Source organism: Manacus vitellinus, unplaced genomic scaffold (assembly GCF_001715985.3).
Source record: "Manacus vitellinus isolate BGI_N305 unplaced genomic scaffold, ASM171598v3 scaffold_4_pilon, whole genome shotgun sequence".
In the NCBI taxonomy this organism is placed as follows: domain Eukaryota; kingdom Metazoa; phylum Chordata; class Aves; order Passeriformes; family Pipridae; genus Manacus; species Manacus vitellinus.
Window position 1 is genome coordinate 9924513 of NW_021940604.1, and position 144179 is coordinate 10068691.

Consider the following 144179-nt stretch of genomic DNA (forward strand, 5'->3'; position numbering starts at 1 on the left):
GGCTACTGATGAAGCAGACTAAACCTAGCAAAGCAACATGTATGACTGATTTCTGCTCTTAGACCAGTACAAACTGAAAATACTCTATGTGATACCCATGCCATTAATCTCATTTAATCGAAATAAAATCAGAATATAATTGGACAAATTGTTTTTAAAGACAAGATGCTGAAATAAGTATGTTCAAAGACAGGATACTGAAATTAGCAGCTGATGCACATACTTGAGTCCCTTCCTGACTGATAACCATGGAGCATACAAACTCTATGTGTGATCTATTTTCTATGATGTCCCCTGATATTATTGATCATCAAATAGACATGATGGAGTTTATTCTTAACTCTTCCTGGAGAAATAGGGAGCATGGTAGTTTTATTCTTGTTTTACGTATTCAGAATTGAGGTATAACTAACTTGCGTGATTTGTTGTAGGGGCAAACAGAAGCCTTTAGTGAAGGGATGAGAAATAGAAACCAAATCTCTGCTTTTGCAGCTCATGGAAAGTTAACGGTCTCCGTCCCTCTGCCTTCCAAATCACTCTGAGCTGGGGGTAGGTGGGAGCACACCAGCAGTGTTGTAATGCTTTAGATCTTGTAAAGATAGAGTCTGTGGCTTCTGTGTACTGAGATTGGCTCCTCTGCTGCAGTCAGTGTTTCTGTTTTGAAACTTCATTTACCACAGCAGAAACCACACTGGGAGGAGAGAAATTAAAAAAAAAAAAAAAAGAGTCAAAGAGCTACCTTTACATGTTACTAGTTTAAAAATATTTTAGTGTAACAGACAAATGCATGACTCTTGCTACTTTAAAATGTGCTTGAAGAATATAAATGTTTTTATGTAAAGGTGGACAAATGTGGAACAGTACAGGTGAACAAAAAGCCTTCAGTAAACCAATTGAAGTAATTTCCCTTGTCCGTGATGAGCTGGCTGCCTCCAGCCAGTTCAGTTTGGTGACCATGGACTAGCCTGATAAGTAGTATACATTTAAAAAATTTTAAAGAAAAATGTGTGAAAAGTGAGCTGTGAAGGATGCTTTTAGCTGTCTTATACTTGATTCAGCAGTACCCCTGCCAAATTTAGTACTACACTGAACAAAGTCAGATTTATCAGATATATGTAGAAGGCCTATCAAAATGGGACTGGTGGTGACCTTAAGTCTGTCCCACTACTTCTAGGCAGAATCAGCTAAATTACTGCCACTTCTAACAGATGTTTTTCTAATCTGTCCTTTGAAACATCCAGCAGCCCTCCCATCCTCATGTGTTGCTCCTCTTCCCACAAGGGGTAATTCCCAGTGCCCACTTTCTTGTTGAAACTGAACTCGGTTCCTTTTCCTCCTTGTTTATGGTGGACAAGGAAAGTAGATTATTCTTTTCAAGTAAAGAATTGGAGAGTGCCCTGTCACTGTTCCCTGGACCAGATGCATCCCTCCTAAGTTTAATTGCCGAGGAAGCAGAGCCAAAGGCTAATTGGCATAACCACCTCCTCCACTGGAGGGAAACAGATGCACCCAGTCTGGTCCATCCTGACTAGAGAGATGAACCACCTTATGGAAGAGCTTATCTTCCTCTGCATTTTATGGCTGCTGCAAACTAGATGCCTTGCTCAGAACCCAGGTTACCAGAGACAAATCCCCTTCTCATCTGCTGCTGTTTAAAATTGTTTTAATCTTTTCTCCAGAGGTTTTTGGAGTGTGCAATATATATCTAATATTATTCCCCAGTCTCTGTTTTATTATTTAATATCTCCTTGTTAGGCTGTTTTTCTGGCTCTCCTGAAGAGCTTCATTTTTACATTAGTACCTGCTTAAAGCAGTTGCAGAGGACATTTATTTTGGGGGAAATCAAAACCTTTTATTTTCTAGGTTCTCTATCTCCCACTTGGAATTAAGTGTTAGAGTAAGGCAAATTCCAGGAGATCTCTTTCTGCTGCATTTACATCCCTGAGTGTCCTGAAACTTTTTTTATTGTGTTATAACTGAGTCCATAGTTTGAGCTCTTACAAGCTGACTGTCATAAGACATTTCTGTGTCCAAGTGTCAAGGAAATAGGACTTTCTACATACTTCTTGTAAATAAGTAAGCTTGCCCTAAGGACTGTACCTGACGAAACTTCTTCTGACTAGAGAAAATGAAAGCCACTGAACACTATGGAAGTGCTAGAGATAAAAGAGAGTAACATTAGAAATACCATACATAAACAGTTTTGTGATCTGAAAATACAGATGCAGGCATATACCTGCAAGGTATAAAACAAGGAGGTTGTTTTGAACATTAACGTACAGTTAGAGGCTTGGAAAACCCAGAGTCTGCAGTGAGACAGTTTAAAGTTATTGGTCTCTACAAAACTGCAAGGTGATTGTTTTAGTAAACCTATTGAAGAGAAAAGCTTTTACTTTTGGCTCAAAGACAGCTATGTCTGCAAGTTAATCAGGCAAATGGTGCTGACTTGCTTACAAAAGCAACTATATGTTACGTATACAGGAGGATGAACACTATTACTCTAGTAATAGTGAAATATACTACAAGAAAGCCTTAAGGTCTGCTTACAGAAGTAAGAGGTCAAGGTCTATTCATTCAGACAGGTTCCTACAGTTTGTTGATATATTTTATTTTCCTCTTTCTTTTCCTCTTTTTGTTATCTTAAGAACTAGAATTACATCCCTGGAGGAAGAGCTTAAAGGATTTTGAAAACTCCTGAAGAACTACAGAGTCACTTTTTCTCTTTGCTGTGCTCTTATGGCTACTTGCAATGGCAAGCTCCTTGCCAGCAGTGCCAGCTTCAGAGCTGCTCCCGTGGGCACTTGGCAGGACGTGCTGGGGCTTGAGACGCAACTTTGAACTTGGGATTCTTCCCATGGGCCCACAGGCTCTGTTTTGCAAGCAATTTAGCAATATGAGCATCTCCATTACATTTATTAGATTAGGAGTGGGAATTAGAAAGATGTGAAACTGAGATCTTAAGAGACTCAGACTTGCTTGTTTATTAATTTCAAAAGCTGGTGCAATGAACAGCAATTTAGATGAGTGACCTAAAGTAGATGTTTGCTTTTGACTTTCTGGAGAATCAACAGGGATGGTCAAATGACCCTGGGGCTATTGTGATAATCCAGTCCGATTCTCTAGTGCAAAGTCATACATCAGTTTGTAAAGCTGTATTTGCAGTAGACTGCATGTGTCTTTTTTAAAAATACCTGGTTTGACTTTTAAAAATCCACTCAGCTACAAGAAGATTCTAATGAAGTATTAAGGATATTTTTACAATTTTCACTGTTAAAGTGTTCTGATATTCAAATACATTTGCAGTTTTGAAAATGTGTGTCTCTTCTAGGCCAAGCTTTTCTAACTTTAGCTTTCGGTCCATGTATATTTCCATGTCAGTGCCTGTTATAAATGGGAAAGACATTTTTGCTAGAGAAAAAATACACTTGTACAGATGGAATTTGAGACTGCACTAGCTAGGGACACTTCTAAAAAAATCAATTTTCCATAGCCAACAACCTTGCACTTTGAATGTTAAGAAATGTAGAATTTTATGGCTTATTTAAAAATAACCCAAAAGCATATGTATTTGCAGATTCTTAGTGCATGTTGTTCCTTTCTTGTTTTACTTCTCAGGAGAGTTGTATTGTTCTTTGCTCAACCCTAGGAATGTCCGTTTTGAATCTATAAATATGAAGAATATCCTTCACTGGTCAGCACCAGAAGGCACAGGCAATGGAGTACTCTACAAGGTGAAGTATTCAGTGTAAGTTGGCTTGTTTATTTTATCTCCCACTGACTTTTATTTTAGCATTTTAAATAATAAATTTTAAAACATTATGCAAGATAGGGCTGATATAAAGTAAAGAAAGAAGAACTAAAGTGTGGGCTAGACTTAAGCAATGTGGTTTTTATTTTTTCTTTCTGCAACTGTTTACTTCACATCCAGTTAAAAAATGTGTAAGGAGACATTCTTCCTATGAAATAAGCGTAGGATGCAACATTCTAATACTACAGAAGCTTTCAGAGGCATTCCTGAAAAAATGAGGCAGAGGAATGAAGAAGGACTGTGCTGTGGATTGGCATCTGTCCACATGAGTCTTCTGTACACATTTAAATGGAAATGGACTACAACCTCTTTTACTCAGATCTTGCCCTCTGTGCTAACAGGAGTGACACAGTCCACTGCCTAGAAAAGGGGAGAGTGCTCAGCAATTATGGAATGAATGATAATTGTGTAGGAAGTAAAATGTTCAGAGAGCACTGGCTACACTGACTCTGCAGGGCCAGCTGGTCCACGAAAGAGTCTGTAGCCATAGGTATGGCCATCTTTCATGCTGAATACAAAAATATGCATAAGTTTGTACTCACCTAGGAGAGGTGTGAGAGGTGGAAAATGATGGTGAGTGATCCTGTCCTGCAGTCATGCAGAAGCTGCCACATGCCCTTACTAATTAGCAGTCTAAGGGGAATTCTTAATAATGTGAACTTGAGGAGCAGGAGCTTCTGAGCAAATCCAAACAGGAATTTTCCAAGGAAGTCTTGATTTGTTCTGCTAGTGTATAAGAGCTGTTTGGTACCGAGGAATTGTTGGTAGCAGATTTGTGCTACTTTTTCAACTTCATTGTATTGCAATGGAGTCTTTCTTTTAAACTAGAAAAAGAAACCATAGCCAGGAATGAGTAGTCTCCTCTCACTCATCTTGGAAACCTGAGCATCATCTGTGCCCGTACACGAGGATGACTGACTGACCATTCTGAGAGAACTCATTGTCTCTAGTTATCCTGATTTTGTTATTGTGTGTTTAAAGTTTAAACTACAGCAGTGGTGATTGAAGTTGAGAGATCTCTGATCTGCACAAGCAAAACTTGACTTAGATTGGTATCAGTAACATCCCAGTTAGTTTTAGCTGGCCTCTTGTGGATAGGGCCTACCCTTCACTTACTTTTCATTAAAAACTTTCAGAAGTCTTGTGCTTCATCTCTGCTAAGGTTGGGAATTCCTTAAAGTTGCAAATTTCTGCTAAACAAGCAAGCTGTTTTATCAGCCATAATACAGCACAGAAAATTATGTTATCAGATGACTAAAATAATGACAATAGCTTTTGTACAGCTCCTTTCTCTTTCTTTTTCAATATAGGTATGGTGTTGGCAAATGGATTAGAAAGCCAGAATGCAGGAATATAAACAGAACATGGTGTGACCTCTCCAGTGAGACCTCTGACTATGAAGAACAATACTACGCAAGCGTTAAAGCCTTCCTAAATGGAATGTTCTCTGACTGGGTGGAGACCACACGATTCAACCCTCTTACAGACAGTAAGGAAAGCTGAGCACACAGCCAGATGTTCAATGGCCTTGATTAATACTGTGTGCTCAGATTGCATGTGCCTTTATAGCATATGATATTTTAATTTTAACATGAAGTTACTGTTTTTGCAGTTGTTTCCAATTCATGCTTTTGGCAGATGTAGTTGAAATAATCAAATTAGAATTTGGGTATATGTTATGCATATATGTATAGTCTTACATATACTGAATAGTCTGTCATGCTATGGCAAAGCCTTTCTCAAGGCAAATAAAAGGCTTGGCACATCCAGAGTATGGAGAACTCTGATTTTGAAAAGGCTTTATTAAACCAAGCAGTAATTTTACTCTAGAGCCCAATATTTCTTATCTGTGCCAAATAATCTGAGAACATGATGGTAATTTAGCTTGTTTTAGCAAATTGAGTTTCAAGGTTATTTATCCTGTGAAGTCCCAGGAATTCCTAGGCAAAATTCCAAGTCAGTGTTCACCTTCTCCCTTAAAGATCCTCTCCTCAGATCAAGTAATTTTCTACTGATACAAATAAATTGTTCAAAGTCCTAGACTCCCTCAAACATGGCAAAAAATTAATATTATCACCTTTGAAAAACTGCTCAAGTCAGCATGCCTCTGCTGAATTTAACTGCTTTTTGTACATGTTTATTTTTCCAGCTAAAATTGATCCACCCATGGTAAGTGTATCTTCTACTGACAAATCTATTTCAATCATTCTGACTGCTCCTGAGAAGTGGAAAAGAAGTCCTGAGGAAGAATCCATATCTCTGCTTCAAGTGTATCCTGGCCTGCAATACAACGTGTCTGTCCTTAAAAAAAAGACAAAGAAGCGGGTAAGCTTTGACAGGGCTGTAGAACTGCTCATATTAAATCTATGCTTTGTGCTTCTTGAAATGCACTATGTCTGTAACAGCAAGGATTGAAATAAGATTCACAGCCTTATAGGAATTATAAGATTGTAAGACACTCCACAGCCACTCAGTCTACTAGCAGTACTCAAAATACATCATGACAAAGCACATCCTCTGTTACCACATGTGAAAACTTCATTTGCTTATGGAGGTTTACATTTCATTAGCGAGTAATAGTTCCCAGCATAAACCAGTAGATGATCAACTTTGATTCAGTGATCAACTACAAAAACATGCATTTGTTCCCATCCTTCAGGCAAAATCTCTGTATGGCAAATCTCTGAATTTCCTGAAAAGACGGAAATTTTACACCAAAAAGATCACCTTCTGTCAAAAGGGATATTAAAATACCAAGATTAGCAACTAGAGGTAGACAAAAGCGGTTTAGTGTTTTGGTTAGTTGTGTTGGGATTTTTTTTGTTTGGTTTTTTTTTCATAAAGATGCAGGACATATAGCATTTCCTTTACTTTGGACTCCAAAGCCTACGTAAGATCTGTTACGTTAAGGCTTCTATCTTTACCAGAACATCCCAGTTGGAAGGATTTTGTGGAACTGTACCACATGCTTTTCATTGGCTTATGCATCAGGACAGGGCTGGAGCGATGCTTTAGCTCTGTTGCAACATCAGCACGAGAACGTGGGCTAGTAGTGGCACATAGTCCTGCTTCATATGAAGCATGAAATTTTTCAGTAATGATATAAGAATGTTTGATTGGAAGAGAAGATATTCAGAGAGGATGTGACCTACTAAGTAACTTGAATGTTGATTGCATTTGGAAAAAAAGGATGCAGTTGGCAGCTCTTACAGTATCATTATTCTTTCCAGAAAATGTGTGTGCTTGTTACTGTTCTGTAGCTGAGGAATTAAAAGCGGGGGGGGGAATATCTATTTTTAATGTCTTCCAGTGGTTCTTCTCCATCAGAAACCACACCCTGGTTGTGCCCTGGTTAGAACCTGAAACAGCTTATTGTGTCAGTGCACAGATACATGTCACCACACCGCTTTTGGACAGTGGCTTTTCCAAAGAATATTGCATTGCTACCTTGAAAGGTATGTTCAAGCTGGTAAATTACAAAAAGAAGAGGTGAGTTAGAAAAAAAAATGGTGACTGAATTTGTGAGTTTTTTATGTATCCATTCTGAGAGTGAAAATTAGCATGGTTTCTCCTTTCTCTGTGGATTTGTAACAATGAAAAAATCTTCGCCTTTAAAAAAAATATAGCTGGGAACTACTGACAGGAAGGTAGATCAGTACTTCTGAAGAAAAGTATCTGCATTTTTTGAGTTGTCTTAGTGCGTGGAGAATGTGTTTTTTTTTTTCTCTTCGAATGAGGTTTGGCCACTACCTGCGTCTCCTAGAACGCTTCCATCAACGCTGCCTCCGAACAATCCTAAACATCCACTGGTCAGATTATGTGATCAATACATCTGTTCTAGAACAAGCAGCAGTCACAAGTATTGAGGCCATGCTGCTGAGAACACAGCTGCGTTGGGCAGGGCACATCTCAAGGATGAAGGACCACCGCATCCCTAAGATCTTCCTTTATGGTGAACTTGCCACCGGCTGCTGCAAGAGAGGAGCCCTGAAGAGAAGATACAAGGACTCCCTGAAACAACATCTCAGCCTTGGCCGTATTGATCAACATAACTGGTCTACTCTGGCTTCAAATTGGGAGGCCTGGAGACACACCATCTATAACGCTGACGTTTCCTTTGAGAACGCACACAGGATCACTCTCAAGGAGAAAAGACAACGCAGAAAGAATCATGTCTTGCAGAATATACCACCTAAGAAGTCTTTCTGCTGTGTCTTTTGCAATTGGACATGTCTATCTCGTATTGGCCTCATAAGCCACCAGCATGCTTGTAACAAACGTGGATAGAGCCTTCCTAAATCTTTGTTTGCGAAGCCTAGCCATGATGATGATGATGAGGTTTGGGAGTGGCAGAGTTGGGTCAGTCTGAGGTTAGCAACAGGAGAACCTAAGGGAGGGGTTGTTTCTTCATTTTAGAATTTCATTTATGATTTAGACAATACTAAAAATTGTCTATAGCTTAAATGTTATTTATTTATTTATTTCCTGGAAGTTCCTTGTTTATCTAGCACATTTGCATTCTGTATCCAAAAAACAATGCGGTGAATGTGTACACTATCTGAATGCATTAAAAAGTTGTTTGTTACAATGAAAACTTTTGTTTTGTTAACAGATAAAACAGAAGATGAGACTATAAGAATCGCATTTGGATATGTTCTCCCTACCATGCTGGCTGTCCTTTTTATTTCAGTGACATGCTATTGTGTGCACAAGTATATTCATGTCCACAAACAAAAACATCCAACAAACCTGGTAAGTGTTTTCTGTTGCAGGAGGTCACTACCAACCTTGGCAGTCACAGCAGAGCTGTGCATTTTCTGGGGTTTTTGAGCAGGTTTGGATGAAACCACATCTAGCTCCAAATAAAAGCTCTAGTTGCCACTGAGATCAAGAAAAGAAAACTACATTGAGGGTTATTAAATGCAAGAAAAAGAGAGTAATTACTCAAGTTAGCAACTGTGTCTAAAAAGATGACCACATCTGAAAAGATGACTAGAGGTAAGAAGGATCAGAACAGAGCTGTTGGTTTGGGAAGAGTTTGGAATCTTAAGGTCTGAGGTGCACTGAGGCAAGCTCTGTTAGGAAGTCAGAACTCAGTTAATGTATCTAAGATGAAGCACTGTAGAAAGTCAGTTGGAAAATGCTATTTATTTGTTGAATTCAGAAACAGGAAGGGAAGACCATTAAGCAGTACAGAAACCTCATGATGTTCTCTCGGACTATTGCTAGGTAATACCAGATTTTGCCACTTAATTGTGTTCATGAAGGACTAAACACGTGTACCACACAGATAATTTAATCTGGATTTCAAGAATATTTTCAAATACTGTACTATTTCCTGACACCTAAAAATGTATGAACAAACACATTCTGTTATTTAGACAGCCCAAAACCACTTTTTACAAAAAATGTTTGCAAATTTCTAGTGCTGCAGAGTTTGTTAATTTTTAGAAAGAACACATAAAGTCTATGAAATGTTATTGGTTTCCAGCTTGTGAGCTGAGCAGAGCTTTCTCACAGCTATCTTTAAACAAATTGCTCAACCATAAACACACAATTACAGTATGAATTGGATTAACACTTCAGTGTTAATCCAATCTGCATGACACCGTGGGATGGGAGATACAAGGGAGTTGGTTTCAACATGCTGACTTTTCTGAAGGAATTTAGAGCAGCACAGAGGTGACAGGAGAAATCTTCACAGAGGGACTGTGAGTTCAGAATGGCTTTGAAGGAGTAGAGTGGCTATTGCTGCAGTGTGTCCAGATGTGCACAGAGACACCTCCTGCACTAGACAAGGCACTGGCTTTATTACAAAACCATGGAAGTACAGAGTGGTTTGGATTGGTAGAGGCCTTCAAAGTCACCTGGTTCAACTACCCTACCTCCACCTCTAGATTCAGTTAAAGTAAAAAATGAATATAAACCTGGTATTTTAATGATGCTTTCCATCTTTCCCAACCTACAGACTATTTCACGTGAGCACCCTGTGTAGTCAGGTGGAGGTGGAATAAGCAGTTTGTTTTGGCCCAGCACTTCTGATCTGCAGAACCTTTCAGACTACCTGGTACATCGATTAGTGGTCTTAGTCCTCTATTCAAGCTTGAAAGCATTCAAATGCAGCTTCTGGTTTTTTCTCCTATTGCACTTCACTTTAGTGACTGCCCACACACTAATTTATTCCTGTTAGAAATATAAGTAATTTCAGAAAGATTCCTGTTTAGGAAAAGTAGATGATTTCTCACAGAGTCACAAAAGCAGCCTGGGGCAGATTGCACAACGTAGGCTCCATACACAGCACTTCAACCTGATGTATAGCTTCCTTTCTGAAAGGAAACCTGGTATTATTCTATTCTCTGTAAGCTATACCTTAACATGCTACCTGACTCTGCTTGTGGAAAATGGTTTTGGCTGCATTTTCTCTGCACTGGTTAAAAAGAGTAACCTTTGATCCAAGGACAACCCTCATGTTTTCTCTAAAGTTGCTTGAGTTTATGTTAGTGGAAACAAAACCAGTATTTGACAGAATTGTTCTAACCATTATTTTGACATGGGAAGGATGAGAAAAGGGATATTAGAACTGGTCATAATATAATTTTACTTTGGATAGAATAAAAAAAGGGGAGCATATTGACACTCATGAATATTTATATAACGAACCTTTTTCTTCTCTAAATTGGAATAACCTCCTAATAAAGTCTAACCTAGCCTTATATTTTAAAAATATCTGATGGTATAAGAATAAGCAAGATGGTATTTTTATTGTACTTCACTCAAAATATTTCTTACTTTCCAGGTATGGCAGTACACTGACAAATGCAAGGAAAGGGTTTTCATACCAAGTGAAAAAATGATGCTTAATCTTATCAGCGTTACTGGGGATGACTGTAAGGAATCCGGTCATCTATCGGAAAGGAAAAGTGCCCACTACTACACTGTTTACAATGGCAGTGAAGGGAAGGATTTACCTTCTAAGGAAGTTGTTACAGAAGTGCTGGAAACAAAACACTTGCTTGATATTTCACACGAGGCGATTTCACACAAAGAGATTTCACATGAAGAAGATATTTTAGTGGAAAGGGACCAAACTGGAAACTGGATATCCTACGGCCAGTCTGGGACACAGAATACTTTGAGAAAGAAAAATGCAGGGGCTGTAGAGTATGAACATGATGTAAGGACTGAAGACTTTAGACCTGGTCAGAAAATAGAAGAGAAGTTTTCTGCCCCCAGGGGACAGATCTGTGAGCTACACATCACTTTGGGGGACTTGGTTGATATGGAAATAGGACAGCCATATTCCCCCCAACTAGAGGTGAAGGTAGCAGACCTTTGTCTGGGACAGAAAACAGAGGAACTTAATTTGAAGATGGTTGATGTAGCAGATGAATTGACGTGTGAGACCCATATGAGCTTTGTGGACCTGGATACTGAAAAATCTGGGCAGTCATCCTATCGTCAGCTGGAAAAAATCACACAGGGCCTCACAGATAAAGAAGGTGAACAGACCATAGTAGTTGATTGGGATCCTGACAATGGAAGACTGTATATTCCTACTTTGACCAGTGTTGAAAATCAGGCGTGTGAAGGAGTATTCAAGTATGGTGATCCAGACAAAGAGGAAATTTTGTTCAGACTGTATAAGAATGAGGTATCTAGTGAATCATCAAAGGACCAAGAAATGTATCTCCTGCAGTTCAAGGAACAATGGGGACTTCATGTAGAAATGGAAGACTGAAAAGTAACTTTCTTAAATATTCAAAAATGCAAAATCCTGTTTACTTTGCTAAAGAGAGCGATGGACTCAGGGGAGCAGACACATCTTAATGTATTGAAGTTTTTGGAACCATCACAGTTGAATATTTATTCATTATCTGTTATTGATAACAGTTTCCAGATGTGATATAAATTATTTTACTTCTGTCATAAACCTCTTGTGTAAAATATGATTGTTATGAGATTATATTATTTTTTAAAAATAATAAAAGAAATAATAAAAGAAATTAAAAGATAAATATTAAAAATAAATATTTTTACAGATGATGTTTTCACATCATAATTCCTGCCAAAAAATTATCAACGTTTGAAAACAGTTATTTTTAGCAAATAAAAAGCAACAATATGACATTTTTCTGCACTATTTCATGTATCTTGACGCAATGCAGTCATTTCTAGATATCATACCTGCTACTTGTAGTGGTTTGAGCTGACCTTTGTGCGAGTTAAGGGTATTCCAGTATACATTTTGTTTCTGTTTTACAAATATTCTTCTACTTAACAAAGTTCTTACTTGTTTCTCTTGAAAGACTTGTCTGGGGTGTGGGGTCCTTTCCATACTTTGCTGTGCTGATAAGCAGTCAGAAGCGATCCTGTTAGCAGGTGTGCTTACAGGCTCAACAGGCATAAGGGACAGAAGAGAGCAAGCAGTAGTTGTGTTTTGAACTGGGACAAAATGCAGTACAAAGGAATTCAGGGAAACGCTTATGATCTTACTGCACGAACCGTGTCTCACACAGCCTTGGACATGTGTAGCAGAGCATCTGTGTGAATCGGGTCCTGCTGGTGCCTGTTCTGCTCCAGTGACTTCAGTGGCAGCACGGCAGCACTAGCCCAGACAGAGAGGTCTGTACCAGACACACCATTGCTTCTTCAGACTCATCAGATTTGCTGTTACAGGCCAAGAAAGTGTACCGATGGGCTTCCTTTAATTACCTGATGTCTTGACCAGCACTTCTGATGCAAGTTCACTTTTTCCTCATGTCATGTAATATTTATTTATGATAGTAAAATTACAGGATATTCTAGAGATTACTTACTAGGGCAGATGACCCTTTTTTTTCAAAGCCTGTCACTTTTTCATTTATTTTTTTTTCTTTTTGTACACCAAAAATGTACAGTACACAGTATGTACACGGTAACAATTTATTTGGTTTTGAAGAGGATAAGCAAAAGAGGAGAAAAAAAATTTTCTGTGCTGTTTAAAAATTGTACCCTACAAACTAGGTATGTGGTTAGGTGTATTTTGAAAGACCTTCAGCTATATCTTTTCTCTCAGCTAATGTTTTTGTTGCATGACCTTGGCATTTTACTTTTCAGTGACGGTTAAGTTGTATAGTATTTGCTTCCTCTTGTACTTGAAAAGGCATCCCCTTCCTAGTTAGCATTACTAGTGATTAGGGCACAAGGTATTGAGATTCTTGCAATTATTTTCATGATAAATTTATTCTTAGAAATAGTGGTTAATTTTTGGACCAAAATATGTGTAATAGAAGTTTGCAGCACTTTTGGTGTTGCTTCCTTTTGATCAGAATTTGCATTAAATTCAGAACTGATACTAGATTATGCAAACAGTCCTTCTTCATATTTATAGGTTACACTTTCAAAGTGTTAGGATGATCACAGCAAAAAAACTAAAAAACCCCCAAATGAACAACAACAAAAAAAACAACCCATGTGATGGAAAACATGTTAATGAAGCTAAGAACTTCTTTATATGCAGAAGAATTTTTTGGGTTAGCTAGTTAAGTTCTGGAATTGATGAGGCAGAAAAAATAGTGCCAATTTCCATCAATATCATACCAGTAAACTGTTAATGGCTTTTCTTAATATCCTCAGAGTTACTTACATTTTTCCTAAAAATTTTGTAACTATGTTAAGGAAATGGAACTGACTAGACATGGTACCTTCAGTAAACCCAGTAGTCAGCAAGGAGCAAAATACTTTAATGTAAAATTGTTATTCTACATACAGGATTTCAGACAAGAGGTAACTATTAAGTACATGGAAGACCCAAGCACTAAGACGTTCCTAGTCTTTTTATTGCACTTTATTAAAGGTTGGTTAGTCACATATAGTAGACTTAATGTAGACAAAAGCAAGGTCATATATCTAGAAGCATATATCTAGACTACAGATTGTACTCAAACATACGGTTGCTTGTAGCCGTGAAATCAGTGCTTTTGAAAATTATGTAGGAAATGAATAGAATAAAGTAGCAGTTTGTTGAGGACAAAAGAATGTCTATTTCTTGATTTTTATAGCAATTAAATCAGAACTTTGCCTGTGTTTACAGGGCCGATGTGACTACTACTGGAAAAACTGCATCCAGGTTACAATATTACACAAGCCATGAAGATAAAAGGCAAATGCTACTGTAAAAGGCTAAAGCAGTGCTCTTCAGAGCATTTTGAAAAACAAGAAACCTAGATATCAAAGTGAGATCTAATGGTGATGAAACTGAGAGCTAGGTGTGGGTACACACAATTTTGGTAAAGCAGGTATAATTGTAAGTGTGGTTTTTTCTGCTTACTACCTAAACAGAGTGACAGAGTTTTTGAAGGAGAGACTGAAACAGGCAGCTGAGTGCAGGATACCTGTGGTCTGACTTACAGCAGGCCTGGTAAAGCTACTGCAGAATGAGAATGACCAGATGGAAAAGTCCAAATACATCAGGGAAAAAATGCAGTATGAGTCATGTGCGTGATGCGATAAGGACTGCAGCCAAAGTGCCCACCTAGAGGGCACGAGGTTAGGTAGGTGAGGAATACATGATGACTTCCTAATACATAATGCAGGATAACCTGTAACAGGAAGCATAGGGAAGTGATCAAGAGATCTCCTGAGATGGGCTCTGGAAAGAGCAGCTAACATTATTAATTAGATAGCACAGTTCTTCATATGGATAGTAGGGTACATCCAGCAGGAGCCCTGAGAAACATTCTCAGGGTCTAGAAATTGCACAATACTATTAACATTATTATACAACATTATTAATAAATGCACAGAAACATGCTCAATTTCTGCTGATTTTAAATTAAATTCTAAGTTATGCTTTAGCACTTCCATAAAATGGAATGAATTCCTGAATTTGGAACTGACAAAATCTATCAAAGTATATCAAAACAAAAATAGGTCTTGACTTCCATGTAGTCTAACCTGCAAACACAGGTTTAACTAGACAAAATGATTGGAATGTGAAGTAAGTGAAACTTAAAATAGAACAGCAGAATGGTTTGAACATTTTAAAATGTGGACAATTGACTATTTACAAAGGGCTGTGAAAATTCACTAATGCCTGCAGGTCTTTTAAGCAATACTAAGAGATGGGTGACATTTCTTGCCTGGAATATGCTAAATCACATAATTGTTCATGCGCTGTAAAGTCTTGAAAATTGATTAATCCTTTTTTTCCCCTTTAAATAAAAAATGTTGGCTCATCTATACCGGGGAGCTAAAAAACAATTATTCCAAGCATCATATTTTTGAATGGTTGCAGCTTCTATGTCTGTTGTGATTCATTCTTGCAAAGTCAAAGATTTAAACCTGTTTGGCTGTCTCACATTGTTCATTCAAAATACCAATGTTATCCTTACAGCAACATGTCAAGATTTTTCTGCCTTGGTTTTGCATTTAGGCTTCAAGCTTCACCAGCCCAGGAGCACACAGCAATAAGTGTAGGAAGTCATTTTCATGTTTAGTGCAATCTCTTAGAAACCATCAATTTTTGGTAATTTGTACTGACAGTAACACTAAGCGGGTCTCCTTAATTTCTCACTGTCTTTTCTCTTTCTGGTAAAAAAAAAAAACAACAACAAAAAACCCAAACACAACCCCTCCAAAAAAAACCCCCAAAATAAAACCAAAACAAACAAACAAGCAAAACCAAAAAAACCCCAAACCTTCTGTTTTGTAATACCCCCAGGATCAGTTTAGCTGAGACAGATTTTTCTAGACTAAGTTAGGTTTTAAGGTCCCTGCTCTGAAGGTGTGTTGCTTGCCACTGCTCTTCACAAGGTCTCTGCAGGTCGAGAAACATGTAGAAAGGGAACAGTCCTAATTCTGTATCACTGCAAGGCAGCCTCCTTGATCTCACTCCACCTTACTTGTTACCTTGTCAAAGTTACAAGGAGTTATTCATCCAGCAAATGCTGTCTGCTAGCATCTGAAATTGCTGCAGTGACTCCCATAGTGCCAAAACCCATTCTCATTTTCCAGTAACTTGCCCAGGTACTGGCTTTAGCAGCAGCCTATGTTGTAAACATGCATCATCAGCTCTGCCTTCCAAAAACTGCCATTAAGAAGCAACGTCTTCCAGATGTCCAAAGTCAGCAAGCTGACAGCAGTGTGGCCCAGCAACAGGGCAGCAAATTGCTCTAGGTTTCTAAATTCTCAATGATAATATCGTTGCAGTCTGGGAATGGAAGAAAACGTTCAGCAGGATCCCCTACTGAAAACAGCAGGGAAGTCCAAAAAATACCTGGACTCTTTCAGTGTGATAGAAAGAGATCAAAATACTTAAGCCTTTTCCAGCACTTTGGCATATCATTTGCATATTTTAATTTTGCCTTGGTTTTCATTTCAGGTCCTCCAAGCATTTCATAGTCATTAAACACAAAGAAAGAGATTTGCTTTCCCAGTTTTACAGACAGGCAAACTGACACATGGAAAGGCTAAAATGCAGAGAAAATATAATATAGTAAGTGTAGAGTGCCGGGCAGGAGAGGACAAAACACATATTTCCTCTTTCTCAATGTATTAACTCCTAAGGTCACAGTTCCCTTCAGCAGTATGTCACCATAGTGTTGGTTACTCCAGGCTGTTGGCTGTTTAAGGCTATACTCACCCACAGTTTGGCTTGAATTAAAAAGATTAAATTAATAAAGGTAAAAATTTAGTATGTGAACCAGCTGCAGAGTCCAAGCCAACAAGAAGAGCAGAAGTCTGACAAACCTGACCCCAGGGCAAAGTCAGCCAAAAAGACCTAAGTAAACCACTCTCTAGGGGAGAAAAGATACCAAGCCATGCCATGCAGCCATCATAAGGTGGCATTAATTTCTGCTGTGCTGAGTGGGGTGAGATCTCCACTGCCCCCATGCTCTCCCATTCTGCTCCACAGCCTCATTAACATTGACATTAATGTTGTATTGCTGGATGTGGTTTGTTTGCTAGTTTATTTTGTAACACTTCCTTCTTCCAAGGAGGACATTAGACCAGTGGAGTAGATAGTCTGGAAAGAGCAGATAGCCCTTTAGAATTAAAAAAAAAAAAAAGTAAAAATAGAGAAATATCTGTCAGAGTGGTTTAAATACAGTTGATCTTGTCAGGGCACAGGGTGAGAATCAAACAAACTACTCCTGTTTTATACAGCAAACGGCATCAACCCAAACAGCAAAGAAAAATCCCACTGCATGTTGGTGAGACTGTTGCTACACTTCTCCTTTGCTCTTGTCCTCAGACAAAGTATGGACTGAGGGAAGTGGTTCTGCTCTTGCAAACTTATTTCCTGGGCTGAGATGGGGCCCTCTCCACCAGTGTTCAGGTTTCTCAGTCACGCCCTTCCCTACTTGTGCTGCCCTCCAGGCTTCTGGCCTTTTGAGCTCTGAATAGTCATTTCACACTTAGCCCAGTGCTCCTCCTGAATGAGCTCTGCTCTGCAAACTCTCAAAGATAAAAATTCTTTCACTAATAGTCTGTTGGAAAATGGGTTTATATGTTTCTGAGTCCTCTGAATTATTCTCTGTGCAAAATAAACAGTTGTTGGAATATGTATGTACATCTATTTCTTACCCTGTCTCTGGTAAAATTATTTTGCTACGGTTACCCCTTGCTCCTTGTAATGCAAGCACCACCACATCTATGAAGAGATCATAGGGATTCAGCTTGTGTAACGTAATTTAGAGTCTTGTTTACTCTTCTCCCACTGGATTTAAAAACACAGTATACTCTATTTGTCTTCTTCTCAACTGACTTACTCAAACACCCCAAAATAATTCTCCCAGATTGAATGTGCTTATGTTTTCCTGTGTGGTCACGAAAACATTTTACTCTTTAAGCAGTTATCACATATTATATGCATCCTAACAGAAAACAAAACTATTTAATGTTTACAATTAGACAGGTTTTAAAGATAAATCCTAAAAACTCTTGGTGTGGACTTCTCCCTGGCATGCAAGATTGATCTTGCATAGCTCACTGACTGATGGAAACAAATGTCTATTATTTACCAAGGATCTGTATTATATCCTCATATGAGGATTTTAGAAACCTTCACATAACTTTCATGGTCAACCAGAAATTTTAAACCCCTCCATACTTTTCAGTGGGAGAACACAGGTAGCAGTCTGATCTGCTGCTCCATGCTGTTCTCTCTTTTCCTCCTACGCCCAGTCTCCCTGGGGTTCACATTTTTAATTTGTAGCCAAAAAGCAGTCTGATGGTAGGCCAGCAGTTTTCGGTCAGAAAAGGATAGTCGGCAATTTTCCACAGATAGCCAGCAAAATTAATGACAGACAGTGCAGTTGGTTGCAGTAAAGACAGTGTGCATTGCCAAAGAGCAAAGGAAAACAGTGAAAGCTGTTTAAGGGTTGCCTTCTGTTCTACTGAACCAGGAGTTTAATCATGCTAGAGAAGAGCAGAGGAGCCCTGTGCCTGCCCCAGGACAACGTCAGGAGCTTTCTACTCTCTTCTTTTTGGCAGGAATTTCTTGCCTCCTGGAAATAGGAGTGCCTACATCCCAGCATTGACCTACTAAGATTCTCAGCATGCAAAATGACAACATTTGCCAAAGGCTCCAAATTAATTCTAGCTACAATTTTAGCCTCTCCCTGAAGCTGGCACTGAAACTGCTTCTGTATTACAAGCAAAGATATTTCTAGGGAACAATAGGGGTAGTGAGAGGAAATCTGACTTCTGCTCCTTTCTCTCAGTCTCCTGTTTGCTAAGGGATTTTATTGCAGCTGCTTAAGAAAGGGCCTGAAGCAATGTCACCTGCAGCAATGTCACCTGCTCTGCTGAGCCTCTGGAACCAGCAGGGAACTAGTCTTTGTGTTCCTGTACTACTAAGGAAGCAAAGGTTTGTCAGCAAACTGATCCCAAGTCTTTTAATATAAGAATGTGAGCATGAACCTAAAAAAACTTTGAAACCATCTACTGCATTCATCTCTTGATGGTTAGTTTGCAATGCCTGTGGTGTACTTCACACCACTAGTTAAATACCAATTTATTTCCATTTTTGCAAAATCCATAATTTCTCATTGCCATCACAAATATTTAGTCACGATCTTTATCTTTTGGGATAGTTGTACTTCTAGATCATCAAAAACACAGATGTCAGAACTACGCAGCCTCACAGCCTTTATCTAAACAGTCTGAGGTCTCTGTAAACACATTCCAGTCCAACACACTGATGCAAGATTATCTATCACCTTTTACCCAATTAGTAAACACAATTGAACTGTATGGCACAGAAAAAAGACTCTTACTTCCATTATGCCGACTAATAAATTTTTTATAAACAGGTCTCTCAGGAGGGACCAGTTCTACCCCACTTACATCATTATCTTTAATAGAAACCTTTCCATAACCAACACAAGTTTAATCTTATCATGCCTCTCTATCCTTTTTCATTTTCAAAATTCAGAGTATGCTTATGGAGCAGAAAGCACTCCTGTTTTCCAAGATTGCATCAATACCACTGTGACATTACAAGGGGCAGAAAAGAAGAATTTTCTGTCCAAGCTGTATTAATTTCTTTCTTTTGTCTATCACTGTCCCCCCCGGGAGATCAAAACCTTTTAATATCCAAAACAGTCTGTTAGCATCTCACCTAATGAGATTCTTCACTTAACAGATTTGCTGAGATGGACAGGACATTTCATACCTTTTAAGGACTGCACTTAATAGCAGTAGGAAAACCCCTCAGCAGGTTTCTCCTATGAATTATTTTGCTGTTGACGAAACTGTCAGCACCTAAAAGCAGACTCACTCTAACAGTTCACAAAATAACATGTTTATTAATACAAGTTTGCCACAACTTATAGGGTTTGTGTCATCAGTGATAATGTTTAACTGCAAAAATTATACTGAAGCCACATAGCAACAACAAGAAGACTGGACACACAGTCCCTTAGCACATGCGCTAAGGGAAAGAAACTTACAAAGAATATTAATGCTGCAAAACCTAAGCAAAAGCTCTACAGTAAAGCCACTTACAAAGGACACACTCTAAAGCAACTTAATACAACTTATTAACTTAAAGCAAAAACTTAAGCACATGCCCTAAAGCAAAAGCAACTTACAAATAAGTAAGACGACTTACAAAGAATAAGTAAAAGTCTGAAAGTACTATGGAGCAAAAGTAAAATTAGTATATATGTATAAAGCAATCACTCAACCCAAGGTGTCCCAAGGAGGTGGAGGGAGAAAAGGTAGCCTGTCAGTTACCTCTGCAGAGTTGATGGAATTTCTGCCCAATTTTTGCTTATGTCCAAACTCTTTTTATACCTTTTTCTTAGGTAGTTTGGGTGTCTATAGTCGAGAAACTAATTTTGGAGTGACTGACAGATGAAATAGGCCCAAGGGTCCACTTCCCAAGTTCTGGGCAGCCGGGATGTTCACTCCTTTCTTCACTTTAATCCTCTTATCAGTTTCTGGGAATGTCTGCCCAGGTGCTGGGGTTTTCCAGGAAACCATCAGGAGGGTTTTTTCTCCTTTTGTGTAGCCTTTCTATCACTTTACAACGATTGATAGAAATAAGCTGACCTCAGACTAAGTGACATTGAGTAGCCAAGCCAAAACCTTCTTCTTCAGCAGAATGCTGTGCAACATTAAATTTCAGATGGCCTTAGATCTCACTACTACATGCTCTATTTTTCCCATTCTCCTGGAAGTGAGTGGTACATTATTAGAGCAATAGATGTTTTATCCTGTTGCTTGTGCCATATTCTGTTTCCTCAAGTCCTTTACGGTTAACACCAGTTTTTATTTCCTAGTTAATGTCAAAGGAAATCTCAGCACAATCTTGACATTTTAATGCTTCTGTCAAATCCAGTGTGCAACCTGGCCACCTCAGCATGCAGGAAATTTAAGAGAAGCCATTGCCAAATTGCCAGCTTCCTTCTCAACACCACATTGAAAGTGAGAAGGAGAGAAATCCATGGCTTCTGCCAGGCCTGGGGAATCTCAAAAGCAGTGTGGTCAGCACCCAAAATCCTGTGATTGCACTGAGCGCTGGACGCTCCTGACAAGGACAGGAGAATTTGGAATAGAAACTCCACCTTCTCCCACGAAAGGGGGTTCAGTCCTACATCTGATGCAATGAAGACAAAAAATGGGAACTGAAGATTTTGTTCTGAATGCCTGGAAAACTCTTTAACAACAGATATTTTCCTCATATTTCTGTGGCATTCAGCAGTGCAGAATTTCCCATTACTGGCTTTCTTCTCAGTAACTATGATTGTTTTGAAGTCCAACTTGTGAATGAAAAAGCATCATCCTATCATCTCCCTATCATCTGTAGTTTGTGCAGTGATCATGTTACTACTGGCTTCTTAAAAATTAGTGTTTTAAGTGCCCGACATGCATCTTCAAGGCTCACGGCTGATCCAATGTCAAATATTCCAGTAAACAGCAATAATCAAAATCCATTAAGTCAATGGACCAGTTGTGGCTTGTTTTCCCTAGCTTTTTACTGTTCTGTTTTTCATTAGTAAGAAGGCAGATCTGTTCCTTATAACTTTGTTAACATTTATCTGAAAGCTATCTGCTACAGTGAGGCCATCAGAGTTCCCAGGAAATACATATAAAGACCAAATCAAGCGACTTCATTGAGACTAGGTTTGTAAATTTGCTTATCTTCTAACTTCTGATCACCATGACACAGGGCAGATGGCTAAGATTACTTGCAGTCTGATTTGATTACTACTTGTTTTTGTCTCTTCTGCAAGAGAGCACATGAGACTCCACACCGAGTTAGCTGGAAAGAACCTTGTCCTAACAGTCTCATCAAGGTAATCTCATTACTCCATGATCCAGTGCCATCTCCAGCTCTCCTAGTAGCAAAGAAACACCAGAAGCCACGGTTGAAATTCAGTTAAACTGAGCACCTGAACTAGGTAGTCTAAATTTTATCTATTAAAAATAAAAATCTCATGGTAACAAGCACAGTAGAAATAGCACCATGTAGCTTCAGTTCGGGATGGAAAACTCTTAGCAGTTCGGATTCAGGGCAGTGATTTAGACTTTAATCCTCTGGCTTGCAACATGCTTCCCTAGGACTTCAGGCAAAGCAATTTTTCTTCCTATATTTCATTTCTGCCTCTATTACTCCATATTTACTATTTAGAAAGCTCTCCAAACCTCTCTCAGCTTACATTTGCCTGGTGCAATATGTGCAGGGACTCAGTTTCTGCCTAAGGCAGCTTTCATTCAGCTGGAGCAGAACTGAAGGAAGCAGGAGCATTTTGGCTGGCAAGACACATTGAAACTTCTTACAACTAGGACCAGGAGCTACAGGGGAAATCCACTGATTCATTCACTAAACCATGAAAGCTGATTGGCAGAAATGTGTCACACTATTGTGTGGGGAGGCCAGGCCAGAACCTTAAACCCTGTCAGCAAATCCGTAAATGCCCCAAGATGAGAAGTCCCTAGCTTTCCAAAGCTCTTGATTTCTCAGAGGGAGGGTTTGCTGCCCAGGCCCTTTGTACATTAGAGAAACCAAGGATGGTCAAGTCTTTGTATGTGGTGGGAAGCCTACCCAGGAAAGTTGCTCATTGAATATAAAAATCTTCACAAACAGACTAGGAAGTTAAAATCACAAATGGATAGACTAAATCCACTGCTGCTTTTTAACATTTTAAAGCTGTTGCCAGCAGTGCAAGAGGAAGGAGAGAGCCAGACACTTGTCAGTCAGAGTTTCAAGGAGAGCAGATGACTGAGAATTTGGTTCCTCTGCCTTAGGCTGAACCCCGTTGTCCATCTCCTTTTTTCTCAGCTACTCCATTTCTATGTTATTTGTCCAGGTTGTAAGAGTTTCAGAACACAGTTCAGACACATCTCATTTTCTCTGCATCTTTTCAGTAATAGAAAAAGGACTAAAACGCAGAGTAGCAGATTCAACATGAACCTTCTGGTCTATAATAAGCACATCTACAGAGGCAAAAGCTTGCAGTGGGTGAAATCCACATGCTATTTTGATATCTAAAAGCATAAACCAAGTGGATGTCTCCTAGATGAATACATTACAATATAATGTTAGGAGGCTAAACCAGACAGGCTGTTCCAAAGGAGCATGACTGTTATACATAACTGAGGCTACTGCATAAACTTAGGGCAGTCTTGGCTCTGTAACTAAGCACAGATGAGCACACACACTGCTCAGACTCACTTTCATCCATACGTTTATATTCATTTCCAAGTGCGACCTCTTTGGGAAGGCTAGACCATGATTTTGCATCTTATCTCAAGGACTGATTATAATCTTATCTGATTTCTATTCATCAAAATTAGTGTCTTTTAGCTGGTTCATCCACCTGGATAGTTTCATCTATGAGGTGGCCAATATTCCTGGGAATTTTGCTCTATAGGAAACCTTTCATTATCAAGCTGAGGGGGAACTTCAGAAACAGTCACCCAGCCACCGATTCAGAAGTTTATCCATCTGCAAGCAGGCGAGCAGAAACTTGAGTCTGAAGACACACATTGGTATTAAGAGAAGAGAGTCATCTTTTGGTGGGTGTGGGGGAAGGAGGGTATGAGCATTTGTTGGTTCGACTGCAGCACTGAGACAGAGGCCTGTGGTCTCTCTAATCACAATGACCCTTCTGTTGGATCAAAACCACTGTTAGAATAGAATAAAATTTCAGCCAGATCAGGTAACAATGCAGACAAAGCCAAATTTTGCTTCTAATTCTTCAGCTTTTGCATTACATATGAGTGAAGTTCCTAGTCTTGATTGTGGTCTATAATTAACATGTTTCAAGCAAATTCTAGACCATCTCTTTATTTCCTGTATGGACACATGGAGACATGAGTCCTCAAAATGAGTGGGAACATTTTGTTACTGTTGTACTCAAAAACAGATGCTGACAGCAATCCTCTATTCCTGACACTCTTAAAATGAGGAGACTGTAGTATACCAGACCATGAGGCTGCAAAGCCAGAGAAGCAGTAAAGTCTCATATGCAGTGATGAAAAGGATGTCTATTCTGCAACAAGTGCTTCCCCCTTCTGCTGGAGCAATGCCACAAAAGTTCATTTGAAATGGAGTTCACCTTGCACTAGCACTTGGGCATGTAGCCACAGTTAGTTTCTTTGCTGGTGCATCAGAAAAAGCATGGTGCTTGCATCTTCTTCCTCATAGAGCTGCCAGAAAATGAAGGCTCTGTTCCTGAAAGGCCAAGTGCTGCTGCCCAGACTCCCTGGAACACTTTCAGATCACTGCAAACAACCTGATCCTACTTTGAATCAATGGCTCAAGATTAATAAATTTTCAGAAGGTATAAGCCATGGGTAGAATGACCATATGGACCTGGTAGCAATCCTGCAGAGATAATAATATCAGAAATTAGTATTTTGCTTTGAGTTTACTTACTTTTTGAAAATTATTTAAATAAAATCAAACCCTTTTACTGACAAACCAAAATAATCAAGAGATCTATCAACATTCTCAATTAATTTTCTCTTTGAAGATAAATAGGGTGCTTTTATGTTCATACTCAGTCTTCTGCTAGGTAACTTCAGCCCACTGGAGACACTGACAGTCTCTGAAAAACAACTAAAGGGACAGGAGGCCAGCTTTAATCATTTGTAGCTAATACACTGTGCAACCTAGAGAGACTGGGGAGAATAATTCTACATGGGAAGTCGAAAGTTGTGTATTCCATACAATTATCCATCTTCAAAGGAAATAAAGGCTTTGGTGGCATAAAAAAATAAGAGTGGTGCTGTGGTTATGCCGTATTTGCTGCATCCTTGTTGTGGATTTACTTTGGCCAGATTTTTCAAACTCCTGCAAAATTGCTATAAGTTGGGAGAGGTTCACAACAGGCAAGACAGACTCAACGTGAGGAATAATATTAAAATTTATTGCTAACAGAATAGAAACTAAAAAGTAATAAAATACACAGTATTAAACACACTTTTAACCACCCCTTGGCCCCCTGCATCAATGCAGGAGAAGAACTCTCAGGGTGATAGCTAAAGTCTCTCTTCCAGTAGGGGTGTGGGGGGTCTCTGTACCCCCCAAGGTCCTTTCATGGGCTGCGGGGGTACAACTTGCTTCACCATGATCTTCACCGTGGGTTACAGGGAGTTAAAGCTCTGAGTCTTTTCCCTGCTACGTGGGGTCCCTCCCAGGGCAGTAGGTTCTCAGGGGTCCCGTCCCCCGGGTCGCAGGTTCTGGGGTTCATCTCAGTCTTTATACCCCGGTAGTCTTCACCAGAGTCCTACCCAGAAATAACCTGCTCCAGTGCGGCTTCTCTCTCTCTCTCTCTGTTGCAAATTCGAGCAGCGGCAGTAGCTGTGCTGGCTGTGCTTCTCCTCTCCTCTCCGCTCCACTCCAGGGCACGCTCCATGCCATACGCTGCTGCCACTCCGGGCCCGGTCCGAGCCCCTCTGGTCCCGCTCCGCTGCGTGCCACATGCTGCTGTCACGCCAGGCACCTCAGGGCCGGCCAGCCTGCCACCACTCCTCCCTCATGGTGAGGGCAGGCGGTGAGGCCAGTCGGAGAACTCCCAGGCAGTTTCTCTCTCCCTCTCTGGAATTTCTTCTGAGCTCTGCTTCATGTCTTGGCCAGGCGTGGAGAAAAACATACAGCATTTGACAGGATTTTATTATATGGACCTTACAGTTATTATATGGACTTTATTGTTATTATGTGGTTTCATTGTATTCACACTTCACAGTGCACCTTGGACATGCCCAGGCTTGCCATGAGTTTGCCTGCTCCCTGCTTCCCCCGCTCCTCCCCCTTTTGCCCGTGTCCCTATCCTGGTTTGTCTCCCCGCTTGTCTGTCTCATGCTCCGCCCTATGTTCTGGCCCTTTCCCCTCCTGAGCTGATAAAAGACCACGTGCATGTGTGAATAAAGGACTCTACCTGCATCCCACCTTTGTGTCTCGGACCCGTGCTGTGCCATGGTCCCATCCTCCCCTTTCCGACCGCTGCAATAGAGGGAGTCTCTGAAGAAGACAAACTTGGTTTATTTGTTGCAACCTTCTGACAGTCACTATCCTATCACTCTCCACCTATCTGGAGAGTCTTGTCCATTTTCACTTGCTTCTGGAGACTACACTGTTCCCTGCTATAGAAACAGTTGTCTGCAACAAGGGCAGTAAGTATACTGTCACAGGTGTCTGGGTAGCTACTTCCATAGGTCCTATAGCATGCTCTCTGGTATCAGGAATAGATAGCCTCGTTAAAAAAAAACAACAAACAAAAACCAAAACCACACACAAAACCAAACAAACCAAAACAAAAAATCAAAACAGAAAACCAACAAACAACCAACCCAAAAAAAGACAAAATAAAATACTATGGAGGCACAGAAAGCTGCCTTGTCAGGGCTTTTGTGGCCAGGCATGTGAGTTGGGCAGCTCAGGAGCAGTGCAGTTCTGTTCACATGGTGTTACACTCATGTAAATCAATCCAAGTAATCCCATGCTGTCACACGGGGCTACCTCAGGTGTCTCTGCACCTGAGGCAATCTGTACTTTAGATAATCTTCCCAAGAACAATCAGGAGTTACAGAGAGTAACTCCTACACTAATCCCCAAAGCAGACCAACCCAAGAGTGTCACAATCCACTTAACAGAGAAGGAACAAGAATTTCAAAGCCCTGCAGAAGACCTTGGGCAAGGCAGTCTCCGGTGGAGTCCTGTGTCCCCCAGGAGGGATGCAGGCCTGTAGTTGGCTCAGGGCAGCAATGGGTGCCTAAGTTTGGGATTTGGAGACTCAGGCTGCCAACCAGGACCTGCTAACATAGGAAATGCTAATCAAGGCAGTGCACCTGAAGATGCTGTTGGCAAGGTAATTTCAGTTCTTTGTTCACTTGGTGCCTGTGGTAATTTGCCTAAAACTTGAAGTTTGCCATTTTTTGCTAGTTTTTGCATCACTAATGAGGACTAATCCAAGTCCTCTACATCTTCTTTGTTTAGTTACCACAGAAACATCATATTCAAAATGTTGTTATTAGAGAGCCTCCTAAACACAAAAGATTCACCGTACAGAAGTACTTACTAGTGAATGAATACTTACCAGTGAAATAGGTTAAACATTTTCTATCACAGTATGAAATTCTCCAGGATTTTTTCCAAATAACCACTGATTATTAGTATATTCGTTCCCATTGGAGTCATCTGTGAAACTCCCATCAACTAAACAAGAAGCAGCTAAGAAAAACTGTTTAGCACTCACATTCCCTTATCTTCTAAAGTAAATGATGTTCATACATGCCTAAGTCTATGTAATCAGTAACTCCACAGGCCCAAGACTTTTTCTGAAGTAAGGAAGTGTTTAAAAAAACCCTGCACGTTACCTTCTCTTACTTGGTTTACAGTAAGAGGCTGACTTTTTTTTCTTCTACCAAAGAGTAAAAAGAGCTGTCAGCAGTAGCAGCAACGTTTTTCATCTGCAATATACATGCTCAGCTCATTGCTATAGAACGCTAGACAGTATGAACCCAAGTGACAGCTTGGCTGAGCCTTTCACTGCAAACCATAAGCCCTGGCCTCAGAGGACTTTTCTGTACAGCAAAAAAGAGCATACAGCAGCTGCTCTGCTGGAGGACTCACTGCATCTGCTTTATCTCACTTCTACACCTGTGAGCTCTCTTCATTGCTTCATCTTCCTCTTTTCAGAGACAAGCTATTATGAATTGTTAAGGAATATTACATAATACATTTTATTAACAAGAATTTACCCACAGATGGAACCTGGTATTAGATGAGGCAATACTATCTATCTGCCCTGACAGGTTTGTGAACTGTGAGGAATTTTATTATGTAGCTGATGCAGTTTTATCTTCTAGTAGCACATACAATTGAAGAATATCACTCAACATTGTATTTTGATTGCAAAGTCTTTGGACTGAGACTATCTCTCGTATAAGCAGAGCCTAATGCAATAGGGACCTCATTTTGTCTGTGTCCTCCAGACACTTTTGGATGGAAATTCTAAATATTATCAATCCACAAGATTGAATTATTCCTGAATCCTTCCACTGCATAAAGTTGGTATAATGCACTTGGTGTTGTGTCTATTCCTTTACAAAATTAAATCTTTGTGCATTTACTGCAAAAGTACAAGGAAAAAATACAAACTATATGCCCAAGGAGAAACACAAACACATACACATGTATCCAGGTGTTTACAGAAGTATTCCTCAGCTGCTGCCTATCTCTGAGGTCCTGCACCAAAGGAACATATGTTGGCATGTTTTCTGGTGGGCTGCAGCAGTTAGAAATTTACCATGATGACTGACTATCTCAGTTCTCTCCAAGGCACAGGACACAACTGTTGAGCTCTGATCTGGCTGGCATAGCCAGAGGGTGCAGGGTTCAGCTCCTGAGACCAAGCCATAGGTGCAACACATCACTGTCCCCATCCTACTTTTTGCAGCCCTGTTGGCTACACATAGCTCAGGAAAGTCTGCATCTCAGCTACTCAGGTATATTGATACATACCTTTGGCTTCTGGGAGGGGCTGGTCACCTTAATATAGGGGTGGAGAGCTCCACAGCTAGAGGAGCAACTAAAATCAGGTTTTGTCATCAGTGGCCACATGGCTTAAATCCACTGTTTTCTGTCTTTGGAGAGTTCAGCCCTGCCTCTGTTCAGCTATTAGTGCTTTAAGAGATGTGAATCAAATTCTCATTGAATCCAGTCATTTCAAATCAGAACAAGTGTAAGTCTTCAGACTAAAATACATAAAAATCAATAAAAGCATTTTACTGTGCTCTTGGGATTATTTTAAAGATGCAGTTACAGATTTCAGTCAGCTGTGGCTGACTAGATTTGCTAAAGAATTTTGCTGTTTTAAAACTGTCCTCTGCTGCCACATGTAAGATCCAGCTAGATCAATCCTCCGGAGCCTAATTTTTAGCAACTTCGGAGTATTTTTTGTGTCACAAAGTACCCTGAAGCATATTTTCCATTCTGCAATACAAAGAGCTGATGCCTTCAAAGGATGTGGGAGCAGAAAGCAAATGGTGGATACCACAAAGGGGAAGCATATAAGACCATTACCTCCTAAAGCTGCAGTCCTCTCTTGGTGTTGCACAACAAGATACCAGCCCAATTCCATTCACGTTTTGTAGACATGATGGGTAGAGGTAGTAAAATAGAGGTTTTGATGACTATCTACTGACACAGCTTTGTGTTGTGCTTGTAAACTGGGCATTGTCTAGTAGCTCCTTGAGAGGGTTGGAGCAGGTACATCGTTCACTTTCAAGGTATACTAACTCACTCTTAGCAACACAGTGTAAATGGGCACTGCCCATAATAATGATAGATATTGTATGTCTGTTTGTGATTACCATGGTGTTTTATAGGTGAGGAGGTGGGAGATTCCAGCAGGGCATACACTCGAAAGCAGTCAGTGCTGGTGAACTTTTTCAGCAGAACTCAATGGCCTCTGCAAGGACCTTTCTTTGCTTCTAACCATGATGAGTCACTGTTTTGGCACAGCAGAGGATAAAAACCAAGCCAGAGAGGGCAACAAAGAAACTGACAGCAGGTAAGCACAGTTTTTAAAATAAGGATCAGTGGCAGAAAGGAGCAAGTAAATTGCTGATGGAAAGGTTTTATAAGACCCTTGAAGATGGAGTATATCTTGAAGAAACCCTTACAGACTTTCTTCCTAGAGAATGCATTAGAGAAAAACATACAAAGGACCATACTAGGTCAAAACAAAGCTCTATCTTGCCTGGTATCCCATCCTCAGCAGCACCATAAGAAGGTGCCTGGGATGAGAGCAGGAGCCTGTGCATGGTACATCCTCTGAATGCTTTCCCAGACTCAACATATTTCCATTTCAAAGGACTTCCTGATCTGTATGAGGGTTTCTGTATTTATTAACCCTCTGGTACCTGCAGTACATGGGTACATGGAGTTCTCTTCCATGCATCTACGTTGTAAAGTAAACTTTTAGCTTCTGCTGCATTCCTTGGCAGCAAGTGACACCAGTCTAATGCTTCCTGTGTGAAGGACATTTCTACTTGTTTTGAACCCAGAGCTACTGCACAGTCCTCTCATTACATCAGATAATTCTACTTGGAATAAAAATAACATAATGAAAATTATAATTATACCTGAGACCCAAAAGAAAACTCAGGGCCAAACATGGAAGAGGCCAGTCTGCCCTTGATGGCACTGAATAGTCATAATAATTTTGCCCTGTTTGCAGTGTAGATATGGCCAGAAGGGTTAACAGTGCAAGATCAGCCTGAGATTTGACAGTGTGAAATGCAGTAGAATAGTAAAAAATATAGTAGTTTTTAGAATGTAGTTTTTAGCTAAAGATTAATCACTTTAGATCCTTCTACAAGGAAGCTGGCGACTGAGATGAGGAGCCTGCCAGTGGGCAGTTGGAAGGAGGAGAAGGGCAGTTATTAACTCAGGTGGATCTGCCATTGATGGAAGAAGTTTTTAGCCCCTGTTGAATTCATCTGCTCCCTGTTTCCTGCATCGGACATTCCTGCCCCTGAATTTTGCCAAGCAGATTCACAACTTGTAGACTGCATCTGAACTCAGGAGGCAAGTATCTCCCAGCACAGTGTTTGTGGTTGGACACAGGGAATGGGGTGAAAACCTTAACTAATGACAAAATGGCAGCAAACTGTGTAGCACCAAGAGAAAAAATAGCCAGTAAAAAGCTCTACATTTGTCATCCCTAAATTCTGGATAGACAACAAGTCCCACAGGGAACTGTTCCACAGCATGGAAAATTGTAACAAACAAGGCAAAAATCCTGAACAGCATTTCAGCAGCTGTTGTGACAGGTATATCAAACCACACTCCCCTCACAAGAGCTTTTTTATGCTTCTCTCTGCTGCTACAGCACAGAACTCTGTAGTTTTATGTCCATCATTTCCTGATCAGGAGAGATGTTTATAGCTCACGTGGGACCTTTTTGTCCTGAAACAACTTTTTCCCAATCGATTTCATTGGCATTATGGGACAGTGACAGTGTAGCAGAAGCAAGCCAGCTCTTTACTTGTTTTGAAGCACATTGATCTCACCAAATCTACAGAATTAACCCACAGTCCAAAATCAATGGATGAAAACCCCAAATACTCATGTGTCCTCTTGCAAAAGTGAGTGAGAGCGCAGTTTCAGAGGGAGTACAATTCTGTTTACAGTTAAAAAGAGCCCAGCAATGAAAGACCTGGATATAGTCCAAGTCTAATGGACATACACATCAGCCCTGGAACACAGCAGCTCCTGTCACAACTGGTGTAAAAAAATGCTAACTTTGGTGGATCATCTTACCTTTATCTCATATATCAGATAGACCAAAAGCAAATGGAGTAGTTCATCTAAATCTTTGCCAGTCTTTAAGAAAGCAAGCTAGCAGAAAAAAAAATATATTACTAAATTAGTCTGAAGGCTGTGGTCCAGAAAAAAAAATAAATCAATGCTTCTGGCTTTCTTTTTTTTTTTTTCTGGCAATACTGCAGTGTGAATGCCAGTTGAGGCATTGTCACAAAAAAGTATGGGTGGAGAGAGGTTTGCTCCTGAAAGAAAGCGGTCAGCAAATGAAACAGTTGTAAAGTTTAAAATTTCATCTGAATACACAAAGGCAAAATAAGGCAGCAGATGTATTGACTTATGGCCTCCCAGATCCCTGCGTGCCTTGGATGGGGGCTTCTCCAGCCTTGAAAGTGCTGTGGTGCGTTGGGATGCCCATGGCTCTGATCCAGGCATCTCCTGCTGAAGCACCTTATGGGGTCCCCACACCTATATTTGGTTCAGATAGTGATGCTGGATTTAAAATAATCCAAATTATCTATGTACTTCTTACTACTACTCTAATGTTTATTCATTATTTTGACTGAACAATGCAGAGCAACTGTAAGTCTTTGGAAATGTGTCTGGGGGACTCTACTTTTTTTGCTTCCCTTAGATTTCCTTTTTCCCTGATAGCTTATAATACTTACACAAGTTTAGCATTTTAGTTAAAATGAGAGTAGTTTTTTGCATGAATTTGCAAAATTGATCTTGTGTGTCTCTACTGGCAGCCACCCACAGTCAGACTTTATGTGCCCTAATGCTGGAAATGCACTTACCTAAATTAGATATCCCATCACAGCAGAGATCACCAATAGCAGGGCAGATCAGTGCTGCCTGCACTCTGGGAATCAGCTAGCTAGTTCTTATCTTGCAGGAGACTGAATTTGTGACTTCTTTTTATTCTAAGGCTCAAACTGTAAAGATGCCAGAATTGTTTGTCAAGCCAGCTCAAGAATAATGGTAAATCCCTGACATTCTCAAATGCATTTGAACGTTCACTGTAGCAAAGCCACTTTACAGAGCTCATTCTTTATTACAGTCCTCACCTTTACATCTTAGTTTTCCCAGCCACTTTGAAGGCAATGAAAATAAGGCAGCCACCAACCTATTCACTCCATACCTTGAATTATTTTGCAAGCTCAGCCAGCGTTGTATTGCCCGCAGGAACTTACTTCTTAAATAAATCTTTTCTTCTAAAAAAACTATTAGTGCATTTGCATATTTCCTTTCAGAAGTATAGTGGGAGATGCAATTGGCATTAAAAAAGAAGTAATAAAAGAACTGTTTTTCTGCAGTAATAGCCTGCCTGAACTGCACAGGTAAAATCTGTACTGCTCCTCTCCCTCACCATACCACTGAGCACCTGAGCTGACCTGTTACCGTGCATGGGGAGGGGACTGAGTGAACTGCAGTGTGCCAGCTCCCTCTAAGGAGCTGTTTTTTCTCCTGCAGCAGCTGCTTTTACAATCAGTTGTATTGCTACAGCAACGTCACTAAATAGATTTGGGGCAGAGGGGCTGTTTCTTTGACTTTGCATTGCTGGAATTGTGAGTCTTAGCTTCTCAAGCACAGATGTCTCCTTGGTGGGATAGAAAAGTAATCACAAAACCCACTTCCAACACTCTCCTTGGCTTGGGGAAGTGGAACACCAGCCACTATCGAGCCACTAATGCAGCAAAATGCTTTCATTTAGGTTTATGTCCTACTGAATGAAGGCTCAGAAAAGGCACAAAATGAACATAGGCGTAAATGTTTTAGTGCAAAGGAGAGAACTCCTGGATGAGAGCATCTGTGATGGCAACTGGGAAGGGTTGAGATGACTGCTCTATATTGCCACCTAGGAATCTGCATTCACACCACAACCTGAGTCTTCAAAGTTCACCAATTTATGTGCCAACATGTGGGATCTGTACAATCCACAAAGAAGAGCCTCACCAAGAAATAATCTCTGTTTTCAACCCATGCTTTAAATGCAGATGTGCAGTGAAACCGTCTTAGCTCTGAAGGTCTTACTCACTGTACTTGTTCATTATGACTATAAATCTGTAATGAAGCTCAAGTACAGAACAATTGTGTCCTTATTTTGTCTGTGAGAGTGACATCTGACATTTTTTTTCTGCTGGCTGCTGCTTTGATTTCCCTGAAGAGGACTCACAGGCTGTGTTCCAGGCCCAGGACTCTGGATGTTGTGCCCTATCTGACCACAACAGGGAGACAGGCGAAGTTTTCGGAAAAAAAAATAAAAAAATGAATGGTGCCAAATCAACACCGAAGCTCAGCCAAGACCAATATTTGCAGGTTCTGAAGAAAAGCACTGAAATAGATAAAGCTGGGAAAAGTCTAAAGCTTTTACAGCAAATAACCCAAACTCCTCCTGCAAAACCTTCTGTCAAAAAGGCAGCTCTGATTGTTGTTTTCATCTTCCACATCAGCCAGCTATTGCTTAGTGTCTTTCTTGAACTACAGCATTGAATATTTGGAGCAGCTGTTTTTATAAAAGACAAGCTTACTTAATCACTGTTAAGCAGATTCTCCAGAAGAAAAATGTGTGCTGGTTGTGTTGGATAACAGAGCTGGACACAGCATGAGTTGCACTGGTTTGATCAAGTCACTGCAACATCCAAGTCACCCAGAAGAGTTCAGCACTCAGAAAGCACCCCAGGACATGACCAGATATTACAAATTATTCTGATAATGCATAACTTCTATGAATAAAAAACAAAGAAAAAAGAAGTTGAGACATTTTGAAAGTCCAATCCTGTCTCAGGAATCTTTGAAATGTTCTGGCTTGGCAGTGACCCTTCTTTGAGGGATCCTTCTTCACAAAGACCTGCACCCCAGCTTTCCTAAGTTAAGCAATTTTTTCCACGGTGCCAGGCAAATGCACCTCAGTCTCTCTTCTTTTAGAAAATATTGTAAATCTCAGGGCCAAAATTGTGTATCTGTGCACTCAGTTGTGGTGTGTTGTGTGTGCACCGGCCTTCTGGTGTTCAATGAATATGCAGACTCAGTGGCCTCTCAGCCACTATGCTTGAGGGAATGCAATTTTTTTCCCTGTAAAATTGTGATGAGGACATATTTAGCTGTTTTTCATATATTTTCAATAACATATGTTGTTGGACCTTTTCTGTGCTCCTGAATATTACTCACTCAAGAAGATGCATGACACAGGGAACCCCTCTGCTTTTCAGAGCCCAGGTTGGCTAGTGGTTTGATAATCATAAGGGAAAATCCGTATTTTACCTTTTAATCAGATGTACGTGGTTTGGAACTGGACTAACCATAAGGACAAATTTGCAGAGATACTCTGAAGACAAAAAATTCACTTAGAATTAAGACAACTCAAGACACAAGGAGTTAATGGTGATATACATAGCCTGTAGCTGTTTTTATTTACTAATGATACTCATTATTTATGGCAGCCAGAAAACCTGACCAGTTTACTATCATGTTCCAACTCATTATTCTCTCTCATTTGACTGCCATGTCAGGTATGATACAGTCTGTGACTTTAGAAGTTATTGCTCTTTTTCAGAGAAATCCTGAATTCTGTTAAAGAATTGTTGAAATCTTGTTCTGTCAGGAACAAAATCAATAGCAGCTAATTATAAAAAGTGCTGTAATTTTGAGAACAGAACTGGCATTGCTTTTACTTGATAAAGGACAAACTTATTAATAAACTTAATGTGTCCAGAGCAAAATTTCCCACAACTGTCCAATAAGGAAAAAATCACAGGACCACAAAAAGCAAATACACTCGTCTTTCCGCCAGCCAGGTCATTCATTCTGCCTCTGTCCTTCATATGTATTGCTCTTTCAGGGCCCCAAATTCAAGTTTATTCACTGCAGGTTCACTGTATTGTTTGGCCACAGGTTTCTAATGCTGTCGCTATTTTCCTTCATGCAAGAACATTTGCTTTCCTACAATCTATCACATATTCCCCATTCATCCTAATTTGTAATTCACATATTCTCCCCATCTACCTTTATCCCATTCCAGGTACTTTGAGCACTGTTTTCATGCTCTCTGCCACTCTCTCAGATGGTCTCTCTACTTTGCAAGTACAATGTCTACCGTTGCAGTGTGACTGGCTTTCTTAAGTCTCCACCTATAATAAAAACCAGCTGCTTAACAGCAGGTTTATAGCCTTATTACTTAAAATGTTCTTACTGCGAAAAAATCTCCTTCTGGTTTTATGTGTATAATAAATATCCACACTGGCATGCACAACCAGATTTCAGTGCTGGCTGGCTGGCAGAGTGAGAGCCCTCACTCCTGCGTCTGTCCTGTGCACAGCCCAGCTCTGCAGGACACTGGTACGCAGGCCCGGCCCAGCTCCACAAGAAGCTGGTACACAGCCACATCTGAGCTATATAGGGAGCTGGTATGCAGGGAGCTGGTGGGCAGAAACATGCACAAAGGTAGCAAGAAGAAATCTGGTCATACAAGTTCCCTCTGGTCCAATCCTTCCCTGCCCTTCTAATAAAAAAAAACCAAAACCAAAACCAAAACAAAAACAAAAAAAAACAAAAACAAAAAAACCCAAAACCATAGCAGAAGTCTCTGTGGCAAGTCCTTCACCACTGGCAGCAGTTTTCAGGATGGGCACTGGAAACAAGATTTGAAAAAAAACATTGAGAACAAGGAAAGAGAAAGGAGGGTTGTGCATGCTCATCAATTCCTGACAGGAAAGAGGTTGAAGCGAAAGGCTTCCTGATGGCCTCCAACAAGCTACTGACTCATGAATATAGCAGCTAATTGAGACGCAGAGTCAATTGCCTGCACAGCACTTCAGTTCAAAAATACACAGAAGAAACCTCAAAGCGATATGTGAAATTATACAGGACACAGGCAGAGAGGGTTAAGGTGTTAAGCCTTCACCATGATAAGCAGCAAAATGCTCAAATGTTAATTTAGAGACCAGAGCTGAGGGGTTTGCACCTTTCTGCCTCCTGAAGCCTTTGCAGCAAACAGACGTAATCGAATTACAGGAGGTTGTTAAGCACTGGCAGTAAACTATCCCCGGACATACACAGGACTCTGGAGTGTTGCTTAATAAACTGTAAAGTTTCTTTCACTCTCAGATGTTTTTCTGTAGGTTGTATATTTTTCTTGTGGAAGTGATGGCAAATGCAAGATTAGTTTGTCGGCAGTGTATGAAATTTTGAATTTATCCTTAGAAATTTTAACTGCACCTGCCTACAAATAGTCTGTCCTCTCTTTAATTTCTTTGAGAAAAAAAATTATTTCAGAAAAGACAAGCCAGTTTGGCTTTTGCTGTCCTATTGCATGTGTATTTGTGCGCATGTCTGTGCGTCTACCTGAAGATCTAAGAGTGCTATAGCAGGTGTTACTCGAGGATATGTTGACACTGAAATTCATGTTTATTCTCAAAGCGGTCATTGTGCATCAGGTTCATTTATTATCTGGTAACAAGGACAGTTTCTTTCTCTAAATCAACCTGGAGGCACATTTGTGTGGAGCTCTAAGATGAATTTGGTAATAATCACCAACTGCAGCCTGCTCTGACACAACTCAGTTTCAGCCACAGGCTCATTATGTACCTTTCATTTGAAGCAAAAAGATAAAAGTTAATGCTTAAGTCATCTCCTAGGGTTGCCATGTGACATAGTTGGTAATACAAATACTTAACATTGATAAATAAATATTGTTATTTTATAATACAGTGACTTTATAATAGAACTATTAATTATGAGCATCATCTTACTTTTATTTATTCTAAAGTTACCGCAGTTACGCCAGTGACACTAAATCATTTTAAATAGGTAACCAAAGAAATCACTGTTGAGAACCACAGAAACTTCAAGCTGTACAGAGGGCCCAGCACTTCAAATTCCTGTATTCCTTTTTTCTGTTCTTAGTCCCTCTGTCCATAACGGTATTTATAGCATGTGGTCACATGTTGAGAAAACTTGGATGGTATAAAGGCACAAGAATAACTATAAATGAACCAAAAATGAGCACCCTGGAGTAGCAACAATAAGAAAACCAGAAGGCTTTTGGAAAGCAATGCATTTTATTCCCACATCTCATTCTGCAGTCTTCCGCTGATGCCATTAAAATACCTCAGCACGAGGCAGTATTTTTATTTTATTGTGTGACAGCGTCTGTTACTGAAAAAGTGGATTGCATTTGCCAAATTCCCATTTTAATTTAGGGAATTTACACGTATAAACAGAATACAATATAATCACATTTTTGATTATACATGCAAATGTACAACATTGTAACAGCAGCTTTTTTAATAATCAAAACTGTTTGAATTTCCACAGATTCCTAAGAATAATTCAACAACAGTAAGTGGCAAAACATTTACTCCCCCTGAGAAAAATTCCTGAAACAGGAGTCCAGGGGAAGAGCTTCATACAGCACATGTCAAACATGGGAGTGTGCACTACAGGATCTAAGACTTGTATCCAGGTGGTAAAAAGATCCACATTTTTTTGTGGACAGAAAACACTGAGCACAGTGAGGACAGATTAGAAACGTGGGTTTCTCTCCAGCCATCTGTATGATTACAATGCAGTTCAATATCATAATGAGTCCAGTAATACAGCAACTATAATTCATAGGCACAAGTGTCTTTAGTCTAGGATGCATTTGAAAAACTAACAAAAGCCCTATTATATTAGCCTAGAAACAATAAATAGTGCTTTTATTGAAAACATCCCATATGGAGCTTGTACAGAAAGTAAATGTATTTTGGCATCCAGCCAGCGTCTTTCAACTCTCAAACACAAACTGTACACAACCTGTGATGTACAGATCTCCATGCCCTGTCCTCCAGCTCAGCAGCTACAGGCTTTTAGCCTAAATGTCTTTATGGACATCTCTTTCAAAATCCATGGGTGATGCCAGGTCAGCCAGCTTCTGCACTGGCTCAGAAAACATACTGTCACAGCACCTGATGTTTCTGCCTGCATTTATTGACAAGAATCTAAAGCTCCCCCAGAGAGCAGTTTTGCAAATATTCCCTGCTGGGCAAATTGCTCACATTGGACTCCAGTGCTGAATGTGCTGTGAGCTAATGCTGCCTACTCAGCTTGAGAGAGCATTGGACTAGGCACAGATTAATTAGGGCTGTGGGAATAATTGATTTTCAGTTCAGTGGCTTAATAAATTATAATAAATAATTATTAACAACAACAATAACAATATTAAATACAACAACAACAAACTTGGTTCATTTTTTCAGGAGATGATAATAGCTTGTTTCAGTCTGTGGTCAAGATGGCCCCAATGACCATGACACCCTTTTGGGATGAGAAATACTGAGTGTCCAATCTTTTCTCTCTCTAGTCTGAGCAAAGGTTTCATGCAAGTACCTCCACCTACCAAAAGGATATCCCCAGGCTAAGAAACACTCGAACATTTGTTTCCATGGTCCTTTCAGTTAAACAGATGTGTGACAAAATATTACCACATTCACCAGAGGCCTCACTGAAGTGTCTGCCTCACACTTTCCACAGGAGCACTTGAGTGGCTGGGGGTAGAGGCAGCTCTGTCCCTCACAGCCCACAGGGACAGTGTGGGCACTGGGGAGCTGCTTCTACGAAAGCCATGGACATCCTGGTGCTGAGCGCGCTGAGCATCCTGACCCACAAGCGCTCAGCCATGGGATCTGCTGGAGCACACTGCAGCTCTCGCCTGCCTGTCCACGCTTCCTTCCACTGGACAACACAGCACAGGGACAGCAAGGGCTCATATGCACAAAGCCATGTACCAACACACGGCCAGGATATAGAAGCACTGTCCTGCAAAAGCATCCCTGGGAACTCCGGAGAGCTGGTGTCCCCAGTTCTGCTATCAGCCTCTGCTTATGAAAGAATGGATGGAGAGGATTCCTAGGTTCCAGCCCAGGCTCTGATTCACCTGACTTTAGGGTACAGGGAGGGATGACAGAAGGCACACACTTTGTCCCTAATTTTTTTATAGCCATCTCAAATCCAATCAACACGTAACATTTCCAAACTCTTTTATTTGAGTCAAGCTAATATTCCCAACGCTATGTGTAGTTAAAGCTCGTAGATAAACATCCTTCTTTTGCTAATCAAAGCTTCTTAGACGTTCAGATCTGGTTCTGCTTTCATGTACACCACCACAAGACAAAAGTACTTATACTGAAGACACAAAGTACCCAATTTAAACCAGGTCCAAGTCTCAGCCTGGAGAGTTTCAATTCTTCAGTTAAGAGGGTGATTTTATGCCAATATAACTTAACTGGTACAACCTCTAGCTCTGCTGCAATCGTATTGACATAGAGGAGCACAAAAAAGTACAGTTAACAGGAGTCTATATTGTAGGAATATATTTATATAGAGTACCTATAATTGGATGGATATAGACATGGAAGCACATTGACAGAGCCTCCGAATGTGTTAAAATCACAAGGCTCCAGACACAAGCTAAGTTCTAGGCCACTGCTGTGTCACTGGCACTGCCGACTAACTCAGTGGTGCTGATGTCCCTCATAGCCCAGGCTGCTGGGCAAGCACCCCATGACTTCCCAACTCTCTCTCTGTGTCTGCAGCAGAGGACTCCACACCTTAGCTGAGGTGGGACTAAAGTGATGTACTGAAAGCAGTTGAAAGCAAGCCCAAAGCATGAGCAAACTATGACCTTTTGCTTTTTGACAATGAGGTAAAGTCATCCTGCATGATTTGGATTTGTAAGCGTTGATGTAAAATGTATGCTCTGCCTTTCCCCTGTACAGAGAACCAGGTGTCTGTCCTCAAGAAATAGTTTTCAAACCTGCTTTTTAAGGGTTTGGTAGCTCTTCATTTTCTATCAAATAATCCTTCTTTATATAATTAGCACCCCTCACCAACCTCCATACTCCAAGATAGGCTTCTTTCAGCGAGCTCCTGTTCACTTCTTGTGTGATGGTGAATTTTCCCTGGAGCACAGGTGTCTTGGCAGACTTCTCAGTGATGTCCTTCTCTTCCTCTCCGCTCTGGCTGTCCCCTGTGGCTGATCCTTCCACTGGTGCTTCCTCAGCCCCCTTCCCCTGGGAAACTGCCTCCATGGCAAACAGAGCTTGGTCCCCAGCCTGCCTTTTCCCCTCCTCTTCTCTAGCTTCTTTCTCCAGGTCCTCATAATTGCTCTGCCGTCTGGTCTCAATGTACTTGGCCACGCAGTAAATGACAGACCCCAAGGTATTGACCACAACACCAGCTATAAATAATCTTGTGGGCTCCACATCATTGAATGCCACCATGCCTACCGTGATGGTGGCTATACTCTTCACCACCCCTACGAAGCTGGTGGTCACAGCCGAGTTAATGTAAGTGCAGTGAAGGGTGGTAAAGTTCATGGCACAGCTAATCAGGACACAGGCAATAAAGATGCATACCATGGCAGGGTCCTTCCACCCTGGGAAGGACCAGACATTGATGGAATCCATGCTGGCAAAGGAGCAGATGATGAGAAAAGGTGTGGCCGAAACAGCAATGGCGTACTGTGCTGTCAGGGGTCCATATTCACTGTCTACACTGGTTTTCTGAATGAGCACCAGGTAGGCAGCATGTATCAGCACAGCCAGCACGCCTGTCACATAGCCCATGGCATCCCCAGTCAGGTCACCAGCTCCTGTCAGGAGAGTCACAGAGAGAAATAAGCATGCATTTTGCATGTGAGACAGAAAGAGAGCACTGTTTTGGACTAGAGGGATATTTAGGAAATAGACATCATTGCACTTTCCATAACTCCTAGGACTTGTCATGCTTGTCCCAAGGCTGGACACACTTGCCTCTCAGCAGATATCTCATTTTCTTTTTTTTCAAGCTGCAAACCTACTGAATGTCTTTCATGCCCCCCCTAAATCCCACAGTCAAAATCAGATTGTTTTCTCCCTTTTGTGAAGACACTGTGGGAGATTTGTAGCTGAAACCGCACATACACACAGCAACCCTGAATGTCCTCTTGCCAGCGCAGACACTTGCCAGCTCTGGCCGGCCAGGCTGCCTACCCTCCAACTCACTGGCCATTCTGCACCCTCTAGCAACAGACCCCTGTGGGGTCCCTGAAGCGAGACCTTCCCTTCTGAGCCCCATCAGACCTCTTTGCATATTAAACTAGTCATTGTGCGTGTGCTCTGTTCCCTGGGACAGCCCTCAGGAGTGCTGCCAGAGCACAGAGTACCAGCTTTGCTTCCTAGCCCACCTACACCTCGGCTGGAAAGCAACATGGGTCCTCCTGGCCTCAGAGGGTTGCAGCTGACCCCTAAGCTTGCATCTACCCCTGTAAGATTGCACCTACTGCAGTATGGCTGCAGTTGCCCCCATGGGCTTGTAGTTGCCCCCAGAACATTACATCTACCCCTGTAGGTGCACCCACTTCCCATAAGACTACGCATCCCTCCATAAGGCTGCACCTTCCCTAGAAAGGGACCACAGGTTTACACCGATCCCCATAAGGATGCACCGAGCCCTGCAAGAATGTACCAATCATCCATCCCTGCAAGGCTGCACCTGCCCCCGTGGGGTCGCAGCTGTCCCCCCAGGACTGCACACCAGCCGTATCCTCACGGCTTTCCCCCGCCGCCCTCCTTCGTCCCCCCGAAACCCGAGCCGGAGCGGCCGTGCTCCCTCAGGGGGGGCCCGTCGCGAGCGCTCGCGCGCGCGCGCGCTCGCCCGTCCGCCGCATCCCGGTTCCGCCCCGTCCCCCTCGTGGGTGCGTCGCGGGCTATGGCCAGCGGCGCGGCGCAGTGATGAGGACTCGAGGGACGCCGGGCGAGGCTGCCTCGCGGAGCACCAGGGCGCCGTGACGAGTGGACGAGGGGCAGGCAGCGCTTGAAGACGACGTACATGGGGAGGCTGAGCCGCGCAGGGACAGAGGGTGAGGGTGGGATGCAGGGTGGCCAAGGGCGCCACGGCGGCGAAGGGGCGCGCCAGGCGGAGCCCGAAGGGCGCAGCGCCCCAGCCCCCGCCGCCGCAGCGCCTCAGCCCCAGCGCCGCCCGCGCGCTGCTGAGGCACTGCAGCAGCGTCAGGAAAGCGAAGTGGTAGCGGGCCAGCAGGAACTTCAGCAGGATGTTCAGCGAGCCCGAGCAGAGCCCGTGCGCCACCGCCACCGCGACGCCCCGCGCCCGGCCCCGCCACCGGAGGCATCCTCCCGCGTACGGGCCCGCCGCCAGGGCCCGCGGTTCTGCGCCCGCCCGGCCACCCGCCGGCCACCCGCCGCGGCGGCCGGCGCTGGGGACGGGGCGAGGAGGCGGGGGGCGGGGGAGCAGCGACGCGCTCCGGCAGGGCAGCCACCCCCCCCGACGTGCCCCCCCGCGCCGCCCCCTACGTGTCCTCCCTCCTCGCGTGCCCCTCCCCGTCCCTCCCGTCCCCCGTGTTACCCCCGCCATCCCAGGTGTCGTTGCGCCGCCGCTCTCGGTGTCCTCCATTCCGCCCTCCCCGCCCTCGGTGTCCCCGCAGCTTCGCCCCGCGGTGTCTCCCGGAGCACGCCTGGCTCAGCGGGAGTGGGAAAGACCCCCCGCCGCCCGCAAGCCCTCCCGAACCCGGTCGGGTGTAGGAGGGAGTGCAGCGGTAGCGGGCACCGCGGTGCTTTCCCCCCGGGGATAACTGCAGGGTGCCCGCAGCTCCGCGGCGGAGTGCCTCTGGCCCCAAAATAACGTGAAAGACCCGTCGGAAACCTCACGTCTCTCGGAGCGGGGAGATCAGTGCAGCTTCCCCTCCGCGTGCACAAGCAGGAGGGTACCGCTTCTTTCTCCTCAAAATTATACGGCCTTCCAGGAAAAAGCATGCATCGAGCATACCGGCAACATTCGTCCCGTAGCCCCCGTTTCCCCGCGTCGGGGTCCCGGCCGCGCCCGGCTTGTCCAAGGGAACCCCTTCTCAGGCAGGGGACGTCGGAGAGAGGGGAACGGCTGCTAAGAAAGCAGGAAGAAACGGGTTCTTGCAGGGGGATTTTCCTTGAGAAGTCACTAAAAACTGGCAACCACACAAAGTCTTTGAAATTGATGTATTAAAGCATCATAAAGTTTAAATAAACTGACTCTTTCTCTCGACTTGCCAGATTAAGGTTTTAATAAGAGACTGCAATAGACCACCTCGATTCTGAGGAAAAGCAAAAGCAGTTCTCTCTACCAGTCTCCAGAAGTGTCAGGCAATGCAAGGGAATTAAAAACTATACTTCTATTCAGAGCTGCCTTATAATCTTGAGCCTTCTTTTAACATTATACATGTTAGGTTTCTCTCACTAGTAAGAATGCCTTTCACTCATCAATATGAGATTAGCAAAATTATTCTTTATTTTAAACAAAACCAGCCTCCTGCCTCTTCATGGGAACAATATTAGGAAGAGCCAGCTTGGGAAAAAATGGCACACTTGATACCCAAAGCTTGTTTTCAGAAGACTTGCCATAAAAAGATTGGGGCAGATCCTGACAAGGATTGCCAGCTCTTGTGGGCTTGTACAGAACTTTGCACAAGCACCCCATGCATTTCATCAGTATTAAAAAGGCATAACTATTTTCTGTGAGTTTTCTGCAGAAAAATATTGTATTTCAGTCTTAGTTCATTTCCCAGACCTCACTAGATACTCCCAGCTTCCAAAGCCAGCTGTCCTTCTTCCCAGCCATTTCCCTGGAAACTCTTGTACAGGTTGGTGTTAGGTAAGACCTGTAGCAATCACAGGAAAGGGGTGCTGATGCCAACAGTTCCCAGTAAGAGTAGGGCAGGTGTTTGGAATGCCAAGCAAGCAAGTGTGCACTAAATGAGCACGCTAGTATGGAGGAGTGGTAAAAAGAGCACACGGGACCCACAGCACTGGTCTTTTTGTCTGAGCCGGGAGCAGCTGTGTATGCCCAGGATTAGTGCTGGGCACAGTAATGAGCTCTCAGTGGTCACAGAGATCAGTCACACCAAAGAGGATGTGTTACAACTTTCCCGGGTTAGAACTAGCAGTAGAGTTGGTACAGGCAGGGGATAGGAGGCAGGGCAAGGTTTATAAAATGAAACAAAGTACACATTGAGTATGAGTGTCTGAAGATGAAAATTGGTAATGAGGGAAAGGAAACCATAGGTACTGGAGTCCAAGTCTGGCTTCAGAACCCACTGAAGAAATGTGCCAACACATTTACACCAGCCTCCATTTGGACTCACCCTGAGCCCACATGTAGCACAATGTAAAGGAACGTGTGGATCACCGTGACAGTGTTTGCACATGGGAGGAAAAAAGCTCCTTCTGCCAAATGAGTGCAGATGGAAAAAAAATCTAATTGTTCTTTCTGGAAATACTCTAGTAATCTGGACTCCACCTAAGCTTAACCTCTGGAAGAAAAAATTTAGTCCCCTCCCCAGTGAAATTACTGCTAGAGAAGTGAGTCTCTTGACATTGCAGAGTATCAGGCTGCGAATCTGCTTTGGGGACTTCATACTTCTCTGACAGAAACAGAAAAACAAACAGAAGCATAAAAATTTTAACAGACTATCTCACTTGTAAGGAATCTGGAATGATCATCTAGTCCAACTACCTGACCAGTTCAGGGCTGACCAAAAATTAAATCGTGTTGTTAAGGGCATTGTCCAAATGCCTCTTGCACACTGATAGGCTTGGGACATTGACCACTTTTCTAGGAAGCCTGTTCCAGTGTTTGACTACCCTTTTGGTAAGAAAATGCTTCCTAATGTCCAGTCAGAACCTCCTCTGGTGTGTCTTTGAACCATTCCCATGCATCCTATCACTGTATCCCAAGAAGAAGAGATCAGCACCTCCCTCTCCGCTTGCCCTCCTCAGGAAGTGGCAGAGAGTGATGAGGTCACACCTCAATCTCCTTTTCTCCAAACTAGACATGCCCAAAGTCCTCAGCCTCTCCTCACAGGATATGCCTTCCAACCCTTTCACCAGCTTTGCAGTCCTCTTCTGGACACATTCAAGGACCTTCACATCCTTCTTACATTGTAGTGCCCAGAACTGCATGGAGTACTCAAGGTGAGGCTGCACCAATGCTGAATTTGGAAACTCAAGTGTCCAAGTACCACTTTTGGTACTCATCTGTGTTGCAAGGGCAGCATCTCTTGCAACATCTCTCATGGTATTGCTAATATTAGTCTTGTGTATAGATAGCAAAGGGAGGTGGAGGGGAAGTTGTTGTCCCTTGCTGAACCATCCCTTTCTCAACACGGATTTAGGCCAGAATCCAGTGTTCAATACCATGGCCTCTCTACCACTCCAGAGTCAGAAAAAATGTCTTTTCCTGCACTTCAGTGGGAAGGAATTGGATAAAGCAACAGAGAAATGTCATTTGACGTGACACTGCAGTGAAGGTACTTCCCTTACACTAGTTGTTCTGGTGTCCAGAGAACAGTGGGTGCCTACTTCGTAAATTGACTCTTTTACACAACTTTGGCCTAGCAGTGGGGCACAGATCATAGTCATGAATCGCTCTGTGGTTTTTTATCCTAAAGAGATGATTATGATGCCTTAACTCTAATCCTTTAATGAAAATTATGCTCAGTTTTGCATTTCACCTAAGTACAATGGGTGAGAGGAAAAAAAATACCTGGAGCAAACTGGTGTCTTCCTAAGGGCAGAGGGTTTTTTAAAATGGCTTCTTGGATGAAAATGGTAAAGATCTATACAAAATGTTTAATGGACAATTTGCTTTGACCATGAGGTCTCCTGGGGAAGCATTGTGCAGAGTTGTATCCATTCCCTATCCCACGACCCTGAGCACATTCAAAGCTGAGCAGTACTACTGAAAGGTGTTAGTACACTCGTGCTTATGCAGCAAAATCTGAGGCCAGCACTGTACTTGGCTAGAAGAAAGAGATCACTTCTTCACTGTCACATACTCTGCACAAGCAGACACAAAGAATCATTTAAAATAGCTTTCCTTTGTCAAAAGGCAGACCTGATGGGACATACAGCTAGGAAAAGTTGCATAAAGTATGGTCCCTAGAAGTACAGAGGAAAAATGTGACCATCACCCAGTATTCATACAAGAGATAAACCATGATTACAGTACTCTACTTACAAGATACTCTCAGTATCTTTCTCCGCATTTACTTTTTGATTGACATTTCTTAATTGGGGAATTGAACACAAGAGTATAGCCAAAGATACTGTGTGCAATTAATTTAATAGCATTACAGAACAACAAATCCACTCTTTAATCCACTCTTTAAGAACTTGGTTAATCAGTATATTTCTTGAACCAAAGAGAAACCCACAGACTCCAAAAAACCAAAATCTTCCACAGGAGCAAGTTTAAAAGTAGAACACGTTACATCTTTTAGACTGTTGTCATTAAACAATGTTTCAGTAGACAAAAAAAAAAAAAAGATTGGAAGCTAATATTTTGGTCATAAAATAAAAATTATTTCTTTAAAACAACTATAGCAAATATTCCCTGAGAATTAAGAATCAGCAACAACTATTGCCAGATTGTTTTTTTTCTGTTACAGTGCAGAAATGTTACAGCGCATTCTCTCCATTCAAAGACCACACAGGAAGACTAAAGGCCACAGTTTTTATTTACTGTGTGCATCTTCTGGATGTGCTCATCTTTCAAGAGAATTAAATCTGGATGCAGCAACCCTCAGCACTGAAGCTAACTAGACATGAGGGGACAGAAGGCAGTTGAGGAAAAGTTTAATCTATGTGCTAAGTGTGCATGTTCAGAATTCCATTATTTTTTCCCCTGCACTAGGTTTTCTAAATTTTCCCTTCCAACTATGCTATGGCAGCATTCTGGAATATCCCACTCCCTCTGTCCCCCCAGAAACATGCATATGAAATACTAACTCACCACCAAAATGTTCCAGTTTGACAAGTAAGCTGAAGTCAAAGCAGAAAAGTGAGATAAAACAGAAGAGTGGAGTAACTATTGAAGTTGAAATAATCAATTTTAATGCCTGAAATTAGATTTTATGGTCCATGGTACTGCTGAAAGCTGCATGCAGCACAGCTTTATTGCTGCATTATTCCTCAGCACAAAGAATTAAAGTGCAGTAAATGTTGGGGATTTGGTGCAGCACAATGTTACAAAAAAAAAGAAAATCAACTTTTTGTTATTAATTCAGCTCAAAAAGATGGTATTTTGGGGGCAGTTTGTACTGACTCAGAAAAATACAAGATCCTATTGGGATCCAAATTATCTGTTGTAGAAAAAAGTTTCTCCCTGTCCTGTCCTATACATCAAATCAATATATGAATGTCCCCCTGTGGATATCTGCTAGTTCCCCAGCTCCTTCCCCAAGATAGAAGAATCATTCTTTCCCTGCAACTTCAGGTCTTAGTTCAGCTGAATTCTTCCTTTCATTGCTTCAAAGCATCCAGCAGATCTGGAAGTGTCTGCTATTGCTTGATCTATGAGTGGTGCAACCCAGAAGTGTACAGCATTCATTAACAGCAGACTATGAAAACCTGACCAAAGATCTGCAAAGACCTGACCTGCAAAGAGTCTTTTGATGTTAACGTGGGTTAACAGCAGAAGGGAGACGGCTTTAAGAAGGTTAAAGAAAAAAAAAAAGGCTAGCAGTAAACCAGGAGAGAAGCCTAACATATACCAATGAGCACTGCAGTACTACCACAGTTGGATCCTAAAAGACTATTCAAAGGTGACTGGGGAAGCGTAACAACTGAACATCTCTATTTGCCCAAGAAAACTTAGATGAAAATACCAGTATGTGGGTTGAGGACTCAAAACGGGAATGCAAAGTATTCAACGTACCTATAACATGTTGGGTATATTATAATATGTGTAATAGTTTGGCCATGCTGGATCTGCTATGTTTATGTCATGTAGTTCATCTGCATATATATATATATATACATATATATATACACACACACACATATATATATATACACATATATATATATACACACACATATATATACACACACACACACACATATATATATATATATATATATATATATATGTATATATATAGGTTCAGTTGGTCTGGACATCAGCTCTCCCTTTGGCTGAGCTGTCAGCGGTCCAGAAACACTGAATATATGGTCACATTCCTCTTCTACTTCTTGGAAAAACCTCCTAAATGAAAATAAAAGACAAGTCTAATAGAAGAGATGGCTGCCCTATCTCTAAATCTTGAGGATTGTCATCCAATTAGTTTTGTATATATTTCATTTTTTTTTCCTAAGCATTTCTCTATTATCAGAGTATCTTTCTACGTAACTTCATCAACCGTTTTACTCAAGAAGATCTAACAGAAAAAATATATGAAAATAATCTTTATCATCTTTTTGAAGCAGCAATCAGAAAGGTCAAATGAATCAGCTGGCTATAAACTACAACATTTACTGTCAATCAAGAGTATTCATCATATTGCAAAAGAAAATAATGCAACATGAGTCACAGCAAAACATATAATGCATCTGAGTGATACAAACTTTACAGTGAAAAAGCCTTTATTTTCTTTTCTTTCCCCCCCCTTTCTTTTCTTTTCTACAGTGACATTATCAAAATACACTGCCAGTTACTTTTATTCTTTATAACGAACAAGAAGATTCAGGCCTCTGCTCTCATCATTAGCCAGACAGATCACAAAACTGCATGGGTGACTTGACTCTAAAGACACCACTCATATCTGCTATGGCCACTCTTCAGCCATTCAGTGGCTGTTAAACATTTTGCTAGTTCAAGTACTACCCGTACAGTAAACCAAGCCCTAAAATCTCCACATGTTTAAGTGCACAACACTCCATTCAAGCAGTTTCACTTAAAAAGAGACACTAAGATTAGTGATACAGTTGACACTTTAGCACAAGTCTGAAAGAGAGAAAGGTTCCTGGTGTGTGAGATCATCACTTTTCCTCTAAACAGGAACTGCCAGACATGATGGAGTATAGATCTTGACCAGTTCGTCCCAAGCACAGTCCACCACCTACAAAGCAAACGAATTCTGTTTAGATCCTTCATAAGTGCAATTTTTACAAAAAACAGAGGGAACTTAGAATTTAATGCATATTGTGGAGTTAATACCAGTCAGTACTCTGATTTACAATGCTTCAAAATTATATAATAATGAGATGGGTTTTGTTTTGTTTTTTTAAAACTTTGTCTTAACTTTACAAAGGTACATGAAAATTAACAACTTCCTCTTTTTCATACTCCTCATGAGGAAAGCTGGGAAATCTTTGGGTTTGAACTGATTATTCCAAATAGGCTAAAGAACGTTCCTTGAGAATTAAATTAAGGAAGGACACACAAAAGTCCAGACCTTGTCATATTTCTTCTTTTTACAGTCTCAGGATACTTTTACCATGATATCTAAACAGTTCATGAGCAGATCTGAACAACTTTCTTACACTTACAGGTACAGAAATTTATTACAGACATTTTCCTAATGGATTGTGGAGGAATGGAGAAACAAAGAAGTTCAACAAAATCATACAGGAAGTTTCCTGAAGAATTAAGCCAGAATTTCAGTCTCACACTTGATAAGCTAGGAGATCACTGTACTGTCTTTTGTTGAGATGAGAGATGTCTATTTGCTGAGCACTGAGATTTGGGGGCCTCACTTTAGAGTCTGTAACAAAGTGAAAGGGTTAACCACACTGACAATTACTCAAAAAGATGACCTATAATATATATTCACAGAATATTGCGGGAGACAAGAACTAAGGCAAAGAGAAGAAGAAAGAGAAGAGCTAAAGAGAAAAAGCTGATGAGGTCCACAAATATACTCCAGTAAATCTGGCTGAATCCATATTGCATTATCTTTACAATGTCATTTCCAGTTGGGATCACAAAAGATACAGTATTGGATCCTCTGCACAACAAGCTTCCTTCTGTTGTAGACTGCAATTCCTGTTCTCTTCTAGAGCCAGAATGAACAGCTGCACACTAAAAATTTGGAAATTCATCTACAATATTTGATTTCAGACTATAATTAGCCCATTTTATGTTTACTATACTGCACTATTATTCATTTCTACTGCTTCCTTAGCTGGTTCTACTTAGTTATTTGAAGTACTTTCCACATACATCTAAATGGGTAAAAAAAACTCTTGACAACGTGTCTGTCTATTCATATGACATAATAGAGCTTTCTGTAGCATAATGTTCTGCTGCATTGCAGTCTCCCAAATAATACCAAAAAGAAAATGTGTTCTCCACTAAATGCTGTATAGAAACTGGCAATCACATAAAGTTCAGGTTTTTTACTATTCTCCATAGCTATAGATCAATGTCTGTATTTCCATAGGCAATACTTTTTACTTTCATAAAGAAACAAGAAACAGAAATAACATTTGGAAAAATCCCATGGGAATTCCCACCTGTTATCAAAGTAATTAGCATCCCTGAAACAGCCTCTGAACAAATATAGTTACAGAACCCTTTAATCTAGCAGCACTAAAAATAAACAGGGGATACTAAAAGGGAGCTTGAAAAGGATCACTTGTGGTAAGCTGCCCAACTCATTGACTTGATGGTGAAAGGTGAAAACAGCCACGCAACAAAAGGAAAATAAAAGCTACAGCAAATAACAGTGAATCAAGTTCTCCTGTGCAGCAGGAAGCCTGTAATGAAATACTGATATCAGAAACCTTGATGAAAATACACATGCGAAGAACAGCAAACAGGTACTTATGGAAAACTGGGACACTACAGCATGGAACAGCATTACAAAACGTAATAGCATTTCCATTTCTCCATACTTCCTTCAAAATACAGCCAAGACTGTCAAAAAAAGGGGACAACTGTAACCTAAGAGTGTAGCAGCCAGCATTCACTGATGGACAGCTGCTACGTGCCCCTTTGCAGTATCTCACAGATTATCACTGCCTCAAATACAAACAACTAAGATGAATCCTGAGATAAAGAGAAGTCCCTGTTCATGCAGCTATTGCATCAGTTTATGAAATGTCTTCCTTCATTTTGTCTTATGATATATCTTATACAGTGGTCTTATGAATGCTGTGTGCCTTTCCCCAGAACAGGGGAACATAGGATGTGGAATATAAGTGGTTTAAAAGTATTTAGAAATGTCAGATCTAATGAGACACGTGAACATTTTTAATACATACTTTAAAGCACTTTAGCCTTTTTTTTTTAATAAACTAAATATTAAAATAGGGATAGAAATTTCATTGGGACGAGAGCTGATCCAGCACACTACAGTAAATAAACATGACATACAAAAAGCTGCAATTTCCTAGAGTCTGTATTTTGATCAATGAGGTAATGTTACTAACAGGTGAAGAAAATCTTCCTGTGGCAGGATGAAGGACAAAGGAAAACTGAAATTGGACTCACATTTTATTTGCCTACCTGACAGAAGTCCTCAGCGTTAGGAGCATAAAGGCATGGAGGTTTGTCTTTCTGTAAAAATGTCTGCTGCCTTAGGGACAAATTTTACTCTGAGATTCAAACAAATCTCACTGACTTCAGTTTTTAGAAGGTGCATGATTTTTTTTTTTTTTCAAACTGACATGCTAGCAGAGGACAGTTTATTTCAGCTGCAAGGAACTGTATAAACTGTCATACTCTTGCATTATTGACTATTTTGCATGGCATATTTTGTATGCCATGCAATTTTCATTATCATTTATGAAAACTGAATTGGTCTTGTATCAAGCTATAGAATGTAATTCTACTATAGCAACTTTCAACTACCATAAATTACAGCGAAAAGGAAAATAACTAGAGTTTAACTGTAAAACAAGAATATTTTATGTTACACTGATTGGTAAACTACATCAAGAAATAATGCAAATAGAAAAAGCATTCTAAACCTGGTAATTTTCATTGTAACTAAAGCTATTTGTGACAAAGGCAGCCTAAAAAAATGACTTTTGTCTTTAATGCTTTTATTTTAGTAGCAAATTTGCAGTACTAGCATATACATTAAAGGTACTGTATGGTTATTACTGCAGAGTACATATCATGTCAATTTGTCTGCCCGTAGAGATGAGGACCACTGTATTTCTCTTCAAGTAAAGCCAAAAAGCAAGTACACAAATGAAAACCTGCAGTCATCCCAGGAAGATGATTGCTTGACTAGAAAATCATAGTTTAACTCAACTAAAACAGCTATCCTGTATTTTATTGAAGTGTTTATCCTTGTCCCAGAGTATAACAATGTTTTCCACCAACTGATCTAATACAGACATCCATTCATATATCAGAGTCATTTCCATTCACTAACTGATTTAATCCCTCGACAGGTTCTCTGTTTTCTATTCATCACAATCATCTTGCCTTGCAATAGACTTAGACCTTTTCCAGCATCCCAGGGCAATCCATTCAGTCTAGTGCAATTACCTGCATAACATTCTGCCTCTTTACTGCTCAGAAGCAAGAGAAAAAGAGAAAACTCCGAAGTTAGCTACTAACTTTAAGTATTTGAAGGCGTACTAAATCTCCACGCCCTAACCAAGATTAAATACATTCAAAATAACAACTAATAACTTAAAGAGTTCAGTTACGCCTTTATCAGAACAGGAACAAAGAACAGGTTTAATCAGAACAAAGTACAGCCCTCTCTAGATGAATATTTCCAGAACTAATGCGGCTTTCAGAGTGCTCATAATAAATCGTACAATAATACGTAAATGTGCCTGAGAGTGATCCATTTCTCAGCTCTTCCCCATCCTATTTTCAAATAAAACTAATAAGACCTGTCTTTTTTTTTTTTATTCTGTAGAAAAGACAATAGAAAAATTATTCAGTTCTTGACTTCCATTAATGTTGTGTTTCTCTTCCTCTTTTAGTTTCTCATCTTCTGTGTCTTCTCAAACAGAATTTAACGGTCTATTTATATCATTATTATGTATTTTTGAGGCATCCTGAGCATCCTCTAAGCGAGTGGGATGGAGATTAAGGGGAGATAAAACAAGCTATTAGGTTTGCTACTCATCAAATTACTTTCACAGGTGAGCATTAAAACTGATTGGTCAAGTGCATAATGGATCATGCATGATCCACTAAATTCATTCAATACCTATTTTGGTCTAGAAAATCTGAACCACTGCTGTGGCCTGTTTGGTTAACACTTGCCAGAGTGAACTGCATATGATGTTAACCTTTACACAAGAGTGAAAGTGATGTGAGTTTCCAAATTATAACTTTTAATTTTTAATGTGCAGTAACACCAGTATTTTTTAATTTAATTCTGAAAAAACACACCTTAATTTAATTATTATTTCCAGTAAAGACAGAATAAAACAAACCCTGGAAAAGAACTTTTTATAAAGATCTAGGTTCAAACTAGAGTTATCAGAAACAGATGTTCCAAACACTGCATAAGAAATCCATTTCTTTCTTAAGGAGAAAGAAAATACTGCCTCCCACCCTTCCCAATACTTCAGAATCAAAGTGCATTTTTCCTCTCCATACACTTGCATGGATAAATTGCATTTCAAAATTGTGATGCCTGACAGCAACCTTTCCAAACACCTTAGGAAGAGACTTTAGCTGCTAATGGCAAAAAGTGATCATTACTCATGAGTGGCTGGCTTTGACTTACACAGTGAAACTTTCAATTTTAACAGTTTGGGAAAGACACACTATAGGCACCAGCAAGAAATGTCACCTTCTTTTAGTCTCTCCAACTCTGGAAGATGTTCAAATTGGTTTAACATTTGCAACTGGTGAAATCTAGTATTTTCATGAAAAAATCCACTCTGAAATTAAGTAGGCTCTTTTTATCTCAAAGAATCACTAACTACATAACTTTAGTAGCATCTTGGGGAAGGACCATAAGGAGAGACTAAAATGAAGTACAGATAGTGTTATAATTATAGCAGTGGGACAGCCACAACAGCTGGATGGAAGCTATCAGTTCCTTGGCAATTAAGTGTAAAAGATAAGAGCAAGTGATCAAAAGAAAAAAGCAGAGAAAGTCGGTTTTTCTGCACATTTCCACAAGATATAACTCCATTTTTGTATGGAACAATCAATATTTCTGGGCCTGCTGAGGGTGAACAATTAATTTAAATGAATGGCAAAATACACAGCCAAACAGCCTCACTAAAGACATCCTCTGCACTTATATTTGGCTATACCCGTTAAGCCAACTTCAGCAGCCCCTCCTGTTCGTTCTCCTGCTTCGTGTGTTGGCACAACTAATGCAGCACACTGCAAAAGGTGCACAAAGGAAACAAGGAGCAGAACAAACCTGTACACTGAAACTTGACAGATGATCAAAAATTTCTCCATAAAGCTGGACGAATTTAGAACCAGATATCAAGTTACCTTCAGGGCATGCAGCTCAAGTATATACAGTTTGGTTACGACGTCCCTCCAACTAGTAAGAAATTACAGCTTTTAAAATTGTAGTGATGCATAATACCATCAGTACAGAAACGTTTCATGGGATCAACAGACCGATGCTACAAAGCAGGCACCTCTGCTCAGTTCTAACTGCCTCTTAGCCAGGCGCAAGGAAGGAGCAGACTGTGGTTTGGCACCATGTGCTGGCGATACCCTGCAGCTTTAGGGAGAAGAAGCTGGAGGTTCAGGACAGTTGAATCACAAGGACAGTGTAACACAGAGCAGAAGAGTCATGGGTCCTCCACTGGTATTATCAATGTATCATACATAATATGTGGTATTATGGATTGGGCATCATGGTTTAACCCCAGCCAGCAATGAAGTACCACACAGCTGCTCGCTCACCCCAACCCCATCAGGCAGAGGGGAGGAGAACTGGAAAAATAAGGAGGTGCAGCCAGACAGAGGACTAGAGAAAACAAGTTTCCTCCCAACCTATGTTGACAGAAATAACTATTTAGAAAGACAGCTGTCTATTTGTAGTGTAATCATGATCCAAACACACACATTCACAGTAAAAGCAAATCGTAAGTGATCGCTATTTGTGCTGTACATAAGTGATTCTAAAACCCAGACTTCAACATGCATTCAGGTAACAAGATGATTTTGAACTACAGAACCGACATTTGGCTTACCCTCATTTGGTGCAGAACATTTTTTTATTTCCTAAGGGAGCTAGCTCAGTATTGTATGTCATGAAGTCTTGTTCTGATTTGGCACGTCACAGATGTCTAACGTGCTTTTCGCATATCAAGTGTTCTGAGCCACTACACCACTTGCCATCACATCCGTTAAAAATCACGTATCCTTGCAACTTAGGAATGTCATTGTGTGCAACATAAAAATATAGAGAAATGGAAAGATTCCTCTCCTGTTCCCATTAGATATTTAATCCTATTCTCAGCAGAAGACAGAAAGCCTGACTCAATGGAAAGCATTAATTTATACTTTCCATTGACTGCTTTATAGAGTTCAGAACAAATGTGAGGTGTAGCTGAAAAAGGTTTTCAGACAAAATTCAGAGCTTCTGCATCTCTCACGTTTGTGTAAAGCAAAATACAGCTTTAGAATTACAACAGAAATGGCTGGGTATTTTTTCTGTCCATGATTTAAAGAAATTTGTGGTATATATGCATTTTTTATTCTTCATATACTTATTGAAATAATTTCAGAATCAAGACAAGAAGTGACTGTTCACAGGATCTGTATTTTTTATCTATGTCATTAATGGATTGCCTAAAGACATCTAAAATTAATTAATGACTGCCATATCACATTAACCTACAGTATAAGAAAAAGGCTGCTTTTAAATAAAGCTGCACAAACAATACCAAAAGAAGTTAGCTACAGCATGTAAGCACAAATGTAAACACAGCAAAATCCCAGTAAGAGACAGGCTTAAAGGAGTATTACATTTTAATTCATCAGAACATTCAGAGATCACATACAGGGAAAGTAAGTATCAGGAGAGAAATAAGAAATCCAGTGAGCTACAGAGTACAACTCCACTATATGGTCTAGCATTAACAGCCCCAAGTGAGGAATAGTACATAGCTGATTACCAGTTTTATAATCCCTACATACTTCCTATGCATATCTAGCGTGTATAGAAAGAAGCAAACTTGAATTGTTTCCCTTATCCTCAAACTTCGGAAAGAACTTATCTGGTTTAAAAAACTGCATACTCTTAATGTGGCTGACAAGGTGAAGAGATTTGTTCAGTTCTTAATGCTACACACCATTACAAATTTAAAAGATTTTTGGTGCTTAGGGTCTTGTCACTGTTCTTGTGTGTACCAAAGCTACTTTGGCTGAAAGGGGGAGTTGGGAGTATTTTCTCCTAGACAACCTGCCTGGCAAGCTCTCACATCAGCACTTGCAGTTTAATAGAGAAATACCCTGAATATCATGAGGATCATTTCTGTTAATGCTTTGCACTGTGAAGTACCCATCTTTCTATGCATCTGAAAGTTTGTTTGTTGTTTCAAATTGCTGTGAACCTAACACTAACATTATGGTGGGGGGAAAAAACTAAACCAAACAACAGCTGATCTTTAAAATGCAAAGCTCAAAAAACACTTTACATAGAGGCACACACTCCAAAACAGATACTAGAATCTTTAATTTAGGCCAAAGGAGTTTTCTGTTTCATCCAGCTAATACTAATGGGTCCTTTCACAACCAATTCCTTATGACTAGATCTCTCTCCACATATTGCCTCCCTTAGCAGATACTGTGCAAGAACCAGCCTGCCTGCATGTACCTTCTCTGTGCCTGAGGGTTCTGTTCAAAACTCAGTCAGTTCCACAGGAATGTCTCATAATTCCTATGTTAGCTAATTAATCATAATATCTATTTTGAACATTTTTCCAATAGTGCAGATAGTTTTTCCCTTGACACGCAAAAGATACTTCAAAAATGCTGAAGTTCATTGGGCAAAGCCAAATAAAACAATCTGTCTAGACAACAAAAATATCATTAAGAATGAAAACAAAGGTAAATTACCAGAATGATACTTAATTTGAGTATAAATGAATAGCTTGTCCATTACGAATAAAATACCCTGCATTCTCCCTGGATGCTCCTTCTCCTTCTCCCTGAAGGAGAGAAGCAGTTCAAATCTCAAGTCGTAACTCCTTATAAAGCATACATGAAAAATCACAAATCATGCAAATACATGAATAAAATAAACAATAGAGCTCATTATCAGATTGATAAAGAGCAGACGTGAAGACAACCTACATATTGGGAACAGCAGCATACAATTAAAGCAAATTATCTTTGTTGCATTGATGCAGAAGCCAGGGAAAGGCTGCATGTGCTCATACTGGAAGCAGCTATTCAGTAAGCATTCACAGAATCACAGAATGCTTTGGGCTGGAAAGGACCTTAAAGATCATCTAGTTCCAACCCCCCTGACATCGGCAGAGACACCCTCCACAAGACCAGGTCACTCAAAGTCTCATCCAGCCTGGCCTTGAGCACTTCCATCCACAACTTCTTTGGGCAACCTATTCCAGTGTCTCACCATCCTCACAGTAAATAATTTCTTCCTTATACCTACCTCACCGTCTTTCAGTTTGAAGGCATTATATCTTGTCCTATAACTACATGCCCTTGTAAAAAGTCCCTCTCCAGCTCTCTTGGAGGACTCCTTTAAGTACTGGAAGGTTCTATAAGGTCTCCCCAGAGCCTTCTCTTCTCCAGGCTGAAGAACCCCAACCCTCTCAGCCTGTCTTCACAGGAGAGGTGCTTCAGCTCCTTGATCATCTTCATGGCCTTCTTCTGGACTCATTCCAACAGGTCCATGTCCTATTTTTGCTGCAAGCCCCAGAGCTGAACAGAGTACTCAAGGTGATGTCTCATTGGTCTTCCTTTAAAAATGAGGGTTAAGTTTCCCTTGTGTTCATTCTTTAACTTAGTGAGAGTTTAATTCTATCACAGGTTTTTAAACTTCTTTTAAAAACCAAAACATTTAGATTTTGCATTGCTGTGATATCCAACCCTCACAATAGATTAAATGAACTCAACAGAAAAAACCAGAGGAATATTAAAGCTGTTGCAAATGCCAAACTTCTGTCTGGAACGCACATTGGCATGCAGTAAATACAGATATGTACCCCAGATTTACAGATTCTGGGCATTAAGTCCAACACTGGACTTGTAGAATTTCTGCATGGAAAAAAGGATACCTGAATGCACAAATGCCCTAATGTTGATAGTTATGCACGCCATCATTTTCCTTTTTTTTCAACATACTAGTGCATGTGCAGCAGTTTTCTTTCAATTCATTATCTACCACGAAGCCATGGGCTTACAGTCAAGATGTAATCACATCCTCAATACAAAATGAAAAGAAAATCTTCTTGCCTCATTCAGATCCAATGCAAAACCCACACCAACTTCATAGAAAGCTGAACTGGGCTCAGCACATGCAGAGCTGTAGCACTGTGAGGCCCTAAGTGTACTAAGCTATGCTTGCTGCTCCCTCTGGACCCAATTCAGGTAGAATCCTATCTATGCAGTCACTTGGGATGAAGTTTTAATTCCCAGCAAGTGGCCTTTAAGCATTCTTGACCTGCATTAATAAAAAAAATAACCTGAACGTTGAGAGGTTTTTTTCAGCCTCACAAATTCCCCTATGTGGTTCACAGCTTGGCCTCCTGAACAGTTACTGCAGCACCACTGAAGCAAAAGAATTAAAGGAACAACCAACCAGGCAGAAAACTCATCAAGCTATCATTTGGCTAGAATGGTTCCCCATGCATTAAGCTAAGTATTTTGCCAAATTTATACCCTTCTCCTGTGTCCTTTTATCAGCAGAAATTAAAATGGTTTTATTTGCTTTGTCCAAACAGAATTTGAATGTGGATGTTATGCATCCACAAATGCAGATTTTTATCTGGGATAAAAAATTCATTTTATTCTGAATTTAAGAGGAATCTAGATGTAAGTAATATCTGTGGCACATTAAATAATGCATTAGTTACTGTTAACTCAGTTACAGTACTTTCTAGTGAAAACTAAAGGCTTTCTCATTTTAAAGCAAATAATTAACTTCAGGTTTTCTGAGTTTCTTGTCCAAAAACACCAGTTCATACTACAAAAAAAATCCTCTGCTTACAAGAAATGACTGTATCAACAGAAGGAGAGCAGAATCCTACCAGAACCACTAGATAAATAAAAGTGCCACTGATAAAGGGTTCCACTCATTTACGATAATAGCTGAGGAAGTTAGAATTTTAGAATTTCAACCACATATTAAGCCTCTTACAGTCCTCCAAACAGTATGACAAACCAGGTCTAGGCATCATGTGCGACACTACCGATGTTTAACCTGACAATCTACATAGATGGAAGAAAGCTCTGTATCTCAACTTTGCATTCTGGGCTCTTCTCTATTACTCTTCCTTCTGAAACAAAACTACTTCATTTTCCCTGAGCTCACCATGGCTTTCAGTTATCTGATTTTGCTATTTTGTCTGTCCTGCCCTCCTTTCCTACCCAATGCAAGTAACTGCTTTATAAATAAAAATGGACCTGAAATGATGTTTATTTAATAAGCAATCAGCCAGACTCACTTCCAGAAGCTTTCTGCAATCTGGTGACTTATTCAGGATATGAGTCCTGCAGTCCAGCCATGACCATTGTGGCTATAATAGGCAAAAAGTAAATTCATACAGCTCTTACCTGACCACGGTTGTGAAGACTTAAATCCAGTCCACATGTAAATTCAGTATGATGCTCAACTGTTTCCAGCAAAGGATTAGGCTTGGAAAAGTCCCAGAATCTATTGAGAAAATAAAAGAGGAAAAGGGAAAGAGAGAGAGGAAAAAAAAAATCAAACAAACCACAATTAAAGTAATTGAAAGGCCATTTCAAAAATATAATGCAAGATATTGACAAATCTGTTGCTGCCAGGATATTTAAAAAAGCAAACTCATCCACTTAGGAAACATAACAAATCGTATTCCTGCAAAGCCATCTGCTGATTTGCATAAATTAAAGCCCACTGGGCAAAGCCATCTTTGTCTCCTGTTGCAGAAACTGAGATCAAAGTTGGCACTGAGGAGCAGTCTTTGGGACACTATTAAAGCAGAGTAAAAAAATTTAGGCTAAAATACTCGTTATATTTCTTGAGGGCTGGGGAATTTTATCCCTGAAAGACATTAGCACAATTTATTATTTTTTCCTCAGTTTTTGGTGTCATTAACTATAGGGTCTTTATTTAAATGAAAATGACACATTCATTTAGAGATCTCAGTCATTCATATTGTGTTCTCGTAAAACAGAATTTAATATTGTAATTTAATAACAAATTTATACTACAGAGATCAGCTGCATTACACAGTTAATTCCACTAGTTCGTATTTTAAAAAGCAATTTTTGTTTCAAGCCTTGGTTGATAAAAAATACTTAGAAAATAGACATCTGAGGTGCTCTACTTCTTCCAGCTACTGTCCCATTAGACGTAATGTCCATGAATGCAATTAACAGCAAGGATAAGAGAGACGTAAGAGTGGATGGGACAACATATAGGTAAAAGACACCTCAGTCGTTAAAGAAAAGGATTCAGAATAGAACTTTCAGATAATAAAACACTGACAATACCCCATATGAAGCCACAAATCAAAGATTAGTTCCTCTTTCTTGTGTTGTATATACTGTTTTGAAAAGTCCATAGGCTGCACAGCACAGCGTATTTTGTGGGTTGGCAACTGTAATCAAATTTTCTACGGTTCAAATTTTCCCACGGGGGTCAATTATATGCTTTATTACTTCTGTAACAATTACAGAGGTCTCTTTGCCTTGCTCTTATTGGGGAAAGTGAAAATACTGAACAAGAACAGCTGATTATCAGACTAACTACACTGAAAGAACTCTAAGTTCAAAGCGATTCAGGTAAAATAGCAAACACTGGAGCCAGCAGGGTCAGTTTGTTTAATATGTAGATGTTATTTCCTTCATAAACAAGGAGACTGGTGTCAGCACAATGGCTTTGTCATAGCAACAACCCTCTTAATTTTTTCCTAGTACCTGAGATCTAAGATAAACAATTTATTTTGCAGGAGAGAGGAGCAAAAGACTACCTCAGCATTTTCATCCTCCCACATTTGTTCCTAAGAAGGTAAGGAAACAAGTCTTGTTGTTTCTAAGTAATAGTGGTAGCCTTCCTTACCATACTAGCTCTCTACTAACTCTTGAAAGACAGATGCTTATAACTGAAAACTAAGATTAAAGGAGTTAACTTCAGAGCTACATGAATAAAAACTTAGAAAAGACTTTCTGATCAATTTTAAAAATAGTAGGACAATGTGGTGTTTGTTCTATAAAGTCTTGTTGTAAAAGGTAGAAGCAGTTTAGAGTTTAAGAGTACTGCAACTCAGTTCAAGTACAACAGACTGTCTGGGAGCTTTGATTTTTTTTAATATAAGAATAATTACTAGCTAAAGCTCAAAAAAATGTTCAGTGTCAGGACTGAGAACCATTGATGACAAATTAATGATGGCTCTCATAACAACTTTGCAGTCCAAAGTGAGAAACACTGTCTATAGCACAGCTTCCAAAACCAGAATGGTGACAACAATATTATATTCACAGTCAACCTCCATCACATTCTGAAGACTGAAACAGCACTGCAAGTTTCCTAAGACACTGTTTACCCCAGCAGGATGGCTGTACAGGCATTCACAGCACAAGCTTTGCAAGTGCTTGCATTACTTGAATTGTGTCTACACAGCCAGCAGCATGAACTTAAAAAGTGGGCCAGACAACCACATAAGATTTTAGGGTCCATTACAGGTCTGTACAGCCTGTACAATCACAGGTGTGTCACTTGGACAGAACTGCTATTTTTACCCATATCATGTACGTTATAACTAGAAGTCACAACTTCAGTCACATCTGCACTGACTGAAGATACCCCAAAACCTATATGAGTGCAGTTTCTTAAAACGTTTTTACAATGGAATTGTTAAAAGTATACCTTTTCCCTCATTTTTTTAGTTTTTTTTTTAATTTATTTTACATGCACTTCACATGCAATTAATAAGCTGCACGTATATTCCAAGTGGACTGCTTATGCTAAGCAAGGCATTATGTGAAGAGAAAAAGCCTGGATTTTGTACTTCGTACCACCTGTTGCAGAATCATGAAGCCCTGTGCTCCCCTACCAAAATACTTTTAGAACCCAAACATTGTTTCTCCTACCTATCTCCTATCTTGTCCTCCTCCCCACTCTACCCTTACCTCCTGCCCCCGCATCTTCACCACTAGCTGGGAAAAAAGGCAGTGTCTGTACTAGGTAGTACGATGCATGTTGCTGCATGATGAGGAGCTAGCAGATTAGACAGGTGGTGAATTAATGCTACATCTCCTACCTTCCTTAAGGCAATACTTTGGATTATATCTTACTACAAGGATAATAAAGATAATTAACTGAAGTGAAAACCAGTTTTTTTATGAGTAGCCTTATTCCATAAGATTTGTGATCAAAGTTACTGAACTTGTACATGGTGATGAAGTGCTGGAGACAGTGGTTTACCTTAAAGTGTGTTGCAGAGATGATGTCCAGTATAGTACAACTTTTAACAAAAGCTGCCTTTTTGCCTTAGGGGCAAGCTTCTGTAAATACAATTCAAGATCTGGCCTGATACCAGCTTAATGAAGCTCTATAATTTATCAGATCTTCTGTGTAGATTTTGGTGAGCACTGTCTGTGTCTAATGCACCAAGATTTCTTTTTCACAGTGAAGAGTCCAAAAACACAAAACAGTTATTCCAGTAAAAGAGGACTCTGATGTTCTTCCAAACTGAATTTTGATAGAGATAATGTTTAAGAATATGCATGCAGACCTAAAGAAGTCCTGGAAATGTTACAGTCCTTTGTGCATTTCCTGGCATTTTAATGATTCGTTTGTGTTAAATCTGCTCTTTAATTGACATACATTTTTTCCTTACTCTTCCAAAGAGTAAGGAAATTGCATAGAAAAAATTCGTCTCAACAAAGCATTTACTGGAGAGGGGTTAAATTCAAACCATTATACCCAAGTACGTAAAAACTTTTTCTTAGCTCCCAGTATGAAGTTGGCATGTGAACTAGGTTTCTTTTCAGTAGCTTGACTACAGTGCACAGATGCAATCACTATACTGTTTGCAAAGGATAAAGCTAAGCATTGTTAACTTTGCTTTCAAGCTACTATTTTTTGCTTTTAGATATCCAGTTGTGATGATGTGCCAAACTAGCTGTTCTACCTGAAACAAACAAAACCCCTGCCTCTTACACGGTAGTTTGGTAATCTGATCTAAGATGTGCTGTTGTCTGGTCAAACTATAAAGCTTCAGTAACATTTAATATTATAGAGCTTACATAGTAGAATATGCTATATCCAGTTATCTACTATAAGTTAATTCTTGCAGATAATTCTGAACTTCAAACAGAAACATTAAAGAATATAAATGAGCAATCGCATAACTAATCTGCTATTAAAAGAACACTGAAATGAATCTGTTTCTAAAGGACTGCCACACCATGCTGTTCTATGAATTGCTATCAAATGGAACTAAAGAGTCACAGCCCTTCAGTAGGTTCAACAAGATCCAGAATTAATGCCATGTACTGGAATCCCTACTTCTCTTCTGTCTTTTATATATTTATCAAGGATTTTTATTCTTAAATTTAAATATATTTATATGTGTGCATATATTCATCTCCACACACCTACACGTGTGTGGTGTATATTCATGTGCATACATGGCAGGATGTGGGCGTGTATGTGCATGTATAGAGTGTATGGTGCATCCAGTCAAACTCTGAACATTCCTAAGTAAACTCTACTTCTTACAGTAAGCTACATTCTTTTCTGTAAATGACGGTACAGGATATGTGATAGAGGTACAATATATTCTTTAAAAGAGATGTTCCCAAAGTCTTATGGTAACAAGTTTCCTCCATTACGCAGAATAGTTCGCTTGTGACACGTTTTTCCAAAGACTTTCACCTGGCCTTCTCTGTTGTTTGTTCACTTATACCAAACCCAACAACTAATAGTTTTAGAAAACTGTTAAAAATCTTTATTTCATCTCTTCAACCCTGTCCTCTGTCCCTAGTCACAACAAGTAATTACTGAGAGAGCTAGGAGCTCTCTGTCTTTACTGACAGTTTCCACATATGAAAATGTCAGAGCTAAATTGCACTAGGTTTCAGTACCACATGAATTGCGTTAGAGCCAAACCTGAAGGATAGACAGTTGCTGTCAAAAACAGAAGAGCATGACAACACAATCAAGTCACTTCAATGCATCAGCATGCTGATTATTTGTCTTATTGCTCAGACAAGGCCACTGCAAGAAATCAATAACCACTTTTCATCTTAGTCCTAGAAGTCTTTTGAGAAACAATACACTGCAAACCAGCTGGCAGAGCATCAGTAAAGCATGTTAAGTAAGATCGCATAAATAATCTTCCACAGACCACTAGTCTATGAGAAATGCATTTGAAACACAAACAAAATGAAGCATTTTATGTAAGACAGAATGTGGGTACAGCGGTCTAGACAGTTATATGCATATGTACATCACAGTACTTACACTGTCAGGCCCCTAGCAGCGACTACATGCCAGTGGGTATCACTGGTAAGGGACTACCTTATTACAGTAAGCAAAATAATAACAATTAACATAAAGAAATGTTCTCAAGCACTTAAGTCCTTTAGTGAAAAAATGGCATGCCTGTGGGGGGCAGGCGTATTATATAATCTCACCATCCAGTTCTAATCTACAACAAAAAGGCATAATTTCTGAAAGGAATAAGCCCATGTAGGGACCAAAAATTTAAGGGAGTAACTGGACTGGGAAACAGACAGATTTGCCATTATCACCACCTTGCCTTCCTTGCCTCTCTTTCTTGAGGAGTCTTTATTCATTGCAGCACTCCAGTCTTGTGAGTGGTTCCACCATCTCTTTATAATCCCCAAGAGGCCACACCTCTGCTGCCACACATGGACTTCTAATTCCCCATTTCTCTCCTTTGCTGTACTCAAGTGTAAGGTCACTTTCACAGGTCACAAAACACAAAATGCAAAATCCTCTCTGATCCCCATGCTTTCATTCTCTTCAGATTATAGTCACTCTGCCCTGATACTCGCCCTGAGTCTGACACCTTCCCTGACTGAGCCTGGTGTTGCTCATCCACTTCCAGGGCACTAAATCTCTAGCTCCAATGTGTGTTGCCAGATGTCTCAGATCTCCAGCTTTTCCCATAAAGAGAATCTTTACCCTTATTCTCTACTGCTTGAAACGTAGTCTCTAACTGTCTCTCCTCCTTCCTTGGACTGTGGGATTTGGGCTCTCACCTCTCAGGGATATCTGTAAAGACCTGTCAATCTTGCATTCACGATCCTTGATGGTGTACAGACTGCTCATCTCCTCCTGCAACTCCTTCCCCTCAGTACCTCAAAGAGAATACATCTTCCACAGGTGACACCACCATCACCCTCAGCCTCAGGAAGAGGCATCAGGCATTCCCCGCAGCTAAGACCTAGAAGGTAACATCCTCTTTAGTGCTACTGAGGTTGCCAAGGACAGCTGCTCCAGTAACTATGTCCCTGTGAAATCTCACCATTGTCACTGTACAATGTCCAGCAGTACCTCACCATCTATAGCAGAGCTTCAGAGCCCCTTTGAACCCCTGCATGCTTCTGTTAGCTGCATTCTGGGAGCTGGGAGCTTCAAAGAAAACAGAGTGTTCCAGCTCTCCCAGTAGAACTTTTGAAAATAAACAGAATTCCTACAATGCTTACAAGGCTAAGTTCATGATGTAACTTTAAATATGGCACAAGACTGTACAGATTTATGATTTAGAAACATGTACAAGCACTGAGAATTAGCAAGATTTCCCTTTGGAAACAGAACCTTTCTATGTCTGGTGTCAGACCACTCAGAACACAACCAGAAGTGACATCAATTGCTATGATTTGGACAAGTGGGATAACTTTGCAGTCATTTTTGGAGGCAAGAGGGCTTCTCCCATTTCTAAATGGGAGTCCATGTTAGAAATATACATTCAGTCCATGTTAGAAAATTAAAATATAGATCAAAGAATGTGACTGAGATATTCAGGAATGTACTTCACAGTTTATTGACTTATGAGAGTGTTTATCTTAGAGAAATCCCACTATCATATTACACTTCTTCAGGTCTTTTAATCAGCTTTAAAATTCTCAGCAGTATCAGATATACTGGGCAGCCAGGGGAACTCGCAGAAGTTCCAGTGCATTTTCAACATAGTTTATAAAACATCTGATGGCAACATTAACTGCACTTCAGTATGTCCTCTCTAGAACTGTTTTCTATCGCAAGCCACATTAAAATAGATTATCTTTCTATTTTTATCCAATTAAAAATAAAGTACTGTACCTTACAGTAAAATCATAGGAGCAAGAGGCCAATAAGGTTGCATGGAATGGTGAAAACTGCAAGAAAACAAATCAACTTTTAAAGTAAAAACATTGTGAATATATACAGACTTACTATAAGTAGAAAGTTATCAAAGTTCAACTATATAAATGGTCTTGGTAGGTATCACATCGTGCTGCAACAAAACAGACTACATCAACAGATTTATCTACCATCCTTCTAATAACAAGAAACCATAGAATCGTAGAATTAATAATCACAAGGAATGCTCTGTGGGATCCTGGTTTGTTTTGATTTCATTACAGCCGTGCCAAACAACTCTGCTGCAAATTTAACAAGTTCTAGAACAGTCATATAAACAGTTACTAAATTCTGCTTTTGGCTGAGCATCATCTCATTATAAAAATCAAGTTTCAAAACACCTATGTGACCAGTTAATTATTTTCAGAGAGACAAAATCCTGTGCCCTACTGCAGAGAACATAAGACAGATTATTGTCATCAATTCTATATCCTAAAATTTTGAAATTGTTTATAGAAATGGGAAAATTGGAGATGAGTGGAAAAACTGAAGGCAGTATAAGGTCACTTCATGATTTCCCTCTCTTCTATGGGGCATTTTACAGGGCACACCCTTTGACAGACTCCTGCACACTGGTCTAAGAACAGTAGCAATTATGGAAAAATTTTTCACTTCAGCTCCAGCTTTTCACTAACTCTCAGTTTCCAACTATTTTAAGGTCTGTATTTCTCAACAGGAAATACACAAGCCACTGACATAACTTGAGTTTGAAATGCAGGTCCCCCACATCATGGATCATAGGTAAGTCTACCTGCAAGATTTATAATATTATTCATAGCAACTACAAAGTCAAAAGTTAAGTCTGGGCTATTGCCACAACTGCCCAAGTTGCCAAGAAAGCAGTGTATGTTAATGGCTGCTGAACTCTGCTGAAATTCCCTTTACTGTAGCAGAACTGAGGGATGTGCATGATTGAACTTTAACCTCCCATTTTTCTGGAGGAAAAAAAAATCAAAACAAAACATCTTTTTCTTCTGCACCTAACAAAAACAAATAATAAAGGGGAAGAAGTGTGATGGGCAACAAAAACCAACGGTACACTTTTCATAAACCCCCTTTGCCTCTTTGTCCACATAGTTTCAGATGAAGCAAAAACATCTTGTTAAAGCTTTGTCATTAACTTTAAGTACCCTAGAAGCTTATCTAAGATGCAAAATACGTAGCAGAGCACTACACGCATAAGTTGAAAGAATATGCATAATGTCTTTCTGCTACAAGAGAAGACAGTATTTTAAAATTCTGTTCCATTTAACTGTGATACTACAATTTTATCATCTGAACAGTTGTATATAGACAGAAGACGCCAGCATATCATCTATCCTGACCTTGAACAGATCATTTATCCAAATATCTTTTTAGGTAAACTCAAAAACCATAACTAGGTGTCAGTGTAAGATACCGAAGCCAGTTAAGATGTGAGAGTCAAATGCACCAATATCAATGCCTCCTGAAAAGGGCTCCAAATGATGTCAGTGTCCTGATAAGGCCCTGTACCGCACTGAAAGATCACAAGAAATCTGCAGGAATCCCAACAGTATCATGTCGGGTAGAATTCTTTGCCAGCCTCAGATCTGAAAACCCCTGAACAAGTGAACAGAACACAAAGGACAGACAACTGAAGAGTTTGATTTCATGGTTGGTTTAAGCTAATTTAAGAGTTCACTGCTGCCAAGACTCGTGGCTTCCATTTTCCTTTCCACTTCAGGCTGTGTGCTCCTGCCCTCTTCCTTTGTGTCAAGGTTTGCAATTTGTGTGGCTGAGCAATAAACTGAGACAGCTTAGTGATGCAGACAGAAACTAGTCACTTTTAGGGACAGGATTTTCAGTCAGAGCCATCAGATGAGCCAGCCTGCTGCACAGCTTTATAATTGCTAGTGTCAGCACAATGCAGGGGAAGGGATATCAGTAGGGAGAGCTGCCTCTATTTAGGCGGTATCCAGGTCTCTCTCTGCACCACCTCTAAGTGCTGGCCCACATTCTCACATGTTATGTCCACAAGGACCATGTCTACCTTGAAATGAAAGCAATGAAAGCCTCCTAAGATGGAACAGAAGTCATGTACTCTCACATACCTCTCTGCTGCACATGGATGCATGTTCAACCTCTCCACCATTGCCTTAAAACCACTTGGTGGCTTAGATCTCAGAGGATGGTGCACAGAAAGATATACTGGTGACCAACTTTTAATAAAAATTTCAAGCCATTTTAAGAAAACAAGGTGCATGATGGGCCATAAAATGGAATAAGACAGCATAAGAATATATAAGATCCCCTACCTCGTGAGGTTGACAATCTTTGAGCACAGTGCTTGATGTTTACATAGCATTTTCAGTATTTTAGTTTATACTTACCTCTGGTCCTGTCACCAAATACCACTGGGAACAGTCAGGCTTTGTCTTCTCTATTTCCCCCAATCATTCATACACAGTGGTAAGATTCTCCTAAGCCTTGCCTTCTTCACACTAAAAAAATCTCAGCTCTCTCAGCTTTTCCTGGTAGGACACAGGTTTTAGTCTCTTAATCTTCTTTATGGCCCTTTGCTGAATTTATTCCAGCATGTCTATGTCGCTCTCCCTTTTACTGGGAATCCCAAAACTAGACCCAGCACTCCATACATAGTCTCACTGGTGTGGTGAGTAGCAGGGAAGGATCACTTCCCCCAACCTGCTGGCAGTACTCTTCCTAATCCAGCTCAGGATGAAAGAAAGCAGAAAAATTAGAGGTGCTATCCCTGCCTAGCTCTTCCAGTATCTATTTATCAACTAGCTGCTATCCATGAACCCGATGACACTGCCTGCCTATGCAGCCTCTTGTGCAGAGAGCTAATTCAACAAGTCTACTGCCGGATGTGTAAGAGAAGTACTCCCATGTGTTTGTAAACACATTTCAAAAGTTTCATTGTATCCTTTAGTTCTATTATCACAGGTTAGGGTGAATAACAATTCTGCATTCAATTTCTCCATTTTATCATGAAGACAATGTGCTGTGAATCCCTTAGTGGCAGAGTTGTTTTTAAAAGATGCCACTAACTGTCAGAGAGTAAGAATATGACAGTCTGTATTGATTCATTTGTCTTAATGGCTGTGAAATTCGAGTTGCAAAATTATCTTGTTTAAAAAACAAGAAGAAATAAACAAACTCAAACAGCACTGCTAACTGTTCTTCTGCTATGAAGAACCTTTCACAGAGCCAGATAAGAGTGTGGTCATGCAGGCATTAAATTAGAAAAAAAGACTGAGCATCAACCACCAGTTGGGATAGCAGGCTGTGGTAGCCGGGATAAGGAGAGGCAGGAGTTTCTCAAGTTGTCTGACCATGAACAGGATTTATGATACAGAATGACTACCTGTGTCATATCCTTTTCTGACAAATTACAAACTAAGCACAGTAACTTCTAAAGTTCTTAGAAACATATTAAAGATTCAAAGGCCATGTGAAGCAAAATACTTCTTTTCCAGTTCAGACTTCCTAGAAAATGTTAATACCTGTTCCAGAAAGGCTTTAAAAGAATCAGGTGTTATCTCCCTTTTCGTGAGACTTTGATATTGGTGCATTTGACTCTCACATTCTTAGCTGGCTTCAGTATCTTACACGGAAACATAGGTGTAGTTTTTGAGTTTACCTAAAAAGATATTTGGATACATATTTTCATATAATATTAAAAAAAAGCCCTTGTGCATCAGAATAAATTCCTGTTGGTGGGTGATCTAGTAGAACACAGATCCAATATAGTCATCTGTAGCCTTTCATGCTAGAGTCTCAAAATCTCTTACTAATATTTTCTTTGTATACAGAAAAATACATATTCAGAACAAGTTCTATATAGTGTCTTCTGTGAATATTGACCCTTTGTGTGGAAAGACAAAGGCACAGCATCATTTAAAAATGAGAAAGGGAAAGTATTTTCTCTGTCTCCAGTTTCTCATATAACTTAGCTGAAGTAAACCTCCTAGCCCTCTCTCAAGCTCTCTAACACTCCTTGTGGAAATATATTGACTTTGAAGATGTCATTTACTTTGAAATCCCGGCAATCTCCTAAACATCATAATGTTTTACAGTGCTAAACTGAAAGTTTTCAAGAACAGTCACTGTAACATCTGAAATCCTGGTTTTTTCCTAGTTATTAGATAACATAAAATATCACAGCTTTCCAGAAAAACTTGGTTAACAATTCAGTGATGGTCAATTGGAAATAAAATACAACTTACTTTTACTCTTCTGATAGCATAGGTATGACCCAGCAAGACGAACACTGGTTGCCGGATGTTCCGCAAATCCCAGCCTTTTAAGCTACAGTCAACTGCACCAGTCACCAGCAAGTTCTGATGATTTGATAAAACACAGATATACCAGGACAATTTAATTACTAGATGGCAGTGATGCATATGTTGGCTACAAAAGTTAGATAAATCAAACAATACAGATGAATAAATCATATTTATGATAAATGAGGTCAGGTCTCCAGTGTGTACAATCAAGACCATAGAGAAATACAAACTGTTTCTCCACTACAGGCTATTCTGTCCACTATACGAAAGAATAAGCAAAATCTCTGACCTACTTGGGCTGTCTATCCATTGGAACAAAGTTCTTCTGGAGATGTAATAGTGAATGAGAGCAACAAAGCACCTAGACATATTTTTATAAAGAGAAGATGTAATATTGTTGCAGCAGAAACACCTGCTATTTAATGAGAGTGGTTCAATTAGGAAAACAGTGGGATGAACAGTTCTATACCTCATCATATTTGCACCAGTCACAGCTCAAGATCTCAGCCTGGTGGGCTGGTATCACAAGTTTGACTCCTGGGGCTTTCACATCCCAAATTCTTAAAGTCTGATCACCTGAAATATAGAGAAATTGATTCAGTGTTGTTGCATCAGTTATGGGATACAGTTAATCCACTAGTACTTAGTAGACAACTGTTTCTTAGCTGCATGAAATACAAATGACTATATGCGGACACTCATGCCAAATAAAGCAAGCACATTACAGATACAGAAGTCAGAGTGATGCAAAAAAGGTATCTGAACTTACTACTCTCTTTCATTAGAAAAAAACACCACAACTTCACTTTATTACTAACACTTCCATTATTTTCGAAACTCTGATTTGATTAAAAGAAGATGTGTTATAATACTTGAATAACATTTAATCAAACTAGGAGCTTAAGGTCCATTTAGAAATGGACTTAAAAGATCAGAATCACAAAAAAAACTTTACTTGCAAGCCAGCTGAGAAGTACCACCTAGTCACGTGCTTTTGGCACAAAGAAAAGTGAACTGTATCTGAAATATCAAGATTCTTTCAATAAAAGGAAAATTCAAGATGTATCACCTGTACTCGTCATGTACAAAGCCTGCAGTTACTCTAATTTATTGAAATATTGGAATATAAAATCATTCTACTGTAACTATCACAGATATGAAATATGAAAGGCAACATGTGCTTTAACCTTGGAGCACATACACACACCTGCATACACACACACAGGTCTTCAGAGAGCAATGAAAGGAGTCCAGCTTAACTTAAGAGCTATGAGTCATCTGAGCCTCTCTCTTTACCTCCAGCCATAAATGGTCTTCTACCCCTAAAGATCTTTAGAATTCTTATAAATTTGGTTCCTAATGGCTTGTAAAGACATAGAAAGCTGCATCAGCTGACAACTATCCTTTTCAATTTTTTAAATTGGGGGTCTCTCCTTAGCCCTGAATATTTAGCTTTGTATCAGCAAAAATGGATTTTCTAGCTCATTAGTTTACAGAGAGACAAAATTAATTAGAATTTATGATTGTGCCTATGTTTATTTAAGAGAGAAATTATATCACTGAAGGCTGTATCCAAACACCCGTGATTTCTACAGGAACCATGTATCAATACTATCTAAATTAAAAAAACCCACTGTTTTACCTTGCTACTGAGGAAATTATTGGTATTTCCTTATTGGAAACACTTCCAGAAACTTTCAAATTTATTATGATCAGTAATTAATATTTTCATGCTGTTTACATCCAAATATTTTGATGGTTTTAGTGCCCTGTTGGTCACTGGCCTTAGAATATACAGCTGGGCACAAAAAATCATAGTTTTTTTCAAAAAATCATCCCTAGAACCACAACAGTAATACATCTATTGCCTGAACTACTAGGCCCTGCAGACTTCACAAAAACACATAAAACATTTGGAAAATTCGAAAAAAAAAATGAAGGTGGAAAGAGCTTGGTTCACTACATGTCACAAGACTGGTCTGACTGTTGTACTGTACAGATCACGGAGAGCTTTGCTCTGGTGGTTGGTTGGCTTGTCCTCAGATCTCATGATTGTGAGAGATACTGTACCATTGGTGGATAAATTCCCCGTCTGCAAGGTGGGAACAATATGTAATTTCTCCCTGTTTTCATTGCCCTTGCCTACTGTCAGGAGGAAGACTGCTGCTCAGGACATGTACAGCACTCCTGACAGTGACATCCTGCAGTCACAGTTGAAGCCTCAAACATCACTACAGTGCTTACAAAAACAGGGCAACATATGGAGGGGAAGAAACATGGACAGCAGGATCTTGGCAAAAAAAGGTAGTATGCCCATCCACTCACCATTAGTCTTGCTAATCTGCTTGCCTGCAGAAGACAGATTTCAGTTTGAGTCTTAAGTCTTTCTGAGATATTATTATGGGCTTCTTAAAAAGCTTTTATTTTAATTTCATCAGATAACATATATTTGAAGGGGAAACACATATTTCACTGCAGACAGGATCATTTTTTCCAAGCAAATAAATATATAAATCCAGGTGAACTAGAATGAACTGCTACAGAGATGCAGCATTATGAGGGCCAAAAACATTTGAAAAAGTAGGCTATTCAGCCAATAACAATTTTGACACTAAATATACAATTGTTCCAATTATTTCTTTTTTAACAGAAAATGCTGATGTATGAGAAAAATAAAAAAGAGAGTTATTTTCCTTTTTTTAAACTTTCTTTGAAAATGCTAGACTTAGCTGTTATTAATTCTGACTGGCACTATCTGGGAAATGTTTTTAATGGAGTAACACAACATGCAAGTGAACCTTTTTGTGAATGGAAAAGAATGAATTAAAGCCAAAGGCAAATCCAAATTTTCCTTTTAAGTGGAAACATCAGATTACTTTAAAAAAACCCTAACACTAACAAACTTTTTTTTTACCTCAAACATATTTCCATTACCTCACTCTCTCTCTCTATATATATTTTTACATTTAATTTCAACAAAAGCTGCTCTTAAAAATTTTACCATTTCCACGATTCCTTCAGATCTGGATTACTAAGGATGTATTTCTTCCATATGGTAAAGCAAAAGTAGAATAATAATAATAGAAAGTGCAAGTAAAGCACACCTAGTACAATCATATTCACTAACAGCCACTTCCAGTTCACATCCAAAGTAAGCAACCACAAAAGTAGCCAACATTTCCCCCCACAAAATATTTCTATTTTTGTAATAAGCAATTTCACTATGGCAACAGATTTTTGCTGGTCTGTTAGATAATTATGATTCCAGAATTGTTTGTCTATTGTACAGGCTTCTTTCTTTCTAATGAATATTTGTGAAATCTTGGATGAATCAATAAAACTACACAATATACACTCATCTATTCAAAATTTTCCAAAGAGATGCTAATCTACAAGCATATCATCCTTATACATAGGATAAAGACTGCTAATGTGAATGACAATGTATAATAGTGAAAAGATAAAAGTTTATTTCGGATTTAAATTTTATGTAGGTTTTATACCAGCTTTTTTACTCACAGATATATTTTACCCAAATCCATAAATCACCATCTCCTAAGTCCTGTGAGAACAACCAGCTAAGCAGTCATTGCCAGACAGTGAAGAAGTACAATATTAACTATAAAAAATAGCTAGGTATTTGGGAGGTTAGTAAAACCCCAAGAAACCTTAAACACTATCTGAATGGAAAAAGGATTCTAACTAGGACAGGTACAATGTTTTTGAGGAACTAAAGTACTGCTAGCTCAAAGTTTTACTTAAAAAAAAATGAATCTGGGTTTTGGGTTTGTTTGGGGGGGTTCTACGTTCTGAAGCAAGAAATCTGATCTTCTTACACTGTTCTCTCATCAAGGAAAAAAAACTACCAACAAATAATATATCTTTAATTCACTGTAGGAAAACAATTTAGCATAAAGGACACAAGTACTGGCATATATTGTTTGGGTTGAAAGGGACCTTAAAGATCATCTAGTTCCAACCCCCCCTGCCATGAGCAGGGACACCTCTCACTAGATGAGGTTGATCAGAGCCTCATCCAACTTGGCCTTGAACACCTTCAGTGATGGGGCAAACACAACTTCTCTGGGCAACCTGTGTCAGTGCCTCATCATCCTCACAGGAAAGAATTTTCTTCTAACACCTAATCTAAACCTACTCGCAGTTTGAAGCCAGTACCCTTTGTCCTGTCACTACGTGCCCTTGTAAAAAACCCAAAAAAATCTTAATTAAAGTAAGTACTTCTGCAGTGCCATTGAACAACTACAAGTTAACAGCACCTGCTTACTTGTCTGTGTTTTTAAATACTAAACCAGATTAAATTATTTAGTCCAAATCAAATAGAAAATCTGTGGGAGAATTAAAAGCAGAACCCAAATCTCATGACTCTCAGAAACAACCTTTTTATGTATGCTAAAGTGATAGTGCTGATCATTTCTATCATAGATAATTGTCTTGGTTTTGGCTGAAATAGAGGTATTTTTCTTCCTAGTAGCTGATATAGAGCTGTGCTTTGGATTTAAGACAAGATAGTGTTGATAACACACTGATGTAAGTCAAGGACTTCTCAGCTCCTCAGAATGCCTTGCCAGCAACGAGGCTGGGAGTCACAGTCAGAATATCTGACCACAGCTGATCACAGGGTATCACATAACATATGGCATCATGCTCAGCATATAAAGTTGGGGGAAGAAGAAGGAAGAGGGAGATGTTTGGAGTGATGGCATTTGTCTTCCCAAGCAATCATCATGCCTGATGGAACCCTGCTTTACTAGAAATGCTTAAACACCTGTCCACCCACGGGAAGTGGTAAATGAATTCCTTGTTTTGCTTTGTTTGCATGCACAAGTTTTGCTTTGCCTATTGAAGTATCTTTAGCTCAACCCACAAATTTTCTACCTTTTACCCTTCTGATTCTCTCTCCCATCCCACCATGGGGGAATGAGCAAGCAGCTGTGTGGTACTGAGCTGCCAACTGGGGTTAAAGCTATACAACAACATAAGCAAACCTAGAACAGGACTAATAAAGCTCATGGGATTCCACACAAAGAGGCAGAAACAGAGTGACACAAATAGCAGCTTTACTTAAATCATCCAGGAGTACTACCAAATGCACAAAATCTATTTCCATCTTACACAGCAAGTAAATGTAACTACCAGTGGAAACATACTTTTCAACTGATCATTGAAAATGCTGTCAAGCTAAAAATCAAAAGAGTTTTAAGTTATTTCAGAGAAGAGCCCAACTGTTTTAAGGAATCTTTTCCTTAAAACAGTAGATTAAAAAAAAGAAAATATTAGTAAAACCTTTATTTCAGTGTTTTCCAAGATGATTAAACTTAAATCTTGGGAAAAAAATTTATTTCAAAATTTACCAAAACTATGACATTATTAAACCATTCTTCATCAAATGGCAATATTGGCTAGATACTTAACTGTAGTTTAAATGATCCAAAACAAATTAATTTACTGTAAAAAACTTACTGCATATTTCTTCTCAACACTAAACAATTTTAGAATATGAGATTCTAATATAAAATATATAACCTGAAAGTGTTTTATATTATAGCATGTACTATAAAATGAGGTACAAACTCATTTCCTGAGAAAAACTTCAGCTTGTACATTAGAGGTTGATTTAGTACAGCTTATCTGATGTGCACGTTTTGGTTGGGGTAGGGTTAATTTTCTTCACAGTGGCTAGCACAGGGCTAGCCATGTTCTGGATTTGTGCTGAACACAGATTTAATAATCTAGAGACGTTTTTGTTCTTGCTGTGCAGTGCTTACACAGAGCCAAGGCCTTTTCTGCTTCTCATACTGCCATGCTGGCAAGGAAGTTGGGGGTGCATGGGAGGTTGGGAGGAGACACAGCTGGGACAGCTGACCCCAACTGACCAAAAGGATATTCCAGACCATATGACATCATGCTCAGTATATAAAGTGGGGGGAAGAAGGAGAAAGGAGGGGATGTTTGGAGTGATCGTGCGGGTTTTCCCAAGTAACTGTTACGCATCATGGAGCTCTGCTCTCCTGGAGGTGGCTGAACACCTGCCTGTCCATGGGAAACAGCAAATTAATTCCTTGCTTTGCTTGTATGCATGGCTTTTGCCTTCCCTATTAAACTGTCTTTATCTTGACCCATGAGTTTTCTCACTTTTACCCTTCTGATCCTCTCCCCAATCCCTCTGGTGAGAGAGTGAGCGAGTAGCTGTTTGGGGCTTGGTGGCTGGCTGGGGTTAAGCCAGGACACTTGAGCACAAGACTTGAATGAATTCAATACTGTGCTGGTATGTCTTGAAGTAACAGACTGCAAATGAAAACATCGCACTTCATTACAAAGATTTGACACAACAACCTAAGCAAGTAAATTGTATTTCAATAGCTTATAGTGTAAACAGCAGTTCAGCTAAACTGAAACAAGACACAATAACTCCACAGTCAGTTTGCTCTCTAGATGTTTGATTTGTACAACAATGTACCATACAGTAAATTGAAGCATCTTATTCTTTTATCCCTTGAGGATTTGGATTCCAAAACTGACCAATTTTTGCAAAGCCTCAAACCTTGTTCACAGTGGCATTTCTTCTAGCACATTCAATAAGAAAATAACCAGAAAACCAGTCATAAGAAGCAAAAAGTGGAACCATACCACACACAAACTGATGGAATATAAACCTCTATTAAAGTGTTTTAGAACTCATGACAGAGCACTGTCATAGCAAAACAGAAGACTATTCTTTCCATTTTTTAGGAACCTGAACAAACACAAACACTTTTGGAATTACTTGTCTGCAAGCTCACTCCCCAACAGCTCCTTGTACTATTTTTGAAGCAAGAATGTGAGCTGAAGCTTCTGAAAACTGATGTCAAAGACCTGAAAACCCCAAACTTGGTCCAGGAACGTACACATGAAAAACACCTCTCTACTGCACTCAAGACTATTCCTTTCCAACTAATTAAGTAAATGTTCTCTTAGTAGGTGTACATCTTCCCCAGCTCTTTATTTCATGCAAAATCATTTCTTCCAATTATAGTTTTCTTTTACAATTTGAATACAAAACACAGAAAGGTGTGCCAAGAGTACATGCCAGCCTCATTTATGAAACTAACAGCTTGACAACCCCTTAACTACACCAGTGACATACTGGTCACTGAGACCAGTAGGAAAGAAGGGAAATTTTTTAAAAGGCAACTCACTAAGTCAGGGCTGGCAATAAAACAGAATACAAGATAAACAATGGCTTTTAGTTTTAACCTTAAAGTCTAGCACTGAATGTAAGGGCTTACCAGAGTGGGGTCTGGATTTAGAAGTTCATTTGTAAAGCAGCAAAGCTACAGTTACCCAACTCTTGTGTCAACATAATCAAAATTTATCAGAAATTATCACATTTTGTTGTGCTATGAGAAAATTGTTTGCCCTGGGCTTTCAGTCTGAAAAATAAGTCTTTGAGGAAAGAATACAATTAATTGATCTAAGGACTGATGAATACAGATATTGTCATGCAGATTTCAAAAACACTTCCTTCCCTTATTCATGATTTAAGATGTTATTAAAACCACATACCTGCCCTGATCAGTAAACTTAAGAAGTGATTTAAAAAGGAATGCAGCAATAAAATTGAGGCCCCACTGCTTAAGATATAAGCTAGCAGTCATTCTAAATTTGGGCTTTGTAAAATCTAAACCATTCATATTTTCATTTGCCAGTATTGAAGAATCCTACAGTTATGCAGATAAGGGTAAAATGGCACTCATTAATTATTTTCTATGGTTAAATTTAAAGGGCAATAAAACTAGTTGATACTATAAAGGATACTTTCTTTATAAACCACGGGACTGAGCAAGGCCTATCACTTTGCAGTTATGGAGAATCACAGAGTAGAACTGATTTACATTTGACTATATACTACTGTTATTTGCATTTCACAAGCTCTTTATGTGCTTCTCACCAATTTGCTCTCTGGGTTAAAAAGAAAATTTTCTGGGCAAATGACACAATGACTCATTGAACCCTTTAGCCAGGAAGATGCTGTTAAAACATTCATGCCACTTCTTTAATGACATTTTCCACATCAGTGTGTTTTCAGTGTAAGGCAGACATTTACCAGGGCTCTGGTTTGGTGCCACATGTACTCCTGAATCTCCTGCTTATCTTATCAGCTCAGAAATTGCTACTGACATCACGGGAGCAGTTATTTACATATACAGAATTAAGAGTTTGTTCTATTACTATTAACTCCCATTTTCAAACAAAAAAGATAAGCCATTTACTTTCTTTTTTAGAGCACAAATAATTGTACATGAAGACAACAGCATTGTAAAGTACCTCACACATCCCTGTAAATGTTAAATGGAAGTTTATTAGATGCTGAATAAAAGCTGATTTAACTGAAGGATCAGATATACATATCTTTGGTAATTCAATTGCATTTTATTGTCCACTGTAGATAAGATCAGTTTTCCTGTATGTATTCAGAATGGAGACTTAGAGAAGCAAAATAGCTACACCTAGTATCAATTTTTTTAACTGCTTTATATTGCAGTCTTAGGTTTCTCATTTTCTTCACCTAGATTCATTTTGTAGTCTCATAATAGCTTGAGAAAAAGTCATATACCAAAATCAGAGATTAGCTTCAGGCATAAGTTGGTTCTTCTGAGCAGCTGTTTCATTGTGGCTTGCAGTTCTGTTTGGTTTTCTGTTTTCAGTGTTCACAAACTAATTAGTTAAATGGAAATTAAACTTCTGCTGGCATCTACAGGGATTCAAAGAAAGGTAGAGAAATGGCAGGGGTGAAGCTTGCAAAATGTTCTTAAAACATCCTTCCCTCTTATTTTCTTTAAAGAAAAAAAGGTTTTTTTAAAAAAAGATTGCACTGCTTTACTTAGATTTAGTTTAACCAGAAGTATTTCAAGACCAACATTTTTTCCAATCTGTGGTTCACAACATATCTAACTTATTTTACTAATACATAAAATTGAAGATACTGCAATATGAAACAGTTCATTTCTTGAGCACTATGACTTTGTAATATTAAGTAAGTACATGGTTGTGAGCAGGCATGTGTGAGGTGGGATGAGAGAAGGGGACAGGTGGGGCAAGAGACAGAAAGAAAATACACAGACATGCACACTCTACAATCCCAAAGAAGTGTAGACTCCTTCAAGATGTGAACGTTTCAATACTCTTTGACAATAACTGTCAAGAAGCCACTGTTTAAATTTTTTTTAAAAAAAGGGGAGATGAAAGGAAGTAAAAAAAATTCCCTCCAGATACATTTCCAGTTACTAATTGTCAAGACAACTAAAAGTCGCAAAATAAGAGACCACAAAACTGCAGGTCAACCTTCCCAGCAAAGAAGGGAACAGCTGTAAATTCGACACAGTACTATCACATTGATATTCAAGTTTCTCCCCAGCTCCAAGTTAAGCTCAATAGAAGATCAATCAGCAGTGAAATGAAGCTTACTGTCCCATCTTTATAAGGTATACAGACCATAGCAAGTTTCAGATGAGGAGGTCCAGCCTCCTGAACAGTTGCACTTGTCTGCTATCACATATGTTGCCTGGCAGAGTAGAACATCATTAAACACTAAACTCTCTAAAGATAAACTAATATGCCTTTTTTACCATAAGGAAATGGCATTTATACAGAGAGCTAGAGAGTCACGAGTACTTCTACTACTCAAAGTCCTGATGACCAAAGAAAAGATTTCCAATATGTATTTTCTGTAGTGAAGTAATCCAATCAAACCACAGGAAAATTCCAATGTAAACAATGCAAACACAGAAACCTTTTCCACATTAAGATGTCATGACTTCTAAGCAAGATCTTTGGCTTGATGACATTTCATCTAGAAGCACACCAGATGTTTTATCTTGGAAACTGTAAGAAAGTTCACCATCTTTTTGAAGACTTCTTTTTCTCTTACCTAATGATTTTACACCTAGCATTACACTACCAGTGGTCTGATGGGAGATTTTTATTTCACACGTGCACAGTACCTAGAGAAGAAAAACGTTGTGTTTTCTGCACATGTTGTTTTTCCATAGTATATAATACTGTGGAGTCATCAATCAGTGAAAACTGACTGCAATTAGCTTTAGGTTCCAGTGGTATGTTAGTAATTTTCAAGAATCAAAATTCACAAAAGAATAGGAACTCTTTAGTGTTTTAGTTAAAACTTGCAACAGCTGCACCCACTGAGTCACTAAAAGAACAGATCAATTGTATGCTGCTGTACCCAATTTAGGTACTATTACATGGACACTAGGACCATCTAACAATCAGTGTTTCCCAAAATTGTTCGAGTGGCAATGCATTAGAAGAGAGTTTGGTTTCATATCCTAGAGATTCAAATTTGAAATAGTTAGCTGGATCAATACAACCCTTCTGTTCATCTAGGATGTGACAAATTTTGTATGAGTAAGACCACCATGGACAGGAGCTTTCTGAGCAGAATTTTAAAGAGACCATAACATCCTTCAGAACTTGCAAAAAACACTAAGCACTTAACCTTGACCAAACAGTACTTAGCTAGCATTTTGTAGCATACAGCTACATTTAGTTCATACAGTGTACAGGGCTCAATCCTGTAAGTTTCTGCACATCCTATTATCTCACTAAGAATTGACTCAGTGATTCTTCAAGTAAGTTGGAAATATCTGTGCTCCAGCACCTGGCTTTAAAGTATTACCATGTTAGAACAAATAAAAATTACTTGTTAGTCATTCTAGCTTAACTTTGCAGGCAGAATCAGATGGAAATAGCCAGATTGAGATTTTATGAAAGCCATGTGCCCTTTTTTGTCAAACTTCCTGCAGAATAGTGAAGACCAGTATCTGTGAGTACACACTGTCTCTCTAACTTCGGTAACAGGAAAACATATTTATACTTGCTTACCCTCTGGATATAAGAGCCAAGGAATTTCTATTTAAATCAGTACAGATGTATAAGAGACTTGAAATCGGAGAAATTCAACCCACCAGAGTTAATCTATCAGTATTTGTTTTAGGGCAGTGTCTTACAGCCCCTCTATTTCCCAATCAAACTCCATGGCTACCAGCACCCCTTGCCCAGTTAGTCATCAGCTGAGCTCCAAGTCTCACTCCAGAGCTCTTCTTGTCCCTCTAGAGCAGTAGCAGTGTTTGGAAAACACTACCACCTCACCTCTCTTTGCCTCGGGGTACACCCACCTCAATTATGGTTGCATTGACAGCACTGGCCAAAGCAGGAAGGTAAAATTGATCATTACCTTTCCCAAAGAACAATGCACAACAATCTACAGAAGTACTTAAAACAACTCATTGGGAACTGACTAGTTTCTTACAGAGTTAACAGTCTATTGACACTTGAGATAGTTTGAACAAAAACGCAGGCCAAAACACAAAATAAAGTACATAACATAATTTTGTGGTCAATAACAAGAGTGAGATGAATGGAAGACAGATACATAAAATAAGAGAAAAAATTGCTACACGGTCACTGCTAGAGAATTGCTGATCGCCATTTAAATGGACAAGAGGATGATTTACTGACTGTAACAGAACCTACAAATCCAGCTGCAGCAATATGTTTACCTTTCCTTGTTCCCTTTTTATGTATGACACACGCTACCATCTGCTGGACAAAGTGCTGAACTAATCCAATAACATAAAAGGCTGGTTTTTGGTTTTTTGTTGCGAGAACCTCTTTACCATCATGTTTACCTGAGGCAGATGCAAAACAACCTGGGATGTGTGGAGACCATATAGTGCTGTAAATGACCCCTTCGTGGCCTTTAAAAGTGCGTAATGACTTCCCCACAGCTGGATCCCACTGAATAAAGTAAAAAAGAAAACTGTTCAATTAGAAAGAAAAACATTCAATACAAAAAGAGAGGGTTTCAAACATTACAAAAAAAAGCTTCATACATACAGAAAGAACTAAATTAATTTCTTTTTAGCATGTATTATGAAAGGCATTTGTATACCTAAACTGGTATCAACTGAGGGATTAAGCAACACCTCAGTTAAAACAGAATTTCAGCCTTAGGGTAAAAATAAAGAGCAAAAGTGCATCAGTGCTGTTTTCTTAACATAAAGCAATATCAGATCCAAAACATTTTTCACCTTCAGCAGAAAACCAACATACCAGCTTGGCTGTTTGATCCCATGAACCAGACACCACTAGCTGCTCTCCTCTAGTTTGGCTCCAGTCAACACTATATGCCTATAAATGATATAACGGCATAGTTTAGAAGGAGCATTAGAATACAAGTTTGAGACTGTAGTTAGTCAAAGTTTCACAAAATAGACTTGGATTTGCAGACCGAGTCCTAGTCAGCTAAAAAACTATACCAGTCAAGCACCACAAAACTGCCAACAATGTTATTTACCTGAACAAAAATTAAACTTAGCATCTCAATCAGGCATTAAAGGTACATATAGGCTCAGAAAAATATCCAAAAAAGCAGATGAGCCAAACTGAGGGAAAAAAAAAAAGTTGTAATAAAATCCACATACATCCCCCATCACTAGAAGTCTACCACCTTAAAAGCTGTAATTCAGACTAATTTCTTATTGCTGATCCATTTTTATGCAAATACCTACAGTCTCCAGTTGCGAGCAATGTAAATGTCATCTCTGTATCTAACTTTGAGGTTTTAGCTGACTAACAATAAATGCTTTTTACTATACCTAATTCTCCTAAGAAATATATGTCATAAAATATACCTGGTTTTCATCTGTTCCTGGTTGTATGACATCTTTTTTTTTTTTTACCATTCAAATCCTCAAACAAGTAAAATAAAATGAAATTAAAAATGCAACTTCTCTCATTACTAATCATTTCAGCTATTAAGAAATTGCTTTTTTACTGTGTAGTTGAAAAAAGCTCCCTCTTCCTTGACAGCATATTGTAGAACTGGTCCCCGTCTTAACAAGAGGATACTTTAATTCTATCCTTTGCTGCTGATTTTTCAGCTCTGCTGCCTCGCAAAAACAAATCCCCAAGTCTCATGTACAACTTCCGTCTTCAAATACACAGTCTCTTTATCTACTTGATGGAAAGTGGATTCCATTCTGTCTAGTTTTACCTCACACCAAAACGGCTCAATAAGCTGCAGCAGGACATGGACCATTTCAGTGTTAAGGGAGAAAAATATTAGCTAAAACAATTTATTTGCTTCACTTCGTGATCCAATCAGATCTTCCATGACACTTCTTAGAAATATAGTCACTACCTACCAGTAATAGGTGGCACTGCTTTCAACAGCTGGGCCACTAACCACTGAGGATTTGTACTCCACCTGGGATAATCTAGTCCTAATCTAGCACAGGACTGGATTGATCTGCAAATCAACATGACGAGAAGCTGTGTTTGTTTTGGATAGATGAAATTGTTTATTAAATTACAGCAACCCTGTTTTGAAGGTGAAAATGCTTCGACCTGTGTCACCAGACAAAAAAGCAGAGAAGATGAAAGGGAAAGAAATCCAGCAAACACCAAAGTCTTCTATGGAAAGTGTCCTGTGTGAAAAAGGAAATTGAGGTAACATTTAGCTATTTCTGAGCATTTTCCTTCCTAAGAAATAATATGGTCTATGCTAGGTCTAGCTTAAATTAAGTGTTTTTCACCTATTTGCTTATTTTCCATAAGTGGAAAGCAACCACTGCCCACAGAAAAAGAAGGTGCATTATCTGCAACTGTCCTTTTTTATTTTACAAAGTCTCACTTCCCACATACTGAAAGCCATACTGCTCTGGCCCCATTCTGTACTAGCTCCCTTCCTTGAGGAGCTTATAGTCCAAATCTACAAGACACTGTGACAGCACTTGACAAAAGCCAAATAACCAAATAACTAGAGGTAATTATTTTGTTTGTTTTGCCAAACCATGCCTTTACCTCTTGACTTTTCTACTTTTGTTAGCTAACTAATTGTAGTACAGCTCATTAAAACATCCTCCCTGCCAACCTGACTCCTCTTACCAAAATAGTAAACAAAAGAGACACACAAGTACTGCTACATATTCTAAGAGTCGAAGACATGACAGTTCTCTGAAGTGCCTCCTGAGCTCCTCACATACATTAGCCTCCCTCTTTATCCCTGAATTTGTGTGATGGCCTGTGTTCAACCCCTAAGCTGCTGCTGTTTCAAAATGCCCCTAAATGCATCACTACACAGCATGCCTCTTTCACCAAACAGCTCAGTAGAAGTGCTTGGCTCTCATATTCATGTTCAAGATTTTCCAGAAATAAATACCTCCCTGGGAAATATGCACCTGTATCGCACAACTCATGCAGCCTGTACTGAACACACGGTAGCTGGGCTATATCAGATGTACTGCACAGATAAAGCAAAGAGCACATACAGCCTGCAGCTCACTTCCAAGCTATCAGCACACAGATCTGCTGTGCATGTGTTGACACACGGACCTGTGTGCATATGGCAGACACGGCTGGGACTGCTCAGCGCTCTGCAGCTGCAGGAGAGGCAATGGGACCTGGGCATATTCTCCTCCAGGCAAGAATTACAAATAGAACAGACAACAGGCTCAGAAAAAGCAAGAACTACTGTCCATTTGGCATGTGACAGCTCCAGGTAACAGGAAGCGAATGAAAAGAAGATGGTGTGGAGAACCAAGTAAGGTTCACTTTTACTCTTTCCTTTTCATGCTGCCATTCAACATAAATTTGCAGACAATTCAACAGAAGCTGTGTTGATCAACTGGGGAAGATAGTGCTTTATCTTCAATCATAAAATACATGAACACTAGTTTATGCCTTAAGAACAGCAAGAAATGCCTTAGGCAAGAGGAAAAATCAAGGGGGAAAAATGTAAAACCATAAAATTGCATTCAGAATAAACGTTCAGTTGTCTTACATTCAAGTGAGACTGCACCAAAACCAAAGTAAATTAGACTAATTTATTCATGAGATTCAGCAGTTGGTTAGTGCTGGAATAAAACTCACTGTCCTTTGATAATACAAATTCACTTCTAAATTAAAAACACACGTTCTTTTTGTGAAGGGACAATGATCTCATTCGGAAAAGATCCCTGTCAATCTTGCACTAGAAATAATATAAAATGCAGTGACAAAATCATCATTAGAAATGTCAGATGAGGTTTAGGGATTAGGAAGGTAGTGAGAGCACTGTTTGCCAGTGTTTACCACAAACTATTAGGGAAGTTCCCTCTGAGATCTTACGTCTTAATGTAAACTTATAAAGAATAAATACAAACCTTTCATATCTCACAATAAACACTCAGCCCATGTTTCCTACACTGTCTTTCTAATCATGGTTGAATATGCCCACCTCCCCATGCTACCTGCTAAACTAAGACTTGGACACAGAAATGTTTACTTCACAAACAACAGATGGTGTAGCATAACCAAAATAAACTTACGGACAGAATTTCAACGAGAAAATGATAGAAACAAAATAACAAAAAATTTGGTACTTTCCTTCACCTCCTTACTACTATCAGCCTTTGAAAAATTATCATAAAATTCTCAAAATCTTGATTTACACCATATATGTACTAAACAAAAGTAGCAAAACTACAAAGAAACAAGTTATAGAAGATGGACTGTTGTGTAACTGCAGTCACTCAGCTTTTAGCTTTGTACTTCATATCTGAAAAAATCTTGAGGTTTTTGTGAACACAACTGAATTTCTTCCATCATTTTTATTAACTACATATCTACTAATTTATTTTATTGAGACTGTTGTCATTTAGCTAAAGTAGCAGTAATCCAGGCTAAAACTGATTGCATCCGAAGTTCAAAGACCTGACAAAAGTGAGTGGAAAGCTGGAAGGAAAGCTTAAAAAAAGGGGTAGAAAAATCACTTTGGAGAAAATATATGTACTACAGTAAAATATCCTTAAAACTATACAAATACGTGTATAAACCTAAACATAACATTATTCTCTACCCATACAACACTGCATACTAAGATTTTAGGAAAATCAAATGCAACAGTTATCATATCAAGGCTAAAAAAATCATACACGCTGTCCCAACATTTGACTACAGGATCTGTAGGATCTCACAGATGCTAGGATGGAAAAGCATAAGCAGTTCTGGGTGCAACAGAAGTCCTAAGGATCTGCATAACGTGTATCACTCTGTAACCTCAAGGATAACACTGATACATCAGCTACCTGATTCTGACCTACCCAATGCAGGTTTCTAAAAATCACAGTGTGACTGCAGTAATTTCATACAACACAATGATTACTTAGCCCGTAAGGAATCACAAATGCTATTCTGAATGTATTAGATTTGTGTAATTAAGCTGTACCTACTACAGCATATGAATGTACACAAGAATATGCACAATAGGCAGGTCACTTTATATTCAAAGTAATACTCAAAGTTATTCAAAGTTATTAATTCAAACCGCAGACCCAAAAAAAGTTGAAAAATAGGAAACAAAAAGCCACTGTTGATTACAAAATCACAAATAAATCTTTTAATTATTTAAACATTAGATCATCCATTAAATTTTTTAAGTTTGCCTGGTTTACCTCCAGAGTGTGCTCTTTATAGACTTGCAGTGGACCTTTGGTTTTAGCTGTATCCCAGATTTGCAGAGATCCATCTCCACTACAAGTGATCAACACATGTTCATTATTCTCACTCCATGTCACATCAAACAGGCCATCATTCCAGTCGAAACTAAACAAAAAAATGAAAATATTTGTCTGTGAGAAAGCACAACATAAAAATCTGGACTAGTTACATGCAAAGACAGTATTTCTTTAAATCGCCCTTTTTACCATTCTAAAGAATATTTTTATATATTTGAGTTCCAGTGACTCTTCTTACAATTATAACTTACTTGCCATAATGCTAACATCTAAAACTGTATGACCAAATAGTTAAAGCATAAATGAACCAAGAACCTTTCACACACAGAGAATGAACTCTGATTTCAGTCTTGAACTTGCCATGCAAACAAAGACAGAGGTACAATATGTCTCAGTCTGATCTATGGTTTCTCCACGCTGCTTCTACATAGGTAGGAGTCCTTTGTTTATAAAAATTATGGTAAAATAAGAAAAGCTGTGTTGGGAGAGCCCTATCCAATTCAAAACACCATCAGGAATCTGAGTCACAATGAAAAACCAATGGAAACACAGTAATGAACTTACTGAAGATCTCTACACTCCCCTAAAAAGGCTACCAACACACCAACAGTTCATCACATGGGATCTGGTACCATATATTAATTGCTCCGCGACAACTATCAATGACTGCGCTACTATCTGATGGCAAATAAAATTTATTTACTCCCTTTTCACTGAGGGTTTAGCTAAGCTGTGGTTAAACTTCATGGCACCTTGCAGTAATGATGAGGGAAAGGCACGCACATGGAATGCTTTGACAGCGAAAACAACAGTCAGGAAGTTAAGAGGACTCTCTACCACAAAGTCAGTGGACTCACTGGAAACACAGAAATGAACAGTACTAAGCAGAAGTAACAGAGTGCTGAACAACTTCAAAGAGTCTTGCTTTATAATTATGAATGAAAAAAAGTTTCTCTGAGTCTGATCAACTATTTTTTAAGCATTTCTATTTCAGCCCTCTTAATCTAAACAGCTGCTGTTTCAAAACTTTCCTTAAAAAAATTTTAAGTCAATGACAGTCAAGTATTAAACCCTCTCCTTTTTAACCTTTCTCCTCCTTCCATCCAGAACGAAATCAACCTCCTCTCCTATGCTTGGAATATTTAACCTCCTAGGAAGGACCCCCATGACTTTATGTAGCTTCCTGCTCTATTTTCAGTAGAAATCAATCATAAGGGCATAAATTTAGGTGGTAAGGCACTGTTCCTAAAAAGCTAAAGCTTATAATTTCAAGCTAGGGCAGAGACACTGCTTTTAACTTACACTGGCAGTTTTCTATAAAATGGTTTACATATGGAAATAGCACAAGCCAGATGACCTCCCACAACAAAATCTACGCAATGTAAACGTATCCTCTGTGTTGTATGTAAATACATTTATATGTAAATACAAAGATGGGTATTCAGTAAATACGTTAGCATAGATACAATACTTTATATCACTAACAACCCAAAATACTTGAGTTCTGTCTTGTATTCACAACTATACAGTAAGTTTTTCTCTTTAAAAAAAAAAAGATAGACTTCTTACCTCCTCAGCAGAACAATCCCAGCTTCATTTTGCTCCAGCACTGCCAGAGTTCCACAACCTAAACCAGCAAAATAAAACAAAACATCACAACTAGTTCCCCTAGTGTGATTCTCCAATGTGCAAATGGAAAGGGCACCTGAACTTTAAGAGACCAAACAATTAGTTGCACAATTAAACATCTTGCGGTCTCATGTTCTCTAAAGCAGTAATTCATTTAGATCAGATAGTTTTGGTTTGATTTTGGTTTTGTTTTTTCCTTCACTACAGTACATCTGTAGGTGAGGTTGAAAAAGACTCACTTATAAAGGATAAAAGCGCATTTTATGGGCCTCATGTGACAGACATACCAACGCGGGATTCCCTTGTCTTTTTGATAACACAGCAGACCAGACAGAACACTTTTTTTCCCCCCTCCTGAATCTAGTAATACAAACAGAGCTCACCAGAAACGAAACAAAAAATTCAGTTTTGATAAAAACCACACAGGTTCTGCTTTCCCCTTTTTCTGTTTTGACAATATCTGAATGGGATATTGTCAAAGTAATTCCACACTTGAAAACTCTATTTGAAATGAATGTTTTGGGGAGCAATACTCCCACTAAAAATGAAAAACGTCCCAGTATTGAGGAACATTCAGCCTGGCTCTTCCACAGGGCCGCAGGGTTGCCAGGGCCTGCCTGGGCACTCAGGTATTGAGACAAGAACGGCTGAAACTACAGAATCACAGAATATTCTCAGTTGGAAGGGACTCACAAGGATCATCGAAGTCCAACTCGTAGCCCTGCACAGAACACCCCAGGAGCCATGTACCTTAGAGCGTTGTCCAAATACTTCTTGAACTGTCAGGCTTGGTGCTGTGACAACTTCCCCGGGGAACCTGTTCCAGTGCCCAACCACCACTCGGTGAAGAACATTTTCCTAAGAGCTAACCTAAACCTCCCCTAAAACAGCTTCGTGCTGTTCCCTTTCGTCCCGTCAGTGTAGAAAGTATTTTCAGACATTTTATTCACCATGTGTACGTCTCTACTAGTGTATTTATTCTCGACCCTATCAAATGAGCGCTCCTCCGCGAGGGCGCTGTGAGAACACACGGCAGCAGCGGGCTGGGACTCGGGAAGCGGCAGATCCCGGGGGGCTGGGGGCGGCACGAGCAGCTCCCGCACCAACCCCAGCCCGGCCGCGGGCACAGGCGCTGTCCCACAGCAAAACCAACGCAGCGCAAAGGGAAGTCGTCCCCAAACGCTTTTGCAGACACCGTCTGCCCTTCCGCACACCCGCGTTTCCAGCCTCCTCCTTCTCCTCCCGTGAGGAGCCACGTTCCCGGTCACCCCCGCCGCCGCCGCCCCCGCACCTGCCATGCCGTAGTACTGCGCGACGGCGCAGGCCACTCGCCCCGGCCAGTACGGCGAGAACTCCGCGCGTAGCCGTGCAGCCCGGGCAGCCGCAGGGCCCGCCGGCCCCGCCCGCCATGGTGCCCATGGCCCCCGCCCGGACCTCCGCCGAGCCGCGGAGGAGCCGCCGCGCCCCGGCCCCGGCCCCAGCCCCGGCGGAAGCGCCCGCCCGTCGGGCGTTGCCGGAGCCGCGGCGCCGCCACCGCCATCTTTGGCGATGGCAGGACCGGCCTGGGCTGTGCCGGGGCGGCGAGCTCGGGAGAAACAAGCCCTCGAAATCGCCTTCCCGCTGAGCACGAGAGCCCTTCCAAATTTCAAGGACAGTCCGCTCTTTTTTATGCCACGTAAGACATAAATCAGCTCGTTGTATGAGCATCAGCTTGAATACACGAGATGTTTCAATCAAAGAATGTATGTTATCTGCCATTTTTCTTTTTAGAAAGACTTAAGCTATTTCATTCCTCAGGTTTTTTAAATAGATCTGCATATTTTTTCATTCTCGTTGGGCAGTTATGCCTTATGGAAGTCCTTCTACGAACAAAATTCTTACACCCATGACAACTTCTTTTTAAGTCAGCAGGAATTTTGCCTTTGAAAGGAAGAGACAGTGGAGGTGTTCAGCCTTAGAAAATTAGTATTTCAGCAGAGCAGCAGGTGCAGCTTTTGCTGTGTTATAGCCTGTCTATATGTCCTTAAATACATATATATGTTCTACATATGTATCTATATCCTTTTAAAATACACATATAGATAGATATATACAGAGATTATTCCATTTGGACACAGACTAATTAGTTATAATGACCTGTCTCTGTATTTAGAGATAAAAACGCCAAAGTATTACTTTACACATTTGGAAGGTACAGCAAAGGCAAATCAGGTTATTTAATCAAGGTTACATCATGGAGCTTGGAGTATACTTCTGCTACTTAGCCTTATATTTAAAATTAAACCTTGACTACAAAATTTGTTGTAAAGCCACAAAAATGTCCAATTGCTTAAATTGGAACTCAGATGCAGAACACTGAATTAGGAGTTCTACTCATTCTTTGATTTCATGGTAAAAATGAAAACAAATATGTTTATCAAGCAGCCTCCAGGATTTTAGAATAAAATCAGTTCAAATTCACTGCAAGTGAAGCTCAATCTAATGTATCCTTTGCATTATCACAGCAGTCCCAAATCCTCTCAACTGGGAATTTATAGTCTTAATTTATTGATGGATATCACATGAGATAATGTTTTTTTAGCCTTGGGGCAAAGGAATACCTTACAGAATAAGCTGCTCCAGGCCAAATTCAACCAATTTTACCCTCTGTGGACTCTTTTTACATCAATTTATCTTTTTGAAATGCAAGTTACAAGACAGTTTTCTGAGCAAGTGTTTTTAAGGTAATTGTCCCCTTTGTGACTGGGATGTCAATAACAACACTTGAAAAGATACAGGGCTACTGCAGTGGTGCAGTAAGTAAATTTGGACTCCGCCATTTGTAAGGTGTGTGAGTCAAGTGCTTGATGGTTTAAAGTCCAGTTATTCTGTGGACAGTTTATCACTGAATTGGAAAGGTTTCATCAAGTGCATTGTTCAAAACTAGTTGATCTTTTGTAATGAGTGAAATTCTGCAGAGAGGTTACACAAACAGGAAGCAGTTCTTATTGGTGGCCCAGCTTTGTTTAAAAGACACGATTAAAACAAGTTTTGTAGACATAAAGATCAAGAAGCAGATAAAAGGTTACAGGGAGGTCCTGAGAGAAAGACTAGTTCCCCAAACATTTTTTTCACAAACAAACTTGTGAATTCAGGTTTTGAAGATCCTAAGAAGTAGAAAGCAAAATAATACAGCAAGTGAACGTATTTGCATAGGATGGTTTCAAGGTAGAGAGAATAACAACTAAAGGAACAAAAGCTATTTTACAAGCAAAGAGAGAAGGGCCCAACAAACAAAGTTGCTAAACATGACTATATTTCTTCTTCACCCTCTGGTCATCTGAGTAAATTAAAGAAACATGAAAGACTGCTAATCATAGTAGCACTTTATATGCAGCTATTGAAAATGGGTGGTCTACCAGCCAGCTCCTTCCACCGAGTAACACCAATCACAGAATCAATTAGGTTGGAAAAGACGTCTGAGATCACTGAGTCCAGTCTGTGATTGAACACCACCTCATCAACTAGACCATGGCACTAAGTGCCACATCCAGTCTTTGCTCAAACACTTCCAAGGACAGTGTCTCCTTCACCTCCCTGGGCAGTCCATTCCAAAATCCAGTCATCCTCTTTGTGAAGAAATTCCTCCTAATGTCCAACCTAAACCTCCTCTGGCACAGCTTGTGACTATGTTCTGTTATCCTGTCCCTGGTGGCCTGGGAGAAGAGGTCAATCCCCACCTGCATACAACCTCCTTTCAGGTGGTTGTAGAGAGTGATAATGTCTCCCCTGAGCCTCCTGTTCTCCAGGCTGAACAAACCCAGCTCCCTCAGCTGCTCCTCATAAGACTTGGCTCCAGTCCCTTCACCAGCTTTATGTCCCTTCACCAGCTTTATTGCCCTTCTCTGGAATTGCTCCAGCACCTTAGTGTCCTTGCTGAATTGAGGGGCACAGAACTGGACACAGGACTCACTGGTGAGGTGTGGCCTTAACAGTGCCTAGTACAGGGGAAGAATCCACATGGATTCTTCCAAACAGACAAATCCTATGTACAGCAGTAGATGGCAGCCATGTTCCATGCAAAAAACCGAGTCTCCTCAGTTGCAGGAAAAAAATCCCCAGCTACACTGAAATTATTGTTTTCCTAACCCAACATAATTTCAATAAAAAAAAGTTGCTTAGTATGTAACTTTTAGGCTGTATTTATGCAGCTGTCATTTCTCTACAGTCAGCTCGGAGTGCTACCCCTCCTAAACCTTAGAATAGGTGGTTGAGATGCTTACAGCAGCATTTTCACCCTTTCAGTCCCAAGAGCTCTGTTCTGTTACAAACATATGTCCTCATTTCATCAGCTTGCTATCTGACAGCTAGCTTAGGTGTGAGCTGAGCTGGTAACCATGGCCGCTGTATATGCCAATCCTTCCAAAACCCTTGCTGGTCATCAGAAAAAGTAATCAGGTAGGCTTGGGTCCAGATGTTTAAAGAACTTATAAAAAGAGCTTTTCTACCAGAGAAAGTAGAATGTGAGCCATTCCTTCACATGCCAGGACAAGTAGCTTACAACACTGAAGATACCCAGGGACTGGGTTTACTGAGTAAAATTTTTTCTTGTCTTTTAGCTATTGAACCATTCATTAGGCTCCATGCCATCAAGATTTTCTTCTGCAAGTGATTGCTCATATTGAGTAATAGAAACGTAGAGGTGTTCCCAGCTGAAATTCCCATACTGCCATAAAGCTTTAAGAAAAGCATTAAGGTTCATTATAGGATTGCAAAACTGGCAGCAGGGAAAATAAGCAAATGAAAGTAAGCAAGGGGGTTGCAGGAATGAATGAAAAGGAAAAGGCTCCCCGCATGTGGGGAAAGTAAGGGTTGTGGTGTTTGGAAGGAAGAGGCAGTTAGCACAGAGCCTTTTCTGGAAGTCTAAAAAACAACAAAAGAAGCAAGAGAAGGGAAAGGGGAAGACACTGGTGCAGAGGAAGATTTAGACAAGGTGATTTAGAAAGAAATGGAAAAGAGTATGAAGGAAGAACAGCACACATTCTTCACCATGCTCACAGGAAAAGGGCTTCAAGGATGGTCCTGACTAGTGAAATATCCATCCCTGCTGATGTATCCACCTTGCTCAGTCAGGTTTTGCTGGCTGCTGTCTATGTGCACCAGGCCATAATTTGGTAAGCAGATTCCTCACATTATTACTGTTCCATGATTAGCTGCATCCCTACACAGTGGCCACCAGCCTCTATCTATCTGCCCCTTTGTACGTAAATATCGCTTGAAACGTTCAGTGTAATTGTAAAATTACCTTTTCTTAAAGATTGGCAAAATATTACCTTCTCCCTATTGAACTTAAAAGCTACTTCTCATTGTCTACAGTGATATATTTAGTCTGACTTTTTAAGACCTTTTTTAGAAACAAGTTCTTTTTATTTCAGTTTAATTGTTTCTACTGCTTGTGAGAGTACTGGCCTAAAACTTACAAAAATTGCATTATGTACTTTTAATATCTCAGATTTTTGTATCTGCAAATTTCTTTAAATTCTTTTTTTTCTTACACCGTAATTGAAGCATGCTGTAATCCTGCAAACTTCTTTGTCCTGCTTATCAGTGAAGAGCTTACAGTGTATCTCCAATCTCTCATTCCTATATATTATCCTGTAGTTAAATAAGAGGACCTTAAAGTATGAATGAAATTTAACATCCACTTTAAACCCAGTATCTGTAGTGATATATTTCAGTCCATTCTACCAATTCCATCGACATTACCATAAACAAAATTCAAAATGGAGGTTATTCTACAGTAATTTTTCTCCCTCTACTAGACACCGATGGCCATAATACATGAAAAATATAGTTTGGACAGAGCTATGTTAAATGTACATATGTTTTAAATTTAATCTCTATAAATCAGGATACATTTGAACTACCTTTTTTGGTCTTGGATCTTGTTTACACCAGTTGGAGCAGCTAAATCAAGCCTGTGGCATCTGTCATGTGCTGTTTGTCAGTCATCAAAAATTGCATTTACATTTGCAACTATTAACGTTGGTAAACTCTTTGATGTTAAAGTTATAATTATGGTTAAAACTAGAGGCCAGTGATTTATAGCTGTAGAAATGCAAAACGAAGAAAGGGCCATTATTTCAACAAGTCTACAGCTGACTGCTTGTTACATGTTTTTATCTGTTTCATCTCTGAAAAAAACAGAGCTGGAACAGGACAACACTGAATAATGATTAGATGCAAAGTGGTGCTAAAGATGTTAATTCTACAACTCTTGAGAAACAAGGGAACAAGGTAAGAGTGCTTCTGATAACAAATGGAGTGTTATTTTGGTTTTTAAAAGATCCTTGGAATTATCTCCTAATCAAACATGAAAACAGAAGAGCTCCTAAATGATCATTCAGTTCAGAGAGCTAACAGATTAAAAGATATGTTTTCACTTTATAAAAGCATCAGCAATTTGTGTTTGTTATTCAACAGCATTTTGATTTCTTTCCCAGTTTAGCACCCAACCTCCCTCCCAGCCAAAGCAGTAGAAAAACTAATTTAAACTTGGAGTAGACATGGTGCTAATAATGAAGCAAGCGTCACAAGTCAGTAATGCTAAGTGGAATAGCATGCTTCTTCCGTCTCCTTTCAGTCCATAACTTCCTTCTGCACTTGACAAACATGGGCTGTTCTCGAGAACAACAGAGACATATTGTTCTTGCTTCCTGTAAGGTGATGTAATTGCAATGCTGCATGGATTAACACCAATTCTGCATTTTGTGGAAAATGCCAAAATTTAGAAAAACACCGTTTGCCATTCAGATTGTAGCAAGAAACAATAACCTACTGTGTCTGGAAGATGAGCAAATATTAACTTTTCCCTGTAAATTAGTCTTTAGTTTGCTCGTCATCTTCCCGCCCCATTTATCCATTTCTTATCAGCAGAAGCAAATGCCAGGCATATCTTGTCGAAAAAGGGGACTGCTCAACACAGAAGCAAACAGAGCTACTGAAGGTACTGCAGTGACTTATTTTTCTAATTATTCCAGAACTGACCCTCTGTCTACCTAAGTAATGAACAATATGATATAGACCAAGGCTTCATGCCAACAAGTTGATTAGTCTTAACAAGATCAATTTTAACAGGATGGGACCTATTGATATGACATATAAACATAACTAAAAATATGCAAGTACTATTTTTCCTTTTTTCTTGTATCTGTTTAATAGGAGCTCCTAAAAAAAAGATATTTAAGAAATCATCCAATTTTACAGTATTTCTCTTCAAAAACAGACTACAGAAGTCTCAACATCATTTCTTTTTCACATCCATTTTGAATTCCCCAGAGATTCACTCTTAGCCTGCAAATAATCTGAAATTTTGGGGTGTTTTTTCATATGATTTATTATTTCAAATCTCAAGGGATCTTTTCCTCAGCTAGCTGCCCTACCATACAAAGAGTACAGCTTTTGGCTATATGCTAGTTATTCCTACTAGTTTGCTTTTCTGTGAAGTAATATTTTTGGTGATTACCAAGCTTTCAAGTATTCTTGACAGATAAATTGCACGTGAATGCAAGAAACTGGCATATTTAATCAACGTACAGGGGTAGTTTTACAGTTTCCACGTGCAGCAGTGGTCCTGCTGGAAACAGCCATAAACCCTTCAGTGAACTCGAAGTCTTTTGGGAACACAGTGAGAGAGAGATTAATTGTGGAAGACAAGGGGTAACGATTACTAAATCATGACACTACTCTCAACTCAGTGCAAACAACCAAAGCGTTTACTCCTGAGGAGATAGTTAAAACATGCGTGTGCAGTAAGTGATAAAAACCCATTTAGCAGGACTAGGACCTGGCTTCGTGCAAACACAGGCTCCTTTAGATGAACCCGAAGCACCTCTGAAGACTGTAGTGCGAGTCAGGGCATGCATTGTTTCAGCGGCAGGGAGGCGCAGCCTGAACCCACAGGTTTGAAGCACAACCGTGGGCTCGTGTTAGGAGGAAGGATAGTAAAAAAGGAAAGCTCCGCGAAGCAGCAGGGAAGGGGCGCCCTCGGCCCTCTCCAAGAGCCGGTACCGCCGTCCTCTCCCGGGGCAAGGCTAGTCCGGAACTTCCCGTGGGGAGCGGCGCCCTTTCCGCCTAAGAAGCGCTGTAAGGACACGGCGTGGATCCCCACCCAGGAGCTCCCACTCAGGACGCGGCCGGAACGCTGAGGGTGGGCGGGAAACGGTTATTTCTGCCCGGAGGCGGGGCCGGAGGAGGTGCCAGGCGCTGGAGCCGCCCCAGCCCGCGCTGCCAGTGGCTCCCCAGCTGTCGCTCGGCTAAAGCCGGGGTGGCGGAGAACGATCTCACAAGTGGTTTCTGCTGTGGCCGAGGAATTTTGCCCGGGGAGTGGAGAGGCCGGGGAAAGAGCGAGGTGCTGGGGGCGGCAGGAGCAGGAGGCCGGGCTGCCGGGGGTCGGCGCGCCGGGTAGTCCCTGCAGGTGCGGGGAGAAGGGAGGCGGCGCGTCATGGTGCCGGCGGCGGGCACGGAGGGAGGCTGTTGCTCGCTTCCCCGTCTGCGCAGCCTTCGCTAGCGCCGAGTGGGAGCGCCTCTCGCGGTTCAGTCGGCGCCTCTCCCCTCAGCACTCGGCGGGACCCGCTCCGGGGCGGCGGCGGCAGTATGGCATCCGCCTAACGCGGCCAGCGCAGGCAGAGCCGGGGCTGCTCCTACGCCGCCGGGATGAGCGACAGCACGAGGGGATCGTCAGTCTGCCGGTGGCCCGCCCGCCGGCGGCGGGACCCCGTGCGAGGAGTGATGCCTCGCATGGCGAGCGCGCTGGGGCCATAAATCCGACCCGACAGCTCGCTGCGCGGAGCGTTGGCCGCGCCGCCGCCCGCCTCTCTCTGGGACTGAGGACGAGATGGCAGCCCGACCGCCGCCTGCCCGAGCACCGCGGCGCGGAGGCAAAGGGTGGCTGGCCACCAGGCGGACCGCGTCACCTACGTGCCATCAACGAGGACGAGCCAGGGGCCGCTTCTGGCGGCGGAGATGCGCGCCCTGCAAGAGCCTGCGGGAGGCGTGCGACGGCGGTTGGGGGGCCGCGCTTGGGACCGCTGGGCACTTCCGGACAAGCCTGGACTTCGGCGAGACGCTGGTGGGGGGGGGGGGCAGGGTAAAGGGGGCCGCCGTGCTGGACCGCTTCTACCAACGCAAGGTGAGAAGCGCCCGCCCGCCCGGGCGCTGGTCATCGCCGCCGCGGGACCGCTCGGCCCGCGCTGCACGTCCCCCCCGGCCGGCCCGGGGTCACGGCGGCGGGGACGCGCGAGTAACTCCGGCCGCGAAGTCCTCCGGACTGAGCCCCGAGTTCCCCCGCGGCCCGGCTGGCAGTGACAGCCCGCGCGAGTGCCAACGGCGGGGCCATGGAGAGGCGGGGGTGCGCCAGAGCCCGCTCTTGTCCCCCGCGCTAATGTGTTTTGGAGAAGAAACTCTCTGTCAGCAAGCGTGCTGTGAATCAGCGCTCGTGGATGCTACCAGCGGGTTAAACGTGACCTGGCTGTTTTCTCCCGGTCTCCTAACACAGTGCAGGGATGCAAGTTTGTGCTAGTACGATGACTTCTGGCTGAGAAAGGCAGGAGCTGCGAGGCCACGGGAGCTTTGAAAAGTAGATTTAGCACCAGACGTGTAGCTGGACAGTTTCTTGGGGCTGACAGTATCTGTGTGTTTGTGCTTGGAAGTTTGTGCTTTTGATATTGGTTTCATAGAACATTTGTGATGGATGTGCTTGAACAAAGAGCTGCACACACCAATCTAGTTAGTTGGCAAGAGTACCCAGAGCTGCATCCCCTCGACCCAGTTTACCCATTTTACGGCAGTAAAACACCTTCAGTTGAAACCACTGTGGTGGCTTGAGCTTCTGTCTTATGGCTCCATTTGTAAAAATAACAACAAAAATATTCCACTGTCTTTTTATTTTTTTGACAGATACAAAGACTTCATACGACTAAAATTACTGTACTAAATTAACATTTTTTTTGCTTTAAAAAAGTCAGAAACAGGAAATTGACCTGACCTACAATTTTAAGCTTATTGTGTGATGTGGCTTTGGTGTATATGAAACATATGCTAAAAATAAGCATAGGTTTTGTCAGATATTGTAGTTTCCTCCTCTCCTGGGGAGGGGTGAAGAGAAGGGAAAAAACCCAATAAACAATCCCCAAACCAACAAAAATCTCCTGGCAGTATTATAAGCAGTTCCAACCTAAGACTCTTTGGCACAGACACAGTTATACCTGTCATCTCTTTGAAACTCTGCAAGCTTTGCCTCATGGACTGCTGCTTTCAGTGAGTTCAGTGAGGTGGGTGATTCTGAAGCATGCATTCACAGCATATTCCCTTTGCCTCATGCAGAGCTGTGTCCTTAGAGGTAACAGTTCTCAGAAGTCAGAGGAAGTGTCCTCGCAGGTGGAAATAGGAAGGCCATAGAGTTTCATTATAGATCCTGTATTTTCTGCATATAGCTCAGAGAGATTTCAAGCACCCTGACATCTCTTCATTCCAGGGAAGGTGGAATCTGAGAGTCTCTTTGGGTTCTGTTGTGGAAGCTGTCTCATAGTGGGGCTCACAAGGTTGAATTATCCATGATGTTTTTGTTACTCTTACACTGGTTAATTTCTAGACTCTGAGCTTTGCAGTAGGTGGGGTCTCAGTAATTCCTGGAGGCTTTTCTTGTAATGAGAGATTTGACTTGGAGTGGGCCCCTTTCAATTTTGGCAGTAGGCGTCTGGCATATAGCGCTACATATCTGCACACTTATGTAATATAATTTGCTTATTTCAATGGTTTTTCAGCGAACTGTAAATGTGAAAATTTACTTTTGCTTTGTATTGTTTGGCTGGGGGACTTTAATGCAAGAGTTTCAAATGAGAAAAAATACTTTGCCGTTCTGCTTTAGTAGTCAAGTCCATAAACGTGTAAAGAACTAGGAGAGTTGATCACATTAAGCTCCTGGACTGAAGAGAGCTAGATGTAGAAGTCTCTGTCTGCTCAACATATACTCTGTACTGTCTGAACTGACCAGTCATAAACCAGCTGTAATCCCAAAACTGTATTATGCTACTGATCCTAGGTCTAGAGGAATCATGAATTTTCATACTGTTTCTTTATCCCTGTTGCACTTTCTACATTCTGTCTATTTTTAAGAATTAGTTGTTCTTCAGAAACTTTAAAATAGTGAAAAAATGTCTCTCAGTTTAGGAACAGTGTTAAAGAGCATTAAAGCCTCGTAGAAGAAGAACGCAAATGGGGAACAAAACTAAAATGGTCATGGAGGATGTAACTATTGCACAGATGTTTCTTTTTGATTGCTTTAATAGGGTGGTGGGACAGAGCATTTGTAGGTGACCTAAACTCCTTCTTTACTGCCCTTCTTGTTCTCTCATGTTGTGTGCTTTCAGTGATCAAAGGTGACATTAGTTATATCATAGAGAATGTCTGCACACTACATTATTTTAAAAAAATAGGGTATGAAAATAGTATGCAGTATGACTGCATGTCAAATAAGAATTTAGCAGTGAAAGTGCTTTCAAATTAAGTGATAGTTAAGTGATCATATATATTCAAGGTATCAAGTCTTCCTGGACTCATTGTAAAGGCCAACTAAGCTACAAGAGTAAGAAATGATGTGATTTTGTGAAGTTTTGGAAAATCAAGCTTATTAACTGTATTTGAATGAAATAAAACATTAAACCTCTTAACTCTTATAATGCATGTAAATCACCTGTGATGGGGGGGCAAAGCTACACTGTAGCATACCTGTCCATCATTAAGGCTTCCCTTTTTATTGTCTTATTTTTGCTTTGTATAACATAGTCGGAACTCTTTGTCATTTCTGTTGTAGGTTTGCTTCATGCCTTTCACTGCTTCAAAGAGAACCTCAAGGAGTATTAAGTATAATATCTTAGATGAAAATATCATCTGCTCTAAATGTAGATTAGCCCGCTAATAATCTTCTTTTGCCAGCCTCATTCAACTGTGGCCCTTAAATGCTGAGGCATAATTAGCAGTCCATATTAGTGAGTAGGTGTCAGCTATGTATAATTGAACCATTCAACCACCAAATATTAAAATATTGATCACCAGTTGATTTCAGCAAAAAATTAAAAAATATTTTGAGAAGCAAGTGTCAAATAAGCCCTGGAAACTGCTGGAGAAGGGTCTGACAAAAACAGATTTCAACATTTATAGCTTTTTCCTCCACTTAAAGAGAAACTAAGGTGAGAATAGGAAAAGGTAGTTTGATATCTTGTAAAACTTGATGTATCTGGGTTTGATCAGCTGTCTTAAGGGTTCTTTTCCTTTGTAAAGGAAAAGAGTTTTTCTTTTTTCTTTTTTTTTTCTATTCAATTATTTTGTGGTGCTGCAGGTGAATTGCAGGTATTTCTTAAATTCAACTTAGTTTCTAAACACTTCTGGAATATTTTAAGAGTTGGGCAATTAGAGCCATGCCAAAATGTAGCAGAGACACCATTCTACAGTGCAGTAGATAATCGTGCTGTTTTAAAAGTTACTGTAACCATTGATATTTGTAATTAAATGGTAATTTCTCTACATCACAGTGACCACATCTTCATATCCTGTTGATTTTACTTTAATTGTTCAGTTCCTTTTGTAAACAGCCATGAGTAAGCATAGAGTACTAAGGCGTTTGTTTGGCTTAGGTAAGCATTCTTTTTTGGGGGGGGAGGGGGTTGTCCTTATCTTTTTTAGGCAATTGAAATAAGAATACTGTCTTTCTGCACAGATCTTTACATGTAATACATCACTTTGTATTACACAAATGCATCAAGGACTGGCTGAACAGAGTGTTTGAGGAAAAACAAAATAGGCCAAAGTACCATAACAGGAAAAAAAGTCACGAGTCAATAATCTGGGTCAGTTCTTCGTGGTAGGGAGGTGCTCTAAGTCAAGGTAATTTCTTTACACATGTGTTTAGAATTAGGCAGGGTTTTGTATGGGAATTGGTTAGAAGCACAGAATTGGGCATTCTGACAATTTCTATGCAATCTCAGAGGGACTGGTGGAAGATAAAGTTCACACAGTGACAGAGGAGGATATGGGTTTTCTAATCTATGCAGTCGCTTGTTTTAGGTTGGTTTTCAAGCTAAACAACTTGACATACAAAACTGTCCTGGTAACTTTAGTGTTGTCTTATAATGGGAAATTTCCTTTTCATAAGCTTCATAGGCATATGCTCAAGTTTCACGAATCAATGGCCCTTTTGATAGTATTTTCTCCTAACACTGTCGCGTGGGGCTGTTGAGATAATTCCCTAGAACAGCAATGATTGTTTAAAATAGAATTCATCAAATATGAGATAATAAAATAGGTTTAGTATCTTGTCTTTGCTCCTAGAATTCAGCATCATTGCTTTTAGAATTCATGCCAGCTTGGGCTAGAAATTGTCAGTGTTGGCTTCTTGGGTTTAGAATCATATTGTGCAACGTGCTTGGGGAGACTCTTGGTGTACAAAATGACAAAGAGTTCAGAGAATCAATACAGTCACTTGTCTGAAAGTGAACTTTGCTTCGAATATGTTCTACACGTAAATTGTTTCTGCAGATTCTACAGAACATTTGTGGATTACGCATTCATAAGCATTTACAGGCACGCAGAAATGTAAAGCAGTACCAGGGCTCAGCTACAGTCTTGCAGCTTCTTTCTGTTTTTCCTCTAAATATGCTACATTCTTCATTCTAGAAGTTGACTTAAATGTTTCCTTGGTAAAAAGCAGCATGCATATTAGCGGTTTGTAGGAGCAAAAAATCACCATCAGAGAGAGAGTAATCAAAGCTTTGTTCTATTGCACATTGTCTCAGAACGATTCTGTGTTTTTTCACTACTTTTTTCTCTGTGCTTCCTGACTATTATTTTTTAATTTCACTGACAGAATTTTGTCAGTCACTTGAAATACTGCACATGCTTTCTGTGATTATGCAGCACTTACATTCATCGCTTATTTTACTTTTTTTGATACCTCCCCATTCCCCAGGTGCTGCTGTATCTATCCTACTGTTTCTATAGCATTGTACTGGAGACTCCCTGTTCCAAATTATAGTTCTCATTAACATAGCAGGAGAAACTGTCCTGATGCATTATTCTTGTCTGATTTCAGAGTCAAGGGCAACTAGTAAAAAAATAAGAAGTTTAGTCCCACCGTCCATGGAACTCATGTTGAAATATCTTGTATTTCAGCAGCACTATGATGCAAGTGATGAGTTGGAGCAAGAAATGCCCAGTAATTTAACAATGGTATGCGGAATAGAGTTGATGTCTGTCTTAAGAGTATGACTATTATCATGTCAGGCATGCAAAGTATTATGAATACAGACTCTTTGTGTCTGAATGCATAGCACATATTGTAATGTTTAAATGGGGTGGGTTATAAAGCTCCTTTTGACTCCTGATATTGATTCCAGACTCTTAGAAAGCAACATTAGAAACCTAAACCAAATGCATGGCACATCTTCAACACAAAACAGTGTTTAATTCTGAAGCATCTGAATGTGATCTACCTCTACAACAAAAATGATGAGAATTCTGGAAAAAAATATGTAGTCCTGATGTGAAGTTTCTTTTGTGTGTTTATAGTGCTAGTGGAGAACTACTGAATTTATGAAGAAATCATGAGATTCGAAACAATGTATTTACAAATACTCCATTGCTGGACCAGCTGTAAATATTTCTAACCAGATTCCAGTATTGGCACTGTGTTGCATAACTTCCATCGGGCTACCTGTCAGTAGTTGACTGGAAAACTAGTATTCCATCAGTTTCTCTCTGAAGTAGGAGGAACATAGCAAATGCACCCATTCTATACATGACCTCCATGTATGTGGGCTGAGAGACCTGGGTTCTCTTTCAGACTTTGTCACCAGCCTGTCATAGCAGTTTGTAACTCTGCTGTACATTAAAAGCTCCCTTGGGCCTCTCCCACAGCTGAGATGCTTACATAGTATCTAGCATGGGTGCCCTGGGCACAGAAGCCTGGTACTAGTGCGAATTTCCAGCCATGTCTGTAATGCAGATAATATTAAGGGTGTGCTCTTGCAGTGTTTATTTACTAAATCCCTCAGTGATATCAGTGAGACACCTGGCTAGACAATCTTGCATCCAGGCTTTTGTTGGATTATTAGAAGTTACAGACTTTTTAAATGCTACTTTCCCTGTTAAATGCATCAGGGCGATAGAGCTAGTTTTGAATACTGCATGGTAGTTGAAGGGGTGGGAGAAATGCAGGTTATGAAATTATTAGAGTCTCTTAAAGTACAGTAAAGATATAAAACTCATGAGGCATCTGTATGAGCAGAAATCATCTAAGTGTATTCCCCACTGGAGAAAATGCGGAATGGAGCTAAATTAATGCTTTTTGAGTAATGCAGAAGAAAGCCTGTGACTGATTTTTCTGCAGTTTGCATTTCTGTAGCTCTGAACAGGATGTGTCATAAAGAAGTGGCTTCTGGATCTGCTGCAGTCATGATAATAATTTGACTTCTCTTTTTAGTAGCTTTCCAAAGTAAAGAAGCACAGTACAAAAAGTTGTAAATGTAGCAAGGGACAACAGGCTGAAAAAATTGCGTTAGAGCCCAAAGGTTCAAATGAAAAGTAGAATAGGCCTTAAGTACACCATTTAGCACCATTATCCTCATTAAATTTCCCCCTCTGTTATGATCTTCAGAAAAATGAAGTTAAGCAAGTGAAAGTTTCAGTTTTATGGCAGGATTTTTGGGGTTTTTTGGTTTTTTTTTTCCTCAGTATAGAAAAACTGAGTTTTGAGTGTAGTGTATGGTGCTGATAATTTAAAACTTGTTCCTCTTTTTTCCCAGTGCCTCTGGGTCAGTGTCCATTTCGAACTGCTGTATTTGCGTACATAGGCAATCTGCAAGTTGTTTTTGTAAGCTAAACCCAAAGGAACTGAAAAACCTCAGCAGCTCTACAATGACAGGGATTTTGCAAGTTTGTGGTTAATAAAATGGAAGTTATTGCTGGGATTCACATTTTTCTTTGTGGGCTCCCTGCTTTAGATTTTCCCTGAACATCCACTGCAATCTCCTACTGCTTCTTCTGTATGGCATCTCTGGAAGCTTATATTCAGTGATACAGACATAATCAGAAGTACAGCATTTGTTAGAAACATATGTAGCAGTCATTGAAGTTATACAGCAGAACATGTGTGTGTAACAGATGACAGAGTAATCTGTTTTGACAATTGGGGAATTTTCTGGTAATCACTGATAGGTAGGTTTCTGTAAGAAGTTTGTAATTGTTTATATTCCAAGAGAACATGAACCTCAGGCTGAGCTTGATACACAAGCACAAGCTGCTTTTTTAGTTTATATTACTTTTTTCCTCTGAGACCAAATTTATGCCTTGACTGATGCAGATATAATATTTCAGTTATGAAGAGCTGCTGATCACTACTAACAAACGCATACCAGAGTTGAATTCTTTTTCAAATCATGTCTGCCTTTATTCATAACCATTGGGATAAGTTTAGATGCAGCATGGGGCTTAAAGATTTCCCACAGACTGAATCATTTGAAGTCAGTGGGAATCAACTCTCTTTCAAATCCCACGAGAAACGTATGTTTTGATTTAAGAGGTAGATACCCTTGTAGAAATTTGGCTCTGCATTTCTCCTTTACTGTAATAAAGTAAATGAGTTGTTCTGGGACTTGCTGATGGTGTCCGTGGGTGGCTCTTGCAGAGAGTGCTCTCTGGATGAGCCAGCAGCAGGTGCTTTCAGTGGTGAAGATGGCTTTTCAGTGATGTCACCTGCAGTTCTTGCACAGAGTTTTATCTGATTTTCTTCCCCTTCACACAATACAGGTGTGTCTGATACAGGTGTATAATGCTACTTCCAGTAGTGTTTGACTTACTAGGGACTATAGTCTGAGACCTGCAGTCTGTGAAGAGCGAATATGCACGTCAAGTAATTATTGAGAGTTGGAAGTCCTCCAACACCTTCCCGTGGGCTTCCGTGCTGTTCTGCAGTGTGCACAAGTGCCGAAGTCACTCATCTGACTGTAGCACAGGAAGCCCTGGATGTGAACAAGGAAGACTCAGTGATGTACTAAGAGTCAAGGAACACTTGTACCACTGTAGGAGTTTGTTTATGGTTCAGAAGTGGGGCCCCTCCTGCTTGGAATAAATTTATTCAGTTATCTTGACACAGTAGCAAAGTGCTTCATTTAAGTCCACAATAAAGGCACACCCATAAGATTAAAAGCTCCTACTTCCGCTGCTCCACCTTCAATATGATTTTTGCAGCTACGCACACTTCTAAAAGCATGGATAGTACTATCTTTTCTCTATGGAAGAGTCTCTCTGTGGGGAAACGTGCTAGCTGTATGCCATGATTTTTTGTTTTACTGGCTTATTATTGACTTAGGTAAAGTTTCTCAGCTTTCCTCCAGTAACCTCATGGGTCATTCAAGTGAAAATGGATTGACTTTAACCTGAATATTTGTGTGCTGACCACTGGTTTAGCTTGCATGTGCTTTCAGTAATGTGGCATGATAGTGAAAGTCAGGTTTTTGGCTGTGTGGTGCATCTTGTCTTCACTCACTCTCTGCAGCTCTTACCATCAATGGAAGTGACATGTGGCATCTGTGGAGAAGGGCAGAAGCAGTTTGCCACCTGAACGTAAGCTCGTCTTCCAGATCACAGTTGGAAATGAGAAGTTTTTGCCAGGCCATTGGTATGAAGAACCGGGAAACCTTCCAAGTCTCCTTGGGAGCATAGTTTTGTCAATTCTGAACATCACCATCATTCCTGGTTCAAGTGCAATTGCAGAGGGCTCAGTGACTCTGTCCTGATCGCTTTCACTGGAAAAGAAGTGGTTGTTACCTGTGTAAATAAACTGAAGTCTTGTGTATTTATGTTCTCTATTTCCCTGGGATCAGTTTCAATTTTTGTTTTCTGCGGAGCTGAACTTAACTAGTACTTCATATAAAAATAAATACACTTCATATGATACTTGGAATCCTTTAATATGTAGTCTCCTGTGAGGGTTTTCAGTGACCTTGCAAATCATGCAAATTGCTGTGTAGAAACTATTTTCCTTTGCTTATGATGATGATACTTATTTCAAGAGGTAAACTTCCCTGATTAATTCATTCGATATTTGTATGTTATTCACACTTCAAGACTCTGAAGACTGCACCTTCCACAACTGTTTTTTATGATTTTATGTTAATTAGAAAAGGAACAGAACTTCTTAATTATTTTTTTTTTTATTTTGAGATTGTGTAACTCAAAACCATGGTCATTCTAATTTCTTTTTATTTCACCCTGAGTGTTACATTCCATTTATGTCTTTCAGGAGTTTTATTGATTTGGGGAATTGTCCTGATTTGTCATCTGGGAGTAACAGCTCTGAGTATAGTGAGTGTTGCACGTATGAAGCATGGCAGAGATTGCAGGGCAAGCCAGAAAAAAAGTAGCATTTCCAAAATATCCTGTACAGTTATAGCATTACTGTACAAACCAGGATTTATTATTTTTTTTAAAGGATGCTTGTAAAAGGGGGGGAAGGATCCTGTTTCCTTAGTGCTGTGGCTCTAAAGGGAGGAGGGAAGAAAAGACACTGCCTTTGTCTTGAGAGCAGCCTGATGCAACCAATGCTGTTATCTTTGAAGAAGTGCTGGGATTGTGCAGCAATGCCCCACTCTGGTACATTCTTGAGGGATTATGTTGTTTCCTACCCCTACATCAGGGTGAACAGAGGTGGGTTTTTCCTCTTCTACTTGGTGTCACAGGCCAAGGGCAGCATGTGGGTACCCTGACTTACTACAGCCATAGAAGGACACCTTCAGTGGTGAAGTCTGAACTTCACATGCTATACAAAGTCCAGGTCTGTAGCTGAAGAGAAAGCACTTCCTCAGCCTCTCAGCATGAGGAAGGAAGCCCTTTGGCCTCTGCTAGAGCCAGGGACTGGTGATGTATGTGGTGGTGTATGCTGTGTTCTGGACAAGCCTTCTAGGCTGGAGCCTATATGGGCAGCACTGTCCAGAGTTGAGACTGCATGATGCAGCCAAGCCCAGCTGTGGTAGCAGCTTTTAGCTGGACCAGTCTCTGGAAGTATGGCAGAATGCTGTTTGCAGATGAGAAGTGTCTCGGGCAGGACTTAGCAGCCACTCAAAGAGCTTGTATTGAAGCTTTACTCAAATGTACTTATTTCTTTGAGGCTTAATAGTGTCAGAAGTTTGTGGAGGTCATTAAGTGTGAAGTGGTTTTAACTTAGTTTAAATACCTCAACACACTTGAGTGTATTTCACAATTCTGAGATAAATGGAGAAAGTCTTAAAAGTGTGTGTTCTAAAAGCATTCCACAAAAGAAGCAAGAAAATGAGGATTCTTGCCAGTAATTCTGTTACCAGAACCCATGATCTCCCTTTTCCAGCTGATGCAAAAAGGCCAAAATGCAATAAAAGTGCTAGGAAAATGGACTAAACTCAAGCAAGAGCTTCTGCAGCAAGCCCTGCCAGATGGGTGTATAACTGCAAAACTTCCAGTCCATTTTGTTACTTACTGCTTGCATTTTGATCTGTTTTCTGCAGTGTTCCAGAAGTGTCTCTGCTTTGAATAATCAGCGTGTTGACAACCTGATACTTGTCTCTGTATCCTCTCTGTTCAAGTACTCTAATAGAAGCTTTGGTTGAAAAATTTCCTGGTAGGCAGATCAAGCCTTAGGGCATTTCAGTTTATGCTGTGGCTGGTTGCAGACCGGTGGCAGATGTCTGTCTTCAAGATTTAGTTCAATTCATAAGAAATTACATATTCCTTATCCATTATGAATCAAAGCTATTGATTCACAAGCTGAGAGAGCTGGGGTTGTTCAGCATGGAGAAGGCTTCAGGGAGACCTCATTGTGGCCTTCCAGTACCCTAAGAGGGCTTATAAAAAGGAGGGAGATGGACTTTTTATATGGGCAGATAGTGACAAGAAAAGGGAAAATGGTTTTAAACAGAAAAATTAAAACTGTGGATATCCCTTCACTGGAAGTGTTCAAGGCCAAGTTGGATGGGCCCTGAGCAACCTGATTTAGCAAGTGGCATCCCTGCCCATGGGAGTGGGGTTGGAACTAGATGATCTTTAGTGTCCCTTCCAACACATACCACTCTGTGATTCAATGATTTAGAGATACTGCCATAGTAATTTCAAGCTGTACTTTTGCAGTAGAACTGTCTAAGACTTTTAGCATTAAAAGGCCTAAGTTAACATGGCATATTTTCCAATAATCCTTAAAGCCAATAAATAAATACAAGTAAGGTGACAATTACTGCAATATGCATATCAATATCAGAAAAGAGAATTATCCTACTGCTAAGAGTTTACTGCTGCCTCATTCTAGCTGCAGTGCTAAGTAGAGTAAGAAGATCATAAAATCCATTTGTCTATGCACTTACTCTCATTAAGTAGGGCTGCTGGAAGCGTTGAGCATTGTATCCTTTGAGGTGCAGTCCCACGGAAGCTTAAGTGGATGAGAAACTGGACTAATGCACTTCTTCCTGGTGCTGCTTTCAGTGTTCAGAGAATTACATGATGAGGTAGGTCAGGGAACTGACCTGATTGCTAACTCACCCCTTTATTTACTTCTGGTTAGCTTTCTGTTGAGTAAGTTCTCTGAGCTGAGCTCACGTTCCAGAGGAGAGACCAAAAGCAAGACTGCAGCAACCTGTGTTGAGATTGCCTAAACGTGTGGTTTCATGTTATTCTTGATCCTGTCTCCATGTGGATTGCCTCATATCCTTTCCTCTTCTGGTAAGGGTGGCTAAGGAATGTATTTCATGTTGACTGTGCCAGCTGTTTGTGCTCTCAGCCTGACGTTTTTCAGATACATTCAGTTTACAGGTAGATTTGAAAAACTCTGAGTTTTGCTCTGTATCGGAATAAAAACTTGAGGACTTCTCATCAGCTGAAAGTTCAAAGATTCTACCACTCAAAATTTGTGACCACATGTTTGCTAGCAAATGAGAGGATTCATGGTGTGGTGTCCCACCTTAAGGGGAAGAGAATGCCTGAGATTCATAGATGCTCACAATCAAAAGGAACAGCAAAAGTCAGAGAGTGTGCTAAAGCTTACAAAGTTTTATTTGTAGATTATACACTTGGCATGGAAATTGGTGTGTTAGTCCCTGTCTCCTAGTATAAGCACAAAGTAGTGGATTTTGAATAAAGGGTAGGGCGATAGGGAAGAGAGGAAGAGAGACATTGGTTAAAGAGGGCAGAAGAGAAAGAACAGGAGAAAGTGAGATCACTAGTCCTGGCTCCAGTGCCAATCCAGCTGTTGGGGTGTCCACGGTCCTGGGGCACCCAGGTTTTTTTGGGGGTACCTTTTTATAGATAAGTTTTCCCTGCCTTGGAGATAAGTTTCTCACTTTTTATGCCAGTTAGTTATCATGTGCAGTCCTTTCTTCTAGACCTTTCTGGAAATGGGTTGGAGGGCTTTGGGTGTCTTTGATGGTTTTGTGCCTCCCCTACAGCCCATGGCTGCTTCATGACCTCATTCCTGTGCTTGCACTGTACTGTGTTGTGCTTATCTCCAGGAGCCAGAACAAGGACATTTGGCCCAGGAAAGAGCTGCCTTACCTCCATATGGCCCCCTTCTCCAAGCCACATCCTGTTCTTTTTCATAACAATCCTTGGTTGGCTGCACAGCTATCCACCTATCGGTGTTTGAGACATGCACGTTAGTCCCCTTATCTTCTAGGCTTCTACACGTGGATATCAGAGTTCAGTGGTTTATGTTGTTAGGCTATTATCACTTCTGGCATGCTTTTGGCCTGGGCCAATGAGTCAGTAGCATTCCCAGTGGCCAGTCTGGAGGGAGCAACTTGAGGCTAGGAGAATTTAAGACTGTTGTAAACCATTCTTGGCCACTTGGTCCTCATGCAGAAGTGGGACCTGGGGCATGTTTAATCAGGCAGCATTGCTTTACTGGTTTCCTGGTTTAGGTGTAACAAGTGTGCTTCTTAGAAGCTTGTGTTCACAGCTGAGGATGTGCAGAGTTGCAGTGCCATACTCAGTCAGGGAGATGGGTTTAAGATATTGCATCTGTGAAAGCAAAATTCTAGCAGCTATCTTAGCTTCCAAATTCACAGTCTTTCTTGGAGGCCTAAACTGAATGAAGGGCAGTGGGTAGCTATTGCAAGTCTTAGGCCTCAATAGTCATTAAGCAAATAATCTGCTAATATGTGCTCTTTGTTGAAAATAATCTTTTAGAAAAACACCATATAGAATAGATTGCAAGTACAGCATTTGTGCATCTTTTCCAGCATGGATCATCAGTTCCTTTGTATCTGCATGTAATGTACAAAATGTCACGATTGAATATGACATAAAAATTTTATTTTCCATTTTAGTACATTTGGACTTTTAGTCAAACTCTAATGCATAACTCAGCACCTCTCAGTTCCTTTTTTTGATAAAAGATATAGTATTTTTCAGTGATTAATCTCTGCTCAAATATACCTGCCTTGCATTACTACAGTTATACTGAAAAGCCTTCAGTGTGGAAATTGAAGAAGGTTGACTGCAAAAAGAAACAAATGAAGTTTCAGGAGCTTAATTCGGATTTGTGAAATTGTAAATTGCTTGATCCATGCTGGCAAAATTGTTTCCTAGATTTTGTGGTTTAATATGCTGGCCTTTATATCCAGGTATTTTTGGATAAACCTCAGTGAAAGAGTGGCTATTCTGCTAAAAATGAATGTGTGAGTAGGTGGTGGCTGTTGTCACTTTTGTTTTTCCAGTGTTTCAAATGTTTCTTCATCCTAAGTGATTCTTTTTCTTCTCTATAGAAGTTGAAGAACCTGAAGGATGAGAATTCAAGTGCTTATATCTTACAAATGCAAAGTAAGATATGTTTCCTACCAGCTGTGTGAGTTATTTAGTTTTCGTAAAGCTGAGTATCTATTTTGCTGACAATTATTCAGATTTACATCAGTGTAACTTTCCTTCTCACATCAATAATCACTGTAGGAAGAAAAGAATTCTGTTTTTAGCATAAATTACTGTTATCTTTACCATTTCATCACTACAGGTTGAATGCAGTTGAATCTTGCAGTGAGATCTTGCATACTGAGTTATTTTAGTTATTTGGTACTAGACCACTTGGAATACTAACTGAATTGCGGAAGTTACTTGAGATGAAAACATTTTTATCTACACGTTCATGTACATAGAAAATGGAAGGAATATGAATATAAGATTAAGTAAATCATCTGTTTTATATTCAAATGGTAATTCCTGCTACTTTGGCTCTACTAACCTATTCCAGTCACCAAACTTTCTCTTGCCCCACTGATTTAGCCAGTTGGAATTGATGAATTCGTAAGGTTCTTCCAGTATCATTTCATTGGTTCAGTTGTGGGCTAGCTAGAGTGAGGTTTTGCTGTCTGCTGAGATTTAAGAAATCTAGGTGATGGATTAGTTTGTAGTCTATTTTCTCAAGTAGTGTGTTTGAATGCGTTCCTATTTTGTACTCCTTGTTCTTACTCAAAAATATGATGCTATGCAAGACACTTGAAACCTCATTTGTAGTGCTAATTCTGCTTCAGAAGTGCTACTGGAACAGTATTTTTTTTCTATACATGGAGTTCAGCACTGTGCTGACTTGGTGAATGTCTTTATCTAAATACTTCAACATTTATAGTGCTCCAGGTGCTTTATCCTGAAGTTGCTTCTACCAGCTGTGATGCTCACCATTCTCCTTTTGGGTAATGTGTCTATTTGTGAACTTTATCTATAGATTCTAAAGCACCTTATAGAGAGAACAAATAGCAATCTCATCATTTTAAGCAGAGTGAAACTAGAAGGATAGAGAGTAAGTGACTTGCCTGAAGTTTGGCAGGTAAAGGTGAGAAGAGAACTGAGGTTTCCTGAGTTTGTGAGCTGCCAGCTAGATCAAATGCCCTGCTATTGTGATCATTGGTGATTTAGATATTACTCATTTACGTTAAGAAGACAGAACATTTGTGATGACTAACATCAAATCAGAAGTTGTAAAAACTCTTACACAGTGTTTGGATATTAAATTGTACTGCAGTAATTCTAAATTAGTGCTGTAGTTGTATAAAAGCAGCTTTTGGTACCTGAATCACATGCAGAGATGGGTTGCCTTTGGAAGTAAAGTTTGAGCATCTTGTATTCGTATAGAGAGTGACAAGCAACATTAAGTGAGGCTGTTCTTTTTGCTGTAAAACTGAATTGAATGAGAATGAAATCATAGGTATTGCAGGCCACCTGGAGTTACAATTGACAAAGCCAAATGTGGACCTGGTTATCAGACCTGTTTAATCTCATTTTACAACAATTAGCAGCAATCATGTCAAGTGTTAAGAATTTAACTCAGATGAGTCATATCCGTTTTCTGTTGTGGGATGCAGTAGTGCAGTTACCTGTGAGGCCAGGCGGTCGTAAGCAGTAGTATTTTCTGTATGAGTTTGCAGATAATTAGTTGCTTGTCAGGAATTTTTGAGTGTGATAGTCCAGTAACTTAAATACCTAGTAACTACTTATGTGCATACATGCAGTTATTTGGGTAGAAAACTAGTGTATAAGGTTTTGTCCTCCTTAATAAGGCATGTATCACCTCCTGTCCCCTTTACTGATACTTTCACTGTTAATCTGAGAGTCTTGAAATATCAGGGGCAGCTCTGTGATCTGTGGACTTGTGCTGCAGCGGGATAAAGCAAAGTGTTGTGTCTCAAATTGTGAAATTACTTTCGAACTTGGTCTATGTAAAATGGAGATGAATTTAAGCTAAATAAAGCAGCCTAGATGAAATCTGTGTCTGTCTGAAACTTTATCCTAGACTTTTGTCCTTGGGAACTGGTGAGAGGTGTTTACAAGAGGACAGCCGTTCCAACGTTCTTGTAGCTGCCCATAATACTTGCACTGTAACCAAACTTGTAAGTCTGCAACTGTATACAAGACTGCAACTTTGCTTCTTTCTGCTTGAGAGAAACTCCTCATCTTTGTTACCTTCTAACAAAAGTATTTGAGGCTAACGCAAGATTACCTAAATCCACACTGTAGAATGCTTTATGAAGCATGACACTGATCCGAGATAGATCTTTTGCGAATTGTGATAGAAGTAAGTTATAGTGCCACGTGATGTGTTAGTGATGTATATCCGGGTTCTGATGGAGGGTTGCTTTTTAAATTTCTGAATACTCCAAACTATAGTCTTGTCTTTAAATTTGAGAATTTATTTTTTGTCTTAAGTAGATACTTGTTTTGCAGTGTTTTTGGTGGACCCCAGGGGATCTTTTAAATTAAGTTTAATTCAGTCTGCACTGTTTACTCTGCACTTCACCTGTGTTGACTGAAGTAAATCAATTTGCATGGTTGAATGCTGCATGTGGTAAAAAGGATTCTGATTTTTCCCTGCTAAATTGCAAGGAGGGCAGCGTGCAAATGTTGTACTTCGGACTTACAGATCATTACAGTCTGACCAAACCCTGTGAGGATTGTCCTACCTTCTTTGAAATCATGTTTGACTTGTAAAGCCTTAGTACTAGTGTTAAGTGGAAAAAGCAACTTAACTGTAATTCTGCAGCTTGCTTGCTTTTATTGATGAAAGAAAGTGGTGGTGGTAGTCGTGTTTTTGTTTTGGTTTGGTTTAGAGGTTTCTGTTTGCTTCGTGGTTTTTTGTTTGTTTAATTTTGTTTTTTGAAGGAAGAGCTGTAAATGGATAAGGTATATGAGGTATGGGTGCAGATACTGATATGTCTGTTTTTTCAAGGATTTCTTTGAAATGGGACATAAATAGACTTTGTAAGATGCAAATGAATAAGAAAAGTAGACATAACTTTTTGTATTTTAACAGTTAATATTTAGGACATTGAACATAGAAAATAAATAATAACAAATTCTTGTGCCAGCAGTGGTGAATTCATTGTCATGCCCATAGGGAAAGAACATGCTTTGCTACCTGGAAATCTATGAACAATGAAGCAATTCATAAACTAGTGTGTATATGGGTTTATTTTGGGAAATATTGGTCAGTGCAGACCGATTTTAAAAGGAAATAAATAGACAGAGACACAAAATTACTAAATGCTGGTGAGTATACTTTCTTTCTAAACCATTAGGATATCTCACAGAGGTTAGAGCTATTGTGAATAAATTTGTGAAAACCTCATGGGAGTTATAAATAAATTTGTCAGGAGTTGCAAGGAAAGAAATAAAAGAAAAATTGGAAAAGTTACTTGCTGTATAAATTTGTGATGTGTCATATCTTTATTACTACATGCATCTCTACTCATTGCATTTCAAAAATTGAATTTGTATCTTGGTGGAAGACACAGACAAGGGAAAAAAGGATTATCAGAATCTTTCATGGAATTGTTTCCATGCAGATGGAGACTGAATAAATACGATCTCTTCAGAAGGAAAATAAAGGGAAAAGTGACGTAATTTAAAATCAGGAATGGAAAGGAAAGATTAATGAAGGAGCAGTAACTCATTTTTAATTTTTGACCTTATCTTTGAGCAGCTTTAGATTAACCTAAAAGAAGCACTTTTCCATACAAGGACATGGTTAAATTGTCTTCAAAAGTACTAAAATTCATGAGAGGTGGGTTTGCTGAGACCTATTATGCATGGTGGACATATGAAATTACTTGGAAACTCTTCGGGCTGTTGAATTTCCCAATGCTTTAGGGTGTACCAGGTGGCTCTGCAGTTGCCCTCTCTTTACTTTTCCCTAATAGCTGCTGTTAGCCATGGTAGAGATAAGATCATAGAATTGTAGAATCAGCGAGGTTGGAAAGGACCTCCGAGATCAGTCCAACCCTTGATCCACTACCACCGTGGTTGCTACACCGTGGCACTAAGTACCACATCCAGTCTCATCTTAAAAACCTCCAGAGACGGAGAATCCACCACTTCCCTGGGCAGCCCATTTCAATGCCTGATTACCCTCTCTGTAAGGAATTTCTTCCTAATATCCAACCTAAACCTCCCCTGGCAGAGCTTAAGACCATGCCCTCTCGTCTTACTGATAGTTGCTTGGGAGAAGAGACCAACACCCACCTGGCTACAACCTCCTTTCAGGTAATTGTAGAGAGTGATGAGGTCTCCCCTGAGCCTCCTCTTCTCCAGGCTGAACAACTCCAGCTCCCTCAGCCTCTCCTCATAGGACTTGTGCTCAAGTCCCTTCACCAGCCTCGTTGCTCTTCTCTGGACCTGCTCCAGCACCTCAATATCCTTCCTGAACTGAGGGGCCCAGAACTGGACACAGTACTCCAGGTGTGGCCTCACCAGCGCTGAGTACAGGGGAAGAATCACTTCCCTGGTCCTGCTGACCACACTGTTCCTGATACAGACCAGGATGCCATTGGCCTTCTTGGCCACCTGGGCACACTGCTGGCTCATATTCAGCTTCCCGTCAATCCAAACTCCCAGGTCCCTTTCTGCCTGGCTACTCTCCAGCCACTCTGTGGATCTGACTTAATGCTGCTACCCTTAAGACCAAACTGACACAGTTGTTTAATGGATGATATAAATTTTTTAACTAATTTACTAGATAAATAAATTTGCATTCTCCAGAAGTAGGTGCAACTGATGGCGATGAACAAGGCTGATCTATTTAATTCCAGGTTTGGCCATTGTCAAATGGCAATAAACTTCTGGATACTTTGCCTGGGGATTTTGCCAGTGGGAAAGGAGTTGAGTTCTTATCAGTAACTTAATGCCTTCGCCCTTCAGTAGCTACCCTTTATTGAAGTGAAAGAAAGTTTGGCTAATATGGGGTGCTTCTGAAGGCAACACCCTTCATTACATCTCCTAGAATGTTACTGTCCTGTAATTGCAGACACGTGAGGAAGGTTTTGTAGAAGGTGGCTCTAGGAACTTGTTTTGGTTGAGATGTATGTGTGTGGGGGGGGATATTATGCAACCCTTGATTTGTGCAAAAACACTGAAAGTATATCAGAGGTATCTGGAACATCCTGGAGTAAAAGGAACACTTTTCATGAGACATCTTGTTTTCCTCTTGTGCAATTTACTTTCCATACTGAAACCAATCATAGTATGATTGAGCATGGTCTGAGCACGTTTTATTTTGTCTTTTCATTTCAGAGAAATTTGAAGGGGGAATTGTCTGCATGTTTTTATACATCTAATCCAGATAAGGGCATTTTCTTGTAGTAAAATGAGGTCTTAGGCTGCTGGAGGTGCTTGTTCTCTACTTCTTTATTGTATATATTAATTTCTATGTTTCATGGAAGCCCTTCTGATATATAATCCAAGTGTTCTAGATCAGACCTATGTATGCGAGCTGTTTGGAATACATGCAGTGCCAATATTGGCAGAAAAGCATTGCTGTTTTATTTAAGCATCATCAAATTGTATGAATGCATTTTAAACATGAATAAAACTGACAGAGTTATTCTCTAAATATCATGAAGTCATAAGCAGCAATACTATATCGTTTTTGTTAAATGAGACTAGTGTGGCTTGCAAATACAAAAAGGGCAGTGCAAATCATGGAAAAATGTAGGGTTGGCAGGGAATCTATGGAGTCACTAATCCCCCTCGAACTGCAGGATTCATCAGTCCAGGGGTGGATCAGGTATTGATGCCCGCACACCACCATGAGGATTCCAGTCTGTTATTGGAAATTTTCTGTAGCAAGGAGTCTTCAACCTACCATAAATCCTGCATGGACACAGTTGCCTTTAAAGATAGACTGTTTTTCACAAAATTTGTTCTAAATTTCTCTTATTTTGGAAGCCAGTGTATTCTAATAGATATTTAAAAAAACTCTACAATGATATTGTGTGTTTTAATTTAAAATAAAGTTTTATTCAGTTCTATTGTTCTTTTACTGTTCACAAACACAGGGAAATTTGCTTTTCTGCTGGGCAGCAGCTTTTTATGCAGTGAGGAGTTACAGTATGACACATGCAAGAATAATTATAGGTGAAACAACTCTAATATGTTCAGTCATTCCTCCTTAATTGGGTGCCTTTAAATCTCTTCTCACTGTCATGTTTTGTTCCGTTCTTTTGGGTACTTTGCCAGAAGTTTAACTTTCTTCCTTCAGTTGTGCCCCAGATTGTCCACAATATTCAAATTTGATGCCTTGTGAGTGCACACAGAAGGGGATAATGATGTCTTGTGTGTTGCATATGAAACTCCTCTTTACACAGTACAAAATGTATGGGGGGAGGTTGTTTGGTTGGTTGGTTGGTTGGTTGTTTTTACAGTAGCCTATAGTGCTGGCTCATTTGTTCTGTGCCTGCTAGTAAGTGCAAAATATATGTATATGTGTGTATTTTTCTTCTTTCCTATATGCAGTCTAGACAGTTTTACATTTTTGTTCAGCACCCATAGGCATGGGGCATAATAAATACGTTTTCTGAACATTGTGAGTCTCACTTTAGAAAAAATTTCTCTCCTGTCCTTCAGGGTGCTTTTCAAGTGGGTGCCTTAGGTTCTAGCTCTATTGACATACGAGTAGGAATGCAAATATGACTTTGCAGAGTTGCTTGTGATATTGAGCTGCAGTTTGACAGTGAATCATGGGTAAATACTCTATTCTGATAAGGAAGAACTGGTTTTTACAGGACTTGGAGTTTATATTAGAATATTCAAAAGCCAACTGCAAAAAGTAGGAATGAGCCATTTAAATTCCTGAGTCCTGCATCCAGCTTGAAGTTTAAACAATGTAGCATATTGCCAGCTCAGTAGTTGTGTCCAGGAACTTTAGATGTGACTTCCCATATCAGTGTTTTAATGGAATATGAATTGTTGTGATTACCTTCCAGCAAAGCTACTAAGAATGTACTCTGTTCTGGATAAAGATTTGTTTACTTTTTAAGAGATGATGATGTTTTTTATAAGAAAACCAAAATATAACTGTGTCATAAGTGAAAATAGTCAGATGTTTTCTATAAGAAAACATGGTGTGTGAGACTCCAAAGCCCTTGGGCATATAGTTTTCTCAATGCCTTTCTGTTCCTGGGAGAACATTTGACAGAGCAGTGAAAATGCTACAATGTAGAGACTTTTGTGGAGAGGGTGGTGAGAACCAGGAGTGGTAGGTGTATTTTGTACCTTTGATGATGATAAAACTTGGGCCCTAAAATTCTCAAATACTCTATATATGAAAGATAGTTTCTTCTTAGAATGGAAGTATTTTCATGACAAACTAAGGACTTTTAACAGACACACTTGTTTGGATCTCTTAGAATACTTCTGCTTCCAAATTTTCAGAAGCCTGGGAAGATTCCCATTTTGTACAGGCATTCCAGCTGCTGTTCATCATATTCTTGAAATACTTGTATTTATTTTTCAGTCTGTGCTTGCTGGTCATAAGTCTTCTACGTTTGAACCATTTTTGGTATCACTAGATAACTCCTGTGACTTTAAAATAATGTAGTAAGGAATAATTCTACATCTTTGGATTAGAAGAAATTCCAGAGTTTTTTCAGTGGCTTAGTGAGCACTGCTCTGGCCTTCTTCAGAAGGATCTACACACTCTGCCTCAGTCTGTCTTAAACATTTAGCTTGGCTTGGTGCAGACCACATTTCTGCTAGAACCTATATAAAAATGAGCAAACTTCTTAACGGGAAATTGAAAGGAGTAGCTAGAAAGAGGAAAAGCTTTCAGGTAGCATGAAGACATCTCAAGGAAAATTCCTTCCAGAAAATGTATGCTATTTATTAACAGAAATTTTAAAGTAACCCACGGAAGGTGACATTGCTAAGAAGATGAAAGAATGGAATGATGCCCCCTTTGAAAGGAGAACTTTTGTCCAGATGAGGAAACAAGTTAGAAAAAAACATGTAAAATAGCATTTAAGCCTTAGCAAGACAGTTTCCAAAAGAGTTTGAGCAATACTTGCTAAAGAAAGACTGAAAAATAAAAAAGCATCCCTGAACGCTTCATCAGCAGGGAGCAAGGTAGGGGGCCTGTGCAGTCAAGATGGAAAAGGAGGGCTTGAGAAAGATGCAGCTTTCCTACTATGATCATAAGAAGGATTTTCTTTAAAGGAGTAAGGCTGAGGAAATACTTCAGACTTAAATTGCCAGAAGAGTTTTTAAAATAAGGTGATGAAATGAACAGTAATAAGTCATTGGAACTATGGGATGATGACTCAAAAGGTCTCAAGGAGCCCTGACTGAAACAAGCTGAGCTGTTAACTATGGTGCATGACTTCTGACTTAAGTTGATGTTGGCAGCATAGGAGAGGGAGATATTGGCATTACATTAGGGCAAATGGGTTAAAAATATAAATAAAGAATACATTGCATAGATTCATGGATAAAATCTGGCAGTAGGGAGAAGTTCACATGGCTTTTTTGTAGAAGGAAATCACACTCTTCTTGTGAGCCCGTGCTTAAGGGTAATCCATTTAAGACAGTATGTTGAAAGCTTTTTGCCTCTTAAAGGGACAAAATGGTTGGAAGTGAAATCTTTACATCTTTCAGATAAGTGGATTCTTAAAGGAAAGGATCAAAGGATCAGTTTTGCAATGAAGCTTGCCAGTAGAAAAATAGGCTGTTGAAAGGATTGCTCTGTACTTTCTTTTTTGAATTGGGCTTTTCAGAAGTTTCATGGCTGATCTGAAAATCTCCTGCTGGTGGATAACATGATGGCAATGTTTGCTGATGTTCAGGCTAGTCAAAACTATAAAGAATAGGCAGTAAAGAATTGCAGAAAGTCTTATGGTACGAGGCAAATGAGCAGGTAAAGGACAGTTGAACTTCAGTGGTAGTGAATGCAAAGAAAAGCAGCTCTAATTGTTCACATAATATTGAGCACTAAATTAGTTATTGATACACAGCTTTCTAGGTAGCTCAACAGTTTTCAGTAAATGTGTCTGGATTGCTGTCTGAGAAAGCTCAGTCTTTATTTGCCCCATTTGTAGAATGTCTGCAACACTGATTGCTGGCTTATGGCAGAGAAGAGATACTGAGCTCAACAGAATTTTGATCTGATCCTTCCAGCTGCTGGAATGAAACCCAGAAGCATTTTTTGAAGCTTGGGGGTGAATCTGCCTAGACATTTTTGTCACAGTGAGATGCACTAAGAAACCAAAATATAACTGTGTCATAAGTGAAAATAGTCAGATTTTAGGGTAAAAGCTGGAACATTTATCTTCTTAGGTGGAGAAAATTTCAGGTCACTAAGTCAGAAATAAACAGTACAGAATAAACAGAAATAAAAAGAACTTTTGATCAACTTTCCTCCTGCCCATCCCGTCCTTGAGGTGGATGGTTGTTTTCTGCCTTGGTTTTAATGAACTCTGCGACTTTGGAGATGTAGAAAACCCTCTACTGTTCATTTAGTCTTCAGGAAAACTTTCCACCACCTCTGAGACCTGACTATTTGTTTTTCTTATGACTCTTCTTTCTTCTCTGAGCTTGTCTTTTAGCATACCTGTGGTCTCACAAGTGATTTCTCCTTGGGTAGTCTCAGTCACTTCTCTAGACAATGAATAATCGCTTTTTTTGTCATGTATCTCAAAGTCACTTAACTTGGAAACATAAACCAAAATAATCACACAGATACCATCACATCCCTTATTTATTTATTCTTCTTTTTAGGGGTTTTTGTCTGCTTAAGATCCTGTCCAGGCCAAAGGAGCGTTTAGTCTTTTTCGAAAAAAAATTTGCAGTGATGAAGATCCTCTGAACAAAACTTCTAACTGTAGAAGTATTGAGTTGCTGGGGCGTGCCTTGTTTTCACTGAGTGCTTCTGCTATTGTGTTTGTAGATTGTTTAAATAACACTTGGTACAGATACTAACACTAGCCCTGTAGTGTGCTCCAGCCTTCAGCTGAACTTTGGTAGTTACGTCTTGATGTCCGAGTATTTTTGCTGATGCAAAGTTTGGAAGTAGGGTAATCTTTAGTATATTGTGTTGTTGGCGCTAGGGAGCCTGTTTCCCTAGGATTGATACAGATACAATGAGCCTGAACATATTGAGGTTATTTTTAAATAAATGGCTCTTTGTTTGCTTGTCATCTTTTATTCTTGCCTAATCCTGAGTTCCTCCCACATGCATCAAGCTGAGAGTGGGTTTTTTTCAATTGTTGGGGGTTGGAATCATGTGATAACATCAAAGTCCTTTGTTTTGGGCCTAGAGAGAGAGGATTTTTTGAATCTCAGGCTTTCTTCTTTTTTCTTTTCTTTTTCTTCATCAGAAAGGCTTTCTATATTGTTCGGGTTGTCTTAAAATCACTGATATAGTAATTTAGATTTTGCTGGTTAGTTTGCTGTGTTAATTCCTACACACCCCTTTTATGTTTTTTTATCTACATTTTCCCCTGTCTCATTCCTTTTCTAACATCTGTATGAACTTTCTTTGTGTTACCAGTTAGTTGTAAGCTTCTGCTATTTTAAGGTAAGTACCTTCTGCTTTGCTCCTGTCAGCCTTTGATTACAGAAGCAAGAGGTTCTCTTCCCTTCACGTCCTTCAAGCATAATGCAGGCAAAAAGGCCAGGGTTTCACTTGGAGGATCTCAGTATAGAATACTGTCGTCATAACAAAAAAAGTCAGTTGTTTTTCTCTCCTCCTTGCGTGGATGGTTCTGCTTGGTGAAGTACTTTGTGAGAATGATCTAAGCCACTTAGCTGTAAAAGTTGGCAGGAATCAATTTGTGGAAGTTTTATTAAGGAGCACCTTAATATATTGTGGGACAGGGTGCAAATTTTGCAATGCTCCTATGTGACAGCAAAGCATACACCACCAATCAGTTCAACATTTGGAGAGGTGCTCCAGGGCATTGTGATTTGTAGATTATGAAATTTCTTGTGATTTCTGGTTTAAATTTGTACAGGAACAGCTTATATTTGCACACTTTCGTCCTTTAACTGAAGTAGTTCTTCTTTCTTACCTTATCTACCAAGAAATCAGCAACTATTGATGATTTAAAAAGATAAAAGATTGTTTTTTAAGTGATTAGCTAGTTTACTTTGGTTATTGAGCAGATTCCTAGAGATCCAAATTGAGTCACATACAGAGTCTGTCAGTGTGGTTATAAATGCCATTTAATTTGTATCTGTATTGAGGTGGATTGGGTGTATGTGCATGTGTTTATTTATTTTCTGTATTGTTCCTCAAGAAACTCTTCCTCCTGTGATGGAGGAGCCCCTGTGTGGGCTTCCTGACCAAGTGGATGCTACATCCATGTCTGTATGGAGGATTAAAGTTTACTTATTCACTGGAAACATACAGGACTCTCAAGCAGAAGTAGGGAGGTATTAAGTTGTGTCTCTGCAGATATTGTGGTGTCTGGTGTCTTCTTTGTATAGGACCTAGTGATTGTGTGGGTGGAAAGTGAGATCATCTAACTGATCCAGGAGTCAACTGATCCTGAACACTCAGTTGTCTTGTTGGGTATTGACCTCACTAATTACGTAACAAACGTGAAGAGGGTCAGGACCACCCCTAACAGTAACAGCTAGCTGTTTGATAAGTTTATCTGAAGTGAAATCATATCTTTTTGCTTATGAGTCTAGGTGTAGAATTTCACTTTGGAATTCAAGGGCAGTTTAACTCAGTTTAACTATTTAGGGAACAGTGGCCTTTTAGTACCAGCATGAGGACAAAATGGTACTGTTGTATATCTAAAGGCAACGTGTTGCTTTTTGGGCAAGTATTAAGTGCTCTAATTATTTCTGTCTCTACATTGTGCTATGCATTATCTGAAAAGAGACACCCACCAGACAGCTGGGTTTGTGTTGCATCTGCTGGAAATGTGTGCTCAGAAATCCCCTTTGAGTAGATTGCAGGACAGCATCTGGTCTGTACTTCAGTGATACAGAATCTCTGCTTCCATTTATAAAAATGAGACTGCTCAAGACAGGATTAGATAAGGTTCCTAATTCATAATGCTTTTTGCAAGATAAGAACTAGCACATGTCCATCCTATGTCTCTTTCTTAGTGTCTTCAAGTCTACTTTGCACATCAATTAGAGCTTCTACAAACACCCTGCTTTTCCTCCAGTATATGGCATACTAATCTGCCTGTACTGCCATTACCTGCTTTTCCCTCTCCATATCCAAGCCTCAGACACCTTTATAAAGTTATTATTTTGGTTAGCCTCTCCCAACAGACTGGCTTGGCTGGATGGGTTTCCTGGGAGGGCAGCCATTCCCCTGTGTTTAGGTATTCTCACACTAGTGGCTCCCATCAATTGTTTCTGTTCTTGGAGACGTACAAGACACTCTTGACAGGAAATGTGTGGTTCCAGTACTGTTGACAAGTCAGTGATGCTGTGGTTTGCACAGTTGAACCAGAAATACCAAGCTGTACTGACGCGGTGTTGGGATTGCCAAAGCAGGTTTCCTACCTCATGCAGGCACTCTCTGGGTAAACAGGAAGATATCTATGCCAAGCATAGAGAACCGTACAGAAGTTAAAGTAGATAAGGACGTTCCTTGCTTGTTTCTCAAAGTTTGCCCAATAGTGAATGTCATCACAGGTTGTCAAAATCATTGTTCTAATGCTGTATGGAGACCTGCTACTGCAGTATGAAATACTCTTAGTGTTCAGACCTCCACTGAAATAAATTTTGTTCTAATCCCTTTTCTCCTTTACCTCTGTCAGAAGAGTATCTTACTCTGTCTTTTAACCGCCAAGTGGAAAAGGACACAAAACATTGGTCTGTCTCAGAAGTTGCCATTACCATCTTTCCTTTTGCCCTGATTAATTGTGGGACAATGAATGTAAGGCAATGGTCATGTCTGTAATATCAATTAATCAGAAGATAATAGCAAACATAAACATTCATTAGTTGTACAGCTGCTCTGTTTGTATTCATTATTTTTCCTGGCAGCACTGTAGTAAGCAGGTAGTATCAAAAAGTAAGGTGTACGTGTGTGATATCTGAAGCATTTGTTTAAACATTCTTCTTTGCCCTGTTACATTTAAAACAATGAGTAGGTGATGAACTTTGACCACTGCATTTCATTTATCACTTTCTTGGTTACTAAAGGCATTGCTAATAGCCAAGAGCAAAGGGCTTTATATCCACTAATGGACACTTACCCTTTTTTGACTATATTAATGTGTATACTCTTAAGTTTTTACCATTTCTCAAGAAAGGTTAATTAGTAGAGATTTTATATGTAAAGTTCTCAGTCTTTACACTCCAGGTAAGAATTGTTGGTAATGCAGCTCTAATATGTGCCAAGCATCACAGAGATGTGTCCTTTCCTCATGCTTCTCAGGCAAAAAGGGTCAAGTTGGCTGCCTCCAATTCCATCTCGTGAATCTGGTTTCCCAGGGTAATACAAAGCCGATTACCAGTATAGTGATATTTTGATCTCTTGAGTGTGTGACGGTGTGTTTCCAGCTATTGTTGATATAGATGTTAGTTAGCCTGATAACAGAGATGGTGACTGCTTGGTGGTTGTTGGCCTGTCTGCAGCTCAGTGTGTGGTTACTCAGCTAATGTGTAGGTAGGCAGCTTTATTAGAGGCAGTTGGGTAGCTGTCAGCAGGCAGGTAGAGCTTGGGGTGATTTAGGAAATGGACACCAAGAGGTTACTGAGCTGCTTGCTCTGTATTTATGCTGCTTTTGCTACCTAGGCCAGAGTGAAGCTCTAGTCTCATGCTTGTGATACACTTGTCATACCTATTTAGTCATACCAGTTGTTTAAGGGGATGGGAGAAAAGATTGTGATTAGACTTACTTCATTGTTCGTTAAATAGAAAGATACAATAATTTACTGCAAGATTTATTGTAAGACTTTTTAGCTGTCACGTCAAAGATGACTAGCTAATGCAAAGACTATACTATCTCTGTTTTCTTTGTATAGTATCGGTGATGTGTACCCAGGTACAATTTCATGAGATAGAGAAAGCGAAATCTAATCTTGTGACCAAAGTAAGGGATAAAATTTATTCTTTCCTGCAACCCTTGCAGGTGTTGCAAGAATTGCAGTTCTTCTACTTTTCTGTCTTTTCCTTCTGTTTTATGCAGTGTGCTTCAATACTCATGCTACTCATTAGTCTGCTGGAGCCTCAACAGACTTTCTCTGCTGCAACCTTGAAGATGTGCAAGAGCATTTGAAGTGAATTGTCAGTCCCTGGATTTCAGAGTGTTTCATCTTGAGGGCTTAGGTGTTGAGAGAGCTCTACTCTGATTCCCGTGCTTGAATAGTTTTTGCTTGCCTAGTAACTGAAACCACAGATGTTTTAATAAGGGGATAATTCCAGTGTAACTGTAGAGCTAATTCCTCTACCTTTATTAAAATACTGTTTTGCCACTTATGAAACTGTATTTTCCAGGGAATGGAAAACATATCTTTTATTGCATCAAAATATTAGATTAATTTCATCTGGGGGAAATGAGAGAGCCTGATAAACAAGGTTCTGGCAGTTTATGTGTTGATGACCAGACAGTTCCCTTGGGCTTAGCTAAATCCTGGCTCTTTTGAACTAGTGAGAATTTTGATGTATGTATACTTTCCTTAGATTTGTCTTGCAAACCATCAGTCTTGCCATCTTTGTTAAACTTCTAATCATATTTTATGTAACTGAGTATAGTGTTTTATAGTGCAGTGGTACGTTTCGGTTGCTTTACAGTAATCATTACCACTCCTGGTTTTGAGTTTTGTGTTTGTTTGTTTGTTCTTTGTTTGGTGGTTTTGTTTTCGTTTTCTCAAATGAGCTTCCATTTACTGCATTGTGTTTGACTTCTGCACTTCTGACTCGTGCACCATACACTGATCCCTCCTTTGGTCAGAGGAATTTCTCTTCTGATGTTGAGAAAGAAGATAGTCAGAAATAGGACTTTCAGAAGAGTTGGTTTAGGGTATATGTTTTTTAACTGGATAGACATCTGGTCCCAAAAGTACACATACCTTTTGTGGCTTGTTGGAATTGCAGGTAAGAATTGAGTCGCTCCCCTTGGAAACTGTGATACCAGCCCTGAGGCCTAAACTGGACTTTAGAAATATGATCTCTCTGTCATGAACGACAACTTCATCTTAAAATACATAACTGCTACAGCGAGCAGGAAAACTTCACAGAGGATGAACCTATTCTAAGGGAGACACTGCTTTATCAAATGAGATTATCCAGAAGACCTGGATTTCACAGAAGTCTTGACATGCAAAGGAAAGAAATCCTCTTTAGTTACATAAGAAATACAAGTATCACAACAGATATCTCAGTGTATTTTTTCATACAAATGTGTATTTATTATTGTGGTCCTTGCATACTTTGTTTAAGTAACTCAAGGTTTTTGTTTGGTTTGGGGTTTTTTTATTTTATTTTATTATTACCATGATAGGGATGAGACAGGATCCAAGAATGTTTTTTATGTTGTGGCCCTCAGTCAGCTTTTGCTCAATGGATTTGGCCAGCTGATCTTGAAGTAATATATATAGGTACACGCACACACACACACACATGCTTTTTTTGAACTTGCCATTTTACCATAGGATTTCTCAAGTATTTTCTGTAATATGACTTTGATCAGGTTCTACTGCTTTATTGTTAAAGTATCTTTCTCTTTTCCATCTTAGTTTTGCAACTCTAATAAGAGCATGTTATCTTGCAAGATTGCAGAATTAAGTCATGGCAAGTTGCGCAAATTTTCCTCCTGTTTAGTACGGTAGATATGTACCATAGCTTTAGAGTTGCTCAAGATTGGACTTTTATGTAAATAAGAGCAGTTAAAAATAGACTTGCATTATGACAACCTTCTGAAGAAAATAAACAAACAGCTAGTTAAAAATAGAACTTGAGGCAACTTTCTGAAGAAAATAACCAAATGCTAATTTCACCCAAACAAAATATAGCAGCGATATTGTCATTCTTGTTTGGCTTTTGTGATGTTTCAGTTTCCTAGAATTAGTGAAAATGAGCATATGTATAGTCTTAGCAGTGCACTGCCTTTTTTAGTTCAATAAAATTGGATGGAATCCACACTACCAATATTTATGTAAAATTGGACAAAGAGAGATTCTTAGAACACAAATTATGAAACTTTTAAAAAACATTTTTTAAATCTTAAAAAGATTTTTAAGGGGGGGGAATTCTCTTTTTTGTACCATGTTAGTCTTCTCTCTGTTAATCTTGTTCCTTGAAAAGCTAAGGGTTGTATAGACAAATGCTTGTTCTTTCTCCTTTGTGTATCTATCCTTTCTTCAGTTTTTTAATAATTTACAAGCTTGCAGGCCAGTTACAGGAAAGTATGACTGAAGAGTAGATGTCTCAAAGATACTACTTTTCTACAAGTTAGAGAGACTTACTGCCTCCCCAGTTGAGAGCATGGCCACAAAGCTAAGCCTGTATTGAATATCTTCATTTCAGTTTTGATGACCTAAATAAGTAGGCAAGGTGAAAAGTTGTGGTTAGAGGTAGAATCTCTTATTAGATTAATTAGACGAGAGAAACTTGATGGTACATAAACTTTTTCCCTACAGAGCTTGTCTTTCTATCTTTTAAGTCATCAAAGCATCCACAGGAAGAGGAAAGCGTAGAGAGATACTGGAAACCAGGCTGCTTTTTTTCTTTTTTTTGTCCTACTCTTAACAGAAGTATTTTTCCCTGATTTGGGTTTGGGTTTTTGTTGGTTTCTTCTTTTTTTTTTCTTTTTTTTCTCTCCTTTTCTTTTTTTTTAATTTTTTTTTTCCCTTAAAGATAAGAAAAAACTGCATTGGGTGAAAAGATAGAAAGGTGTTTGCAGAAAAGTTAGAGGTGAGTTAGTTTTCTTGTTTTGCTCTTTTGATACCACAAGACTTCTTCAGTGGAAATACGCTGCCTGTTACAACAGAGGTATTACAAACCATCAACAGAAATAGTTAATGGCCTCTTGTTTTAGTCTTACATTGGTGTGAATTTGGGCAAGTGAAACACATGGTTTAAGAGAAATTTGGGACTACATTCTTTGTTATGTAAGCATTTGTGCATGTGCTTAATTTTATTCATACAGGTAAAATTTATTATGAACAGAATTCTCTGCATAATAAACTTCTTACTTACATGGGGGTTTCTATGGCTTCACATTTTCACTCCCTCTTTCCTTCTCTTTGTCTATACCTTGTCCTTTTCTCATTCTCTTTATCATCTTTCTGTATGAATCAAAATAGATCTGAGTGGTAGTTTATAATGGAACTTTACGTTTACCTGTCTTTTAGTTTATTTTCTTCCAAAGTTCTGGTACAGAATGTATACAGTGTGTTCTGCAGTAATGTATAGAAATTTTGTGAATTTTTATTGAAATGTGCAGAGAGGGTAAAAGCACATAAAATGTAAGTTTTTTTCTTTTCTTTTTCCCCATAAAGTCATTGGCCATTATGTATAGATTTACCAAACTAATTTTATTCTTCAAGCCACCAAGTTAACTTTTGCCTTTTTGCCTTTTCTTTATTAGTGGCTTTACCCCTTTTTACCTTTTTAAGGTCTCATTTAAAGAAAAAAAAGGAGGAGGAATATTGAAAGAGAAAAAACCTAAACCACATCCTGCTGACTATATTCAAAATTCAGGCGTAGTAGCTAAAATGGGAAAATCCCTCTAGATCTCTTATTTACTACTTAAAATCAGGTCTTCTTATCAATGCAAATTGTGTGAAGAGGCATGGCCTAGAAATACTTGGCTGTCAGAGATAACTTTTTTCATTTCTTTTACAGATATTGCTGTCGTAGAGATGAGCGATGCTTTTCGTCAGCCTTCCCTGTTCTACCACCTGGGAGTCAGGGAGAGCTTCAGCATGGCTAACAACATCATCCTCTACTGCGACACGAATGCAGAATCTCTGCAGTCTCTGAAGGTAGCTCTGAATGCAAAAAAGCCGGGGGAAGGGTGGGGAGCAAGTCACAACTGGTCAAACTCTTGAAATGAGCTCTCTGTTTCTGTGTGAGATACAGACACCACTTGTGGTTCACAAAAGAATAGCAAAAATGTTCTGAGGCCTGTCGAAGATGTCCACAGTGAAATTCTGTGAAACTCAGTTTAGATTTCTAAAGAGAAAGACTTAGATGATTTTATCACAGTCAGTTAAATACCTAGGTGTTAAATGGCTGTTTACAGCAACATAAGTTTGCCAGATTTGAGATGAGAAATTAAATACATTGCTTTGTCATTCAAGGGAATTACTGGTGTTTGGGGTAAACTGTTACAGTAATAACAATCGTGTGAGAATGGTAGTGTGGAGGCAGCAAAATAATCCTTAAGCTTTAGCTCCTTTCTAGATTAGCAGTTTTCTGCCAAACCGTATGGGGCCCCCAGATGGCCTCTGCATGAGTTACCAGCTGTTTACATCAGGTATGTGCAAGATTGCTGTGCTGGAGATTACCAGCAGTGTAGTGGAGTTAGTAAAAACAAAACTCATGCCTCAGTTCACACTTTGGTTGAAGTGAAGAGGGTTTTTTAAGGTAATCTGTTGGGCTGTGAATTGTGTCAGCCAAGGAGTTGATACTTGCTTCCTCCTGCAGTCCTTCTAAAGGTTTAGTAACTTCCATGATGGGAGAGGATAGTCTGATGGATGGCAGTCTGTTCAATTACTTCCCCTGTCTCAGATACATTGGCTTTGCTCAGGAGGTAAGCAAAGTGCTATTGCACTTCCATTCTAGGCATTGCTGAAAAGAAGCATTTAAATTAAGCGGCTTGGGGAGTCAGATGGCAGTCTGGGCACCGCCACCTCTTATGAAGGATTTGCCTCCACTGCTTCTGGAAAGTGCAGGCTGTTTTTGATTCTGTCCCATTTTTTTCAGGTTGGCCTTCTATTGGGAGGGACATACTTAGTAACTCAGTTTCTTCCCCCTGCTCTTCCCTCCAAATTTTCTCAGCCAATTGGACTGCTTACAATCCAATTATTTCCTTTCTTTTTACAACACAAAGAGTATACAGATAAAAGCCCTAAAAATAAAACTGCTAATGATAAAAGATGTATCTGGGAATAGAATTCAATTATGCAAGTACAATGATCTACAGTATAAGCAGAGCAGAATTTCATTGTATTGGGCAAAGAGCCAAATACCCAATGCCCCCTGAAAAATCACTTGGGGTGAAGCATCAGGCTTTCTTGGGCATTTGGGAGAACTTTTTACTAGTTTAGAAATTGAACTTTGTAATTGGGTCTGGTGCTGGGTTCCCACTGCCATCAGTGAAAGCCCGACTGTATGCAGGGAGACTTGGATGTCACAGTTGCCACGAGTACTTTGTCCACTGAAAGACTCCTGACAGTTTCCTTTAGCTTTGAACTGGGCCCATGTTTCTGCTTTTGATAGTCTGTAGGAAAGTCATAAAAGAGCAAGACCCTTTCCATATTATTTAGTAACTGCCTAAAAAAAAAAGGCAGTTATGGGCATGCCTGGGCACCTTCTGAGGCAGTGTTTGTTCCTGTATTTGTTACAACCAGCAGATAAGAGTAGAAGCAATTCAGGAGAGCGTGTGCAGTTTTAATCTTGTATAGAAGAGTTGAATTCAAAAACTGAAAATGAAGGAAATGCAGAACTGCAGCATGTGATTTAACTGGGGCACAAAGCAATGTAAGTAAACTTTTCCTGGTGGAATGTTCCTCTGTATGAACATTCGGGCCAGGATGAACAGGGCTTTGATCAATCTGATCTAGTAAAAGATGTCCCTGCACGTGCTGGGGATTTGACTAGCCATTTATGACCCATACTTTGAAAGCTGGCAGCAGTCACATGGGAAACATGCCCTCTCAACAGGGAGAAGAGCAGCTTTATAGAAGCCGGACTGAAGCAACATGGACAGTACGAGGCACTTCGATTTGATGCTGTGTTTGTTTTTAATGCCGTTGTGTAGGTGAACCTGCTCAGCAGTCCCACTGTCAGAAGCATAGCTGTCTGATAAATCTGTTAGGGTTATCAATTGCTGGGATCAGAACTTGCTGACGAATCTTACTGGAAGCAAAGTCACTGTTCACAAGTGGTTTACACTTGTACTGTACCACCCAGATTGATGTGCAGGAATCAGCTCTTTCCATCTCTGTGTGCTTCTAGTTCTCTGAAACTTTACATTAAAAACGTGAAGATAAGTTCTTTGCATCAGACTTATTAGAGTCAAGTGAATTTCAAGCAGTTTTGGAACATTTTAAACCCTCATATAATTACTGCTCTTACTTTTCGTTTTAGTTGCTTCTCCTGGCAGCAAAATGTTACTTATTATATTTGACTTCTCAAATATGAATAGATGTTTGTTAATAGTCAACTGCTGGACAGCATCCCTCTAGGAAAATTTATGAAGGGAAGGACATGTATATATGTGACTATATGTATATACACGTGCACACATCATGTATGCTCTTATGGATCTATAAGGTGTATGTATCTACTTGGTTCAATAGTAATTTTGTCTCTTCTGAGACAATACTTCATTTATATTGATTTGATAGATATAGAAAATATCTATCAACCAACCTTTTTGTGTCATGTGTCTGTAAACGTTAATCTTAGCAAGTCATATTGATCAGATATCTTTCCTAGTAGTTGTTCAGTGCTATTATCAATGTTATTTTCTTCTTTTTTATTCCAGGAAATTATCTGCCAGAAGAACAATGTAAGTATGATGTATGGGTTTCAGTTGAATTCTAGGCGTTACAAACTTCTGTTTCATTTAATGTTGTTTATCTTCTGTTTTCCACTTGAATCATTTAGCACTCTCCCACTGTGTTTTACAGAGTTAGATACAGAATTCTGGAAATCCTAGCAGCAAATCTGAGTATATCACTTGGTTGCTAGGTACCAGACTCACTTCTCACCTTGCCTCTATCTATCAGCGGTATTTTCCTTGCTGCCTTTACTTGTCTGTCATATTTTTTCACATCCATTTACATTTGTAATTTTGATTATCTTTTTTTCTGTTGCCTTTTTCTGTACAGTGTTCACTGATGCTCATTTTGGAAACCTGTGGCTACAGCTATGAAAAAATACATATATATGTATTTCTAAATATAGTGTGTGTGTATTTATTTCTAGAAGTTGAGTCTTGGAGCCTGTTAGTCCAAGTGCAGTGCAGATGCTGGTAGTCTGTCTGTGACTGTCAGTCATTAAATTGTAGGTTTCTACACCTTGGCATCCCTCTGGTTTTTGAGGTTGGCCTTGCAAAACCCCTTTCCCTTTTTCATGCCCAAGTTTGAGGGAGGCAGAGAGCTGTGACTGTGAGAGCACTGCTTTCTCAATGTGTTTTGTTCTGGAGCAGCAGGGCCAGTCATGTCAGAATATATATCTGGCATCATGAGTTGTTCTTGGCTTCAATTCGTGACTTACTGGTAGCCATATTTGCTAAGATGTAATTCTATAGAGGTTAGTCAGTGGTGTGCCGATATCCTGAGGTGCTGTGTGTATGCTGTACAGTTCCATATATTTCCCCTTTTCTAAGGGGCATATTAAATTTTTAATTTCAGAAATTAGTCAGGTTTTATTTTTCACAGTGCCATAAAAACTGCAGTATTCCTGGCTTTACTTTTTTTATTTAAGAGTGAAATTCATGGATTCAGTTATGACTTCTGCCAATATGAAATATGATTTTCTGAAAAAGATGCAGTCTTTTCTCTGCAAAGAGTTTCTAAAGATTGCTTTAAAACCTGTGTGAGCTTTGGTCTAATGCTGCATTTTAAGTTATAGATTATTTAAAAAAAAGGAAAGAGGGTTCCGTATCGAGTTTCTGTGTAGCTCTTAACCAAAAAGTGCTTTTCAGAGACTCAAAGAATGCTGTGAAAGATGTGCTAGACTAAAAATTTCTCGCCTTTCCTCAATGAAAGTGGAAGAAATGATCAGTTATGCCTTTTCATAAAATGAAAGAGAACAGTGAGGCCTTTCTTGTAAATGAATGTATTACATTCTTTGTTTTTGTTCTGGTGGCCCAGGACCTAGGGAGAATGATGTATGACTAATGTAATGTCGCAGGAAGGGTAGGGGGAAGAGCTCTGTTAGCAGGAAACCAGCAGGGGATGACTGGTACAGTAGAATAAAGGGGAGATGTTGTTGTCCTGTTTTTAAATGACAGTCCCTGACACAGGTATGATAACTTGGCCTTTGTCTGTTCCAGAAAGGATTGTTCTGTTTTCCATTTAAATTTGGACAGGTGGCTGTGACACTGTCATTTATCACTTTTAGAAATGTTTCAGTGTATTCCAGAAAAAGAATGTGTTCCTTGAGAGTCTTAGATGTTTTCAAGCACACCCACATAACATCTTTTCTGGGAGGAAGATATTTTCCCTTGGATTAGAACAGGGAAGTCAGTGAAATGGGTTTAGCAGCTCTGCAACTGATTTTTTTTCCTCCTATTTCCTCGTTTTTTTGGCATGGTGTCAGCCAAATTACCTGGAAGTAGACTTTTCACAACGTTGGTGCGTGCCTAACTATTGAATATAATCACTGCTTCATGAAAGTCATGTTTCTTCATAGAACTACTGGATAAATAGGTCTGACAAAGGTTCTGTTCTTGGGAAGCTGAGACTGTGATGCCCACCCTTACCAAAAATAGTCATATGAGGTTGCAAATATGAAAAAATTAAATTCACATATGGATAAACAAGGAGTTCAGTCCTGCTGTCCTAGAACACATTTTTTCATAGCATGCAAACATCAGCCATAGCAGGACTATGGCATCCCTGGCACCAGGGGATTAAAAAGGCTGCAAAACAAGTGTGTGTGTTTATCTATATATATCTGTCTTAACTGAAATGCCTTATGTTTGCTTTTCCTGAACCTCGTATCCCTAAAATGTGGGATAATAAAAAAAAATCTATTACCAACTGTTTTGTTCTTTGTTCTGACTGGGTTTTTGTGCTTCCTAATAATAGTCAATACAATGTTGCATAGCTAGGATAAGCTGCCTGGAGCCTGTCTGGGCAGAGCAGCATGAGATAACATTGGTTCATTTCCTGTTATATGTGGTTTTATAGCTATTTAGTTGGACCTTTTCCAAATGTTCCAGTAATACCAAAACCATACGTTTTTTCAGGGAGTAATACCTTGACAGGAGGTAGTTACTTTGCTGGTTGAAAGCTGAAGTTCAGTTTCTGCTTTTATCTGATTTTTGAGGTCAGTCAAGCAGCAGAGGCATTCTAAAAATTACTAGTAGAGTTTCAGTCATGAGGAGATGTTGGTATAAAGGTTACAGTTCATGACTGCGCTTTGCTTGTTTTAGCTCAACAGTTTTTATTCATCCTAATTCTCTGTGGTTTGAATCTTACCACCTCTGGAGAAAAGTTGCAGCTCTGGTTCTAAACGTCTATTCAATTTTTTAAAAACTGACTTCTTGCTGAATCTGAGGGTGTTTAATGTGCATGCATTCTACGTGTAGTTTACAAACAGTTGCAGTAACACCTTGACACAGTGCTCACCTTTCAGTTCAGGCTGCTTGCTTGCACCAGATTGGAGTGATGGACAGCCCCGTGAGCTGCCTGGGGTGTGAGACTGCAGTACAGCTACTGGCCTGATCAGAAGGACTGTTGGAGGCCAAGAGAATTGTTCTGCTGGGCAGCTGACTTGCAGGCAATAGTGATTAGGCAACAGGGTTAATGTTGTATGGCTGGGGACACTTGGTAGTGTTTTCCTTTCCTAGTGTTTCCTTTCCTAAGGGGTCAGAGATTGTAGTGATAGGACAAAGGGCAATGGCTTCAAACTGAAAGAGAGTAGGTTAAGGTTAGGTATTAGAAAGAAATTATTTGTTGTGAGGGTGGCAAGGCACTGAAACAGGTTGCCCAGAGAGGCTGTGGATGCCCCAACCCTGGAAGTGTTCAAGGCCAGGCTGGATGGGGCTTTGAGCAACCTGGCCCAGAGGAAAATGTCCCTGCCCATGACACAGGGGTTGGAACTAGATGATCTTTAAGGTTCCTTCTGAACCCAAATGATTCTGATTCTATGATTGTAGTTTTTACTGGTTTTCCACAGACTTTTCTAACTGCCTCTTGTTTAAGGTGTAGCTTGGGAGACAGTTTGGTGTAGTGCTCCTTCAGTGTGAGTGGGAGAACTCATCCAGTTTTGGGCTCCTCAGTACAAGAGAGACATGGAGTTCCTGTAGCAGGTACTGTGGAGGGCAACAAAGATGATTGGGGGACTGGAGCATCTCTTTTATGGGGAAAGGCTGAAGGAGCTGGGGCTGTTCAGCCTTTGGAATAGACAACTGTCTATAAATATCTGAAGGGAGGGTGACCAAGAAGAGGAAACCAGGCTCTTCTCGGTGGTGCCGAGCAACAGGACAAAAGGCAATGGGCAGAAACTGATGCACAGGAATTTCCATCTGAACATAAGGAAGAACTTCTGTACTGTGTGGATGACTGGGCACTGGAACACATTGTCCAGAGAGGTTTTGGAGTCTTTCTCACAGGAGATATTCAGTTCCGTGCCATGTGCTCTAGGATAACCCTGCTTGAGCAGGGAGGTTGGACCAGATGACCCTTTGTGGTCCCTTCCAACCTGACCCATTCTGTGATTCTGTGACCCTGGATGAGGTGTTCTAGAGGCATCTGCAAGACTGGAATCTCCATATAGGTATTGCTAGAAGACTGTAGCATAGGGTATGCTACAAGACTGAATAGAGGGTATGTTTAGTTGTTGTTCTCTTTCACCATGAAAATAGGGGGAAATATTTTTAATACTCTTCATCCAGCCAAAAAGAGATTTAGAGGTGGTTTGATTTTTGTTATCCAGGTATGTCAAAATGCTTCAGTAAATATTTCATTGATAATGATAACTGTGGTATTATTTATGATACATCACTATCTCTTGCTTGTTCTTTCATTTTTTGAATTCTTGACATATATTTGACACATACTTTCCTTGGAAAAAGCTGAGAACTTTTTTCCTATGTGAATATGATGAAAGGACCATATGAGGTGTAGGCTGATTTTTAACAAGCATTTAGCATGTAGTATGGCTGCAATAGAATACTATTGCTGGGTATATGAAGAAAGAATATATTCTCAAAGAAGAGGGGAAGTATTTGAAAGAGTAGATCCAGTCTCTGTGCTTCAGTTCATTTGAGGCATGAGGCTTACCTAAGTTCCTTTTCCAATCAATAGTAAGGCTATCATTCATGTGAGTGGGATTTGAAGTTAACACAAACGGATTTGAAGTTAACACAAACTGAGTCTGTATTCATTAAAACATCAGCACATGTTGATATATTGCGTGTTTGGGGGATGGAGGGAATAGATTTAATCTTGGTTTATGGTTTTACCATCTGCTACATGTAATGCCATGTGCAGTCAGACAATTACCTTAAAAATTTAATCTGAAGAGTTGAAATAAAAGCCAATATTTTTCAAAAGGACTAGTGAGATAAATAGAAAAAAGCTCTCTTAATTAGAGGAGCGTCAGCAGGAGGAACATTTCCTACTGTGAGAGATACTGGCTATTTTCATTACCTCAGCTGATTTCTTTTTTTTTTTAAGTTATATTGGGTGCTGACCTGAAGCTTTGACAAGTAGATGGGATTTTGCTAGGTTCTCCCATCCGTGAGTAAAGTATCATAGTTTTGGTTTGAGGGATTTTTGTTTTCTTTGACACTTCTTGTCTATGAAGGCAGTTTTCTTCTGTTTGTGGATATTTGACTGTCAAATTATTCCAACAGAGCAATGTTAGTAAAGAGCCTTAGGGAACTGAAAGGACTGTACATCATTGATTCTCTGGGATTTTTCATATTTTCTCCCTCCTTTTGAAGTAAAATTCAAGATTTGAGGATTAACTGGCCAGGATTCAATTGCTCATTTTCCTAGCACCATGTCTTTTTAATTTATGCAACTTTCAGAGAAAAATCTTTTTATTACATCAGACTTATTTGTGGGGAGAGAATAGTGCTTATCTTCTTGCATGATGTTCTTTCTAAGAAGACAAGGTCTCCAAATTCAAGTCCCAAAAGGCTGTGCTTTTCACAAGTAGCAGTTCTGTAGGAGAGGGGGATATTGAAAGAAGGGCTGTTTTATATTTTTATTGTGTTCATTAAAATGTTATTATGTGCTATTCATTTGTATTATCTCTTAAATACGGAGAGGTGCTATATTAATTTCTTTTCAGAAGCTGAGAAAGGATATTGAACAAGAAGGTGGTGCTTAATGTTCCAGTGACCACTAGGTCTAGCTAGAAGCAACAGTGTCTTAAATTTTGTAAATGTAGAGCTATTAAGATGATCTTACATCTGTAATTAACTGAAATTACTAACAGTTTGGAATTGTTAGATTTTGCACAGTAAGTAAGGAAGAAACATTAGAAAAATATAGAACAGTTGAAACATTTTCAAAAATGAATTACAGATTTTGTCTCTTAGTTAAGCATTTATGTGTGTAGCTGGCTCCAGCCAGCACCTCTTGCCTTCGGATTAGTCTGACTGATTTGATGAAATGGGCTGACATGGATAGGCTTTCAGAAAGTGATCTGATACTGCCAGGTATTGAGTGTGCTGGCCCAAAGCCTTCAAAGATATGTGTGTTTGTATCTCCTAGATATAAGTAGTTCAGCTGATTTGAGAGCTCAGGCCAAGATTACCTATCTAATGTGGATCAGGCTGAACCATAGTAACTATCTGTGTGTGTGTACATGCGTGGCCTGTCCCAGTCCCGGATGTTTTCGGTAATGCCCTTCAACTTGCAACTCAGGGGCCCTGCAATCCCTTTGCAACTTCTATTACTGTAATTTGAGCTTTTGAATCTTAAATAATGAGGGATTAATAAAGGAAGGGAGTTGGAAAATGAAACTTGTAGCATTTGTTCTTGATTGGGGCATCTATTCACACCCACTTTTGAAGACCCCGTATGCTACACGTGTGTTTTAAAGGGTGTTGATGTAACTGAGAATATTACAATTGGATTTAAGGTGCTACTCTTTCAAAAAATCCTATTTTTATTGAATGATTTGATTCTATTACTTGCATTATACATGATATGACAAGTTACAAGAATGGATCAAAGGAAAACAACAGTTTTGTCTTGTGTGCTCAGCAAACTTAGAATATACAGTGAAGTTAATTAGGGTTAGGAAAGAATACCAGAGTTTGTGAGATCAAAGTTGGGATGCAGTGTTACAGGGCAGATTTTAATAGAATAAATGGAATATATTTTAACTTTAAAGTGGAGTAATGTGCACTAAGTCAAAATGTAAAGCAATATGTGAGCAGATGGGAAGTGTGTGTCAGAAAGACCACCTGATCCTTTCTGACTTTAGGCAGTGTAGCTTATATTTTGACAAAGAAAGATGAGAAAGAAGTAAAAGTGGCTGAGACAAGTTGCCTCGCCTGGGAATGAGGAAAGAAGCGAGTCACACACGCTGCTTTGGGGTAACAGGTTTAGAGCTGACTGACATTTGGAGCAACACCTCAGCTGCTGCCCCCACAGCTTGGTCCTCGGGCTGCCATTCCAATCATTGCCCAAATGCAGTTAGAGTTGGACTCTTTGCATTTAGAATTTGTGATGGTGACAAAATACATTTCTTCACAGTAGGAGACTATAGACTTTGTTATACTAGAGCAGTCTTGCCGTCACTGTTAATCTTTTGTCCACCACCACCACCTTTAGTAAATAATATATAACTTCTGATTCTTTTTTTTTCTTTTGACACCGGACCTACTGCATATCTGCCTTTGTCAGGTTTAGCTGTTAGATATCTAATGTGCTCTTGAGCTAGGGAAGGGAAATTGAGTTAATTATTTCTTGTGTTTCTTAGCTTTACTGCATATGTGCTCTTTTTTTTTAAAGTGTATTTCCTAAGGAAATGAAACTTAAGAGCTTTTACTTTTTTTTTATCCTTCACGTTTGTTCTGTATCTGCCTGTTTGTCTGTCTGATGACTTTCAGCCAAATTTGAGAGGTATCAGAGATACAGAGTTCCCAAAAAAGATAACCGTCTAGATTAATTTAAGGACCAAATAATGCCCTATCTGAGAAAAAGGCCACTGTTCCTACACTACTTGCCACTGAATATCAAGGTGAGATTCTACCTTGAGACAATTCTATGAGACCCCTCAGGGCCCTCTGAACAATTGTAAATTGATTTATTTTCTTCTGTTTTCTTCCCACATAGTGGTTTCTCCTATCTTTTACTGTTAAATTCTTCCTTGTCCACTGCTTCCAAAGACTATTGGGTCTGCAAGTCTTCTGTACTGGGCTCTATAAGCTTTTTTTCTTCCCCCTCAGGTAACAGCAAAAAAATGCATATAAACTAGCTTTTGCTGGCTCTCTTGTTCCACTGAAATAGATACCTACTTCCTACAGAAGGTGCACTCAGGATTAATTTCAAAGAGCTCATGCTTAGTAATGGACTCAGCAGGAAGAGTAGTTTTCCCACTTGTAGATTTTAAAATGAAGACTCCTGTATTGTCTCTCTAGGTGGCCTGACCAGTATGCCAGGATAAACTTTGGGTTCTGTGGATTTTAAAAGATAGAAACATCCTTTTTCAGAGTTGATTTTTATTTAAGACTTGAGCACTGGAAACAGTGTGCCAGAGGTCTGAGAAGGCCTTCCTTCAAGCAGTCTTGAATGTAGTTTTAATGCACTGAATAAACATTAGGAAGTAAAATGCTTGCCCCCAGGTATCTGTAGCTACTTTACCCTTTCTCTTGACTCTGACTTGCCAAATTTTTTGTTCTTTATTTAAAAAAAGGGGAGAATAGTCTGCCTATGTGTAATAGTGGCTCTTGTGCCATTAGTCACTACATATCCATGTCCTGTAGTTGCTGAAACCAGCTCCAGCAAATTCATAATTTTCCGTCTGCCTTTGACTGTGGGGCTTATTAGGTTTTAGCAGGGTCAAAAGTTCATCCATTCACTCTTGAAAGCATCTGATTGCCTTACATGAGCATATTCTTGAATAGAAATATCCATTCAGTTCTCCATTGTAAAGACAAGCAGTTTGGGTTCTGGCATCACACTCCTTAGTTACTTGTTAAAAATTTTGTCATATACTTCCCAGTTCTCAAGTTTCCTTTTAAATTGCTGAACTCACACACAGAATAATTTTTCCTAGTTATTCAGCTGTAATAGTTTTCGATTGTTGGGGGAAGAAGACTAAATTAACCATTGTGCAAGGCTGTGTATGCAATAATCTCCAACCAAGTTCTGGGTTAGTTGAGCTCAATGGATCTTGTGTAAATGCCTGCATTGATTACTTTTAAAGTTTACAGAGTTTGTCTATATCTCTCAAAAGTCGTAGTGGGGTTGCCTTTATAGTGAGGTCTTACAGTTTTACAGTATTAGAGGTGTAATTAAAAAATAATTCCTGCACTTTTCATAGCCATTCTCTGATTTGTACACGAACATGTGTTTACTGACATATCTGTATGCATACATTTTTACAGACTTGAGTATCTCAATCTTTCCATGTTTTAAAAATCTAATAATGCATGTTAAAATGCATATTTTAAGCGCACACATCTGGTATTGTGGCATTTGACATCTATTCAGTCACTGCCCTCTGAATGGATGGAGGTCAGCTAGGCGGGGAGTCTCTAAACTGATGTCCCCGTTGCTATGTTGACTTCTGGGAGAACAGAAGCAGCTGACCAGGAAGTCATTAACCTTGGAAGTAATTTAGGAGTACCAAAATGATAGGTCTCAAGAATTGCTTTCTTAAGGCTTTTGTTGTTGGGCTGCTGGCCACTTCAGTAGTAGAGTCTGAGCTTTGAGAGCCAAATGGAGGAACTCCTCCCTCCTCTTGATTTTGATGGTATTCTGTCTCATAGTTAAGACTCTTTAAACCACAAATATTAAGCAACTTTTTCTCTGCATGAATGTGTACTCAAACACATACTACAGGCACCAGACATCTTGTCTTCCTCTTCCTTGGAAGATAATTTTTTTTTTTTTTTGCAAAGTATCTCTCATACATTGATATATAGAAATCAATACAGTTTAGTAATGCTAAGATCTTCTGAAAGGGATTATTCTGAAATATGTATGGTTCTAAGTCCCACTGGCCAGAAAGATTTGCTATATTACAGGCAATTTAATTTGGTTATTTTATGCTAAGCTATTTGAGTAATTTTGCAGTTCCTATGAGGATTAGTTTTCTCTCTGTTTTTCCTCTTGTGAGGCAACTAGCTTGTGTTATTGTTTTCAGCACCTGTAAGCCGAACTGTACTGTTCTCCTCTGAACATCTGTCATCTTGAAAAGTGTGTACATCAGCTTCACTCGAGTCCACCAGCCTTTTTGGGGTGACTAGGGTGTGCCCTCAGAATTGTTTCACTATTGAGCCAATGACTATTTTAAGGTCACCTTGATACTTCTAAAAATACTGATTTTACAGGAAGCAGTTCAGAAATCTGAAACAACACATTTCAGATGTATATTGTACTGAGGTGAAAACTGAATGTATGGAATCCTAGGCTTCATGGCTAAAAACTTGGTTTTACTGAAGTAAGGTCTTTGACTTTAACAGGTGAAATTTCGCAGGTAGTATATGCAGTTGTTTCGTAGTTTGGCGTGTGAAACCATAACTGCCCTAAATATTGCACCTTGTTTCCCTACAGATGTGCACTGGGAACTACATATTTGTTCCTTATATGATAACTCCACACAACAAGGTGTACTGCTGTGATAGTAGTTTCATGAAGGGACTAACAGAACTGATGCAACCTGGTTTTGAGTCGCTGCTTGGGCCTATATGCTTACCTCTGGCGGATCGATTTATTCAGCTCTTGAAGGTGGCACAGGCCAGTTCAAGGTGAGTTGCCTTTTTTGTACATCTGTGTAAAATTCATATATTCCTGCTGGCAAAATAAATGTTAGGCTGTTGCTGTGGTGATGCAATATTTTGCCTTCTATTCAGACAAACTGACAATTAATAGTTTAGCTTGACCAAATCTCTCCATTGACACCGTTCTATCAATACATGTTCTGCATTCATCTTGTGGGAGAGCCATGGGGCCAGAAAAAACAAGTGCAAGGGACCTGTCCAAAATTGCTGATGTGAAGTTATTTCTCTCCAGCCAGTATTTCCGGGAATCCATTCTAAACGACATCAGGAAGGCCCGTACACTTTACACAGGCAAAGAGCTTGCAGCAGAGCTGGCAAGGATTCGACAGCGAGTGGATAATGTTGAAGTCTTGTCTGCTGACATTGTAATAAACTTGCTGCTGTCCTACAGAGACATCCAGGTACGAGTTCTGTGCACTAAGATAATCTAAAAGAGTAGTAAATTAAATTATGTTCTCACTGAAATTGTTAGTGTATTTTGCACAGAATTGTTAACAAACTCTATGAATAAAGCACACTTGTAAAAATCTTTTACAATATCTTCACTGATGTTTTTTACTCTTTTTCTGTGTAGTTTCACTGTTCTTTGCCTTTACCTAGCAGAAAAGTGTTGTTTTATAACAGTGTACCTAAAAAGTAAATGACATAAAATAACTTCTCCATCTCAGCGTTACTGTGATGAATGGCCTGTAGCGTGTCCTAGTTAAAGGCCATGGTAGCATTCTGCAATTGATAGGTAAATGTATTCTTTGTCACCATGCTTGTGACATTTCTTATGGAAACCTAAATTGTTCCATATGCATTTCAACTTTTGGACTGAGGCTAGTAATTTTTTATTTTGTTATACATAATTTCAACTGTTTTTCCTTAAACATTTTGAAGTGGTTTGGTTTTGGGTTTGATTTTTGGTTTTCTTTGTTTTTTAACTATGTCAGTGAGTAAGCTACGGTAAAAACTGTGGTATTCAAAGAGTCTTTTGTTTTTGTGGGTCATGCCTACTTCTGAATTTTGGGATGCCTTAATTTGGATGCAGTTAGCTTTGTAATGTACACACAATACGAATGCTAATATGTGTTCAGCTCCTGAAACTAACTTTTGTCATGAAACAGATGTATGGCAATTCCCACAGGTCCATGCTGCAGCAGCACAGGAGACCAAATTGTGTTTCCCTGCTCAATACTGTGATTACTGACACTCTGCTGAGTGCTAGGCTGTTACCAGTTTTAGACTGAAGAAACTGAAATCCATAAAACTTACAATGAACTGAATATACTTCTTAGTATGAAATAATAGCTGCTTAGGTCAAAGAGTTTATATAGGCATACCTCAGTACAGCCACTTAAAACTTAATTTTTCCCTTCTTTTGGAAGGATTACGATTCTATTGTGAAACTGGTGAAAACTTTAGAAAAACTGCCTACTTTTGACTTGGCTTCCCACCACCATGTGAGGTTGCATTATGCATTTGCGCTAAACAGGTAAGAAGTACCCTTCCTTCTGCTGTTGAGCAGTAAATCAGAACTGCAAACATCATAAGGGGTGGGTAATCCTGTGTGAAGTTCCCTACTGGAATCTTTGTATGCAGTCCTACAGTTTTGACTGAAGCAATTTTGGGGACTTTGACCTTTGTGATAAATCAAAGTTGCTTTTTCTCTCCTACTGTCAAATTTCATTCATTTTTTCTTTAGCATGTTT

General features: G+C 39.8%; 4 protein-coding genes across 4 annotated transcripts in view; 2 read left to right on the plus strand and 2 right to left on the minus strand.

Annotated features, from left to right (window-relative positions):
- The first annotated feature begins 3626 nt into the window (after positions 1 to 3626).
- On the plus strand, positions 3627 to 11723 carry IL20RA (interleukin 20 receptor subunit alpha). Its single transcript, XM_029962796.1, has 6 exons — positions 3627 to 3745; positions 5119 to 5297; positions 5958 to 6133; positions 7119 to 7263; positions 8421 to 8560; positions 10605 to 11723. Exons 1-6 carry the CDS (start codon positions 3672 to 3674, stop codon positions 11544 to 11546), a joined length of 1656 nt encoding a protein of 551 aa, XP_029818656.1. The 5' UTR covers positions 3627 to 3671; the 3' UTR covers positions 11547 to 11723.
- A 27894-nt stretch (positions 11724 to 39617) lies between these two features.
- Positions 39618 to 42503, minus strand: SLC35D3 (solute carrier family 35 member D3). The gene is given in 4 exon segments (XM_029962733.1): positions 39618 to 40704; positions 41811 to 41878; positions 41880 to 41936; positions 41938 to 42503. Coding segments are annotated over 4 exon segments (1521 nt in total). The 3' UTR covers positions 39618 to 39874.
- A 5981-nt stretch (positions 42504 to 48484) lies between these two features.
- Positions 48485 to 90281, minus strand: PEX7 (peroxisomal biogenesis factor 7). Its single transcript, XM_018078339.2, has 10 exons — positions 90129 to 90281; positions 88778 to 88835; positions 87146 to 87296; positions 82764 to 82841; positions 82340 to 82448; positions 71104 to 71210; positions 70575 to 70688; positions 66286 to 66341; positions 59562 to 59661; positions 48485 to 48978 (listed from the first exon to the last, which is right to left on the minus strand). The coding sequence occupies exons 1-10, from the start codon at positions 90133 to 90135 to the stop codon at positions 48910 to 48912; spliced, it is 849 nt and encodes a 282-aa protein (XP_017933828.2). The 5' UTR covers positions 90136 to 90281; the 3' UTR covers positions 48485 to 48909.
- A 39161-nt stretch (positions 90282 to 129442) lies between these two features.
- The window catches only part of MAP3K5 (mitogen-activated protein kinase kinase kinase 5), a 72344-nt gene continuing 57607 nt past the window's right edge, over positions 129443 to 144179 (plus strand). The window contains exons 1-5 of the mRNA XM_018078243.2: positions 129443 to 129598; positions 132328 to 132351; positions 142259 to 142452; positions 142718 to 142886; positions 143856 to 143962. Of these exons, the coding sequence (XP_017933732.2) occupies positions 129476 to 129598; positions 132328 to 132351; positions 142259 to 142452; positions 142718 to 142886; positions 143856 to 143962 (617 nt within the window). The 5' untranslated portion in view covers positions 129443 to 129475. The remainder of the gene's footprint in view (positions 129599 to 132327; positions 132352 to 142258; positions 142453 to 142717; positions 142887 to 143855; positions 143963 to 144179) is intronic.

Bases quoted from the DNA above. Each gene is read 5' to 3' on its own strand.
- IL20RA (XM_029962796.1), top strand. From the start codon at position 3,672: ATGAAGAATATCCTTCACTGGTCAGCACCAGAAGGCACAGGCAATGGA. The intron at 5,298-5,957 runs GTAAGGAAAGCT...TTATTTTTCCAG, and splicing joins ATTCAACCCTCTTACAGACA to CTAAAATTGATCCACCCATG. The intron at 6,134-7,118 runs GTAAGCTTTGAC...AATGTCTTCCAG, and splicing joins AAAAAAAGACAAAGAAGCGG to TGGTTCTTCTCCATCAGAAA.
- PEX7 (XM_018078339.2), bottom strand. The intron at 87,297-88,777 runs GTAAGAAGTCTA...TTTTTTGTTTAG, and splicing joins GGGATTGTTCTGCTGAGGAG to TTTCGACTGGAATGATGGCC. The intron at 82,449-82,763 runs GTATGTTGGTTT...TACTTTATTCAG, and splicing joins GGGATCAAACAGCCAAGCTG to TGGGATCCAGCTGTGGGGAA.